This window comes from Neolamprologus brichardi, chromosome 20, assembly GCF_056152115.1.
Source record: "Neolamprologus brichardi isolate AB-2024 chromosome 20, ASM5615211v1, whole genome shotgun sequence".
NCBI lineage: Eukaryota > Metazoa > Chordata > Actinopteri > Cichliformes > Cichlidae > Neolamprologus > Neolamprologus brichardi.
In genome coordinates, this window is record NC_142123.1 from 21,692,160 (window position 1) to 21,805,000 (window position 112,841).

General features: G+C 40.6%; 2 protein-coding genes across 4 annotated transcripts in view; one reads left to right on the forward strand and one right to left on the reverse strand.

Moving 5' to 3' along the window:
* Positions 1-26,124: 26,124 nt before the first annotated feature.
* Positions 26,125-98,593, forward strand: LOC102776692 (metabotropic glutamate receptor 7-like). Its single transcript, XM_006796360.2, has 10 exons — positions 26,125-27,356; positions 54,218-54,434; positions 61,456-61,591; positions 62,170-62,324; positions 66,790-66,927; positions 68,683-68,883; positions 75,345-75,484; positions 80,202-81,137; positions 91,763-92,015; positions 97,464-98,593. Exons 1-10 carry the CDS (start codon positions 26,853-26,855, stop codon positions 97,511-97,513), a joined length of 2,730 nt encoding a protein of 909 aa, XP_006796423.1. The 5' UTR covers positions 26,125-26,852; the 3' UTR covers positions 97,514-98,593.
* An 11,457-nt stretch (positions 98,594-110,050) lies between these two features.
* Positions 110,051-112,841, reverse strand: part of LOC102776989 (dystroglycan 1-like) — a 12,439-nt gene continuing 9,648 nt past the window's right edge. For all 3 annotated transcript variants that reach the window (XM_006796362.3, XM_006796361.3, XM_006796363.3), the window contains exon 3: positions 110,051-112,841. This exon is cut by the window's right edge and continues 1,057 nt beyond it. In XM_006796362.3, the coding sequence (XP_006796425.2) occupies positions 111,592-112,841 (1,250 nt within the window). In that variant the 3' untranslated portion in view covers positions 110,051-111,591.

Consider the following 112,841-nt stretch of genomic DNA (forward strand, 5'->3'; position numbering starts at 1 on the left):
TGTGTGTACTCTGCTGTACGGGGGCACTTGGGAGATTTACAGTGTTCTTCATTATAAACATTTAAATAGCTTTGCTGATAAAGTCTTTCCAAAATGAAACCATATTTCAATAGATAATCGCTCCCTTGTAAAGCCCCAAAATTCATCACAGGCCAAAGCTAATGAGAGATAAGAAACTGGAGAGAAGGGAGTTTGGGCTTGCGGAGTGTTCTTTTGCTTTATTGTGGACTAAGCTCTAAAGTAGCTGAAAGGTTATAAAAGGCAAAATATTCTGCAAAAGCCAGCAGATATCAAGTACGCATTGGTTGGTTTGGATAAAATAAGAGAGGAGGGTAACCAAAGAATAAAAGTAGGAACCCATCTGTCAGTGCAGTCTGGCTGAAGTAGTCCCTCGCCTCTCTGTTTTGATTATTTCCTTATCTCTCTCTTTTACTGGCTGGCGGTGAGTAACAGTGACCCACTGGATTGCTTCCTAGACCATATTTCCTGGTCTGACTGTGGCATTGCAATTTATTCCTAATGTCAGTTGGGGGGTTTTTTCCGAGGCATTTTCTGTAATTAATTCATGATAAAATAAACTTTATGTTGGGCATGTAGCTTACATGCTGCCATGAGGAGGCTGAATGTGACTTGGCGATTAATGGTCGGTGAAAGTGAAATGAAAATGAAAACAAATAATAGACTATGGGTTAGCTCTAATGACAAGTCAGACTTCAGATAAATGTCTGCGTGGATTTAAAAGTTTTCTTGTTCTTTACAGTCTTGAGAAAAGTTAGTTTACTTCAACTCTATGACCAGTTAGGACAGTATGTTAAGCTAAAGAACATGGAAGACTTAGGAATCACATCATATTCCTTATCTCCAGACAATCGAATTTAAAAGTATAACAGTCACAAAAAAACTTGACCAGGAAAATTCATGAATAAGGTCAACAAACGTCCAATAACATAACATTTCAGTGAATTGCAGAGATTCTGCCTATTTGTAATGTTCATGTGGCAAAAGAAACAACAGGCAACATCCTTGTTGCTGTCTGAGGGGAGTTTTGCCATCTCTAATGATTTTATTGTTTCCAGGTCTCACTAATAGTTACCATAGAAACACTCTTTTACAGGTGTGAGTGATTATTATTGTTGAAACACAGCTAGCGTTCCCCCGTGTCACAGAGAGCCTAAAAACATGGAATTATGTCCATCTAGAAACAGATCTTATCACTCTGGAACCATTTAGGAAATACCTAAATGGGCATTTATTTGGGCAATAATTAAAAAACCCAATTGGGGAGCAATCCATCCATCCATCTTCTTCCGCTTTATCCGGGGCTGGGTTGCGGGGGCAGCAGCCTAAGCAGAGAAGCCCAGACCTCCCTCTCCCCAGCCACCTCCTCTAGCTTATCCGGGGGAACACCAAGGCGTTCCCAGGCCAGCCGAGAGATATAATCTCTCCAGCGTGTCCTGGGTCTGCCCCGGGGCCTCCTCCCGGTGGGACATGCCCGGAACACCTCACCCAGGAGGCGCCCAGGAGGCATCCTTGTCAGATGCCCGAACCAACTCAGCTGGCTCCTTTCGATGTGGAGGAGCAGCAGCTCTACTCTGAGCCCCTCCCGGATGGCTGAACTTCTCACCCTATCTCTAAGGGGAAGGCCAGCCACCGTTCGGAGGAAGCTCATTTCCGCCGCTTGTATTGGCGATCTCGTTCTTTCAGTCACTACCCACAGCTCATGGCCATAGGTGAGGATAGGGACGTAGATCGACCGGTAAATTGAGAGATTCACTTTTACACTCAGCTCTCTCTTCACCATGACGGACCGGTGCAGCGTCCGCATCACTGCGGCCGCAGTGCACGCAGTGATGCGGACGCTGCACCAATCTGTCTGTCGATCTCCGGCTCCCTTCTCCCATCACTCGCGAACAAGACCCCGAGATACTTGAACTCCTCCACTTGGGGCAGGAACTCATCCCCGACCCCCCCTTTTCCTTTATGGAGCAATCCATAAATTTTATTTCAGTGGTCAAAGACACATGAAAACTGCAGTTTTACAACATAGCAGCTTCATAAATGATGTGCCGACACAATAAACAACACTGAAAAAACCATGTGCATACAGGTAGTCCAGAAAAAAAAAGTACACTTACCTATATATTTACCTATATGATTCTTGGTCCAGCTTTTGGTTGGCTTTGGTAGCAGTTTCATATTCAGGATTCACTGACTGCCATGTTTTGTCCTGCTTTTGGTTTCATTAGTGGATGGGGAATGAAAGGAAGTGCTTATGAATGGCCTCACCACTGTGGCTTTTTGAGGTTTTGAATAGAGTAGAGATATTTGAGTTTTGAGAACATTTAGTTTCATTTAATTTCGATAACACACAACTTGTTTCAGGTACGATTAAAAAAATCTGTACTGTGACAGTCATCTTTAAAGTAGACCATTACTATTGATGCGTGAATACATATTTGTCAAAAAATATCATCAGGGAGGCATTTTTTATAGATTTGCTTTGATGTGACATTGCTTTTTTTAAATTGCTTTTTTACAGTTATGTTGTTTATTGCATTTTATTGTTAGCATTATTGCTGTTATTTGTTTTATCTATTTTAAAACTTGTTGGCTGTATTTTTTAAATCATTTTTATCTCTTCCTGTTGCTCTGTTTTGCCCTTAATTTCATGTTGTAATTTGTAATTAATGTAATTTGTTTATTGTTAAAGGTGATAAATATGTAATTTGTTATTATTATTATTATTATACCAATTTTTCTCTTCAAGGCAATGATTATAACCCAGGGTCATGAGAAATATCTTCAGGGACAAGGACAGCAATTAATCCTGCAACCGATGATATTGCTTCTGGCCACATGGACAAATAAAAACTTTAAAAATATATATATATATTTATGTTTTATATGCATTGTTAAGTCTCACTAAACTGGTGTCTCCTACTCTGCTTATTATCCTTTTTTAATATGTTGGGTGAGAAAAATAGGAATGCAGTCTACAAACTTCTAAATGCTCTAAAAGTTGTTTTGTGTAATTATGCGCCAGCTGTTCCAACCCCAAGAGTTGGAAATGATTAAGAAAATTCTCTAACATAAAAGACATTTTTCCCAGAAAAATTACAATTTATAATTAATATATATTAAAGTTTTTCCTCAACTACTCCATTCAGGAATACTGTCAGCTGTGATGTACTGCATATGAGTTATGTGTAAATAGGTATACTGCACAGCAATACACGACACTTGCCATTTATCAAGCAATCCTTCTTTGCCTTGTTACTCTGCGGATGATATTTTCTTCACCTGGTTTGTGTCTTGTCCAAGTAAACAGCGTCTTTGAAGTATTCTCCCAATGTTAATAGCCATGGCACCTTTAATGATGAGGCAACAGACAAGGCCTGGGAGAAATATTAGCTCAGCAAGGTCATAGCAGACAAGGTCCCATCTGTCTCTTTGCAGCCTCGGTGGATCCCAGGCCCTTACATTACTGTGGCCCCGGGGCAGGAAAAATGGATCATCAATCTGATTTAGAGAGACTCTGGCCAATGCTGTCATTTCCAAGCTGAATAACACTACTTTCTTTTCCCATCACCTTTTGCAGGTAAATTCATAATGGCTAGAGATGTTAAATTGTCTCGTATATGGCATCGTTGAGCCCTAGACCTTCAAAGAGCATCACATCACATTACATCACACCAACAAACCTCACCACAGCACGCTGCAGCAGACACGAGTATCTAAGTTTAGTGCAACACCACAGCCAGAGCAGCAAAAAGAAAAACGAAGTAGAAAAAGCGGTGGCCTAAAAGCCTTTTCTTTTTTAAATAACACTGAATATACTGCTGCAGTGGATTCACGGGTCATTCCCTACCATGATCCTGAAATTAAAGTCTGGGTGGTAAACTCAGTGGCTAGTCACTTTGCTCCAACTTTAGAAGTGAGACATGGTGTTAAACTGGATCAGCCATGCCTTTAGTGTAGCCACTTTGTTTAGACTGTGTTTTGTACACACTCACATACACACACAAAAAAACCCCGCACACCCTTTGATACTCCCCGGCCGTGGAATTCAGTGTTGTGGCTGACACAGTGGAAATGTGATTTAAACGACAGGCCTCTGTGGCCACGCAGAGGCCTGTTGATAATGAGTCTGTAATCCATTTGACAGCCAATAAACAGGGTGAGAATCTTATGAACCTCAGCCAGGAAAAAAAAAACCTGAGCCAACAGCACCCTGGGGTGGATATTACCATAAAGAAATAAGCTTGAAGAGGAGCATCAGGCTGTGGACTGGCAGGTTATGACTCCTAAAACCTCAGATGGTTTATGAATCTTTACATAAAGGATGTTTTGAAATGAAAAGGCCTGGAGAAATCCAACCTCTCGGCATCTCTTTTTCATGCTGGTTTTCCAGGCTCTCCAATCCCAGCTGTCGTCTTATCAGCTTTGCCCACCTATGATACCTCCTCTTAAGCGCTTCCTGCACCAGGAAAAAGTCACGTTTGTCTGCCAGTGTAAATTTGCTTATCTTATATAGAATGGAGCCCTTGAGAGGGAAGAGGTTGTCTCCTCAATACGAGGCCTTAGGGGATCTTTTGAAACCCAGTTCTTTTTTGCTCAGCATCTCAGCATCCCTCTAATGTGACACAAATCCCTCTGATGGAGGAATGGCTCTCCTATCCGTAGGTTTGCTTCAGGTGTATTTACTTGCATATTTGTGCCCTGTGTGTGACGCGTTTCCTACAAGCACAGCTGAGAAGCAGCAGGGGAAGCCTGAATGTCACCCCTGGCTGTGCTCTGAAGAAAGGAGAAAAGAAAAAAAAACCAAACCTTGGCCACATCCCAAGACGCAAGTGGGTGGCCTGGCTGTGCTAGCTGTAGTCCCACAGTCTTTGAACCTGATTCCTGCAAATCTAGACATTGTTATTCACCTGGAACTTACTGTTTGGTTGACTTCCAAACCCAAACAGCATTGTAGCACGTCTGCACTACTCTCTCTAGCATTCATCTCAGCATACCCCAGGTCTTTATTTTCTCTGCATCACATCATGCTTTCATACTGAGTCCAAACATCCCTGTAGTATCCCCTCCCTCTGCACACTGTGTGAGTGTGCTTTGTTCTCTCTGGCAAGGTGAATATCGTCAAGGGATCATTTAATAAGAGAAGGATTGCTTGGAAAGGACAAGAAAGGGCCTCAGGTGGAGAACCTCACTTTGATGAGGATTCGTTTTTATTCTAAATATGCAAATGACATTGATTAAGCCAAAGAGAGTGCATCCCCTGTTTTAGTGGAGCATTCCTCTCCTGCAGGTAATCTCTTGAGAAAGTACTGCAGTTTAGCCTTGGGAGACAATAGTAATAGTCAAAGATGAACTGCTATCATCGTCATCATCATTTGTGACTCACAGACAGAGAGGGGTAGTCGCAAATTACACAGACATGTAATTGAACAACTGGTGTTTGTTTTTCCTGATCTGCATGCTGATTAGCACGATAACATAGTTTTCTATTCCCTAAAATACACTGGATGACTCTCACAGTCCATGACTATACAGCCTTATCGTCTTTCCATGTTGGGACTTTTAACGTCTTAATCCCTCAGCATATTGCAGGAGATTATCTTTCTAAAATTAACTAGCCCCTTGAGACTGCAGAGATAGCAGCTGCTTTTTTGCCACTTGGCGAGTTTTCAACAAACAAAGTGGCTTATTGCATACGGGTGAGCATGCCCACATTAGCTTTTTAAAAGCTATAAGACTATTATGCTTGCTGCTTGAAGCATTCAAATAGAGGAAGTGTTTGAATCCAGGTTGGAGGATTCTTAAGATATTTCGTTGTTGTTGCAAAGGCTTCTTGGCAGCATATGTGCTCTGCATGTTGCTGCTGTGCAGGGAAATGAAAATGAAGGAATTCTAAAAGGCTGCCAATCCTACTTCAATCCCAGTGTGTCTGGCATTTATGAGAGGTAGTCAATCTAGGTTACTCAGAGGGAAACTTTAGCTGTATCCTGTGGATAAAAGCTCACTGGATATTCTAAGAAACAAAATATAGATTAATCATGTTTATGGCCCCAAGTAAACAAAGATTTAATTAACTCACATTGATCATAGAGCTACTATATATTTTGCCAAAGAGCATCAGATAATCCTCTTTGAAGCCAGGTTTTCAAGAAAAAGAAGCGGCCTCTCAGCACGTCTTTGGTAAATTTCCACTCGTAATTTTGTCATGAGCTGTCACACTGAAGACTTGATGGCTTCTCTGAAAAGCGTGAGTCATTAATACTGTACATTTTCATGAGTTTCTCACTTTATAATTCATCAGGTGTCTGAAGCTAAATGTCCTCTAGTGTACGTCATCCTATCTGGAATTATAAGTGTTTTTTGGTCGGTCATAAATTTTTGGACTTTGCAGGTAATTTAAAACAGAAAGTGTTTTTGCAGCCTGTTAACTCAGAGACTGTTTCATGCATTTACAAAGTGGAAAAAAAGGTAAAAACACCCACTTCTCTCCCCCAGAAACTGCCTTAAATGCCTTGATTGTAGTCCAGGCTTTCTCCTGTATTTTGTCTGTATCAACACATAACACATCTGTATCAAGCCTGATTAGCAGCTAGTTATTGGCACGCCTTCGAATGGAGAGCAGCTGCCTTACAAGCCATCATTATTCCCTCGCTAGAGCTGCTTCTGCTCTTAAAATTTCTCAGCCATGAGCAAAGAGTGCCAAATATTCTGTTGTTGGTTGCCAATGCAAAGACAAGAGTCTACATGTACTCCAACCGTTTAAGTAACCAAAGTCCAAGTGGATTACTTTCTTTTTTTATGTCAGTGCACCCCCAATAGTGTTTTAGTGTTAAGATTTTGCAACGCTAAATATCATCTTTTGAATAAAATAAACAAAGGCTGGATGCACAGTCATAAGAAATAGAGCTCTATTAAGTCATAAAAAATTATGCTAATTATTCAGTAGCTTTTAGAACTACCTTTGGCAGCAAAAGTGTAAAGTAGTTATTTTCTGTATGACATTATCAACCTCTCACATCATTGTGGACCATTTATAGCTCACTTTCCTTTACAGTGTTGCTTTAGTTTATTAAAGGGTTTGCAGGCTTTTTTATGCACTGCTGTCTTCAGGTCCTGAGAAAGTATTTCAGTCAGGTTAAGGTCTGGCCTTTGGACCATTGCTACAATTAGATTTTTTTCTTTTTCTGACGTGCTAGGGATTATGGTTCTGTTGCAGATGAGTTGACTCTAAAATGCTCTATATATGTGGTTATATATGACCATGACTACAAGGTGCACATGTCCTGTGGCTTTAAAACCAGCCTAAATCATCACCACTCCGCTACTGTGCATGATAGGCTGTATGTATAAGTTTTTGTGCTGATATGCTGTGCTTGGTTTCTGCCAAATGTGGCGCTGTGCATCACGGGCACACATCTCCGCTTTGGTTTCAAATATCCAAAGGACTCTGGGTTTGTTCACATGCAACTAACACATGTAAACTAAGTAAACGAAGATTACAGAGAATCCCATTAACGCTTTCCTTTTCACTTTTGTTTGTTTATTTCTTTAGCATTATCTGATGATATACATGTGAAATATGAATGACACTACTATGGCATGAAAGCTTTGCACACTGTGTACTGTAGTCATTTCTGCAGGAGTCCCTCTGCAGGGTCTGTTTCAAACATGTATGCTTGCTTGAACTCAATGGTTTTGTGTAAAACTGACAGCTGCAGGGTTATGCCTGGTCATAATTTTCACATGATGTCACATCTTTATGGAGAGCCCCACCTGCAGGGCAAAACAAGGCTTTCCTTTGCTGCCTCTCAGTTAATTTTATCAGATTCATTTAGCACAAATTCCAGATAGTTTAGGTCTGATGTTTCAACAAGAAGCCACAAAGCACTGGCTCTTATCTAATCTTATACTAGTGCACAGCCCAAATGGCACCTATGACTCTCTGCTGCAACTTAATTTGTGGTTTCTGTGAACTGCAGGGATTGTTTATCTTGCACTGAAAATACGTTTTTGTTACATTTGTCATGTTGATGCACTTACCTATGGCCACAAACTCGTGTGTAGTCAGCAAACGAATAAGACTGCAAGCAAAAGTGGATTGTGACCTAAAGAACATATTAGTGCCTTATCACCACTGCCTTGAGCACTGACTGCAGTGACCCTGAAGATTAACAACCCACGGATTGACATTAGGAAGCTAGCAAGAATTTCTTGTCCTTTGTGTCCCAAAAGACAGCATTATTGACTGATCTAGATTGAACAGAACTCATCCTGGCAGCAGTGAAAGGGGAAGAATTCATCACAAGATAGATGTAAGCATTGCCAAAGCGGAGCTCTGTAAGGGGCTTGGCTGTTTTTAGTGATTAAAATACTGTGGTTTAAGCTGCATATGAATTACAAATGTAAATATATCATAATATATACACTGTGATGTGAAACTACACAAAATTAATTCAATTTCTCTAACTTGTCATTCTATAGTCAGGGCCTGGGGAGTCTTTTACGCCATTCATTGGAGTAAAGGAAGAAAAACAACCTGGACAGATTTCAGAGTGATCACTGACTCATTTAATAAGCCACACTTAAATCTATGGGTAATTTAGAGTCATTAATCCCCCTGATTTCATTTGCATGTCTTTAGGCTGTGGGAGGAAAGGGACTGTCGGGTCATTTAGAAAAACACTTTTTTGAGATTAGAAACTTGACATCCAGGCTTAATCTAACAAATGTTATCCTATCCTATAATTTGCCCACTCATTTTCCCAGTTATATTATTTTTCTTTTTGATTTACAAATGCAAATCTCCTTAACTAAACACCGTGATCACTTCGTTAGTTACACCTTCACCTGATGCCCTTTTGGCTTCGGAAATGCCTTAATTGGCATAGATAATCACACAGATTCAACAAGGTGCTGGAAACATTCGTCAGAGATTTTCGTCCATATTGATATGATAGCATCACACAGTTGCTGCAGATTTGTTGGCTGCACATTCATAATGACAGTCTCCCATTCCACCACATGCCGAGGAGGCTCTAGTGACCGTGGAGGCTATTTGAGTACAGGAAACTCATTGTCATGTTCAAGAAACCACTTTGAGCTGATTAGAGCTCGGGACATTATTCTGCTACAAGCAGTACACCGTGATTCTAAAGTAATGGACGTGGCCAGCAACAAACTCAGATAGTCTATGGTGTTTAGAAATGCTCAGTTGGTGCTTAGGGGTCCACAGTGTGTCACAAAAATATCCCCACACCATTAAACCACCCACCAGCCTCTTTCTGGGGGATGTAATGGACTCAAGTTTTTATGTTGTTTAAGCCAAATTCTGGGCCTACCATCGAATGCTGCACCAGAAGACTTTTCAGACCTGGCATCATTATTTGACTCATCTGTTGGCCAGTTTTGGTGCGCCTGTGTGAGCCTAGCCTTTGTTTCCTGCTCTTAGCTGACATGAATGGCACTTGATGTGGTCTTCTGCTGCTGTAGCCCATCTGCTTCTGCTTCTGATTCAACCTGTTGTGCATTTAAGCAGTCTGGACATTCTCTGGCCTCTGACATCAGTGAGGCATTTTCTCACAGACACCTGCGGCTAACTGGATATTTTCTCTGTTGTAGACCATTCTCTGTAAATCCTAGTTGTTGGTTATTTGGGAAAATCCCAGTAGATCAGCAGTTAGTCAAATACTCAGGTCAACACATTTGACATCATCAACCATACCATGTTCAAATAATCTTAAGTCACCTTTCTTCCCCATTCTGATGCTCAGTTTGAACTTCAGCAGGTTATCTTGGCCATATCTACATAACTAAAATCATGGAGTTCCTGAGATGTGATTAGCTGATTAGATATTTGTGTTAATGAAGATTTTCTCACAGAAAGGGTATAGATATAATGACAGGCTGTGCAATGAATCTAATTTTCATTTCTAGTGCAATTTTGCCTTTCCAACAATTATTACTCCAAGATAATAAAGTTAAAAATTATTATTATGCTGTTCTAGTTTGCAAGTAACGCTCTCTTAATGCTTCCCCTCCCGTTCGGTAAAAATGTGACGTTCCTGTGGCAGGTTTAGGTCAGCTTATATTTGCAGGTATATTTATTTTGCTAATTTCTAAATAAATTCAAGGAAAACCACTCAATTAAAAAACAAAGCCACTCTTTCCCACATCTGATGTCATGTCAAATAATCCAGATTAACAATAGAAATAATAATAATATGATATTATGATTCTGATCTCTCCTGTTCTGAAAAAGCAGCCATATTATAAACAGACCCCATATTACACCTACAGTCTTGCTGTGGACTAGACTTGTATCCTCCATCCACTTCAGTGAACTCCAAAATGAACCTCACCCTAACTGGTGCAAAGGCAGAACTGTGGTGAACACAGGGGGAGGAGAAAGCAACTGAAAAATCCACACAAAACGACACTTTCATAGGAAGAGTAATGAGGTCGTGTATGGCCTTTTACCTGTATCAATGTTTGTTTGTGATTTTGTAAAATTATGCTCATTATTCACTATTTGGTGCAGAACCGTGTTCCGCTTCAGCTCACTCTCTGGTAATATAAGCTATTTCATAGAGTGCATCTATTATCTGTAATCTGATAAAGATTTCACAGCAGTGTATGGTTGCTCTGCTCGTGCCTCCTTTGTGTGCAGTAAAGCTAAGAGTCAGACAAGTGAGTCATGTTGCAACTGACAGCAGATATTTATCACTGCCACTGTTTATGGTGCAGCCTTCATGAACATTTTTCTATTTTTTTCTAATGTCAATCTGGAGCCCTAAGCAGGAAAGTTAAGCACTAATAAGACAGCTTCAGTGTCCATCTCACACACTCCCCTCCCTCCCTCTGTCAGATGAAGAAGGAGATCAGAGCGCATCCTGGAGAGCCTCCCCGGTGATCACTGAATGGAAATAAAGCTCTTTTCTTAAATAAGTAAGAACAACCACATCCAACTGACTGGCTAGTGGTATAGTTTGGCCCCAGGCTGTATTTTAATGTATGAAAATCAAAACCAGTTACAGGTTTTGCATCATGTACACAGAGCATAGGGAATTGGGTTGCTGCTGAATGCTGGCAAGTACTGCTTTTCAAAATTAGGGCTTGCTCCCATATTAGCATGCCGTTTCCCCCCTCAAAACATGATGAATAATTAAATAATAAATAGTGGAAGCAAGGAAAATGGCATCAATGCCTCAACTTGATTTATACGGTATCCCTGAAGTAAGAAAGGGGGAAAAAATAAATTCCACTATTGAGTTTGTACAATTTGTTTGTTCTTTTCGAACTTGAAATATCCCTCTCAAACCTGTTTTTCTTTTATCTACGTCCCCCTCCCAGCCCCTTCCTATTCGTAATTGGGTTTTATAAGCAAAATTTAATAAGGAATGATGATGAATGATGTTTACCTGAATTCCTCTCGGAGCAGCCTTCATGCCAAGAAGGTCCTTCCTGCATAATATGTGAGCAACTTGAAGAGGTTAATAAAAAAAACATTTACCGCAAAACGAACCGCACTGACCCTGAAGGGAATGAATTTTTTGTTTGCTTTTAGTCTCAGTCTGTGATCGTGATATACACACATCCCTGCAGCGGCACTGTGCACTTGCTGAGGTTGTCTGCTAATTATTGGCTGTTGGCTTTCTACGCACTTCCAAATCGCCTGTATCACTTAGTAAAGTTCAACATGCTTTCTAAAAGCATCGTGGGAGAAGGCTGAAGATGTTGTGGCTTCGCTCAACTCCCTTGTGCACTGCCATGTCTCTGAGGCCTTTATCAATTATGTCCTTAAGGCTCAATCTAACAGCATATTTCCGCTTGCAAATGAGTGGAATTCTCTATTTGTTAGCTGCTAATATGGCTCCTGATGGCCCCTGAAGTCTGACTGGATGGTTTTGTGTTTGATGCCTTCCTGCACTCTAGATCAGTGCTGACGTAAAAAGAGGCCTACTCTGGCCACACTGGTCATTTTATCTGTTCTCCTCGTTTCCTGCTAGTTGCATTAGCTCGTCCGTTGGGGTTTCTTTTGGCACATTAAAACAGATTTGGGTTAATAATTGATGCTGCGATTTATGGACTCCAGTGCCCGAGGTTCAATCGTAAGCCTCCACTTAAAAGGAAAGCGTGCCTTTCATTCCTGCCTTTACCTCAGAGTGCCATGATTTATAACGTTGGTTTGATGGTGTTCAATTTATTGTATGGGAGTCTATGAAAGAAAGAACTAGAGGTATCGTTTTTCATTTCAGCAGTCATTTTGATGTGATTATGTTTGAGTTTTGGATTTCTCATTCACACGTCAACTCAAGACAATGAAGAAAAAATATTGATCTATGCACCGCGAGCAGTAAATCTGTTTGTATTTGAGCAGAGCTGGACTGCTGGCCTTTCTTTGATTGAGAAAAGTTGCCTGAAATGAATGTTCGATAACACCAATTTTCTAAAAAGATTTTAAGGATGTTAATCAATAGTGTTACTTAGGTGATCACAGCGTGTGTGACGTGTGTGTAGGTATTAGGCTTAGCTTTAATTAAAATTCAGCAAAGAGGCTGTCAGGAATTACATGAGTCATCATGTTTGCTTGTGATAGCGTTTCGTCTCCACAGAAGCGGGAGTTAGAGTCATGTTGACTGTGTCATTCTCAGTTTCTAGTAAGTGTCTGAGTGTATTCCATCTAATATCCTTTCTGGAGGAAAAGCAGAATTATATTTCTCTTAATTGGTCTGTTAAGGCTTCCTTGGATACATTTTTAAACTGCACATTTTATTCATGGCATATGGCTCTAGGGATCTTAGTATGCAGTATTCAGTATTATTCATTCCAGTAGGCCTGAAATACCGCAACATCTTTAATCCGAATTGTTATGAAGTTATGCCCAAATATTTACGTTCCTCAATGGTTGAACTTGAGTGAATATGACAATTTTCTTTTCCTGTAGCATCACTATGATGTCGACTTTTGTGCTAATAGTTATCTGATCATTAGAGTGCCTATAGAAGTGTCACCATCAGTTAGATGGACTCAAATATGATGTTCAGAAAAAACAATCTAGCCTAGCTTAATCTGTAATCGGCAGACAAACATAAGTAAACGGTGCTTTATTCCTTATGTTAAGTTTTTTTTAGTTGTTTTTATTTTATTTTTGTTTAGTGGATGTAGCTTTGTGAAGAAAATAAGAAAAGAAAATCATCCCATCTGCTAATGCCCAGTGGGGGATTAACCTACAGGCCAGGTGGACACTGGGCTTGTAAAATATTGGCAGAAACCTTTAATGTTAAGTGAAATTTCCAGTGGTTTTCCATCCATTAATTTTATTCTGCTGATCTAATTCAGGGTTAGGGTAGGTGCTGGAGTCTATTCCAGCTGCCATAGGTCAGGAGGTGGGGTACAGCCTGGACAGATTGCCAGTCTGTCGCAGGTCTAACACAAAGAGACGGACAACTATTCGCACTCCCGGCCAATTTAGAATCACCTGCTAACCTAACACACTGCCTCTGTGGTCTGTGGTAAAAAGCTGGAGTACCTGGAGAGAATTCACACAGTTGTTAGGAGAGCATGTCAAGTCCCTAGAGAAGAGCCTCAGCCAGCTAGTAGATTCAAACCCAGGACCTATTTGCTGACAGTGCTAACCACTGCACCATGGTGCTGCATTTTCTGTGCTTATGTTTATGCCAAAATATCAGCTCCATTCTTATCTCATTATTGATTGTGTGGTGTGTAGCAAATGCTCGCATGCTAACCCGCTAAGCTAACATAGTAAACATGTAATCCTTATCTGCTCTAGCATTTAACTCAAAGCACTGCTGTTCATAGTGCCACAGATCTTGACAGGCTTGACTGTGGACACCTGTTGGCACAAGTTTGGCCAACGGGTGGTAAATTATGGTCACCTGCTCTCTCAGTCATGAACACAGCCAGTGCTTGTCAAGTGTGAACAAATTTGTTTTTGCAGTGGTGGCTGCACCTTGTCTAATCACAAGCTTTTATGCAAATGAAGTTTACTCTGAAGGTCAGCCAACAACTTTGTTCTGCAGCAATATTTCAATAAAACACACAGCCAGGTGAGCCGACATGGTTATAGGCTATGTTCAACCTGATAACTGACATGATGTAATTTAAGAGAACTTTGAAACTGGCAGCTTTTTTCCACATTAAGCATGACAGCGTTTTTCGTGACCTCCTCAAATCTTTTTCAGCAAAAAGCATCAGTTATAATTTTTTGACGCGTCTGGCATTTCTCCGAGAATTTAATCATTTCTTTTTGTAATGAATTTAATAAGGGTTGGGAGGCTTCATTCCCAACAGTACTTAATACATACCAGAAGCAAGTGTTGAGAAATGCACCTGGTTTCAATTTCCTAAAAAGAGGGTTTTCTACCATTTCCAGCTTCATTTTAATTTCCTGTTTATTTCACTCTCTGAAGCTTTGGGAACTCTGAAAGGATTTAAATGCCCTTCAGTCCTGATGTCTTTCTCCCATTGCTTTTGATTTATAGATTTGATTTTCAGCTTGAAAGCAAGAAGGGAGAAATTCCAAAAGGAGAAAAAGCACCACCATGACATGTAGGAGCTTAAAACGAGCTGAAAGGTGGGGGAAATAGGAAGGATATAAAACGCCCTTTGCCAGCTGCACGGATGAAATATGGGGAATTGTCGGAAACCATGTAACAAAACGTGATATGCAGCAAATGAACTGGGCTTTATTCAATCCCCGAGCAACCATAAGAAGTCCCATTCTGCTCTGTCGGTATTGTGCTGTGCCCTGTGCCGACAGGACTCGCTTTCACTTGACACTGTCGGGCACCCATTAAATGCTACAATACACAATTATTCCTCCTTCCAAACTCTGTAAACACTGTGCTTGCTGATACTTTCTCTATGTTTGAGCACAGCAGTCACCTCCACATAGGGACCCTGACTTGACCGTGACTCTTCTTATCTCCATATTGTCACCAGTGCGTAGCTTTGTGTAAATATATGCATCTCTCCACCACTTTTCCTCTCATGTGAGACATCAGCTGTGATGGCTACAAAAAAAAGCACCCAGTGTGCCAACAGTGGAACTGCCCTTGGGATAACGCAGCTTTTGTGACCCAAAGTTCCAGCCACAGTGCTCCAATGGGACCACTGGGCCATGGGGGACAGACCGAGCCTGAGAGACAGGAGGGATACTTGGGGACCGTGAAGCACTGAGCTCACTGAACAGATAAACCCAGGGGATTACGGTCAGGCTGCACACTCCTCAGGCTTGCACATGGTCAAAATGGGGAATGGTTTAACTGGAACTTCTTTTAATTGTGTACAGTCTCCAACTAAAAGGAGGCGACAAAAAGTGTATGAGGCAGCAACCATTAGTGTCGACTGAAACACGTGGCTTTTATACATATAGGCAGTGATTTATAGTTCCACCTTATGTGATATCCACGTGCAGTAATTTGTTACACCGTTAATTTCCACCTAATGAGTGAGCGAGATTAATTCATGTGCATGATGAATAGCACAATAGCGAGCACTCTTGCAAACTCTTGTTGAAAATGTGTGTGTGTGCGTGTGTGTGTGTACCTTTTGTGTATGCGCTTCCAATTGCGGTAAAGACTGCAGGGGCACTTATCTGAAATAAGTAGGCCTGCCCTCCACCGCAGTCCTTGCTAGCAGCTCCATATGGTAATGAGCTGTGTAAGATGAAGGAAATATGTTTTTTGCAACACAAACAGCACTGCAGTTAATTCAAGAAGCACGGGCATATAATCCATTCACACGGTTTTAATGACAACAACAGTTTTTAAAATATAAAGTTTGTCTGAAAAATGGAACATTGAGCTCATTTGGGGAATAGTACAGTAAGCATTAAAAAATAACATAATTCAACATCAGACTTGTGCATTGCAAATATGTCAAATGCTAACTCGCTACAGTGACCAGATGCCAAAACATAAATTTAAAAGAATAACAAATTAGCATGCGTGCCTGCCAAAGTGAAAGGGTTGATGAGGGTATGATATCCATCTGCAGTGTGCAATATGTGCAGTGTCTCAGTGTTGTCATCTTTATTAACATGAAGATAGTTTTAATCTGGAATATTTGGCTCATTTAGAAGCACTGCTGTTTAACACGTGCACTTCTGAGCGGAAAGAGGAGAAGGGAGAGAGAGAGGGCTCGTAGGTGTCGAGGTTGGAAGCGGAGGTCTCCTTTGTGTCACATCACAAGTGCAGTGCTACAATTTATATGGAACCACAGTCTGCACTTTGCAAACTGCCTTGTACTGCTGGACATTTACCTTGGGGACAGAAATCAATTCAAAACAAGAACAAGCCATTTTTGAATAAAAATGGTAATCGTAGATCAAAACAGTTCAGCCGCACATTGTTTTGAGAAAATGTCCCGATTTTTATCACTGAATATGTTTTATCTCTTCTTCTTTTTTTTCCAGCGCTCTTCACAGTTGTTATAAAGGAACAACTGTGAGTAATGGTAAGGTGATCAATATGTAAAGTGATCTGGTGTGAGTCACCGTTTAAGTGAGAGAGGCAAGAAAATATTGACATTTTTCTAATTAGAAATTATCAGCAGTTATTAGTTTTCAGTTACTCACCAGCCGACTCGGGGTTATTCGCTGAAAGGGCTGATAATATGTTCATTCACAGATATTAGGGAGGTAACCGTTATATAGACCCTCATTAAAGGAATAATTCAACATCTTACACTTAATTGCTTTCTTGCTGGGAGTGAGGGGAGATCAATGTTAAACATTGATGCTTAATTCTGAAAACTAAATTAAAGCTTTTTCTCATACCCATCATTTTATGTTCCTTTGAACAATCACAATCGAGGGCATTCTGAAACTGGAGATATTTTACCACAGACCTTAAGCCTTGGGGTTTTTTTTTTTTAAATCTCTGGTACTTATATCAAGTAGATTAAGCAATACGTTAAAATCACATGGCTCATAAACACTGTTTGTGAGCACAGATACTCACAAACAGTGATTGTCGTATAATTGTGCTCAAAAGTGTTTTAGAGGCAGGCATGAGTGGACAGATGTGGCTGTGGTATTCTTGTGGGAGGCTGTTAGCTAAAGCCCTTCTGTTTCTGGAAAATCCAAAAACTTTCAGAATATCTATCAGCTTGTGGCGTCTTTTCTTCAGCCATGTTCGCAAATGTCTGTTTTCTCTCCAGGTAAGCGCTCTTTGTGAGATCTTCTGCCTTCTCACGCTGGGATGTCACAAAAAGAACAAACTGAGTGTTTGTAGCCGGAGGGTTTTAAATGTTCAGATCACCATTCTGTGCATGAGCGTCCTTATTCCAGTCAGAGTTACGAAGTATTTGGAGAATTACACGATTTTCACACAAATCGAATAAAGATCCAATTGAAGTGAGACTTTAAGCTTTAATTAATTAAATTAAACACTAATTAATTTAAAAACTACATTAACTGATTAGCAATTACAGCCATCACTTTTTCTGAGGCTCAGAAGTAATTGGACATATTAACATAATTTTCAGTTTAAGCATTGTTTTTCATACTTGGATGAAAATCTTCCACAGTGCTGTGCTAAGCCTTTACTGTAGCCACTGTCAGCTGCTGCTTGTTTGTGGGTCTCTCTGGATTCAGTTTTGTCTTCAGTTATTACAAAGCATGTTCATTTGGGTTGTGATCAGAGGAATGACTTGGCCATCGACCGTGTTGGGGAGTAACGGAATACATGTACCGCCGTTACGTATTTAAAATACAAAATATGAGTAACTGTATTCCGTTACAATTACCGTTTAAAAAGGTGGTATTTAGAATACAGTTACTTTGTTGAAATAAATGGATTACACGGCGGTACTTCCCTGTTTCATATTGTTGTGGGTCAGGCCTGTTTGGGTTTTGTTTGACAGCTACGTTCTGTTGTTCCAGGTGGCAGCGTTACGGTTGCCATGGTTACAGGGTGACGCTCTCTCTCTGCGTGTTTCCTGGGTGAGAGAGGCCTTTTTGTTGTTGTTGTGCTAAGCTAATAGGCAGAATGCTACCGGTTTAGCTCTAAAGAATGTAGCATCATAGGCAGTGTAGTCCGTGCTGCAGGGAGAATGGACTGCCATACCCGTTATGTGTCTGTGAGCGCCAGGTGGGAGAAAAAGGAAAAGTACGAGCTGTCATCGAGCAAAAACGGGAGCTGGAAGCATGTAAATATAATAATAACCACTGCAGCCAAGAAGAGTGCCTGACGAGCCCAGTTCTAAGTAAGCTATTAAAACTCGACTGTACACCGTGCTCGTGTTTTCCTCCAAAAACAATAAGTTCCGTTGGAGCAGCCTTTCAACGCCTCTCTCTGTCTCTCGCTAGCAAAGTTGACCCAGACAACAATGTAAAGCTATTTTCCGGCTACGAGCCCGACACAGAACCCACCGTATTAGCCAGAGGTCCCTTTACTACGGTTTGGAGCCGCGGACCTTCAGTAACAGTAATAAATCACAGCAATAGTACATTCATGTAGTTGTAAACAGCATGATAATATATTAAGTAATCCAAAGTATTCAGAATACGTTACTCTCATTGAGTAACGTAACGGAATACGTTACAGAATACATTTTGGGGCATGTATTCTGTATTCTGTAATGGAATACATTTTAAAAGTAACCTTCCCAACACTGGCCATTGAGGAATATCCTATTTCTATGCCTTGAAAAACTCTTTGTTTGCTTTTGCAGTTTGTTTTGAGTCATTATCCATCTATCCATCCAGTTTTGCAGCATTTACCGGAATCTGAGCAGGGATTCTTGCCCTGCACACTTCAGTGTTCTGATTCTGTTGCTTCTCTGAGTAGTCACATCATCAATAAACACCAGCAAACTGCTTGCATTTGCAGTCATACACATCCATGCCATAACATTACCTCTACCGTGTTTGACAGATGATGTGGCATACTGTGCATCATCTGTTTCTCTCCTTCTCCATATTTTTCTCTTCCCATCATTCTGGTACAGGTAAATCTTGGTTTTCTCTATATATTCTTTTCAGAACTGTACAGACTCTTTTAGATGTTTTTGAGCATAACCAGTTGTTTGCACCTTAGAGTAAACCCTTTTCATGAAAGAATCGCTTAATTGTAGACCTTGATAATGATCATCTGTCCTCCTCATGTGTTTACTTAACATGGCTAAATGTGATGAGAGGTTTGTTTTCTTAACCCTTGTGTGGTGTTCATATTTTTGTTACTCAGCCAGTGTTCATGGGTCTGGTGGACCCGCTAGAGTTTTGGCTTTCCAAATTAACACTATCAAACAATTTTATGTTAAATTACTCAACAGATGTTTACTTCATCCCAATTACAAGCCACATGAACAGCAAAAATGGTTAATTTTTTCCCTTTACCTTTGTTAGATCACATTTATGAATTAATGTGCTTCTCGTTTTGTTTTGTTTTTTTATAAAATGTTATAAAAAAAATAAATCTGTTATAATCAAGTGGAGTGAGTGGAAAGACACAACACATTTACACGTGAAGCAATATGTTTCACAACTAAATGGGATCAGCTGCTCATCAATGGTGACATTAGGCCCAGGGTTGTAAAACAGGGGGAGGTGGTGCACACACTTATCCCACACTGTCCTGATGGCAGCTAGCTTGTCTCTCTGCCGTTGAGCTGGTCTGTCGTCTCGGTTATCAAAACGGATAATCCTGGAAATTTTGTGGAAGTTTTCCAGAGACATTGATGCACGGAAAGGTTCTTGCCAGTTTCTGCATCCCACAGGGATTCTATGGATTCCCCTTTGGACCTGAAAACTCCTGCAAGGATAAGAACCCCAAAGTAGGCCTTTGGGGTTCTTAGATGAATTTGGTCCATCTCCTTCTACCTCTCTCCAAAAACATACCTTCCTTCTAGATTACTGCAATTCAGAATAATTTTCTGGATGGAATCTGGGATGAAAAGCTAAAATGAAGACTTGATGTCCTGCACATGAGTACCTGTCAGCCGTGTTGGCCCTGGCTTATCACAGTAGCAGCTCTGCAGGGTGGCTCATTTCTTGGGCAAGAAGACCATTCAATTTCACCAGTTATTGACATCCATATTTCTTCACTTGCTGTCTGGTGGGCTTGTTCTGGTCCTGGAGCTGGCTGCAGATGGGGTACTCGTCTTCGTTTTGTTACTAAATGGTGCTCAACCTCATCCTCTTCTTCAAAGTCACTGTCAGACTCTGAATTTTCAGAAATGTGAAATATTCTGAAACCTCTTTGTCAACATCATCCGAAGCCCCTCTCTCTTCCAAAATCAATTGGATGGCCCTCGCAGCAGATAATCTTTTGCCATCTTGATCAGTTGTGATAAAGAATCACACTGGCAAAGTCTTATTTATAGTATTATGCCCCTAATTTGCAGGTGGGACAGGGTATGAGAAAATAAAATTTGGATCCCTCAAGAAAGAGGGTAAAATGTGTGGGAATGTAAGAGCAGATGGTGTTGATAGTTGAATTTTCAACAATGTTGCAACTTTGTGCGGGAGCAGGAGGGGAAGAAAACACTATCAGCAGCGCCAGAAAGGAGGAAGACAGAGTATGGGAACACAGGACCTACAGTTTCAACACTTTTATTAGACCTGGGTCCGGTGGACCCGAACACCTTGTATGTAATGTAAATGCGTGGGGGGAGGTACAGTATGAGGTCATTGGAAATTAGTTTGGATTTATGTTCTTCACAGAAAATAAGCCAAAGCCAATGAATTTCAGGTTGAAAAAATAATTAATTGTTTAATTTTTCTTTTGAAAAAAACTGAAAACGGGTCTCACAGACCCGAACACCATACAAGGGTTAAGTAAAGAAAGAATTCTGAAAGAATTTAGTTTGTTGATTTTGCCACGTAATGTTTTTCATAGGTCTGTTTTCGTTTTTCAGCCTAAAGATGCTAAAAACGGGCCCCTTCACTTGTATTGATGCCCGGAAAGTTTGGAGTGGACTGCAAAACCTTTATTCACTTAATTTGTCATGGAATGACAAGGGAACCGACCTCACTTTGTAATAAAAATGCTGGATAATCAATTGTTCATTAACCTTTGAACCTCTGAAAATAAGGGACCGTGTATAAAATGTCTGTAATTCCTAAACGGTTAATGAAGTACTTGTGTTAAACTTCTTGAATTAAAGCTGAAAGTCAATCATATCTTGAGAGTTTGATGTGAAATCCACTGTGGTGGTATATAAAATGTGCCATTGCCCAAATACTGGACCTAAATGTTGTTTTACTGTGTTTCTTTTAGTCTTTTGATTAATAAAAACTCACAAGTGACAAACTAATTCTTCATCTGTAACCTTAGGCAAATGCATTAAAGAAATAGCTGCACTATGATAAGTCTAAAATCCAGATGTTCTTACCATGGTGTCTCTGTGATATTAACCAAATTTAAAGAGTTTCATTTTCATCAATGTGGTTGCCCAGCAACTATACAGCAACAACAAGACTTTACTAAGCATCGTCCTGACTTTATTATCAACACTAGTCTTTAGAACGCATGTCATCTGTCCGCATCATTTGTTTGCAGCAACAAAGCGAAAACCCAGTCTTAATTATGCCAGATCTTAGCGATGCATTCATGTGAATACCCATGGGACTACCGTGGTTGCCTTGCAGTATTAGTTGCTAGGGTGCATTAATAACAGCCTGTTGTTCTCTTGCTGATTTTTCACTTCTGATATGCAGTAACTGTTGATAATAGAAATAGAAAAGGCACTTTCACTGACACTGAAAGAAGAAAACAGCTATAGTCAGCACAAGAACACACTGACAGTCTAGCAGTACTAGTTTGATAGCCTAACCAGAAAAAGCACTCAACTTGGAGTGTAGTGAGTGAGGCGCCCCGCTTTGAGAAGAAAGTATAAGGTAAAAGTGGAAAGACCTCAGCAACACAAAGAAAAGCATAAAATTAATCAAACCTGATACGATTCTCCACTGAAAAGGTCAGTACATAGCGGTATAACCGTTGATGGTTTTTGGAGAGCTTCACCTGCTTTCACTGATTTGGTTGATGGGAAAACCAATCAGTGGTACAAACCAATCTTTGGATTGTGTCCAGCAAGAACTGCAACAGCTTCTCAGCAGGTTTAAATAAATCGCTTCTACGGAATCGAAACCTCTCTGTCAACTCCTCATCAAGTGCGCTGTATGTCCATCGCCAATAAGTATACATCATCTAAAATCCTGCAAGCTGTACAGTCGATACCTGGAGCTTGCTATTGTCTTTAGTGTTACAAGCTGTGTAGTCTGAGTAGCAACTATAGGAAAACAAACTAGATTTTGACTTTAAGCCTGGCTATATCATGTTTCCACTGACTTTATTTTAACCCGTTTGTGTCTTTACCCTGTAGGTTTTTTGTTTGTTGGGGGGTTTGGTTATTTTTGGACTAACCCAGCCTAAATTTTATCCTTTATCCTTTATCCTTTGGTAAGATGAGATAAACAAATGCCGGCTGTAGCTTTTTATATTCTTTCACAGGCCTGTCGTATCATCCCCATAAAACAGAAACACAGATGAAGAGGGGCTGTAATGACTCACTGACCAAGACTGAGGATAAAATCTCCTCTTTCACAAGGCCACGTAAAAACACTTGAGATGAAAAAAAAAAGAACAAGAAAAATGTCACAGAGCTGCTCAAAGCATTGGCTAATTAACGGACGTACGGCAATAGGCATTTGTTATCACAATCAAATTTGTGGCTAAAGTCCTCCTGGCTAACTAACACAGCTGCACCCACTTACCATGTGAGTCCAGTGGAGCATGACGTTAGCCATCAAAACAAAGGCCCAGTTACCCACTAATAGGGTCTCTGGAAAATTCCTGGCCTCTGTGGGTGGAAGGTCAGCACCTTTGGATTCATTATTGTCACATATAACACCTTTAGTCATTATCACAACCATGCTGGCTCACAATAAGGAGTAGACACTTGTCTTATATAAGAATAACAGCTATAGTTTACATTAATATTATACTGGGTTTCCATTTTCTCACTTTATATTTTTGCCAATGTGCACTTATAATGTAAGCAAACTCAAACACGAGAAAACCAGCTGTCACCAAGCTGCCCACTGCAGTTATGTATTCCAGTGGTCACTTGTGCATTATCTGTCTATCTTTCACATTTCAGAGTGTGAATGGGTACTGAGCTCACAGCAGCAGCTTTACAGAGACATAATTAGAAGGGAGAGGGTATGACAGATGGATTACAATCGTAATTGAGAGTGTGGAGAGTCTATCGTCCTAGCTGCACTGCACCTGCTTTGTCTTTGGCATAAACAGCAGAAGAGGTAAGAATTTGTCTTCTCGTGCAGCACGCCTGTAGAATTACAACATGTTTTTTTTGTCTCCTTACAGGCACTATTTCTGGTTACAGTGGTACAGAAAAGCTTGGATAGCCCTGATTTTATTATTCCAAAGCAGATGGTACAAAACGAGACAAGGGGGCCCAGCAGCTCAGTGACCTTCATGTTGCTAATCTAACAATGTTCCTACATTGATCTAACATTAACACCTCACCCCTCGCAGAATATGCATGACTCCAAACAGGCTGGTGGCCTGTGTGCTTTCGAACAAATCACCTCGACGTGCAATTACCTCCTGCTCTGGAGTTATTTCTTTCCTGTGGATACCGCCGCCCTTTCATTCGAGTCTGGGAATTAAACAGGTTTCCAGGTTAATTAATTTGACAGACAGAGCCCATTGTGCCTAGTGTCTGCCCAAAAAGAAACCTTATTGCCTCTTGTCCTGGATGTTGACTTTTTATTGTTCTTGGATTCGTCGTTCTTTAGAGGAGCACACAGTGCCAGCCCCTGTAATTGACTTGAAAAAGACCGTATCGAGCAGACAAGTTATTGAATGCTTGAAACAAAAGCTCTGGCTTTTTCAAAGGAGACCATAATTTATCTGGCAGGATGCCTGTTAAATATTGTGCGCCCCTGACATGTGAAAACTATGACTCTATTTGGTTTTTTGGTCAGCTGTGTATTAAACATAAACCTCTCATTCCTCTTTCTTGTTGCTTCCTACTTCATCCCATGATGAAAGTGAAATGGAATTTGTTTGAGTGCGCAGACACGTGACTCTTTGTCTGTATAAAAGCGAGGAAGGGGAGAGAAAGAAAGGATCCAAACCAAAGTGTAATCTCAGTCTAAATCACACAGCCTCCCCGGGGAAAAGGCCCCTCTTCTTGGGGTTAGTCAGTGAATTAAATCACGGTGAGGGCCCCATTTTTCAAAAGTAACCTTTCCATTGACAGTGTAAGTGGGAGTCTCACCGCCGAGTCCGAGCTGGGGAATTAGTGTCGTGCGTTGCGACACCAGTCTCTCCGGGTGTCATTTGTAAAGGCTGTTGCTGCATTTTTCCAGTCCTGCCTTCCTGTCTGTCTCAGTGTGCTCACTGTGGAGGTGGCCATCTGCCTCCCTCCTCTCTCACATCCCTGGTTTCTCTCCTCAGCAGTCTGTTCCCTGCAGTTCCCACACAGTTTCCTTAAATGTATTTTTAGTGCATCTCATGAATTTTGGCCCCAGTGTACAGTATGTACACCCAAAACTACATTGGACATGCACGAGTTGCCTGTTGAAAGATATTCATGTACTCAGCGTGGCTAATGAAGATAAATACACTACATGGCCGGATTAGGCTCGAATTAATCTCAACTTAATTAATTAGAAATTTGTCCATCCAAGCCTGTAATGTCAATAGGACATGTTTCAATTAGAACTACATCGCCTTTTCTAATCTTTTAATTGAACAGAAACTAATGGAATGAACACGTTCATAAAATGGGATTCCATGCCTCATAATCATTTTCACGATAAAGCAACTCTCTGAGGCTGCTTATTATTCAATGATAAACCAACTTAAGGGACTTATCCTGTAATCCACTTCCTGTTTCCTGTTTCCCAGAGTGCCGCTGTACTTTGCTTTTCCACCAACAATGTGGATGCTGTTGCTGCATGTATGTTGGCTGGCTCACGAGTGGTCAGTTTCTAAGGTTACTTGAAAATGAAGGCTTATGCATGAATTATGTATTTACAGAGTACTCAGCGGGCACCTCTTCTCTCGCTCCCCTTCTCTCCGCGTAACCCACTGAACATGTACTCATTAGCAGAGACTACAATAATTATTGTTGTTATATTGAATGTGCGATTTACTTTGAATGCAAAGCAGAAACTACCTTTTTAATTAATGCCTCAAATTGCCAAGTGAGTCCCTGGCTAATGCATGCCCACAAAAGCAAATTATCATAATCTGCTTGTTTGTAAAAGTACCATCTGTGCAATTAAATAGTTTGGTGATGATAGAGTTTTGTTGGGAAGATGTGAGGCCTCCGTGCTCCTAAAGGTGTGGGCAATTCTCACCAGTCTGTGGACCAGTATGTTTAGCCAGGATGATGTTGATGATGTGCGTGTGTTATAAGGGAGGGGGGGTTGGGGTGATATGCGTGTATTTGTGGGGGCAGAAGGGTTGCACAGGATGAATCAGGAGTCTTGTGAAGAAGGGTTGCCTTGGAGACCAGCCTGGACCCCTCCAAACGTGTCTGCTATGCTCTCTCTCCCCCCGTACCTCCCTCTCTGCTCCGTTTTAAAGGTGCATCAGTAATGAATCCAAAACTATTTCAGGAAAGCCACTTTTTAGTCGGCGGGTGAAGCCCTTCATACCTGCAGCTCTTCTGTGTTTTCATAATGCCACAGATCTCTGTTCCATGCCTGCCACCGTCAACATCAAAAGAAAAGAGGGGGGAAAAACACTTTTGTGTCTATGTGTGTGTGTGTGTGTGTTTCAGGGGGATAACGGAGGGAGGCGAAGTAGGGAGACAGAGATTATAATGCTGAGATGCAGCCACTGAAAGGCACTCAGAGGAACAATTGTCTTATTATTCAAGTCTGTAAGTGCATTTGTTTGCCTTGTTTACCTTCTCTTCTGTCTGAAGATAGCGAGCGCTAACTTCCTGGAAACCTTTCCACAAAGTGATGCTAATCTTTTTTCTCCTTTTCCTTTTCCTTTTTTGCTGCCAGCTGAATGACGTCTCGCGTCGAAAGGGGGCTGAAAACTCAGCGCACACAGTGAATCCCTCGCTGTGACTCATTCATTTTGTATAAAGGCGACCGGTTGCGGAGACTGAGAAAGAGGGATTTAATTAGCTGGTTTTTCTTAGTCCACTGCTTAATGAACGCACGTTTGCGTTCACACTAACCTTTTTTCCTTTTTCTTTTAACCCACCCCCCCTCATTCCCTCCCTCCGTCATTCCCTCCCCTCCTTTGGAGACTGTGGAGATGATATGCACCCCTGGGAGACAAACACCACAACCGAGCGAGCCATTCCTGCGCTCCCGTGGAGTTGTTCTGGGGAAGGAGAATGTCACCCACTTCTGCCGGTCTTAAGAAGTATTGATTTAAAGCGATAATTCCTACTACACGATACTTAAATTCCGGGCTTTGGGTTGTGAAGATATGCCAGTTCCTCGCAGCGGTTTCATTATGTTTCTATTCGCTCTTTGGATTTAGCATAAATGGACAAAATTAGGCCAGATAATTTGCTGCGGGTTTTCGTCTCCTTTCAGTGATATTCTCTCTAACTAATGGATGTAGCCTCCCTTCCTGAGAGCGCTAAATTTCCGTTAGGGGCTTCACTATTCAACAAGCTTAACCGCTCACTCCTGGCTGTAAAACGATGGGCGCAGTTCGCCTGAGTCTTCTGCTGCCCCTTGGTTCCTCAGCCCAGCTTGTTGAATCTCCTCCCTGGTGACAAGAATGGGTTCGTTTTAGCAAACTTCTTACCCTCTTCTGGTCTCATCATCGGCGGATCGCAGGCTTCTTCCTTCCTAAAAGTTGATCATGGCTTGTCCCGGTGTACGCGTGAAGCTGAGCTTTATATGGAGGGTGTTTTGGCTTATGAGGACTGTGATAGATTTCGCGCTGCCTCAGGAGACTTATGCACCCCATTCGATACGGACTGAGGGACACCTGACCCTCGGCGGACTCTTCCCGGTGCATGCCAGAGGAATCGATGGTGCGCCGTGCGGGGACCTCAAAAAAGAGAACGGCATCCAGCGGCTTGAGGCCATGATGTACGCTTTGGACCAAATTAACCAGGACGAGCAACTCTTACCCAACATTACCTTAGGCGCACGGGTGCTGGACACTTGTTCGAGGGATACTTATGCGCTGGAGCAATCGTTAACTTTCGTGCAAGCGCTGATCACGAAGGACACCTCCGACGTACGGTGCACTAACGGGGACCCACCGGTGTTTGTCAAGCCTGAAAAAGTGGTGGGAGTCATCGGAGCCTCGGCGAGTTCAGTGTCGATTATGGTTGCCAACATCCTACGCCTCTTCCAGGCAAGTCTGAGCGTGTGCACTAGTTTTGTGGCTTTAAGATAATCGCATTTTCCCCCCCAATATTGCAGCAGAAGTTTGTTGAATTTGGAGGTAATAATGCGCTTTAGAGAGGGGTAAACACACTTTTTTGTCGCCCAAAAGCAGCTTGAAAGGACAGCTGAAAACTGTGTCTGAGAAAGGACACCAAAAAAAAAAAAGAAAAAAGAAAAAAAAAAAAGAGAGAGAATCCATCATGAGCAAGAATCTATTTTCAGATGGTGGTATTGGATTCGATGTGTTCTCACTGATGCCTCTCTCCATCTTAAAACATGGGGCACAAAAGGAAGGTGAAGTGAGTTTGGGTGGTTTTTCAACCCACTAGACTGTGTGGATGAGACAGCTGAGAGTGCTGTTGCTTGTCCCCGGTGGTGCTGAAAGAACAGCTCCCGTCTGTTCCAGTCTCACTCCGGAGTCTGGATGAGTGGGCACTGACAGCCTGACACAATCACACCCAAACTCAACAACCCCCTCCTGAGAATAAAAGGCCTGTTTCATATGATTGCACATGATTATATGAACCTCTTGTACGTCAGACTGCAGGCGGTTTTATGAATTGTTTTGAACCTGAAAGCATTGAGTTATGCTTGAGTTTCCTTTAGCTTTTACCTACGGGGGAAGGGGGGGCTTCCCTTCTGCAAAATAAGCTTGTTTCCATCGCTTTGCAGCCTGATTGAGCTCGATAGCTGCAAGTAAATGAAAGGAATTCACAAGACTAATTTCCAAATGGCATAGCTTGAGCATATAGGAAAACGTCTCTATTTCTGTTGGCTGAGAGTCAACTGATGATGTTGGCCCACTGCTGGTGCTGCAGTGAAATGGGAAATGCAGCAAGTCACCAGTACAGAAAGATTAATTATTTAAAACACATCTACATAGCAAAGTATTTAATTACTCGAAAAAACATGTGCATGCTTTTGCATAATTCTGTACAGTTTTTCCTGTGCGAGTTTGAAGTGGCGTTTAAACTGGGGAGGAGCTGCATGCTGTGTTGGTGCTAATGATTTGTGGTTGCAGATTGTAACTCAGAGTCTTGTCAGTCATTGTTTTTGTTCCAGCTCAGTTCGACAAATTGTGTAAGTAGCTGGTTAATTGCATCTGTAAGACCGTCAGAGTACTTAACAAGCTTTTCACCCCCACCCAGTCGTCTTCCCTTTCTACTCTACAGACACTTACACATGCCACACATTTGTGTACACACACACACACACATATATATATATACATATATATATATATATATTCATTTTGGTTCCTTTTGCCGGACTGATCGTCCCCACCACAACACCACAACCTTCAGCCTAGCTTTAGTTCCTGTTCTCTCTTCGTAGGCTCACTTAATAAATTAAAATTTTATTATTACAAGATCTTCTAAACCCTGCAGTTATGCTTTGAAGCGTAACTGCACTTGTTATTTTGTTGCACGGCGCGAGGGTTGCAAGAGTTCCTCAGTTTCGTGCAAGCTCTGTAACATGAAAACCTATGCATTTGTGAAACTGAGAGGGTTTAAATGGAAGCCAGATTAGTCCCTAATTCTCTTTATTCCCTCCTCCTCACACCAGGTGTACCAACACGTCTGCAAGTGTCAAGCTGTCAGAGTGTAGGCGTGGTGTTGCTGAAGCTCAGGTGTTGTAATCAAGCTTGTGGATTGACAGCAGTTGTCATGCAGACCCATCCATCACTTTGCAATTGTTCTCATTTCCTCAAAGTGCTGAAAGAAAGGCATATTTCTTCGGCGCACTTAAATCCAAATACCTTGAGAAGTTAGATTCAGTCCTCCTTTAAACCCTTTTGCCTCTGAGCACACTTATGTTTTCAGTGGAACCAAAAGCAATGGTATTATTGATAACAAATTAAATTTGAGGCCACATGATACAGTATAATCAATACATACCCACTTACTTGCATTAGTCACACTGTGTTTGTTTGGTAGGTGGCAGCAACTTTAAGTTTCTGAGGCTGCTTTGAAATAAAATCTATATACTACTCAGTGAGTCTTGTGAAAAACATCAAATGCTTGAGAAACCCCCACTCAGATATAATTAAACCAGCAAATTGGGGGGGGGGGGGGGGGGGGGGGGGGTCATATCAAAAAGATCAGACCTCAGTCAGACGGACTCTCTACAAAGTGTTCAGTTTCTTCTCAATTTCAATTAGACCTCATTATTGGTTGAGCTCCATAATCAAGAAATCCTAGTGTAATCTTTATGCTTCAAGACTGTGAATAGTGACAACCGATTCCCCGCATTGTTCTCAGTGAAAATCATCAGGTCATTTTGTATCTCACTCCTGCGATAAATGAATCATCAGGGAAGCTAAATAATGATTGTAGGTTTTATTACTAGATTCTAAATATCATGCCTGTCTATTCAAGACGTGAGTAGCTGCTGAACTGTTAGTGCTGGGAAATTGACATGAGGGATAGATTTTTCTGAGGACCCAGGAGAGGTGATCAATACTGTTGCCATGGTGAGGCCGATTTGCTGCTAAGATGTTTTTATTTCAGTGCCTTTCATGCTGTGTTGGAAATGAGAAGCAACAATGCCACAGGAGGAAAAAAAATCAATCAGCCAAACTTTTGAATTGTTTGCATGTGTGCGGAAAATCGTCGAGTCCTTGCTCTGCGAACGCGAGCAGAGGTGGGAAGATGACGCTGTTGTTAATTTAAAAAAATTAATAACAGGTAACTTTGTACGTTTTAAAGTTCTGGCCTCTTGAATGAATCATGAAATTGATTTTGATCCTGATGACATTTGCATCAGGGATTGCAGCCTGCTATGCTCCGTCGCATCTCTTCTCCCAAAGGCGGTGGCAAAACTTTGTATTGAATGCAGGTGAACTCCGTCTTGTCCTCTTCGTCTGGGGAACCGGCCCCTTCAGACTGGCTGTCTAAGTGAGGCATTGACGTCCTCTGCTCTCATAGCCCTGACAGGCTCCGGTCGGCTTTTTATCTCCCCCCTTTTTTTCACAGAATCATCACTGTGACTGATTTGAAGGAGATTGAAGCCTTGCAGTGTGATCTATTTAGCTGACAATGGTAAAGACGGACACCAAAGGAATATGAAGGAGCTGTGTGTGTGTGTGTGTGTGTGTGTGTGTTTGGAGAAAGCTCTAAAAGTGACATCGGATGGCACAGGTTTAATATATCTAGTTTTCTAAACACGGTAACGGTTGCCATTTGTACGTGGATGTTTGCAGCAGCTCAGGTTCATTAGTCACATCCCTAGTACTGCATTCAGCCATACGATAAAAGACACAGTTGGTATGTTAAGTAGCCAGCATATGAGTAGATATGCACATATATGCCCACAAATTGGCCTATTACCAATGCTGAAGGGATGGAAACACAACTGTCTTGTGGATATCTAATGATCCACACCAGTGGTTCCGGCTCTTGTATTTCCTCTCCATCACTTACTAATTGGCTTTTATTCAGAGTTTGACATAGAAAGCCAACTCAGTACATTTTAACTTTATAACAAGTGCTTGAAACGTGGATTAAAAAAAGAAAATTAATGTCCTAACTTGACAGTTCTTTCTCAACTAAGGTTCAGCATTTAACTCATAAGTAAACTTTTTTAAGATCACAAACAACAGAGTTGGATTTGTTACTGAAGAGGACGGTGAATGAAGTTTTAGTAGTGCACATTTGACTACTGACTATAAAAAGAAAGTCGGCTGTGCCAAAAATAAAATGAAAAATGTTTTTAACAGCATAAAAAACAAGCAGAATTTATACTGTATACGAGAGATGAGATAAATAGGTTAGATATTTCCAAATGTTCTCTTTTGAGAAATCAGTGGGATTTAGCATGCAGATGGAAATTGAAAACTCGACTGTATATGGATGACTTTAATAAGCCATCAAACCCATCCAATTATATCCACCCTTCTTTGCAGTCGTGACTTATCCACAAAAGAAAAAGAGAATTACTGAATATTAGATTATGAAATCACAAAATGTACCTGTGTGGTTTAGTGAACCTAAGCCACACAGTTACTCTCAAATAGAAAGAAAATCACCGTGCGATGTTAATTTAATGCAGGCAGCATGCAAACATCAATTTTTCCTGATTATCCACTGTGGTAGACTCTGGACAGGTCACCAGTCTATCGTGTAGAGGCTGATAGCGATTCACTTAGATACACAGCCAATTTATACTCACCAATAAGTCTAAGAAGCATGACCGTGGGAGGAAATTCCACACAGAAAACCCTCAGCCTGCTGGTGGATTCAAACTCGGAAAATTTGTGCCGGGGGTGATATTGCTAACCGCTGCACCACTGTGTGTGCAAAAGTAAACAAAAGAACAGAAAAGACATCTTATTCATTCTATTTGGGTACACGACCTTTAGATTAAAATAAGGATGTGAACATGCTTCTATGTATAGATGAGATGTGATGACACATCATCTGTGGATTTAGTCACATTTAAAATAGGGTGATGATCCTAAATTGCAGGTGGCTGTGGCTCAAGATGTAGAGCAGGCTTTCTGCTGAGCGGACAGCTGGGGGTTTGATTCCTGGCTGCTCCAGTCTGCATTCCGAATGATTACTAGACACAGAATAAAGTGTGTGTGTGAAGTGAATTTAAGACACGTTGTAGAAAAGCACTATCTGAGATCCAGGCCATTCTAAATATAAACATTGCTTTAACAAAGTGTAATACTTGAGAGAGAAACGTTGTAATAATGCTGTCATGCACGTGAAGACTGGGGTTAATAGCTTTACGTGATTAACTTAAAAACAAGTGACATGTTGTGGTGGTGGCTGATTTTACAAGTTCTATGGTTTTGTTGTTATGGCAACATTAGATAGTACACTTATTTTAGAGCTGTAAGAAGAAAAAATATTTAAAAAAAACCAAAAACAAAATAAACATATGCAGAGAGATGCTGTTGAACCTGAAATGAATCTGTTGCACTTTAATTTATGATTCTGAATGCATTGGCTATAGTTCGGTGACATTCACTTCTAGTTGAGACTGAGAGCCCTGCTGGTTTCCATTCCAGTCGTTTAATCAGGTGCTGACTTATGGGCAGTTTAAACCCGAATTGGCAAGGTGAAATTTGCTCACACTCTGTGTTAAAACGCATGAAATCCAGGAAATAATACGGGCAGGGATACAAGCACAGGCTGCAGGTATTAACATCATTAATAGGCTTGCAAGAGTTTCCAGAATTTGACAAATATACACCATTTTTTTATCAGTTTCTATATACCATAGTTTTTTGTACTTGCATCCCTGCACTCGTGTCAAGCCATCCAGGAAGAACCTTCCTAAGCATACAGTTATACAAACAGGATTCAGACAATCAATACTTACTTAAGAATAGGTCAATTCCACCTGCTCTTTTAAATTGGCTGGATATTGGCGGGACTTGCCATTTCCCAGGCCAGAGTTCAAATGTGTTGAACTCTGGACGAAGTGAGAAAGACAGGAAGATCAATATACGACGAGAAGCAAATGTATCTCACCTTTCTTGGTGCATCCTCAAACAATGTTATCTGTTCCGAGAGGATTTCAGCGGGACTGAGAACCGCTGATCTTGTTAAGCAATAAATGTGCATGGATTTGATGTGAAAATTGGATTTTTTGCACGTATATTGCAGTGTTTACAAAATGTTTTCAGATAATGAACTGTACTCAAGGAAAACGCATCAAAGAGTCCGCCAAATCCTGGGTTCAGACCTACACAGACAACCGCCGAGACAGAGGATGCCTAAGAGCGTGATGTCTTTTGAAATTTCCTTCCTTCCTCTCTTTTTAGTTCAAGCAATGTTGTGAAGGAGTAGACCAGGTATATATTCACACACCCAAACACAACACATGGCGAGCAAGTAATGCAATATTAATAAAATGAATAAAATATCCCTGTTAGACTAGTTGTCATTTCTGTTGACATAAGGCCATTAGGTCAGTAGACTGCCACGGGGAGAATATGAAAAACCATCCAAGCCCTTATATCAAGGTCTTGGTCATTCCCTGCAGGCCTGGGGGGGATGCTGCACCCTATTATTAAGCTACATAATAGCTTGCTACATGAATAAATGTTTCTCAATGAAAACGCAGCCAGTACATTTTTATTCCATTCTTTGTTTTCAATCATTATGCAGCTTGTTTATTGCATTGTGATTCCATTTATAGCTGCAAAATGTTGATATGGTGTCTTTAATGAGGCGCCATCCCTCATTTCTACATGGGTTTTTGGGTCTCTTCTTGACAATTGCTGCAGTTTGACTTCCCCAGAGGGGCTGTTTCCCCTATTTTATTCCACTGCCCTGGAGGGTGGGGAAGAGGCCACCTGCTTAAAAGCTTAGCTCCGCTCACAATGAGGTCACAACCGTATTCCGTCAAAAGTTATTGTTGGAATGACTGTAAAATGTGACAAGAATAGCACTAAGACTTTGTTGGAAGTTTGCTGCAGTTTATCTGGTGAGCAGAAGGAGCCATGGAAGAGGAAACCCCATTACGTCCAATCTCCTTACGGGGATGAGTGGAAAAGCATGAGGAGGTCTCTGCTGGCTGCAGGCCGGCCTCTCACTCATCCCTCCAAAAGGAAAAATTGTCCCCATTGCCTCAGCAGAAAATGATCCAGCACGGGCTGAAAAGACTTATCAGAGGCCTCATTGTAGTTTCGTTTGCACGCAGGAACAAACCACAGCAAACTACAACAGTACAGCTAAGAGGCTTGACCACTTAGCTACAGTGGACTTAAGTGCTGTAAGGCTAAGCACAGGATATCTGAATGAAATTTGCTTTTTAAATATGATCTGTATTCTAGTAAATGAATTAAGTGGAACTGTTAAAAGGCTGCTTTTAGTGCTGTCTGTGAGAGCGTGTGCTTCTTCAAAAGGGTGTGCCGTGTGGTCCTCTCAGACTTGGATTGTATTATTTGTTCTCTTATGTTCTTATCACTTGCTCTCAACACATAAAATATATTCATTTTAAGGGAAAAGGTGAAAACAGAAGGAAAAAAGAGGAAGACATTACTTTTGTTGTCCTTATTAACATTTATGAGCAGTACAGAAACATTAGTCAATGGTCAGAGCATGTTAAAATGTAAATATACAGCTGTGTATTAATGCATTTATTAGCACGTTCCTGTGGACATCCAAAAGTGAAGTAATGTCTGTAAAATAGATGAAAATAACAGTAAACGCCTCTTAAATCTACTTACAAACACATTATGCTCACAAGTAGTGTACGAAATGTTAGCAAATATTTCAGTATGCTAATGTTAGCATGTTCGCTAACAAATACATGTTGCCATTTAGAACTTAAATCTAGCTAAGGTTGATGGAAATGAACCTGAGTTCTGTATGTGTGTGTTTTATGTAAGAAATCATTCAACAGTGAGAACGTTTTGCTTTTTCCTTTTAATGGAGAGTAAAGTGAAGCGTTACAACAAATGGTTAAAAGGTCTGAAAACAAGGAGTGTTTGGCTGAGGGTGCAGCAGGAGGTAAACAAGTGTTGAGAACACCAGTCATCCTCTAGAGACCAAGATTTTCTGCACAAAATTTCCACCTGACAGATAAAAACAACAACAAAATTAAATAATTAGAGACCAAAATGGTGGCTCGGCCTGCTGACTGACAGATCCGATTGTCACTGTTGTTTTGAAGTCTCCATCACACACTTCATTTGGTTGAGGGTTAATAAAACAATACACTTCCTGCAGCGTGACTTAAACTTAAAATTGACAGGAGATGCACTGTTCACATGTCTGTCTTGCCGTCCCTGGAGACTGGTGGCACGAGGCTCTGCATAGACTGCACACCCGTGTGAGGGCTCTGATGTTGGCATGCCACTGAAGAGCAGCAAGAAGTAGAGGCACGCCACACGGCAGTTAGGACTGCGAGAGAGGAAAGAGAAAACACAATGGCCCTTCTGCTGCAGTGTTTATATTTTCTTAGTTTCCTCTTTAATTTAATGCGCCCCAGATTTACATTTGCTTGTGGAAAGAGATGTTTGTTTTTGATGATTTTTAAAAGGTATAATTAGTATATTTCAATGTTTAATGCAGTCACTACCATAATTAATATGTCTTCCGATTTTATGTGTTAATTAGTCAGAACCTTTATTTTAGTTGAACTAATACAAAAAAAGAAAACTGCTGCAGTGCAACAAATGATTGTATAGTCCAGATTTCTTATTGAAGTAAAAGCATACAAGCATTATCAGCAAAATGTACTTGGTCTGTTATTCAGAATGGTCTGTGATTCAGAATGAGTGCAGTTTGTATGATCCTTTTACTTATGACAAATATCGGATAATTATCCTGAGGCATTAATTTGTGATTAATTTAAGTAGAACAACTTTTAATTACTTTTTAAAAATCTGGCATAATAACAAAAATATACACAGTAAACGGTTTAGTCTTTTTGCGTGTAAAGTGTAAATTTAAAGTGTAAAACGTTAACAATAAAGTTGTATGAAACAGTTGAGTAAATAAATTGTATACATGAGTACTGCATGTATATAATTTTATTTGAATATGCCTGTTTTAATGTGTACATTCACCGGCCATTGTTGTTAGATACATTTGTTCAACTGCTCATTAACGCAAAACTCTAATCGGGCAATCACATGGCAGCAATTTAGCAAATTCAGGCATGCAAGCGTGGTCAAGATGACATGCTGAAGTTTAAATTGAGCAACAAAATAGGAAAGAAAGGTGATTTAAATGACTTTGAACGTGGCATGATTGTTGGCGCCGGACAGGTCTGTCTGATTATTTTTGGAAACTGCTGATCTGCTGGGATTTTCTCACACAGAGAATGGTCCAAAGCAGAGAAAATATCCAGTGAGTGGCAGTTCTCTGGACGAAAATGTCTTGCTGATGCCAGAGGGCAGTGGAGAATGGCTACACTTCTTTGAGCTGACAGAAAAGGCAACAGTTACTCAACCACTTGTTACATCTCTAATCACACATCAAACCTTGAAGGCAGCAGAAGACCACACCAAGTGCCACTCCTGTCACCTGAAAACAGGAAACTGGGGATATCATTTGAATGTGCTCACCAAACTTAGACGGTAGTAGATTGGACAAATATTGTCCAGACTGATGGGTCTCGATTTCTGCTGCGATGATTGGATAGCAGGGTCAGAACATGGCATTAAAACGTGAAAGCACAGAGCTATCCTACCTTATATTTGGCAGATCAGGGTGTGGGTGGTGGTGTGCTGGTGTGTGGGATATTGTCTTGGCACACTTTGGGCCCCTTAGTACCAATTAAGCATTGTTTAAACAGCACAGCTTACCTGGGTATTGTTGCCGACCACAGTGTATCCATCTTGTGATGGCTACTTTCAGCAGGAAAACGTGCTGTGTCACAAAACTCAAATGGCTTCCACAGTCAACAAGTCTCCTTTGGGATATGGTAAATTTACATCGTGGATGTGCACCCGACAAATCTACAAAAACCTCTGAGGAATGTATCCAGCACCTTGTTGCATCTGTGCCATGAAGAATTAAAGCAGTTCTGAAGGCAAAACACAGGGTCCAACTCAGTGCTAACAAAGGTGTACCTAATAAAGTGTCCAGTGAGTGTATGAGTATGTTTGCTCTTTGTATCAGAGATGTCGAGGTCTAGTATTCTCTTCTTCACAGCGTACATAATAAACTGTCACTGGGATTCATTCCTTGTCCTTCAGTTGTGTTATTACAGCAGGGCCTCGGGGTGCATCAAAACATTCATTCAGACAACACGCTGTAATATACGATATAGCCATTATATCAGCCAGCACGCTGTGGCCTTTATTGGGGGACTAAATTATTAGAGTGCAGCATGGGCCCCAGGTAGTTAAGCTAAAATACCTGTTGATTTTACATGTGAAAATATAAGAGCGGAACTCCAGAGTTTCATTAGCTTCAATTTCATTTTGTGTGTATTTCCCTCGAGATAATGTTTGGTGAATGTTTTTTCCCTCTTCCCTCTCTTTCTCTGTCTTTCCCTCTCTCTGCTGGCTATGCAGTGGAGTGTGAGCGCTGTTTGAACGTGTTTGTGTCCTCTGTTCTTTTGAGCTTGAAAAGTATACTGTGCCTCAGCAGCCAGCATACATAAAAAATCAGTTGACTGGATTACTGTTTTCACATGCAAATCCTGTGGGATTTCAAGGGCTCTCTGAAACGCCCGTTTTTGACAGGTACATTGATTTGGGGGAAGACCTCAATCACCATGGACATTTTTCAAATTATGGAAGCTCTTTGCCTTCAAATAGAGGATGCTTAAACTGCAATTGTCTCCTGGACAGAAGCTATTGATGACCGAATATAGTGTTTTTTAACTGCCTTATCAGTGCTGAAGCACTTACATGTTACCCTTAATGAGGCTTGGTGGATCAATAGCAAGTTTATTACCAATGGATTATGCATAGAGGTGTCATGTGCTCGCTACCTGGAAGTTTAAGTCCAATGAAATGCGATACATGCCAGCATAAATTTGCTCAAGCTTTTGTGTACGATGCATTATCTTGTCAAAGACTATTCTCGCCACTCTTTAGTTTATGAGGCTAATTATAAAAAAATTATTTAGTACCAAAGAAATCTAACCACACTGTATTTCAGAGTTAGTATTACAGCTTGTGCACTATATGCCTGGCAGCTTATGTTTTAGTCTCTATGTCTGCTTGTATTAAGTGTGTTTGTTACTACTGAAATGCCTATATTCATTCACATTAAAGGGACAGCTCACCTTAAAATCAATTTTTGACTTTTCTTTGGCCTGGAGTGCTATTCATCTATGTAAAATGTTTTGATATGAGATGCCCAGTTTTTGAGATATCCACTGTAAAAAGCTGTTTTTAAAAAAGCTGGACCTCCTTCCAGAAAAAAACACAACTCCCTAAACCTGATGTTAGCACTTTTATTTAGAAGCTGTACTTTTTGTGCTCTACTTTCTAGACCTGCCATCTGAAGGAAGCATGCACCTAGCTACATGCTGTGCTGAGGGAGGGTGCCATTAATTTTTACATCCTTCCACACTGTCACTAACATGAGCTTCTCGTTAAAAGCTAGATGGGCGCTTTCTTTGGCAGATCGTTACGGGTTGTGGTTATCGGTAGCAGAGCTCATTTGAATTTTAATGACTTGCTGGCTGAGTCTTCACATAATTCTTGATGTGTGGTTTACCATGAGGTTAACCGCTGGTTGGGATGGGGGCTGAGTTTAGGCATGTTCTAGTTATGGCTAAGATTGAGGTACTGTATATCTGCAGGGAGTTCTTGTACTTTAATTTAATGAATTCCTAGATGACAAATACATATGTGTGTGGGGTTTTTTGGGTGGCAGTAATCCTTCCCTCTCAATGCTCAATTTTCCAGCTCCTGTGCACAGTTGGAAACACATCACACCTTTTTTCATTTGGAGAAACCATCCAAAAAAAGGTTATGGAGCAGCCAAGTTAACCACTGACGCTTTGAGGTGTCCTTCTACTATAATGTTAACACTTTACATTTAGGCCATGTGCAATTCACATAATCCTGTCTTTCTTCAATGCTGTATTCATGTGTTTAGCTTCACTAATACCGCTATAGAGGAATTTTCTGTCTCTGAACCCTGTCATCATTTTTATATAGGGATTTGGATTAATGTCTGAGTCTTTAAAAGTTACTGAAAACACAAATATATATATATATATATATATATATATATATATATATATATATATGAAATCCGTCTTTATGAAACGCATATGAAATTTGTACAAAAATACATCAAGACTTCATACATATTGTATTTTGAATGATCAATGAGCCAAAAAGCTCAATATTCAGCTTTTTAGATCTTTTAAATATACGTAGAAGTTTTTTTGTTTGTGATATTTCAGCTCGTTTGACAGACTGTGTTATTAGCAGGCTTGAGATCCACATGAGCTGTTCTGGGAGAGATGCATGTTCGTGCTCGTGTTGAAAATAAAGATAACCTTTCAGTAGTGATGTGTGACAGTTTCATTGTATTTGGCAGGACTCGTTCCTGTTTCGGCTGGTTAACTTGTCTGGGGGTAATTGTCTGATCTGGCGTCTGTTGCGCATCTTTGATTCCGGCTCTGAACTACATGACAGCGTGTAGCCTTCTTACACTGCGAGTAGAAGTTATGTGAAATGTTCATGTCACAAAAACACATCGCGCATAAATTTTCTCGGTCCATTAGTTGAGACACTCGCTTTGATGAATCGTGATCTCACTTAGAATGGAGTCTGTTTACACAGAATAGCTTTGCGTGAAAGACCGTGTCCAGTTCTTCCACTATTGGCAGGTTTTCAATAGATCACTGGAAAAAGCTTCTTGGGCTCACTGAATGAACTATTGTCCATTGTTCTGCTTGTGCAGGGATTCTAGTGTGTTGCTGACATGACTGGCAGGTCAGATGTCCTCAGTGATGCATGACACCCGGAGCACAAAGCAGAACAGAGAGCCTCAGGGCCGTCTGGTCATGATTGAACAAAGGGTTGTTTTCATCAGAGTATATTGCAGAATCTATAGTGCTGTGAAAAACTATTTCCCCCATTCTTGATTTCTTTTTTTTCTATATTTCTTTTTGCATAATTGTCAGACTTACATGTTTCTACCCCATGACTCTGACAAGGGTAAGCAGAAGAGAATGGTGGATGGGTGTACAAGTTTTAGATTGTCAAAAAAATTCATATTAGACAAAGATAACCAAAATTAAATACAAAATGGAGTTCTGAAGTTATGATTTCATTTATTAAAGGAAAAAGCTACACTATGTGAAAAATGATCTGGTTAAGGCTAAGGAGAGAGGTACGTTAAATCTGCAGGGATTTCTTGTACTTTGATTTTCTAGATGACAAACACATATGTGTGAGTGGGGCAGTAGTAGCAGTTTCCAAGGCGAAACCCACTGCTGACAAAAAAGAACACAAGGATGATGATCCTTAAGACTTTTGGAGAATGTTTTCTGTGGATTTGAAGGTTTTTGGAGTGGCCTAGTCAAATCCAGGCTTAAATCCAGTTTAGATGCTTTGGCATGACCTTCAGGAGGTTGTTGATTCACAAAAACTCTCCAATGCGACTCAATTAAAACAGTCTTGCAGTGAAATGTGGGCCAGAGACACATTGCAAGTTATCCCAAATGCTTGATTACAGTTCTTGCTGGCAAAGGTAGCACAACCAGTTAATAGATTTAGGGGGCAATTAAATTTTTCACACACGGCCAGGTAGGTTTGGATATCTTTTTTCTATTAATAAATAAAATCAGCGTTTAAAAACTGTATTTTGTATTTCCTCTTGTTGTCTTTGTTGTTAAATGTGTTTGATGATCTGAAACATGTAAGAGTGACAGATAAATGCAGTGTAAAAAAAAGAAGAAGAAAGAAGTCAGTAATAGAGCAAATATTTTTCACACCATTGTACAGCCAATATAAATTTCATGATCTTTCCTAATGATAAATATATACCAGTAATAGTGGCCTCGGTATTAGCAGTGGTGTAGTTGTTTTAAAGACTCATTTATGTGGAATAGATGGATCAAAACATTTCTTTTTATTAACATTTGATATCATAATAATTTAATCCAAACGAGTGATTACAACATGTTTGTCATTGGTGTGGCAGCGATTAGCACTACAGAATGAAGGTTCCTGGTTTGAACCTTCTGGTTGACCGAGGGCCTTTCTGTATAGAGTTTTAATATTTGCATGTTTTCCCATGCCTGCATGACTTTCCTTGAATAATCTAGCTTCCTCCCTCAGTATTTCCTCCCTGTATAATTCTGATACTGTCAAATATCTGCATTTAAATTGGCCACAGGTCTAGATAGCGGGTTCACTCATCTTCTTGTCCAATACCAGTCCGAACTGGATAAATGCTTTAGAAGATGGATGTGTTGATGTTGTTCACTGTGATGGATTACAAACAACTAGGGCAACTTTCAAGAGTATCCCAATGTCATGTTCAGAAATGATTGTGTACCTGTAATGGTAGAAAAATACATTTTTGAATTTTAAAACAAAACATGATTTAAAGTGTTGGGTTAAGGTAAAGGGACTTTGTAAATGCTTACATTTAGTCAGGTGTAGTTAGCAAAATAAAATTTAATATTAAGCAGAAAAACAGACAAATATACAACAAGACTTAGCGCCCAAAGCTGTGCTAGAGTTTCTGGAGCCTGTACTTACTATGTTAACCATCTCTTCAATTAGCATTAAACACAGAGTAAAGCTGTGGTTCATTCTGATGTAATTAGTAGTGGGTAAATTACAGTAAAATGTTAACTAGATGCCAGCGCTGGAGGAAAAAGTCATGGATGAACTAAGTGATTATAAATTGTCTTTAGAGGGCCATGAAGCATGTGTGAATCTAATGACAATCCTGCCATTTGTTTTTAAGACATTTCATCAAAAATAGCAAAACTCAGTCTGCCTAGAAAAAAAAGTAACGCAATCACCAGAGGTATTGGACTCAACTTTTGGACACGACGTGTGCAAGATATCACTGCAACCTATCTAATGGAAATCGACATATTTCAGTCTTGACCAGAGTGGTGGATTACCCGATCATTGGGTGGGCATAGATTTATAAAACCATGAGAGTAGCACCGCAAAAACCGACCTGAAAGGAAAAAATTTTAAAGCAAAAAACCCAGAAGGATATCAAAAGTAGTCCTCATTTTTTAGAATTTTGTATCTATTTGGTAACCTCTAATGGTGTTGTGTATCATGTAGCATTTTTAGAATATGCATCCCTAACAATGGCATCAACTCACTTTCTTACAAGACTTAAAGATAGTAATTTATTGACAGCTCAGTCACATTGAAAGCATATTGCTGTTGTCTGCCTCCCAGCAGAGCTTTTATTTTCTCATGAGTCACGTAAGCTGAGATCTTGAGGCTATTCTGGCTGACCCCTGTCTAGACAGAAGAAGAAAGGTGAATGGGCTTTTGCTGTGAGGACCCAGAAACCGCTGGAGAGAAGAGACTTTATTGACCTGAACTGAACCTCCCAGGGCAGTGTACATCCACCAACAAGTTCTACCAATAAAATGCCTCGTGTGAAAGACAGTTAATGTGAGGGCCAGTTAGTCTGGAAATCCCTGTTAAGATTTTGTACATAAAGGCCTGGGTGGAAGGTCTTGGTGTGCAGCTAAACCCAGAGTAATAAGAGCAGTAAAAACTTCTACAGTGAAGACTTAAAAAAGTGGGGTGAAAAAAACCCAGTTGCCTTTTAAATCACTTTTGTTATGGGCTTTATACTCGACAGTTTCTAGTTTTTGTTCACTTTTGTTTTCATGCAGCTCTATTTTAATTGTTTATCCGTTTCGGTATTTGTTTGTTCGTCTATCCCCTCATTTGTTTTTCATTTCAATTTAACTACAATTCTTGTGTTTGTACATGTTTATTGCCTTTTTATAGATTTGAATTTTCATTGTTGTTATGCAAATTTTATAAAGCCGTGGTCGGTGACTGTGAATATCTTACTGAGTGGCAGTTTAAGCAGCTAAGTCTGCCTATTTCTTGTAACACGAGGATCTCAGCGCCACAGAAATTACACTACACACTGTGGCTGCAGACAGTCTGAAAAACGCTACAGTTGCCACAATGCACAGCACAGTGTGTGGACATTACCTCTGTTTTAACTCACGTGTGTGAGGAAAGTGCATTCGTCTCCATGCTCTTTCAACTACTCTCAACATGCAGATCCACGAGGGCTGACAGGGAATTTGGTGTGTGTGTGTTGCGAATGCAGGTGTTGCAGATAATATACTACAATCTCAACTCTGGGAGAGGTTCAAGGCAGCACTGCAGGCAATGCCAAGCAAGCAGATAACTGCTTATGAAAATGTTCTGTGCGCCTTCCAAACCAGTACATATGTCTCAAGTGCATGGCATCAAATAAGAGCTCAGAAGCACTAACACAAGGAATAGGATAGCTGTGATATTTTCCACGCCTGTGATCAGTCTGTAATTATATGGCCCTGCTAAAAAATTCTTTGTGAGCAGACAGGGACGATACGATCGAGGAGGCTCACCCGCATTGTCTGCACTATTAGAGGAGAAATGGCCCTGGTGATGATGCTCTGTCGAGTCTGAAGAGAGAGCTATATAGGGAGAGAAGGGGGGGGGGGGGGGGGGGGGGGGGGGGGGGAGTACAGAGGGAGTCATTGGGATGCAGGTCAGAGTGTTGCAGGTGCACGACTGACAATGAATGTGTCAGACCCAGCATGCTCCAGGTGGAGGTGGGAAAAACATGAACCTATGCTCGCTCTTTGGTGAAAAATATGTCAGGGCGATATTAGGACTGGACGAAGCAATGAGGCCGAGCAGGGGTGTCGACGTGTGCTGCACACCCATAATTCCCAAAGCACAAATATGGACATTTGTATTCAGATGTGTCACATGAGGAATAACGACAAGTAGATTACAGCATTATTGAGATTTCCTATTTTTCCAGCCGAAGAAATGTAGTCAGCATGCAGGCTATAAAGAACACAGAGGGAAAAAAACGAAACTGCGTCCAGTGCACTTTGCAGCTGGGAAAAATCAATACAGCCAACTGTAATGTGAGATCCCGTGGATTTAGAGGAATACATTTGATAACACTTAGTCATAAACCTGCAGGCTGTGTTTTATTCTGTCACACCTGAAGAGAGCGCACAGCACAGCCCCGATGATCAAGGCTGTTCTGTTGAACCGCATTGTTCTCTGCGGGGCCTTGCTTTGTCTGAATCCTAAGTCAAAAGAAGCTTTACGGAATGACTTGAAGAGATACTGTATCTGTACAAAATAACTCTCATGAGTGACAGGATAAAAGCTCGACTGTCATACCGGCATGAAAGGCAGGATCCTGAACTCAGTAGGCTCTATTTGTGACATGCGTTTGTAGCAGCAACAAACACACTACACCTTTACGATGCACTACATAGATGCTGAGCTTCTGCTCAATACACACTCTTCTCTGATGAGGCTTATAGGCTGCTATTTGGTGTTGGGAAATTATTATTTCTTTGAAATACCGATACAGTTGAAATAGCAGTCTGTTTACCAGATGGAAAGATGGAGGTCGGTCAGGTTCCCTTTGTGAGCTATCCACACTTTCCTCCCACGCCTCAGCTTTACTCTACTGTGTGGCTCTCCTGGTCAAATATCTGATTTGTGAGTCATACCTAGCCTCTATACCCATGGCGAAACATGCTGGTTGTCTTAAAATACACTCTGGCAGGGCAGCCATGCAAGAGCTCAGGCCCGGCACAGAGCACGGGAGCTGCCCAGGGGACTGGCATGGAGTGAGCGGGAGAGACAGAGGGTGAGGGAATCGACTGGGAGAAAGAAAAGTGGGCGGAAAGAAGGAGACGATGGAAGGTCGTGTTAGATAAAGGATTATAAAAGCCTAACTTTCTGTCATGTAACACCGGGGCTAGTTCAACGTGTGGGCAACTCTGAAAGGGTGTTCTCTACAAGAAGAAGAAGGCAAAAAACCAGCTGCTGCAACAATAAACATCCCGACTGGTTAAATAGTGTTCAAGTAATGTCCTTGTTGAAAAGCTGCCTGGAAAATGGCAAAACGAGCGATATGAGGCTGGCCTTGGAGAGGAGAGAAAAATGAGAGTAAAGACATTAGTGGTGGAGGGATTAAAATAAGTAACCTGTCTCCAAACCGCTGTTAAAACCTAATTTTCTTTGCCAACTACAGTATCTTTTAATCCAAGACTTGAGACACACACCACACTTAGGAAGGATGTAAAATGTGAATAGTTGGGTTTGTGACTGTAAACTGGAAATAACTGCAGGCTGCAAGATGGCTGGCTTCAGCCATGTAAGTCACAGGACCTGTGCTACTCATGCTTCATTTTCACAGCTCCATCACCATGTTAGCGTGGTGCAACTTTAATTGTATTCGCATTTAATTTTAATTCAGTCTATGTATTGTAATTGTACTTAATTATAATAACCTATATTTACACACTTTACTCTTTCTGTTCAAGGTCAGACGCAGGCAGCCACTAGTAGATAGCGGCACACTAAAGTGTTACGGTGCAGTCACACTAGCGTAAACAGTGATTAGACACGGTCAAAATGATTTCTATTGTGCAACACACTTGTGATCTCGCTGCATTCGAAATAGTTACTTTGGAGACAAGGATCAGGTCTGTGACCGCTCGCAGTCAGTTTCCGTCTTCTAAGTGGCTAAAAACAGATGGAGTCAGCAAATCTATTGACTCCATTCAACCCATTCATTTAAAATCCATTCATTTGCTATCAGTTTGCAATTGAATGGGTTCAAGTTTGAAATTACATTATCTACAAAAGACAGGCAAAAATTGCAAATCTGTTCCCGTCTGTTGTAAATCTTTTGACATCTATTTATCAGAATCAGAATACTTCATTAATCTCCAGGAAAATTATGTTTCATTTTTTGTTTACACAAAAATAACTACTTATACTTATAGTCCATCCATAAAATCATAAATATGAATCAGAAATTCATAAATACTTCCACAAATAGTGACACAGTCGCAGCAGGACACCAATTTAACTGCAAAATGACATAAATGCTTGGCAACCGTGCTTTTATATAAGAATAAAGTCAGAATGCAATCAGTTCCAAACCAGTTAAATCTCTGTTGCAAAGAGACACAAGTGACTGATCGCAACGTCTTAGCAATCTGTCTCGTTTATAAATTAGACAGCGGTTTCCAGGCAGCGATTATCTTTGCCAGTCTGTTTGAGTGCGATAGCAGTCAGTCAGAGTTGGACTGAGACTGTCTGGAGTCCGGTTCACTTTCATCAGATGACTTGACCAGTTGCTTTGTGATCAAAAGTGGTCACCCAGAGGTTGTGGTTGTTGCCCTCTCAGTCTGAGCAACCATGAGCTTTAAATGTCCTATTTTAACTTTAGTGTGACTGACTCATTAAAGAGACTTTCTTTGGTGCATAGCAGCATACTTGGTAGAGACCAAAACCTGAGCTAATGGGAGAGTGAATATCAGACTTTGAAACACAATTTCAAATATACACAAATTCTATTTTAATTGTCGATATTTGCTAAATGTATAAACAAACAAATGTTTAATGTGTCAACTTTAATGTCGACACTTGACGTTTCATAAACATTATCATTATAAGAATAGTCTCTTTGACCTCTTAAGCCCCAAGCCTACCTGATCTCCTGCTTTTTGCCCCTGTATCAGGGGGCATTGGGGCTTAAGAGGTTAAGTTGGCACAGCATTTGCTGTGAATGAAATGACCTCCCAGTGAACCTTCTACATTCTGATTTTGCTTTGGTACTGACAAATTTGCAGATGCATTGTTGATAGAAATTGTAAAGATAAAATCCCAGCAGTTATATTTGCTTTTGCAAATTAATTGTATGTGGGAGAATTTTGGAGCGAGGGTTAAAATGAAAAAATATGGAAAGAGGAGGACGAAGGACACCACGAAGGGCAAAGTTGGCTGGCATTCGAGCAAATGACTGAAGGCAGATTGTCTCGGCTTGGGGGGAAACTGGCAGCCTAAGGACCTCTCTGGGCAGGAAGTGTCTGCTGATCATCTGTATGGGCGTGTCAGCCGACAGGGAGGAAGAGACGCACAGGAAGATGAAACTCACTCGTCTCCCTTCAGCGGGTTTGAAATACACCAAGGGGCGGAGAACAAGGGAGCGAGACTGAGAGTTACAGGTTGTATGGGGGCACATTGATGAGACAGAGCCTTCACAAAAGGAGAATTTGAGTGAGAATGAGAGACACAGATGGGCAGGAAGAAAGAGGGGGAGAGGGTGACAGATAGAGGGAGGGAAAGCTGTCAGTTCCCCCCACCCTTCCTTCCCTGCCTCTTCGGCTGTGCTGGCAGTGCCACGCTCTGGTAAAGAGAGATTACCAAAGCCCAGCCTGAGGTTGCATGTATGGACACAGTCATTACCTCTGCCCTGCTTACAAATGGCACTGCTGTCTGAATACAAACCCATGTCTGTGTGTTCCCCTCCCGACCCCGCCCGCCATGCACCACAGCTTTCGAGACTTGATTTAGCGGGAAAGTTGTAAAACTTGATAACAGCTCAATATCTTTACAGGCCTGTTTATAGTGCTGCATTATTTTGTTTATAGAATATCGACCATCGTTGTTTTACAACGCCGGGCAGCGGAGCTACAAATAAATCTAGTGATGAGAGATGGGTTTTTTTTTTCTGGCAGCAATTATTTGCTCTATTACGGCCAGGGTGTGTAGCTTTTTGGTTGGCCAGTTTGGAGGATCACGCTCAGAGTTTGCATGTGATTGCGCTGGTGTCATGTGGACAATCTGTGTGTTGGCGCTCAGCCCCAGACAGCATGGGGTTAGAGTTCAGTCTGTCAGAACCCGCTGTCATTTCCGCCATCACTGTGGAGAATTGTTACCAACAGCCGAGTGGAGCTGACTGATGTCAAGATATACTTAGAAGCTAATCATGCAGCAAATAGAGGCACAGGGATTCCTGCAACAAGAATTGCCTGGATGCCCTTGCTCCAGTTAGAGCCATCCATGGGAAACATTTCAGCCGTGTCACTCACAGTTTATTTGGAGCTGTGTTTTTGAGAGTTGCTCTTGGATTAATGGATAGAAAGCCCAGCCTGGACAATATTCCAGTGTTCTGTGCCTAATTTTTGAGTGATGGAGTCAGAGTCTCATTTTTGTTTTTTTTAAGAGAAATTCTGACTTTGAAAGATGGCCCTTGTTTTTAGTTTAGAATCCAGGGACTGTTATAGCCCTCTGTTTTGTACAGAAGGATACGTGTCCCTTCATATCTTCAGGGATAGATGTTTGCCATTACCCCGCTTGAGAGTCGTGCCGTGCCATATGCTGCACATTTCTCTTCAAATAATCACAAATTGTGGCACAAGAGAGAGACCATGCAGCTAGCAGCATCTGCAAGAATTGCTCTCAGCTCATTAGAATTATCACCTTCACATTAGCAGAGCAGGACAGTTTAAGCACAAACATTACAGTCTCTCACCTTTCTTTAGAGCTGCCCGTGGTGCTTGTGGGCTGCCGTATGTGAAAATTCAAGCGAAAGGCCACGGTGCTCTAATTAACTTCACCTGGCATTCCCACTAACTGTGAATGCGCCTAACCTTTACACAACCTCGCTTAGTCACCTCTCCACTTAAACACCCAGGTTGAAATTCTCATTTAATGTCAGTAAGCAGATTATCACCCTCCTCCCACCTCCCACCTTCAGTCTCTGCCTTCCTTTTCTTCTTTTTTTCCCCCTCTACTTTCGTTAAGCTCCACCAACAGATTTTTATTCAGGGCGGCTACGGCACTTTGTGGTGGTAAATCAATAAAACAGTGTCCCCTATAACAGACCTCTGTGTTTTCCCTCCATCGATCCTGTCAGCCCAGATACATTCAAGAGCAAGCCAACGATTACCCTCAGCAATCCTTCCCTTGATCTATACTGCAGATGACAGGTGCCAGACATCAGCTTTGGGTAATTGTGATACTGAAAGGGGGGCATCATTAATCATTCTTTCTTGGCCTGACTTTAGTTGCTCATGATCAGTTCATGGTTATTGTAGTTGTCATCGACACAGACTGCTTTCAGGCATCGGCGTCATCTTTTCACCTTGTTGGCACTGTAGCGTAAAAGACGTCGTTATGAATGTTGTCATCTTTCACATGTAATAGCGTCAAATGTCTTATTGAAACATGCGACTCACAAAAAGTATCAAGTGCAATATAGATAAAAGGAAATTAGATGGAAGGACTGAGGGAAAACAAATCTTTTACTCCAGATTGACATTTGCGGAAAAACAATTCAAAAGTGTTGATGAAATATCTGTTCTCCTTGCCTGATTATGTCTGCATTATCAGCGTCTCTAAAGACATTCAAATCTGCTGCAATTTGTTGCAACGAGAGCTTATTTGTTTGACGGATTTGAGAATCGGTCACGTAACTGTGACCAAAGTGGGAACGTGAAACTCGGTTTCTTCTAATCTACTGAGAAAGATAATCAAGTTAAGATTTTAATTTAATCCACTTATTTCATACAGGGAGCTAAATTAATAACCACCAGATAGGAAAATTGAAAGGTGCTACAATCTTGTCAGCATCAGTTTATACTTTCAGCAGGTTTAATCTCGGCAACCGAGCTTTTCCTCAATCAGGGTTTTGCACTTTTGTTACCTGGAGGTCAAAGTGCTAATTAAAAAAGGACCGACTGAACGTGCGAATGTTTGCGCTGCAATTCCTGTGACATAGGGAGTGGAGAAATTATATCAACAGGGTGCAAGCCTGAGACAAAGTAAAAAGACATTGCCATCTTAAATGTTTCCCTGCAGCAAAAAGCTCCTGAGAGTCAAATGTTCAAGAAGCTTTTGGTCCCAGCTGGAGCGGAGATAGGACGTGATTCAACAAACCTATAACACCTTTTGACTCAACGGTATTACTACAGCAGCACTGATAGATAGAACCCTATCAAATGTTCCAAATAGGTGCTTCACTTTCAGAAAGAAGAGCCTTTTTAAATTCAAATCACTGTTGCTTTTGCTTTTCCATTACTTTGTTGTACTTCATCTTTAACCCAGTACACTCAATTTAGGCAGATTTGGTAGTATCTGACTTGTGATGCAGCAGCATTCCCTGCTTATACATTGACTTAAATTTGGCATTGGCTGATTTCTTCTTTTTATGTGTTTATTTGTTTATTGCTCGAAACATATTGAGCTACCTTGAGTCTAACCCCCACCTCTGGTCCTCCATTTGTCAGTTTTGTGCAACTGACCCTCTGTGAGTTGTGGGTCAAAGCTATAGCTCACACTGTGTGAATTGAAGCATTCTCATCAGCGAGCTGCAGTGTCCTCATTCTTGTGTTTCCCCAGTGTCCGACTGCTTTTGATCACGCTAACAGAAATGAATGCCATTCACACACTGCTTTTAATGGACTGTGTAATGGGCTACTTCACTGGGTTCAAGAGGACATGCTGTATGTCCCTGCTTGTGCACCCACCTGTCTAATGGAAGCGGAGGGGGAGGGGGGCATTTTTAACCTAAAAGTGACAGCAGATGTGGTTATGGTGGCAAAACCCGAAACACACTGGCTAAACACTAGATCCCTTTGTTGTCTGAGGAGTTTGGATTTTTAGTAGCTAATACAGCTCATGTGAATAGAAGAGAAACACTGTTTTCAGACACAGAAAGCAAAGCGTCGCCTTGTGTCATTTGTGCAAATTTAACAGCTGGATTATTTGTGTTTATTCACCCCAAACAGCCAGATGCACAGCTACAGCTAACACTGGGTGCACTGCGTGTGTCTGTGAAAGTTTTTTCTGCTCTCCCATTCTGCCATTCTTTCCCACCCCATTTAAATCCCTGGGTTATGCACAGACTTCCATTATTACACACTGATGTGTCTTGGCATCAATTTGCATCTTTCCAGACAAATTCGTGCACACTCTTGTCCTTGCAGTGACTTTAAAAGTGACTTCATTTTCTGTCTGAACACACATAAAGTAGGGGTGGGTGATATAAACGATATACGACAGAAACGACATAAATTTGGCCAACATAGAGATTTTTACTATACCGCTCTATCGCGATAGCGCATGTTGATGATGTCATCAAGCTGCGCCTGTTTTGGTCGAAAGCATCCCAGTGGCTACAACCCTTATCATCTGCAAATTATGCCGACAGTCATAGCAAAGAGATGAAGCACTTTTGAAATATGGGGAAAGCCAAAAACTGCGCTTCCTCCACTTCCATAACATTGATTCATTAATGTTGAATTCTCTCGCAGCTGTTCTGTTCCCATGTTGTTGCAGTTTATTAATAACTAACCTTGTATTGTGGATGAGTAATCTCAGTTGTTCTCCTGACTGAAGTTTGGCCCGTGTATAGCATCCTGCTATGCGATTGCATTTGTCCCTAACCACCAGAATTCCTCACGTTAACTTTTATCGAGTGGAAAAAAAGTTGGCGTTCATCCTCCAGCTTCACTGTGCTAATGTTATGCTAACATAGCTGTGTCGCTAGCAATCACATTATATATCAGGTAGTCCAGATTCAGTAACCCTGCAAACGCCACTGCTGTTTAGTTTTCGGTCTTCATTTATGTCGGAAGTGGTAGCAGAGCTGTACGTTTTAATTAGTTTCAAAAATCTCTCAGTCAGAACATGGTATGAAATGTTTAGGTGGAAACTAGCGAGCTAGCTTCCTGTTAACTTCTAACTCCGTTAAATTTAATAAATTCTGTTTTCATGGATGCCTGGATGTTAAACTTAATTGTTACACATGGTAAAGCAGCAACGCTGAAGATTTTATTAAAGATTAAAGAATTTAGACCGTTTTTAACTCTCAGTGTTCGTTTGACTTTGGGACCTGATGGACGGAGTTTTGGACCCAGATTACTCTGCGAAGCTCCTCACTACGGCAGCCGTGATGCTCTGACAATCCATCAAGCAGTGTGGCTTACCAAAGTTGTACTAAAACATTTTTTAACAGATTTCTGCACGCCAAAATCGGTTCGAGGTCAGTAAGCACAACCAGAATTCATACATAAGGCACACTCTCGATTTTTGAGAAAATTAAAGGATTTTAAGTTTGCCTTATAGTGTGGAAAATACGTTACACAGAAGAAAAGAATATATCACAATATATATTGTTACCACACATGCTTATATCGCGATATGAATTTTAGGCCATATCGCCCAGCCCTAACATAAAGTCTATTCCAGGAATACCGTCAGGATGAAAGTATTTGGTTATAATCAAAGTACTGGACAGTTGAAATGTTTGACGTGTGAACCATGCAGCCTTGTGAAAAGTTTCATGGCATAAAATTGTTTAATTTTAATAGGTAATTCTGGACCAAAGTGGTGGACTGACAGAATGAGTTTCCATCAAAATCTGAACCACTCAAAGGGTACTCAGAGAACACCTGCAGACTATTAACCTTTTTCTAAACATTAGGAAAAATGACTATCTTGCATCTTTGTAAAGAGCTTGACCTTACTGAATCAGTTATATGTTCTTCTGAGACACTCTTATTTATCTGCTCATTCACTAAATTGCACAGTAGCTGCGTAGATTGGGGTGATAATTAAGTGTGATTATGTTGCTTTCTTTAACCCATTAAGACCGGATGTAGCACGAGTGCAGAAGGCACCTCGAGTCTTAATGAGGCAGAATGAAAGCACCGTTTGCAAGTTTTAAATAACATGTTTCTTGTCCATTCAGCATAAAAACCTTAATAATGTGAACATTAAAGTCCATTCTTGAATTTGTAAACAGGGCTTTCACAATGAAGGATCCCTTAGACAACTGGAAAAGAAAAGAAAAGCACCTGATGGATTTATTTTAACTCCAGGTTTTTGAGTCATCTTTTTTATTTGTATTTTTTTTTTGGTGCATGATACCTTACTTCCTTCACTGAGAAAGGCCTTAGGATGTGATTGAAAGTCTAGAAGGCTCCAGAAATGAAATAAAACTTGTCTTTCTATGTGCATAGATGAGGTCTGTAGCACAGGTATATTGAGTTCGTTAAGTTCTAAATTTGGCTATGCTAAAGGATGATGGAGACAGATTAAGGTCTTATTAAGGGGTAAGTGTTACAGAGTACAATCTGTGCTGCTGTTTTATAAAAAGTGCTGCAAAGGCATTTTCTGTAATAAGTCTTCATTGATATGCTATAAGAGTTGAAAGTGAGAGCTCTGCATATGGCCTGGGTAATAGACCCAATATAGGCCTTGTAAAATATTGCATAATGTGAATATGTACTTGATCAGTTGATGAGGTAATATGAAATATAAGGAAAATAAAACGCTAATTTATTTTACACCCCAATTTGTCAAAAACACTGATCAACATCTGGCTATGACACAGTGAAAGGAGATGAACAGTGTTTACATTTTTCTGCATTAGCCACTGTGTTAGCTAAAGATTTGCTATTATGTTTTCCTTCATTTTCTATCATAGATATGCTGTTATATTGGTGGAACTTATTATTTAACATGACCAAAGTCACAGACAATGAGTTGAGTGTATGTACAAGTAAATCAGACGACCCAAAAACTTCAGACTGCCCCAACCAATCAGTTTAAGGTTTTTCTACTCTTGTATGTAAGCCAGCAGTCCCACCCACCTACTCTTTAAACGTTCTGCTTGCAGAGTTAAACCAATCAGAAAACTTAACTTAAGCTGACAACGCAGGTGCTGCCCCAAGGCTCAGTTTAAGATATTTAAAGACTAGTTTGAACCGTTGGAACCAGATATTTTCAGTCCCATTGCTGCAGGTGTATAAAATTTAAGTGGCAAACTCTGCCTTTGCAAACATTTGTGACAGAATGGGTAGTGTTAAAGAACACTAAGAATAAAGATCCCCTTTGGCTTAAAGTAATATTTAAACTAAGTATGCTTTAAACAGATGATGTGTAGTAAGCCTTAGAGATGCTTGTCTTCTTATAGAGCTGTTTCTCCTCCAGTTTTCTTAGTAAGTGTTGCTGCTGGAAGTTGCTTTGTATTTAGTTTTCAAAGACATAAAAGTCTTCTCACCCATCTTGAGGCAGTTTAGCCTCAAAATACGGCTGACCCGGGTAAACACTCTATCAGTCTCTGGGAATGGTAGAAAAACATACTCTTACTGCGTTCCACTGCGGGATTTTTTTTTTCAGAGCGCCGAGCCGAGGGCATATAGCGCATACATTTCACACTTTGAATACTAAATTGAGAGCACTTAAATAAAATGACAGAGAGCAAATGTAGTGCACCGTACAATAAATAGTGCACAATTTCAAACACAGTCATTCAAAAAATGTGATTTGTCCGAGTAGTCACCACGGAAACTACCTTTTGCTGCTGCACCACAATAACAGCCGCACTTCTTCTCTTTAAGATCCCGCAGATCAGCTACGCGTCAACGGCCCCGGAGCTGAGTGATGACAGACGCTATGACTTTTTCTCTCGGGTGGTTCCGCCAGACTCGTTCCAGGCCCAGGCCATGGTGGACATTATCCTAGCGCTGAACTGGACTTACGTCTCCACCATCGCCTCGGAGGGCAGCTATGGAGAGAAGGGAGTGGAGGCTTTCACGCAACTCTCCAAAGAAGCAGGTAAAGAAAGGTGACCCGTCCACAAAGTTAAGTTCGAATTATTTTCTGAAATGTGTATTTACAATTTTTAAAACGCACTTGCACCCACCCAGAAGATGATTAGTTTTGCCTTACCAATTCATTATAAAATCTGTTTTGGGTGGATGAATTATTGATCTGTTTGGCAACTTTTGCTTTCTCTCCCCAGCCAGTTGTGGAGTGTTACTAGAAATGTAGACAGAGAAACATCTTGTAGAGAAGATGCCGTGTCACAGTAATGAGGAAAGCCCGAACACATCTTACTCTTATTTAAATGCAATCATTGAGTATTTTGCTGAAGCAGAAAGGGTATTGTTTGAAAATACGTGTCTAACATGATCACTTTATCCAAAGAGGAGAAAAGTGAATAGTCCGGAAACTGGTCATTTGAGAGAGTTTTGTTTTATATTCTGCCTTTGTGGGGTTTTTTTTGTTGTTTTGTGTTTTTTTTACCACTGGAAGTGATAAAGTCTCTCTGAGTAGTCAGCTCGAATTGCTCTGGTCTGTATGTAGCAGAGAGGTTTAAGATATTTAGTCTGCTTAGAAAATGGAGTCGAGCTTCTTGAACGTTTTTAGGCTGTTCTCACAAAAGCCATATAATTACAAAGAGAATTAATGGTCGATAGAATAAGTTCCCTATTAGAAACAGCTTTGTTTGTTGTGTTCTGATTGTTTAAAGCCACGGTAATCCTTTTGCTGGGTAAACAGGTGATTATGTTTGGACTTGTGTCCAGAGAGGTTAGGATCTTACAGCAGAGCTTTGCATTCACACAGGTGAGGTGGTTTCTGGCTGTAACTGGGCTGAAAATTGTGCACACGCGTGACTCACCAGCTTTTTCCACATTGCTGCTGTTGTTGGCACATAGCGGTCTGTGTGAAGCAGTGGTCGTTTCTGTCGCCAGGAGATGCTCAGTTGGTATACAGTACAACGGGTCAACTAGCTTTATCAAAAAATGGAGTTTATTGTGCTGCGCTTTATAGGGTCTGCAGAGATTTTCTGCAGTTGCTGCTGCAGTTTGTGTGTGAAATTAGGACAAGGGTACATTACTCCACATTTTCAGTGCCCTGCGTATTCAAACAAACATGCTGAATGATTGCAGGAAGATCTTAATGCACAAGAGGTAACAACAGCTGGGCTTTTTGTAGCTTCTCTGTCTTTTTCTCCTTTGTGCAAAGAAGATGAATGTCACCCAGGTCTGGGAAAAATTACCCTTCATACATGATAGGACACAGCCATGCCACAGAAGTACTTTGCTGCTTCTCACCTCTATAGATCCCAGTCCATTTCCTGTAATTTTGAAGGGAGTGATCTCTGTCTCTTCTTCTAATAGACTAATGCGCAGAAACCTCTAAAATGAGCGAAGCTAATGATGTCCCACAGGCACCGATCAGAAGTCCAGCATGCATGAATATTTTATCTGTGTGCATTCATGTCCAGTGTGATCACTCATTAAAACTTTAAGAAGCTGTTTGTGCCTGCGTAATATGCATCGACAGAGAGACGGGGCAGAGGCAGAAGTAAGAGAGAGAGAAAGTAGCCTGAATAGGAACAAATAGGAAAAAGACCTGATTTAAGACTCATTGTGGATATTAAATTTATCCTAAACAGTGTCCTGAGATAAACACAGCTTCTTCCCGCTAGTTTTCTCATTTCCTACTGATGTCTCCTTTATTCTTATGCAAAGAGCAGTAAACACTGTGATATTATTATGACTCTCTAACAGCTACATAAGGGCTATGGAATTATAAGCCATTGTTGTTCAGTCACACTGTTGCAACTGAGCTCCAGTCGCTTTGCAGTATTTTGTATTCATACACAAATGGGAATTATTCCCTATGACGGAAAGCTTCCAGTACCCAAGGCATCTTATCTTTAATAAACACATTAATTATGTAATAGCGTGAATGTACAGTCACAGAATTCATTCAGGGGCACCGGTTCTGCACCAGGACTAAACAGAAAGGTATTGAATTAAATAAGAATTATTCTAAATGGCTGACTATATTTCCTAAATAATCACCGGGTTCTTTATTTACCTCAACTTCAGGACGTAACAGGCTTTTGTTAGAGGCAGGCCTTAGTTAGAGGCAGGCCTTAGTTAGAGGCAGGCCTTAGTTAGAGGCAGGCCTTAGTTTCTAATATCCTCCATTTCATCTCTATAAGTGATCATGATTAGGTACTAAGCCTCGTTCCAATCTTCTCCCACTTGCCCTGTTAAAGTTACTGCATTACACTCTTAATACTGTGGCGAGCAGTGACTCAGTCTTAAATTAAATCAACAAGATTGCCTGAGTTTATCTGTTAAACTTTTTATTTTACTTTAACAACAAGTAGAGCATCACTCTGATGCACAGATCCATAAACAATGGGCTGCCAACTTTTTAGAGCTAAAAGTGTTTATTTTTGGATGGTTAGAAAGTTGTATTTAAGGATGCATTGAACAGATACCTAGCATATAAAAAACTACAATGCTTTAATTTTAAATTAACAATAAAATTAACAAAATACTACAGCACAGGCATCGTCAGTGGTCTTTTGGTACAATTAGCCACACAGCAAACAAGATTAGTCAGATAATTGTGTTAAAAGTGCTCCAGACAACGGAGCTGAGCTGATGAGCAGCAGACAGCTAGCAGCTATAGCCGTTTCCCATCTGCCTGTCACTCAAAGCGGAAACGTCTCTAATAATGCATAACTTTGGGCTCTCATAAAATTTACTCTGGTGAGTTATTAAAAATGTACCCCCCGTACAGTTTTCATGAACAGGAAAATTAGCAGTGCCGACTAAAAGCATTTTTTGTAACAGGCTGTCGTGTGCACGTGGGAGTCTTTGGGGGCTGACTTGCATTTGGATCCAGCCTCAAGTGGCTATTTGAGGAACTGTAGTCTCCGGCACTTCTGGGTTGGCTTCGCCTTTTAAGCCTGGAGGATCCCGCTTGCCCTCAACACATCGATGTGTGTCAAAACGAGGATGGTGATCAATCCAACTACCAAATGCACTCGTGCTCTGCTAATTTCACACGGTGTTTAATGACGCACAGCATGAGCAAATGACCTGTAAATATAATAGAAGAAAAAAAAAACAACTAACATGCATAACATTGTAGCTTCCATGGAAAACCTTCATATTGCAAACCTGGATCCTCCCTGACACACTCCCTGAGGACACTGAAACGTAACACTTCCTGCAATTGTTTAATTTCTTAGCAGCCGTGTTGCGAAACAATTTCAGGCAGAGGGGATTGTTTCATTTCCTGGCCTGTATTAAGGGGCTATATTTATTTGTTTCTGTGATCCACACCCCCCCGGCCTTGATCGGAGATAGCAAGTGGGTTTTATTTGAGGAAATACAGTTAGTTTTTTTGGTTTTTAAGAGCTGCACAACAACAACAACAACAGCATTGCCGGGTGGATATTGTTTCAGCATCCGTGCAAGTTGATCTGCGAGGCCTTGAGAAATTTCTTTGTGGCTGCCGTGTTTGGTTGCATTGAAATGTCAGATGCATTAGTAGGATTCTCGCTTCACCACTTCAAGGAGAACTATCTAGCGGACTAATGCAATATGGCTGCCCATTACCCCAAGCTGAGACTAGAGTGATGGCCAGCCTGTATTGATCTCTTCAATTTTTTCCTCTCCTTCTTTTTTTTTGTTTCTTTTTTTTTTTGTTCTACTTTCTCTCTCCTCTGCAGGCACTATCTTATTGTGCACCTTCATCCTGGCTTCAGGTGAAGTTGGCAGAGATAACTGTAGTTTGTACTTTCCTGTCTGTCTGGACTCAAGCCAGAGCGATGGGTTTTAGTTTTCCCATTTGATAAAACGACTTGCATTTCAGGAAAACCTCCCACAACGTATCACTGTGGAATTGATCGCAGTAAGTTGCCAGCACAATGAGTTTTACATCTAGTCTGAGTTGCGAGGGAGGAGAAATTGGCCTGTTAAGGACAGGACTCATATTTAGCTATAGCAGGAGACCGGGGATGAAACCGGTCATAAAATAGACCACAGTACTTTCGCAGGACTCTCTGACTTTGCCAAGTCCCAGACCAGCAGTGAAAAGGCACGCTGGATTAAGAAGGGCACAAAGATGTAGCACGTGAATGTCAGCTGTTTGTCAGTCCATAGTGATGTACTCCCAAGTGTTCAGCCAGAGAGACTGGGGGGAAGAGGGCCTTCCTTTTGACTATCGAAGTGATAAATATAATTGCAGCATTATAGATCCCCTGGGGGTTCAGGTTTGCAGGGTGTTGAGTAGTCACGCGGGGGGTCGAATCCATCAAGAGCCTCTAATTTAAAGGGATTTATATTTCACCAAGCAAAATGGCAATGCTGGATTCCTCACCCTGCAGTGCATTTCCAGAACTGAGGGCAGTGAGGATGAATAATTGAAGCAGTTAATGCAGTGCATGACCTATGGCACTCAGACAGATAAGCGCAGAACTTCCAAGGGCCTGATGAATTTAGCCATCATTATCATTAAGCTGACTTTGACATATTAATCATAGTTGGAGCAGAGGGTACAGGTTCATGGTGTATATAATCTTATTATGATGTCGTTGGATTATAGGTAAACGAATAAGTGAATAAGGTAAAGCTTTCAATGTCACAAACCAATTCACCTCACTTTGACTTCAAGAAATTTCGAGTCTTTTGATATATTTTTGAAAAATCCCCTTCCCGTCCTCACTCACCGACCGTAAACGACAGCTTAAAAGACCTCCATCTCTATCTCTAGTCCTCTTTCTTGAATTGACTTCAATTAGTTGTAATAAGACACTTTCTTCTCTCAGAACTTGACATTTATCTGTCTCACATCACACAGACACACGCTCTCCTCTCGCTTAAATCCTCTCTTTGAGTCGAGGACTCTTTCAAGTCCACACGGCTTCCTGTGACAGGTGAAAACGGCCCGACCCAACGCACACTACTGTGGAACCACCGATACAACGCTTGCTGTTTCATCGCGCCCGCCTTCCAAACTAACTGACTGACCATCTCACTAACTGACAGATGAGGGTTTCTGCAGCCATTCAATAATTTAACCACTGTTGCACAACTACCAGCCTGCAGCCTTTAGGCTGGTTTCAAGTCTGCAGCACATTCACTTCTGGTGCTCTTTATTTCTGAAAATGGGATCTGCTCCAAATGCTTCTTTATCTTAATCAGTGGCTCCTGTGGTATCTGTCTGTATAATTGACTGTTGTGACCTATGGTACATTGCTGTTGAAGACTGTTAAACCATCATGACTCTTTACGCAAGCCCCCAGGTTTCTTTTTTCTTTTTCTTTTATAATGGAGATAATAGATTTTCAGCAGATGTATGTTCTCTGTTTTCTTTTGCTTTTTTCCCCTCCCTGCAGTCACTATATGTATCCATGTACCTGCAGCCACACTGCAACTGGGAACTAAGAGCTGCAGCTAATATGAATTTAACCAAATCAGTCACTACACAGAGCTAGAGCTTCCTGAGGAGAAAAAAAGGAAAGAAAGATAACAAATACAGTGTCATACTGTAGATTCAGGCTGAAATGATCTGAAATCTCTCTGCTGAAACAAAGCTTTAAATGCCGTTCCTTTGAGACCAACAGCGCTGGCTAGTCTGCACAAATGACATCAAGCACGTTTCACTTTAACAGGATACAACAAACCCTTAAGCAACAGCCAGTGCATTGGCAGTGTCTCCATGTTTAAGTTTAGTCCATGCAGGGAGGATAACAGCAGCTATCCCAGAGGTCTTTTGGCACATACTCGATTATTTCTTATATCAAGAAAAAAAATCCACAATTTTTTGCTTGCTGATACTAGAAAAATGGAGAGTAAAGAGGAGGTTTAGCTGTTGTCATTTTCTTATCTTCTGCCTTCAGAAATTGCCACAGCAAACCATGACTGGAGACGTGTGATCTCCCAGCGAAAAGCTGTTTATATTAAAGTAATGAGGCTGAGGAGAGTGGCAATTAAGAGATTCCTTCCACCTCTCTAACTATGCAGAGAAACTCAAACTAAAAGGTTATTCGGACTATTACAATGCTTGAGTGGGAGAAATTTTAATTGTTTCGGTAGACGTTTGCTGTTCACCGGGGGACAAAAGCTGCTGCTTCAGTCTAGGGCCACAGTGGTTAAGATGTTCTCTGGCACAGGCGATCATATTATCTGTTTATCCAAAGTGCTTAAGAGGTTATCTTATCCTCCACACCTGTAATTACCACACCAGAGTAGGCCAAAAATCGTATTTATTTATTTTTAAAGCTATAGTTTTGCTTCTCTACTCAATAACTGGCTGATGAATAAAAGAAGCAATATCTAGTCATGTGCTAAAAGGCAGTTCTGATGATATACTGTGCCAAATAAAGTATTTAGCAACTGCTGTATTTAGTTAGTCTCTAAAGCAATCAGCGCCCTCCATCCAGTACAAACTCATTAGTGATGACCCGTCGGAGAGTGATTTATTGTCTGTATTAATATGCTCTCTGTTTGTTATTGCCAGCTGTGCTATCTGATTGGTTCAGGTTCCAGTAAGAGTTGTTTGATAATGACTTTAAATGAAAATTCAATGGCAAGCTGCTGGATTTTCCCAAATCCATAATATAAAATCTGTAGCTTTATGTCCCTGTTGGTGTGGATTATTGGATTTGTTATAGCTGATATGTTTATAATTCCCTCACTCTGAGACTGATGCTCGGTTAGAAGGCGCAGTGTGAGCTTCATATTGCATACTATTGTGGTTTGCAGATTACAGTGAAATGTTACTGTGGGCACAGTAAGAATATACATAATCTAGACTGTGTAGCACGCATGACAGCTTCATTAAAATCAGCAGAGTGTTCAGCTCTGTTTTCAATTTCCATGTAGGAGAGATTTTCATAGAGGATAGGAAAAAAAAGCAAATATTTTGACCTTGGGCTTTTTCTGTGTGTTTGTGCGCATACATCTCTGTGTAAGAGCGGGTGAATGGGTGAGATCATCCCAGAGGCCTTATCATTTCTTACTCCTCTCCCATTAAAAAGGTGGAATCTGCATCGCCCAGTCTGTAAAGATTCCACACAACCCCAAGCTGGAAGATTACGACAAAACCATCCAACAACTGCTGGAAACACAGCACTCGCGGGCAGTCATCATCTTTGCCAGCGAAGAAGACATACGGTGAGCAGCGCCGCACATTCTGGCTTCACCCATGTCTGCTCAGGCGTGCTGATGATTTGCCATGTCGAGCTCTTTAATCTCTAAGTAGCAGCTCCCGAAGAAAGGCTAGAGGCACAGATTTACCATGTGCACGGGCTGTGTCTGCAACACAAACATACCTGTAACAACACAAACACAAGCATGCCTCTGAGGAGAAGCAGGAATACAGATCACAACAAAGCAACAGAGATATTGTTTCATTTACAATGCCCCATGGGTAGTGTTTACGTAAAGAAACACAGAATCAAACATTGACTGTGGTAACTGCAAATTCAGCTCGAACGACTAAAAAGTGGATGTGCAAGTGAAGGAAAAAGGAAAACAGACAGGAAAAATGTCTGTTTTCTTTAAGTAACAGATAAACACGTACCCACAAAACAGCTGTCGTCTCAGGTTTAATGAGATAAACCAGAAACTGTGCATGAGATGGCTGTAATGTCCAAACAGCTCCTTAAAGCTGGCTGATGCTCTGTGTAATAGATATTAGATTGCACATGCCTTTTTTTGCTTTCTCCTAATGAACATGAATGTTTTTGCAGGGGAGTTCTCAATGCCACCAAGAGAGCCAATCAGGTGGGCCATTTCCTGTGGATTGGATCTGACAGCTGGGGGTCCAAAAGCAGCCCGATCAACCAGTTTGAGGATGTAGCAGTGGGAGCAATCACTATACTGCCGAAACGCTCGTCCATTAAAGGTGGGCACACAGATATTCACATTACAGTCTTCACCGGATCTTTTGTTACGTTGCTTCGCTCATTAAGGGTGTTTTCCCCCCCATCGCTTGATTAATTTGTTCATCAGTTCAAAGTCAACAATGCTAAAAACAAGAAAGTAAGATATCAATCTAAATACTGTGAATACAATGGTGTCATTGTTACCTGTTGAGTTTATGACTCATAAATTTGCCAACAGTTGCTCATTTACACAGCAAGCCAATATAAGAAAACAATGGTGTTCACAGGAAGCCTTTATTTTTGGTTATCAAGTAAATTTAAATTCATTGATTAGTTTAGGATTGGAATAAGTACTTTCAGCTTTGCCCTTATTTTAAAGTGCTCACCAGGAGACGGTGGATTCATGCATTTGATTTTAAACACTTAACCCTCAAATTTTTCTCAAAAATATGTTTGTTTTTTTTCCAGTTTTATAATAAAAGGATGGATCCATTCTGAAATCTATAAACAAAGACGTTTATGTGAATAAACCACAAACAGAACTCATCATCCTAGCTTCTCAAAAATTATAATAATCAGTCTTCATTTATCAGAACATTTAGAAAAGAAACTAGCAAACAAACTCTGCAGCCAGATGGTAGATACATTAGGTCTCGAGCAGTTCAAATAGGTTTTCCAAATTGGTCTGCTTTTGAATGTGATATGCTTGTGAGATATTCTAACGACACTCTATGCCAACCTTTAATACTTGGTTCGTTCTCACTAATCTACTTCAGTAAGAGGTTCTTCCTTTCAGAATAAGCAAGAATACAGTACAATCCTCTCTTTCTCATTGGGATGAATCTACCAGGGAGACCTAAAATAACAGACTTTGGTCCATATCCATTTTCAGCCCCATTATATATTCTGTCTGATAATACATTAGAATGGTGTTTTTGCAGCTTATGACATGACCAAAGGCAATGCGTTAAGGTGCCAATTTCTCTCTTGCATTTCAGGCACATTGGTGAAAAATTGGGGAGGAAATTATGTCCACAGTTGGAAGATATATGCATTCTGTATAACATATTGAACTGTACTGCTCTGGCACTATTACAAACTGAAATTGATTTAGCATATCCATATATATATTCTCATTCACTATCATTGATTGTGACAGAAAGAGCCCCTTTCCCATTTATCCATAAGGTCTTAGAAAACTAAAGGTGGCACAGCCAGCACATTTATCCTTGTAGCTGTTTGAAACAATAGCTTCACAACAGGGCGTATTTCAGGATTTCCAGTTAAGGTTGTGCTGTGCAATATGTTATGTGTTATTTGTTGATGGTGAAAGAAATCCTTTCTGAGGTTACTGTTTGACAACCTCCCATTTTACAGGGGTTTGGATTGGCACTAAGTGTACACTAGCTTGTCACCCTTCCTCCAGTTTGTGTCTGTTCTCAGTCTGGAATCTGGGATCTTTTACATGTGAGGCAAACATGTTGACTGCTATATTACGGAGTAAATGATTACAGTTTGGCAGATTAAAAATATGCATTAGTTACTGACTGAAACATTCTGAAACACATACAGCACTTAACACATTTATTGGACCCCCCGTCGTAAAAACAAGAAAACACAAATATTTTAGAACTCTGTCAAAAACGTGTCCAATATACTAAAAATTCTATTATTATATATTTGGCAAAAATAAAGCCAAATTTAAGCCAGCACACTGGACTTCTCTGAGACATCAGAAATTAATCAAGCATAACATTCAAAACTAATTTTTCTGTTCAAGTAAATAACTGTAATTTGGCAACTTAATCAAAACATAATGTGATTTACAATTTTTTCTACAGAGTTTTTGTTAAACAGGAAATTTGAAAATGAATGGATAACAACAATAATTATATTTCAGCTTTAAGAATATCATTTTGATTAAAGAGCTTGCACATGCTGCAAGATTAACCATCACAGAAACATGAAAAAATGATTTGGGTAATTACCAGTACTGTTAATTTAGGACAACTGTGGTGTAAATCTTACACTTAATGGTGGTCCAATAATTTTTTTTATTGTTTTAGCACAGTGTATTATACATATTCATATAACATATACATATTCCATGTGCTGCAGGCTCTGTCCCGGGCCCTTGGCTGTACCTTTTTCCCCACTTTCCTGTCTCGTCTTTGCTGTTCTGTCACATAAAGGTGAAACCTTATTAAGTTCAGATGGTGCATATTGCCTTTTTCTAGGATCATGGCTCTAACCAAAGGTTGGTTCAGTGTTCAATCACTAGTTGCTAACGGCTGCACGAGTACTCCTGGGTGCCTCACAGGTAGTGTATTGTTGTTTGAATTCATCTTCAAAGGCAAAAGTCAATACTGAAAATAATAAAACCCAAGTAATGAGCTGAAAAGATCTTAAAATGCTCCAGAATCCTAGTTTTTTGTTGTTTGATCAAAGTGAACGATCGCTTTCACGTTTAACGGTCGTGTCATCCAGCAGATTGGACTGCAGTGAAAAAAGTATGCTGTAGAAATCCTGTAACATCATTAAACATATACTGATCAAAAATCTGCAATCTTCAAAGACTATTAAGAACAAGGACATATTTTTATTTACTTTCTTTCTACCCACTTCACCTCCCTCTGCATCATGTATTTCTGCTTCAGCAAACAATTTCCTACATCTCTCTGAATGACTTTTGACATCCCGCAGAGAACCAGCGTGTCCTTGTTCCCATCTTTGGCTGTGGATTGCACAAGACCAAACGAAAGTCAGTTAGAATAAAATGACTTTTTTTCTTTTCTCAAACACAGAAATAAGTGACTGTAAACATTTTCATCTCTGGAAGTCATCACAGGTATTAAAATTATTACAGAAGCACTGCCTCATTATCAAAAGCGACGCTTAATGGTGGTTTTGAGAAAAACCTTAATAGTACACAATTTTTTTTTTTACTATTTTAACTTTTTATATCATTAATGTCTAAATGAAATGTCATTAACGACTCTGTTATTCTTTAAAACTGCAGTTTGAAGAAGTCTGCCCTGAAGAAAATGGAAGCGAACAAGGGAATTATATAGCTTCATTTGCAAGGACATGCAAAATTTACCACAGAAATATTCACAGCATGTGCCATCTATTTTAAGTTCTGTTCAGTGTCACAGTCCTAATAACCACTCATCATTACAATTGAGGAAATTTGAAAGGCTGGGTTTTATGAAGCTTTCTTTAATTAGGGGAGGTCTAGCCAGGACAAATGTACACTCTGGAGGCAGTGAGAAAATTATTAATCCACCATGCATTATTGATGGTCTTTGAAAGGAAAATCAGCTGAGTCATTCAGCTCTGATTAGCCATTATTACCTTTACCCACAACTCAGCCAATGGGACTGGATAACAAAGAGTGGATACACAGTGACATTAAAATGGGGAATTCAGACTCTCCTCCAGTCATTTGGGATGCTATAAAATATATCAGACGACATCAGCCTGTCGGCCAAATATGCTGACATTTAACAGTGGCGATGACTGATATTTATCTGTGGCTTTGCATCAATTTGATTTTGAATGTTCGAATGTGGCATTATGAAGAATTAAAAGACTCTGAAACAGTGAAAAGCAATATTTTTGGAACGACAATTTCTGGATTTTCCTGGCACAAAAGGGGAAATAACATCCATCCATCTATTTTCTTCCACTTATCCAATGCAGGGTCACAGTGGGGCTGTAGGTTATCGCAGCTGCGACTAAGCGACAGGCGACGTACAGGTCACCAGTCTATCGCAGGGGGAATGACAACAAAAGCAAAACTAAGGACGTGACTATGGCCATTAGCAATTAGCCAGATTGTTATCAGAATTCCAGAACTGGTTCAACCCCATTGTAGATAAAGCTCTTTGCTCAGAAACAACAGTAAAAAATGACTGCACCATGGCGCTTGCGGGGGAGTTTTGTCCCAGCTCGCTTCGCTGACCCACATTGGGTGGTAAAGTTTCACAGAAAAGAGAAAAAAATCACCACACAGGCTTTCTTTTTTTTTGTTTGCAGCAGGTTATTTCTCATAAAGATGATTCTTCATACAGGCACCAAAGCCCTGCTGAAATATGTGTTAAGTTAATATATCACGCCTTCAATCCATCTCCGTTGTAATGGATTTTATGAAGTGAAGAAAACCTGCTCAGCACCTACAGCTCCTCGTAGCCCGAGGAAGCGGGCTTCGGCATCACTTACTATCCCTGTGTTATTTATTCCGCATCCTGGTTTTTAATTAGTGTAATTTCCTAGATGAAAGAAGTGATTAAAGTTCCACGGGGCTTGAGAGGAAGAGGAACCACTAAAGTCAAATTTTGATGAAGTAGTGTTGTTCTTACACCTAGCAACCAGCACTACTGCACCACCACCACCGAGCTAAAAGTTTCAGTACATTTCCTCTAGCCCTGAATTGGTTGGTAATTGGTCCGGAACTGAGCCATTCTCCTCTTTCCTCTCTTCCAGGGTTTGATGAATACTTTACTGCACTCACCCTCGAGAACAATCGCAGGAATGTCTGGTTTGCCGAGTTTTGGGAGGAAAACTTCAACTGCAAGCTGCTGAGCGCCTCAAAGAAAGAGGATACCAGCCGAAAATGCACAGGTACGCGCGCCAATAATGAGCATCTCTGCAGTACGCTAAAAAGTTTCACTCTCCCACGTCAGCGTCCAGTTGATTCGAACTTGACCTTTTGCTTGCACTTGAATCTGCAGGTAAACGATTAGGGTTTAGGGTTTTTTTTGTCTGCTGTGTATCCAGAAAGTCTAACACCAGGTGTTTCTATCCAGCGGGTGCAGGACAGGCAGAGTTTATTATTAGAAAAATAATGCACCACGTGTCTTTCTACAGTTGCAGACTGTCTACTCTTGTGGCTAATGTCCTGTAACTCTTTAATCCCATATTCCCTCAATTCCCCCCTTAACACAGTCACCTTGGCAGCTCAGCACAGTAACTGAGCCAGAGAGTAATTTATTTAGCTTGGAAAGTGACAGAAAACTATGTCTTCTGCTTTAGTACTAGTAGTATTAATGATAGGCTTGTTTCTTACAGTGATGCATGCTCATTTTACCTAAACTTGCCTGCCAACGGCGTGACAGGCATTGCACTGCATCTATTATCCATGTGGATGATGCCTGTGATGTGGGATGCTCTATTAATCTTGCTTGCATACGTGATGATGGTAATAGCAGCGTGACACAAATTACTGTTTCCTGAAGGATTTTCTTCCCTTTATAATCGCCTGTTTGGTGTCTTTTATCATGTGTCAGAGACAATACTCTTCCACTTAGTGAGCCTCACAAAAGCTCTGTAAAATGACTGTAAATGCCTTTTATGTTTTCTTCAGTTCCCCTGAAAATGGCTGTACAAATGTCTATATATTGGCTCTTTTCAAACTGCAAGCCGAGTTGATATTTATGAATATTAAATACTAACAACAGGCTTTTTTTTCCCCTGCAAAGACTGTCCATTGAGCAGCTTGTACCGAGCTCAGAAAATCAAAAAGGTCATGTGTGGGCAGAAATGTATGTTCTTAGAAATGGGCTAGAATGTCAGCGCAGATCGCTTTTGAGCTTCGTTATTTTATTGAAATATTCTGCATTCTTTATATACTGTATTGCCAATTATCATCACTGAAGTCTCCTGTGAGCAGCTACAACTGAGGAGGGAATCATCTTTCAGTCTCCTTTTTGATGGTGCAGGTTTTTTTAATTTATTTTTTTGTTAAGTAGGAGTGTGAATATTTCGATTATGATGATAATGATGATGATGATTATCATCATTAAAAGGAGATGTAGTATTTTTGTTTTTATAATTTCCATAATTTCACCCTTTGAAATGCAATTGAGTTTGCAACAACAACAAAAATCCTGTCGAGCTTGTACGTTACATATTCAGTCGGTGTATCGGCAGCAGGACGAGGCAGAACCTTTACAGCAGCCTGCAGTGAAAGGGCAGTCCACTGTGAGAGGGGGGTATCAAAGGGCGGGGGGCCCCTGTAGAAGAGTCTAAAGTTCATGATCTTCATCACCTTTCCGATGGGACAAATGAGGTCAATTATTAGGCGCTTATTACTTTCTAATGCACTGCAGTAACTAAATGTATTTGCTGTATTTGTCATAAACACTTTCTCATGATCCAGCTTCCACTTGGGAATTAAATGTGTTTTCTTATTTTCTGAGCCACATTGTCGCTTTAGGTGCAATTCCTTCAGAATCAAAACTGAAGTAAGAACAACAAACGGCAAATTGAGGAACGAAAAAAGGAACTGGAGATGACAGGGAGAGCTGCAGGAATGTAACGTCTAATGGTTCATAATGCATTTGGCTCTTAGTCTTCGTCTTCCTCTTCCTCCCTCAGGCCAGGAGCGCATCGGGATCGACTCCAAGTATGAGCAGGAAGGCAAAGTGCAGTTTGTGATTGACGCAGTGTACGCCATGGCCCACGCTCTCCACAAGATGCACCGGGACTTATGTCCTGATCATCCTGGCGTTTGTCCGCGGTTGGAGGCAGCAGAGGGAAAAACTCTGCTGAGCTACATACGCAACACCAGCTTCAACGGTGAGTGACACGCTGTAAAAGTTAGGCTGTTTACAGGCTGCGCGGGTAAGAAAAACAAACTCAATTATGGTATGGCTTAAGTGTTTAGAATTTTGGACTGCATTTAAAGCTTGTACGCCTGAGAGTAAACCATGTCAAAATTCAATTATCAGCTACTTATCAACATTGCAGATGTTGTCCTACAGCATGAGCGGTTTCTGTCCAGCATCTTTCAAGCTCTCTTTTTGAGCGAGTGGATAATAGAATCAGCTGAAAGAGAAGCTGTGCAAATATTTATTCATTAATGGATTAATCATCTTTGAGCATATTGTGGTTTTAAAACGCCAGGTTCTTTTTTTTGTTACGGTTTTTTGGATTACTGCTAGGCCATGAGGAGTGACTATATAAAGTCTCTGGTACATAACAAAGCAAAAGCAGGGTCTGCATTGTTCACTTTACAGGTGCTGGTAGGTTTTGGACAAAAACAAAGAAGCTTCCCCTTTTTTCACTCTATATTCCAACCAACTGTCCAGCTACATTCTCACTTTAAAAGTTGTGACACATGAATTTCAGGCAGTGTTGGGAGAATCAAGTCTGATTAGTTTTGGTTTGACGAGGGGACCTGCTTGGATAGAGAAGGCAGGAGACGAAACACATGGATTATTGCATATTTATCAGTACTGTTCGCACCAGAGTGCAATTAGATAGTTCACTGACTTTATCCAAGGAAACTCAAGACCATTTAGTATCCTATCTGACTCAGTTGGACATTTGCATTTCCAGCATACAGCCAGTATTGAGAAAGCAGTGCATGTGTTAAAGTGGTTATAAAGGCAAAAAATAATGTCAGTATTTTATTAGAACTTGTAGCAATAAGAAGACTAATCATATTTAAAATATGAGTGTCAGACTGTTCCTTTAATTAACACTTAATTCCTGAGTATTTTAGTTGCTTTGTGTGCACATCATGTGAGTTAGAAAGAAAAAAACTAACTTAATGGCCATAAAAGCCATTTCAGGCTACCTCTTCTGTTTTTATGTGTCAGATATGTAACATTTTGCACCGATATGATACTTGATGGGCCTACCTGTGCTTGAATAACTACATTATTCATCCCTGTGCAGGAATCAGAGGATCCTTAACAATTAATGCCGAACGGCTTTTAATGACAGCTGTTCTAAAATGCTGAGAGCAAGGGAAGAAGAGAGACTGGGAGACGAATTTAAAACATAGAAACCTTTGTCATTACAAATCTGCTGGCATGCATGTCAGCCTGTGATCATTAAAGGCTCTTTTGAAGTACACGGTGTCTTCACAAAATGTTCTAGATAAGATTCGGCTAGCTTTTAGATCCTAGTGATTCAAGCACGGCTATAATCTTCTCTCAAAACTTTAGAAGTGGACCCAGATAAAAATGTCACTTTCTTTAAGTAGTATAACAAAATCCTGCAGTGTAGTATATGTAGGAATAGTGTACCTCTTGCTACGTTACTCATTGTACTAAGGATTTACCTAAGATTGCAGTACTTCCTTTCCTTTTCTTTTTTTTTTAGGAAGGGCATATCCTCTCCTGTGGATTCTAGGTTCAAATCCACAGGCTATCTAGCTTGTGAGGGGGTTCTCTCAGGGTACTCAGTCTTCCTCCCACAGCCCAGAGGCATGGTAGCTTATTTAGTGAATCGAAATTGCCCGGGTGTGAATATGAGCTGGTAACCTGTTCAGGGTGTACCCCACCCTTCACCTCACGACAGGCACCAGCACCCCCACAACCCTAAACTGATAAGCATACAAAAATGGATAGATAGATGTATGGATGGATGGAGACCCAGTCTTTTAAACATATATCTTATAACTGAAAATGAACAGGAACATTCGATTCATTTATTTAAAAGCATGACTCAAACAGTAATATGCGCATATCATTTTACTGCAACATTAAAGTAGATAAAAGTTTCACAACTCTTTTTTTTTTCAGATGAATGCATTCATTACTCTAAAACAGAGATCAACCCTCTGATTTTCCTTGAACCTGCAGCGCATATTTAGTGCTGTTATTAATTCACGTGCAGCTCCAGGAATTTGAACAATTAAATTTCTAGCGTGGTAATCAGACTAAATTTCCATTTCATTTCATTATTCCCCTCAGAGATCCTGTTGTTCGTGTTAGTTCTATCTATTCAAATAAGGTTGTTTGTTCAGTCACATCCCATCCCCCCCAATGTCATTTTCAGTCAAAACACAAGGCGTGTGTTAGGGAAGAGTTAACAGTTTTCACAACAATCCCATAATTATGCAGTGTTTTGTTATTTAAGTAGTAATACACCGAGCAACACTGTTCTTTCTTTTTTTCTTTCCCACAGAGCTCTGATTTTCTTTGCTTTTTTATCCAGTGCATTTCAGGTTTATTTATGTAGCCCCAAATCACATCAGCTGTCACGTCAGGGTGTGAGTTAAAGACTCTATCGTGTAGAAAACCCTATCAACTAAGAAATATAAGAAAGCACTTATAGGTATATTGGGGATATCGGGAAGGAAAAACTACCTTTTAACAGGAAGAAGCCTCTGGCAGAACCAGGGTCAGGGAGGGGCAGACATCTGCTGTGACCGGTTGAGGGGGAGGGAAAGACAAGAGGAAAGAAAAAGAGAGCATAGAGAGAGAGAGGACAAAAGACTAACTAAGGTAGAGCGAAGACAAACATTTAATGACACACTGCAATCATCCAGGCAACAACAGACCAAACTAAATTGCTTTAAAAATTTGTTATTGCAAATACGCATTCATCAAAACTTTGAGAACCAGTTTTAATGAATGAGTGCCAATTTTGGGAGGCAGCATTTGACTGAGGGCTGCACAGGAAAAAAGGGAATCGTCAAACAGTTTTTATTAGCATTTGAAATGCGTCTATTCAGAGGATGGGGTTTTTATTTTCTGCTTCTTTATAGTTTTTTAACCATCAGTGAAATGGCTGTTGCAGTTTTCAATACCGGTTGTATTTGTCAGTGTTAGGACGATTGAGTGTGCTATAGCTGCTGTATCAGAAGAAATTAGTCCTGTCCTGCATTGCTGTGTAAGAGTATGACATAAACAGTGGGTGAATAAAGTAGTATGGTCACCACAAGGACCAACTCAGACCTGTAGGCATCACGTAAAGAATCTTTTCTGTAAATAATTTTTGCAAAACGATGAAATGCAAAAATTCAACTCGTAGGATATCACCAAGCTCACTGTTGTCACTGAAAACATGCGATTTTACAAACTTTTAATGTTTTTAAGAAAATATCTATCTATTACATATATTTAAGGGACTAAAGGACTAGTATTAATTGCAGATGGATGTATGTTTGGTCCTATAGTGAGTATTTATAGCAGCAGGCTGGTGTATATAAGATCAAGGCTCATCATAATGAAGCAACATATTCAGTGCATTAAAAATAGACTTTGGTAAACACTGAGGAACTGAAAAAAATGCAAGGCTCTGGCTGCAGAAGTTGATTTCAGTATGAAAGCTGTGATTTCAGATAATACTTTTTAGTAAATCAGTGCTTTATTTTCTTCATATTTCTTGACATTGAAAATTAAATTATATCAGTAGAAATATTAAGGGTAATATGTGATATTATGCACTGAAATTATCCCGATGCATTAAAAGTATGTATATGTGAGACTTGGTTGACACTAAGCATTGCAGTGATTAAATTTAACAAGGTTAATTACACCATATAAATACTTCTATACTAAAAAAGTGTGAAAGCAAACTTGTGGTATTGAGTTAAAGGCTAAAGAGCCGCCTGCCTTTCTTTAACACTGTCGCTATGGCAGCAGTGAAGAGTTCCAGCAGGCAGGAAGCCCTCTGAGTTTAAGGTGGAACTAAAGCAGCAGACTATATGCAAACGACAGAGCAATATAAATATTTCAAGAAGGCCTTAACCAAGTGCAGATTCATGCACTGGATTGACAAGCTGTTGCCCAACCTCGATAACCATCTGGATTCATGCTGCTGACTTTTCTGTCATTCGGCCTTAGAAAACATTTCATTTTGGTAATGACGAATAAAGAAGTTCATGTGAAGCAAAAATAAGATTTTCCATTTTCAGTCTCCACAGCCTCTTCCTGCCTTGCTGTTGTATCTCACACCTTTTTATAACTGGTTGTTCTGTTGGTGCTCTGTCAGGCATATCTCGCTGCCCCTTATTGCATTTAGACTGGAACCATGCACATTATCCTGTGTGTGTGTGCCGCTGCTAACGCGTGTTTGAGAGCCAAGGAGTGTAAACCTCCTTTGTTGATCTCCCCACCGTGCTGGAGTCACAGAGCTGAAGAATGAGAGGCAGAAGGAAAAAAAAAAAAGGAGAGAATAATGATGCGAGAGAAACACAGCAGTGGATCCCTAGTCCACCCACACTGCTCTGCACCGCACAGCAGCAGTACACTTTTGTCATGTCTTAGTTCAGAGCCACATGCAAATGCATAAATCTTTCATCATAGACAGCATTCTCGCTTAGGATTCTACACAAAGCATTTTGTTCCCTTGAAAATATCAGGCAATAGAATATAAAAATGAATTTCTAATGTCCTTTTATCTGCGCACACAGAAACGCCACTTATTTATTTGCTCTGAAGCCGAAACTGAGCGCCAAGTGCCCAATCATGCATGTGACTTTACTGAATGACTGTGTGTTTGCGCACGCTATATATTGTTGCTGGGGCGTGCAGTAAGAATGTTAACCCTGTGACAGCTTTTGCTCACTGGTGTCAATACCTTGTCAACATCTTTATACACTGTGTCAACAAGTCTACTCTCTGTTTGGTGGAAGCCGAAGTGACAGGACGGTGACTGCCGCCCACCCGGTTTGGGTTTGGTTTTCATATCGACAGAGTTTTCAGAACGCCTTTGACAATACACTTGAATTAATTCTGAACACCCGTCCCACTTCATTTTCTGTGCTGACACTCAGATGCCTATGAATTAGTGTTCTACTTTTAAATTGAAACATCAGTGGGTCAAATGGCTCCACTGCTGCTATTTCTGTAGTGGTAATGTGGAATATATGGTGCTGTCACTTTGCATAACCGCAAAATGGGAGAGATTCGTGTCTCTGCATCGACACCGTGAGGGCCACAAACTTTCATTCGTAATACACAATCGTGTCACAAAGTCAAAAAGAAAATTTGGGTGCTTGTTCACAGCATTTTATTTAAAAAGCTGGTTATGTTGTTCTCTGAAATTGGATTTTCTCTCGCCTCGTCTGCCTTTCTTGTTTAACAAGAGACTTTTAGCCTGAAACTTTTGTAGAGTGTTCAATGACAAATGTCCTTGGAAAAAAAAAATAAACTGGAGGGAGATGAAATTCCCTTCTGGCTGAAAACTAAGGAGAAGGTGCGGTGGCCTTCCATCCAAAAGCCACAAGCTCTGTTCTAGTTACAAAAAACAACATGTTCCCAAAGTGTTGTGGACATATGCTCGTGGTCCATTCTCTTCACTTATTATAGCCAGAGCTATTAAAGTACTTAATTCCCATGCCAAGTGTCATCAGACTCCCCCTGTCCCATTTCAAAAATGGTATCGCCATCCGTGCATGTGAACCACTGTATGCTTTGCCAAGGTGAACAGACTTGTGAAATGCAGCAGTTTTTTTCATTCCCTCCTGCATTGTGAGGTGGTAGAAATGACCTCATCAACAATGCAGACCTTATGTATGAAATAAAGTACAACCTTTATTCCGCTAATGTCATTCAGCGCTCCCTGCTGTAAAGGAGAACTCACGTTGACTGGCATTTGCATTAAAATGTGCACACATTAACACGTGTACCAGTGTTAAAATAACTGACAGGCTCGAGAGCCTGCAGAAGTTCAAATAAGGAAAACCTTAGATATTTAAATGTTTCAGATGTCCACAGTCGTCTGGAAGCTAATTAGTGAAATCTTCAGGGCCCCGCTTAAGCCTGGATGCTGCACACTGAGAGCGGATGGGGACTGGAAGATGCTTTGGCTGACCTGTTTGTCCTCCTTACGTCCCCAGTTGTTGACCAGAGTGTGACTGAAATGCAGCACTACTTTTAATCTGCGGAGGTGTGCGCTGTTTTTAAGGAGCAGCAGCCAGTTCTTGATATTAGAGTTGAGAGTGCACATGACTAACCATGTTTTAAATGTGAGAATATATTCTGCCAGTGGGCATTGTGCAGGCGTGATGATGAATAGGAAGCAGGTAAGAAAGTGTTATACTGGTCAGTAGGGAGCTTAGTAGCTTTCTAGCCTTTTTTTTGTCTGTTATTATCACAAAGGTTCAAGATATGGGTCTTTGTTTTTGGAGGTTTATATTTGGAGAAAGGCACACACACTCCTTTGCTTTGTCCTTGTAGGCCACCAAGGAGTCAGGAGCAACGAGGTAAAGGGTTTTTGTTTTTTTGTTTTTCCACACCAAGGTCTAACACTTTTTTTTTTTTTTTTTTGCATCTTCTCTCTTGCTCTGCTCTGCACAGGCAGTGCCGGCACCTCTGTTGTGTTTAACAAGAACGGCGATGCTCCAGGACGCTATGACCTGTTCCAGTTCCAGATGACCAACTCCTCTACCCCAGAGTATAAAGTGGTAGGGCAGTGGGTGGAGAACCTCCAGCTCAGGGTATGATGATTTACAGCCGCTGATGAAACAGACACGAGGCATGCGTTTGCAAATGTTGGCATGATAAGGGATATGTAGGTGCCGATTCTACAGCATGAGGACTTTGTGTTTTCCAAAATTGAAATCTCTTTTTTTGCATCTCAACTATGGAAACAAATCAGGTGCAGACATTTTTACTTCCACTCTGATTGATGTATTTCAGGTGCAGAAAATGAACGCAATTTAACACGCAAAATAAAGTGTTTGCTTTACCCAGCAGACAATATTTCATCATTTTCAGGTCTCATATTTTCCTCCAGCAACAAATAGAGAAACACACACACACACATTTCAATTGATGTGTTGCTCTCCAATGTAAGCCAAATGTTAAACATATTCCAAAGTCCTACACAAAGTTACTTTAGACTTAATAAAAAAAATGTTTATAGCCATAATTGAAACTTGGTTCTGTTAAAAGTTATCAAATATCCTGAAAGCTGCTTTTTTAATAGGAAAGAAAAAATATGCAGGGAAACCAGATTATTTTAAATCTAGTGCATGAAAAGGGATAAAAGGATTTTAGTTGGTCACATTTAGTATGTTATTAAAAAGATCTGATATGTTTCCACCAGTGAAAGAATGTTTGGGCAAGACTAATACATCAGAAGCAACACGATTTGGGAGTTCAGTATTAAAAAAGAAGGAAGGAAATAAAAAGAAAACCAGCTAGCTGAGCTCTCACTGATGTTGCATATCATTATTCTTTCACTGCATCTTCTGGAGGACTGAGGGTGTACAGTGGAAGCTAACTTATGTCAGTCCGTATAGCAGCAGAGAGCTACCAAAGATGTCGCTGGAAGGTGACACCTGAAATACACACCTTCCGTGTTCCCACTGCAGCTCGCTAGCTTTCCTGCACTACACGATGAAAGTCTATGATCACATTTTATCAGATAAAATGAAAGTACAAGTTAAACCGTATGACGGCTCTGGGTGCGTTACAGGGAAAGGGAAGGATATTAATCTAAAAATATGTGGATGTGTGAGTTGTTTGACATTTTTGGCACATCCAAATGAAAGCTGAACCCATGGAATAGCAACATGGATTTTGCATTTGGAACTTAAATTCACCCACTGTCTAATATAGGGTTTAGGTGCAAAGCTGGAGGCTGCAGCTGCTTTTTTAAGTGCAGGGAGTTGGTTTCATGCCACTGTAATAGATCTCACTGTCACAACACGAGAAATGGGCTCAGGTGATTCATGTGGGCAATAAAGAAACTGATGAGTTCTTATTTTTTCAAGGCAAACATGGCTCGACATTTACCATATGATAGGATGAAACCTGAGCTGAAATTTCTTTGTAACTCAGATTAGGAAAAAAAGAAAAAAGAAAGCATGACATTTACATACCGATGAGTCAACATTTGCATAATGGTTCTCGGGATGACAAGAATTAAACTAAACCAAATGCATTTGATAGAACAGGTGGAACAACGTCTGCTGCTGGAGATTTCTCCTTCGCTCTGTTTTAGTGTGATTACAAACCAAATGCTGTTACAATACAATTATATCCTAATGCAGAAAAAAAAAGAAAAGAAGGTGTTACTGCGTTCTGTAAGCGCCGTCTAATTTAAAGGTTTCGTTGGAATGAGCACCCTGATACACTCTGCGATGATCAATAAAGAAATTCAATGCGATGCTGTTCCAGCTCGCAGAAACTCAAATTAACTGTAAAATTAACAAATAAAACAAAACCCAAATAGCAGCCTCCATAGCAAGTCCAAGGTGTCAAAAATCTTGTTTCTGGTCTCCATGGCAACAGAGCTGTTGGTCTCATTACTGTTTCCACACTGTGTGTAATCGGGAGGTTTTCCAGAGAGCACCATTCATTGTCCAAATAACAAGTGGCACCTTCATGCCCTCAGATAAATGGCAGATGATAATCTACCCAGACAGCACAGAAACAACACATTCGTCATACAGGTGCACACATCGCAAACACACTGCAGCTGTGTGAGAGTGCGCGTTTGTGTGCGAGTGGGGTGCATATCTGCATGTGCAATTAATGGCAGTTGCCACATGTGGAGGAGGTGATGCTATCACCTGAGGTGATGCCAGACTCATGTCATACGTGATGGTATTTGCACCTGGTGCAATTTTTTAAAGCCAATCCATGTTAATCTTAAAGAGTCTAACTGTAAAGCCATAAGTGTTTGAAGTTTGTAACAAGTGTTTTATGTTTTGTTGATATGTTAAAGCCCATTTGAGTCTACAGAAAGACTGCAACAAATAGTGTATTTTCAAAAATGTCAAAATATTTCCTTAGAAATGTTTGAGCTGCAGGAAGCAAGGACAAAAAAAAAAAGATTTCACTAACTGTCTCATTATATCTTGTTTCTCTAAACCTTACACAAAAAGAAAAGTAATGATACATTTGATAAATTGATGTTTGCGGATGAGGAAGGATTTCTTGTGTTTTCCTTAAGTCTGGCAGCCACATAAGTATTAGATGTGATGTCTCTGGTTTAAGTTAAGATAACAGGCTGCAGGCTCGATCTTCATATTTAATGAGCAGGTGAGCCCAAAATAAATAAGTAAATAAGAAAAAAACAGATAATTTTTTCCTAAATGTTGCTGGTCTTTGATACTGCCTTGTAGAGATTTTCTGTAAAAACAAACATTCAGTCCGATGGACTAAAACGCACTGTGCGTATCACTGAAGTCTAATAAATGGCACGTCAGTGATAATCACCCTCATTGTGATGCAGATATTATTATCTTATTAAGTCAAGCATCAAACGCATTCTTGTTGATCAAATGGTTTAAAAAAACAAACCACAAAAAAAGGAAAATATGTTGAGAGAATTAATTTGACAGCGAGGTGTCGCGAAATTATGGGAAATGACAACGGCAGCATTTAACTATGACTGTCTCGATAGCGCTCACAAGTTGAGCATTTAACCAAACATAGTACTAACTTCTTCTACAGTGAAGAAAACCATTTTAACACCATCAATACCACAACACCAGCAAAGTCAATGCCTAAAAGAAAGTAAATCTAGTAAATCTTTCCTTGTTAGCTCGCTCTGCACTGCCATCAGTACTCACGAGCTTTCTCGGTAAAAGCTGTTGGATGGCCAAGCTGACAGCTATTGAGTGTGAGATGTGTGCAGTTCTACACAGTCAAATTTTGACAGTTATGATTGCACGAGCCAGGAAAATGTGATGCACTGCATTTAGCCTTACTTCTCAGTGCGAAAGCACTTAAGCAGTCAAAATTGTGACTCTGGAAGTAATCGCATGATTTTTGGCACAGTTATGGCCAACGCTGAAGGCCCGTAATGGGCCAGGAGAAAAAAGTCTGTAATGTATGTGCATCTCCCTTAAACAACCAATTGTCTTATTTGCCATCATCTGCACCGGATAAGTGAAACAGTGGGAACACGTCGGCTAAACTACACATGCATATTGGTGTGCGTCTTTATGAGTACACTTGAGACAAACAAAATGAGGACATGCAACAACAAGGAAGTCAGAAACTCGACAGGGTGTCTTTAAGTCATGAATACACTTACCATCAAAGCACGCTACAAAAATAATCACTAAATTCAATCCCTCTTCATTTTCATGTACAGTCTTACAACATGTGATTGTTATGTTGCTCTATACACCTCGACACATTGATGTATTTCAGGCTTAAAACTTGCGCCCCAGAATACGAATGCCTTTTGTTTTTGTTGGACTCGGTTTAGTTCTGTGATACTGCTGATGACTGATATTGCTGCGAAACCGTGTTGGTGTATCTTTTATCTTCTGCTTCTTTTAAAGTCACGGATCAGTACACTTTCATAATAAATAAAAAGATCAGCTCAGAGTACTTTGAAAGTTTTTCTTTTTTTTAAACTCCCTAGCAAAATATGTAAGAGTCTTAAAAATTCTATTTCTTCTTGGATTTTTCTTTTTAAAGGGCTGGCTTTTACATCGAAGCTATAGTTTGAGCTTGAATCATGAAACACCTTTGGGCCTCTTTGGTTTAGACCTTCAGATAGTGTGTCTGTATACTGCACTTTTCAATCATAACTAGAAATGGCTGTGCAAAGTCTAACCGAAGCATTTTGCAATCCCAAATCCCATTCTCCTTCCTTCTCATCACGTATTTCATACTTCACTGGCTCCTGTATTAAAACATAATGTCTTTTGCATTTCACATCACTTTATTTTTATTTCACTGAACAAAGGTAGGCTCTGTTGCCATGGTGATTTCAATTACTTTCAAGTATTAGAAAAGGCAATCCCTCCAAGAAATTGGCAGGAAAGATGTTGTGCTGTATTAGGTTCATCGGGTTTTTTTTCCTACACATTCCCCCCCCCCCCCCCCCCCCCACCGTTTAGACTGCATTGAACTTTGTTTTTGCAATGTAACTTCATAAGCTTGAGAGTATAGCAACAAGTGAGAAGTTAATATGATGCGATAAGACACCTTATTAACTGTTTCAATACATCAAGGGGGCTTTTAGTTCAGGGGATTACTTGAACAAAAGCTTTCAAATACTTTGGCCATGTTTATTATGAGTATCCACCCTTGTAGCAGTGTATATGTATGGCAGAAAATAAGGAAAATCATAATTTAATCTTATGTTGCCTCAAAATACAGCTGCTTACCAATACCCACATGGTATCACTTGCTTATCTCACTGTTGCTAACCCCTTATCCTGTGGTGTCTCACATTTTTCCCAGCTGGAGGAGCTTCAGTGGCCAGATGGGGAGCAGGAGGTGCCTATCTCTGTGTGCAGTCTGCCCTGCAAAACTGGAGAGAGGAAGAAGAAAGTAAAGGGCATGCCGTGCTGTTGGCACTGTGAGCTCTGCGATGGCTACCAGTACCAGTACGATGAAACTTCCTGCAGACTGTGTGCCTACGACATGAGGCCGGACTCCAACAGAACAAGCTGCCAACCTATCCCCATTGTCAAGCTGGAGTGGCATTCCCCTTGGGCAATTATCCCCGTCTTCCTGGCCATGCTTGGCATCATCGCCACCATCTTTGTCATGGCAACTTTCATCCGCTACAATGACACGCCTATCGTGCGGGCATCGGGCAGAGAACTGAGCTACGTCTTGCTAACTGGCATCTTCCTGTGTTACATCATTACGTTCCTCATGATTGCCAAGCCTGACGTAGCCGTGTGTGCCTTCAGGAGGATCTTTCTGGGCCTGGGCATGTGCATCAGCTACGCCGCACTGCTTACTAAGACCAACCGTATTTATCGGATCTTCGAGCAGGGGAAGCAGACAGTGACAGCCCCTCGCTTCATCAGCCCCACCTCCCAGATTGCTATCACTTCCAGTCTAATCTGCGTGCAGCTGCTGGGGGTGCTGGTGTGGTTTGCTGTTGACCCTCCAAACACTATCATCGACTACGATGAACAGAAAACCATAAACCCCAGGCTGGCCCGCGGAGTGCTCAAGTGTGACATCACAGACCTACAGATAATCTGCTCACTGGGTTACAGCATCCTGCTGATGGTGACCTGCACTATCTACGCTATCAAGACGAGGGATGTACCAGAAGACTTCAATGAAGCCAAACCCATTGGTTTTACTATGTACACAACTTGCATCGTCTGGCTGGCCTTCATCCCAATTTTCTTTGGCACAGCACAGTCAGCGGAGAAGGTGAGTCATTTCTTTCTCTCTCTTTGTCACCAGACTTCTCTTTTGTCTGTCTCTTTCTCCCTCCTCACACATTTCACTTTCATTTCTTTGGCCCCACTATCCCCAGTAGTGGAGTTAGGTTAATTGGTGAATCTAAATTGCCCATAGATGTGAATGCGAGTGAAAATGGTTATCTGTCTCTCTGTGTTAGCCCTGGCGACCTGTCCAGGATGTACCTTGCCTGTTGCCGTATGATAGCTGGGATAGGCTCCAGCCCCCCTGCGTCCCTGATAATGATAAGCAGAAGAGGATGGATGGATGGTTGGATTTCTTTGGCCCCGTTTTTATCTTGTTCAAACATATTCATGTATGTGCATATTCGTGCAAACACACACATACATTTAGTGACTACGTGATTTATGGATTTCTTTTCTTTTTGAGTTCATATTTAAATAGCTCAGACATTCAGGGAATAGACATGTAAAGACAAAGGAAGGGCTGATGGTAAGCACCAAAATCCTTGAATGCCTGAGAGGGATACACAAGGGGATGCTGGCAGCTCCAGATGCTATTATAGCTCTCATGCCTGGGGCCCAACATATACTACTATGCTTTATTCTGGAGAGGGAGACAAGCAGTTTGGGCAAGTGGAAAGGTGGAAGACGAGAACGATGAGGACCAAGAAGAGAAGGAATGCAGAGAGAAATGAGGGGGTAAATAGAAATTTGATTCAACACATTCCATCTCTTGACAGCTGCACTCTACTCAACAAAGCAGTTGACATTGTGTGCTACTGGAGTTGATTGAGAATATGACACTCCGACCTTCTCTGCTAGTCATTGCTTATCTGGCCAGCGCTGCGCAGAATACAAATACGTTCATCCGCTGGACGCGCGTGCTTCTCAGCAGGCCCGTGAGTACGAGACGAAGCCAAGGAGAAGTTTTCCACTGACAGAATATCGATGCTGACAGGAAAGTGTTGCTCCTAACCTTTTGAGAGGCACGCCGTTCAATATCCTTCCTGCTAAGCTACCACATGAGATGGATCAGAAGCTGATTTTCCTCATCTCAATTTGCTGCTGATTTCATAGATGAATTACACCCTCAGCAGCGATTAGGAGTTCATTATGTTACTTGCGGCGACTAGCGAAGCAGTAATGTGTTTATCTTTCCCCCTTATGCAGTTAACTCTTTCCTCGCACTGGATCATTGCCTCGCACACACCTCCAGTTCACACTGCAGCAGCTTGGCGTAATGGCCTTTGAGGGTGCATTTCTGCTTACTCCCCAGCCACTGCTAGTGAGAAGTGCCCGAGCATGTCTTGATAAAATCCCTTGCAAAAGCTGCAGTAAAGTCAACTTGAAGGGATGCTAACTTTTCTGTCTTTTCAGCCGACTTATGCTTAAGTTTTCAGCCCGCTTTCCTCACATCTGTTTCTGCTTAAACTGTACTTACCGGCTCAAAGGATGCCTATATGATTACCTCCCTGTAAGTAATGTCAAAATACAGAAATAGTGTAATTAGGGGATTGGATTAGATCGGTGCCGTGTGTGTAATTGCTTGTGTTTAGATATGCGTGGAAATATACAATTGGCGGCTATATGAGTCTCAGCGTGACGCATTTGAGCGCATCCTCACTTCCTAATACCTTGCCCTGTTGTCTTTTCATGTGCAGATGTGGCCACGCAACCAGTCATATATGACTAATCTCTCTTTCAAATATCAAATGCTTTCTAATAATACCAGGCTGACATGACACCAGCTGATAATGCCTTTGACTCTTTGACCTAATGTTGTTTTGCAGCAGGAGTGGAATTTCTTAAAGCCCACACCATTTAGATACCCTCATTTCCCACACCTGTGACACCCCCTCCCCAAGTTTGCCCATTCAGGCATCGTAGAGGAAAACCACGCAAAAACACTGTTAAAGATCACTGAGCATCTACTGTGCACCTGCATGTGCTCAGCCGGATACTCACCGCTCTCAAGTTAATTACTATGAGAGTCACCTGCATCCAGATCAAATCAGCATGAAACCTCTCCAGTTTATTACTTCAAAAAAGTGTATTGCAAATAAGGGTTTAAATATGTAAACGATGCATTATCTATTTACATATCTGTTAACCTGCGGATATTACCATTACAGCTACATGAATATTGGATAAATCCCACTTATTCTTGTGACATTTTGTTGACATATTAGAATCAAAGGTTTTTCCTGAGGGAAAATTAAGTTCACTTTTTATCACAGCATAAATTAGAAAATACTTTCACAGCCAGACTGTTTTTTTTTTTAGCTACACGCAGATGGTATTGGGTTGGACTTCCTTTTGCCTTAAGAACTGCCATAATTCTTTGTGACATAAATTCAATAAGGTGCTGGAATCATTCCCCAGAGAATTTGGTCCATATTGACATGATAGTGTCAGCTGCACATCCATGATGTGTTTCCTCTTCCAAGGTGCTCTATTGGATTGAGATCTGGTAACTGTGGAGGTTATTTGAGCACAGTTAACTCGTTGTCATGTTCAGTAAACTTGTTTGAGATTATTTGAGCTTTGGGACATGGGTCAGATGGGCACACTGTGGTCATAAAAACTTGGACGGGGTCAGCAACAATACTCAGGTAGGCTGTGGTGTTTAAACAATGCCCAGTCGGGACTAAGAACCCCAAAGTGTGCCAAGAAAACCTATCCAAACACAACTAGCAACCTGAGCTGTTAATGGAAGGCAGGAAGCATCCATGTTTTCATGTTAAAGCAACATTTTTCCAATCTTGTCTTGTCCAGTTTTGCGGAGCTTGTGAAAATTGTAGCCTCACTTTACCTGTATTTAACTGACAGGAGCAGCACTCATGTGGTCATCTGCTGCTGTAGCCCATCTGCTTCAAGGTTTGATATGTTGTGCATTCAGAGATGGCCTTCTGCATACTCTGGTTGCAATGAATGGTTATTTGAGTTATGGTTCTCTTCCTATCCATTTAAAGCAGTCTGACCGGTCTCCTCTGAGCTCTGGCACCAACAAAGCATTTTCCCCCTGAGAACTAACGCTCACTGGATATTTTCTCTTTTTCAGACCATTCCCTGTACACCCTAGAGATGGTTGTGTGGGAAAATCACAGTAAATCAGCAGTTTTTGAAATACTCAGACCAGCCTCCCTGGGAACAACAACCTTCCCACATTCAAAGCCACTTAAATCGATTTCTTCCCCCATTCTGGTGTTCTTCAGCAGGTTGTCTTTACCATATCTAAATGTCTAAATGCATTTGATTGTTGTTGTGCAATTGTCTGATTAGATGTTTGCATCATCAAGCTGTTGAACACGTCTAACTAATATAGTGGCTGGTGATTTTATATGTTGTGAAAAGCTATACATTTTTATTTGAAACTGTTACATAGGTATAAACAGTTCAGGTAATAGATATGATCGGACTGATTCTTAAATGGCACTTTTCTACTCTGCCGGAGCGCCCAAAGCACTTTATACAATATGCCTCATTCACCCATTCACACAAGCGCTATTTTATATGCTTAACTGCTTCTATCTACCATTCAAACGCATTCATACTCCAGTGAATGCATCGGAGAGCAACTTATGATCTTGGGGTTATGATCTTGCCCAAGGATATTTGGCATGCAGACTGGAGGAGCCAAGGATCGAACCACCAACCTTCAAATAAGTAGATGACCTGCTTTACTTCCTGAGCTACAGCCACCAAAAAAAAACAAAAAAGAAAACGCTTTTTGCCTGAAGTGCCTCACCGTAAGTGTTTGCTCTGAGCAAAGGACTGATAAATAGATTTAATGTATTCTGCCAATAAACACGAGGGCTGGTGTTTAAACATAGAATATTTCTTGCAGTTCAGAAGAGTAGGACGATGATATAATGAAACATTTATCCCGAGGCACTGAAACACTCTAATAAAACACCTACAAGACTCAGTCACGCTTAAAAGTGAACTCCATGTACTGGAAGCTTATATGCCTCAGTACATGCGTGGAAAACCTCTTAGGCTCTTGTAAGATGTCCCCTGTAATACATAAACTTCATGGGGACAGTTCGTCCTGACAAGCATCATTAACAATGACTAACTATGCTGCGGAAAACCTTTTCACTTCAGCTTTCAGCAGGTAAAATTGCATCTTCTAAAACTCCTGTCTCTCTGCAAACAGCGGCGTTTGACAGGAGTTGGATGTGACACTTAGTGCGGAGATGTGGAGTCTTTTGAAAATAATATGTGAAATTCCCCTGCCTATCACTTGTTTTATGCATGAAACCTTGAGTAGATTGCACCAGAGGCAGACTGCAGGCAAAAAGCTAAATGTGGTCAAGTCTAATGGAAAGAAAGAAAGGTTGTAGTTGTGATTTTAACTTTAGTCCATTATTTTTTATCAGGGAGAAGGGAGTGTGACATCAGTTTCACACTCTGTGCACAGTTAAGATGTGGAGTATTGCCATTACATATTGAAATGGGAAGACACAGAGGTGTGACCGAAGATGAAAGAATCTGCGAACATTACGAGCTAAATGAGACGGAGAGCGGAATTCACTTCATTTTATCTTGTCCTTCATATCATGATTTATGACAACCGTTGTATAAAAAATGTTAATCTTTCTGTTTTAGATGTGAGGCGGAATGAGAATGGAGCTTTAATTAAACGCCTTCTTCATAATGTTTTTGCATTTTCTTAATGCATTTCTAAAGCATGAGAACGCAGGGCAAAAGTGGCATATGGCTATATCAGAGACTGCGTTATATGGGTTACAGACTGCTAGATATGAATTTGGTCACATTTAAAACATTTGGCACTAATGGATGCAGAAGTAGTGTTTGATTTGTCTGGATTTATTTATGCCTTGGGTTTTAATGGGCTGTGCTCATGTGTTTTTATGTTTCCATAGTGAAATATATCCTTGAGCGTATATTCAAGGAGCCTTATGCGTACGTTTGTTTGAGCACTTACGTCTAAGTCTGGATGATCCGGATGTTAGGTGACATTTGGCTTGTTGTGTCTAATAATCCCATGAAAGATGGGTCATATAAATGTCCAAACACAGAAATTAAAAATTCATGTATTTATTCATTCATGCAACACTGGGAGCTGCAAAGCAGAAGCTGCTCGTAGCTGTTGTGATACAAAGAAAAAATCACAAATGGAGAAAATAATGTAGGTTTTATGTATATTACCTTTTACACTTTTAAGGCTGGGCTACTGATTGATTGAAATCTTTGCAAGTCTTTGCTTGAAAAAACATGCATGCAAATTCCAATTGAATATAATCTAGAAGAACAGTCTGCCACTACTGCCTTGACATCATCTATATTGTAGGTGGGGAATAATTTATTTTTGTAATGTCAACCAGTCTCAGAGAAGTATCAAAACAATATGAACACATCGTTCATTATTTGTAGTTCCGCTATCATTTGGAATAAATATATAAAACACTATATTAGATTTTACCTGTTGTAATTCAGTTGAGATACTGTTCATGACAGATGCCATCCAGCCAGAGGCACTTGACTGCATTGCATTGTCACTGAGGAACTGTGTAATGCGCATTATCTCAGAGTATGTGATTAAAGTTTGATTGAATGTTGTCAAAACTGTTGTTGCTGACAGAATCATCGCTCTCAATGTCGAATTTTCTTCATTGTGAGGGAGCATCAGGCCGCGAGGAGCTGTGGAGGATCCTCAGCTTCTCCGCAGGCAGTGTGTGTTCTCCTCTAGTATCTTTTAATAGGCTTGTGATCATCAAACTTTACCAAAACCTGTCTCTCTCACAGATTATCTCTTTCTTTGGAACTCCTCTAAATATTGGCCAAGGTTGAAATGATTTCCCAAATTCAAAAGTTTAAAAGAGACCTAATACTCTCATTTGCAGCACCATGCTTTTTATTCTTAGACTGCACTAGGGTAGCTTTGCATAATTCACAGTAAAAAGTTTCTTATTGATTTTATCCCGTGCCATTGTGCAGCCTCTTATTAAAGCCTCTTTTTGAAACAAGGCATTTTAGCTGTCCTCCATTTAGGGCCACCCTCCCCTTAAGCCATCTTTATTCCAATTGGCTGCCCCAGACAAACAGAAAGTTGGGTGGAATAGCTGTGGCTGAGGTGACCATATTAAGGATAGCTGCCGCTACTCAAAAAAAAAGTAAATTATTACACATTACTAGTACATGCCTATGCTACAATATTGCTATGCCTTTGCTTGCAAAGCAATAGACTTACTTATACTTACTTACCCGCATGGAGAAAATTGAGGGAAATAAAGTGGGTCACTTTAGCCAGTTGCTCTGTGGTTGCTAGGCATGTATAATTCATCATTTGTGGATATAAATAAGATGTTATTGTCACGAAATTAAAATGATAGGATGCTTTCATAAGGTTTTGTAGGTGTACAAAGACTTTAACTTCATTGCTAGACGGTTGCCAGGCAACATGATGGCATTTTAATATATTGTACATATTTCAGCTTTTAGGGGTATAAATTCGATATCACTGTCATGAAAGAAAAATGATGCAATGTTTTCATAAGGTTTTATGGGTGCATAAATGCTATAAACTGGTGATGTTAGCCTATTGTGTGGTGGTTGCTAGGAAACGTGATGATCTTTAATCTCTGATATGGATAAGAACCTTCAAAACCTACCTGCGTGACAAGTTTGGTCACTCAAACTCCTGATCATGTAGGAGGAGTTTGCAAACTAACAAACACCTAGAGAGACTTAAATTATTGGTGCTGCATTACATTAATTACTTAATTACTACCTGGAGAAAGTAAGGCACTACACTACTTGTTAGATTAATTTGTCGTTACTTTGTAACATGGCCTGACGTGAATTGTCACATAATAACCAGTAACGATATAAACTTTAGGCTACAGGTTCATACACTGACACAAATCCCTGTCCTAATCACAACACACAAGAGCAGTCCAAATGTAAATAACTACAGGTAGAAATGGAGGCTACAATGCTTCAAGCCTGTCAGCTCATCACTTTTTGGTTCCATGCTGAAGATCTCTGAGCTGCTGGGCTGGGGTAGGCGTTCACTCAGCTTTGTGTTAGCGTGATGTCCATGCAGATGCTTGCAAAGATCAAGTGCTATGTGAGCATAAGCTGATAATTCCTACTGTCCTGTACACAGTTGTAGCTTTATCACATTTTTGTCCTTTCATGGAATAAAAAGTTATAGACCATTCCACCGTTTTCCTCCTCCATTCATATGAAGAGAAGTCAGCTAATTGCAGCAAGTACCTTCTTAATATCCATCCATTGTGCAGAGCACTGAAGAACCTTTGTAATGAAAGTAACAACATGACAAAAACATGGTGGTAACACTTTGTAAAGTGTTAGACACAGCCTCACTGAGAACTGTCTGAAACAGAGCAATTACAGCAGTTTGAAGCATGAGCTTCTGGTTCACAGGGATCACTTGCACATAGACGTTATTGTTTGAAACTTTGCCCTTGTTAAATATATATGTGACAGAAAATAGGCAAAACACAATAACTCTGTTTTTTTCAAAGAGTTTTATTCTTAGTCGTGTAGGACTTAAATTGTGTCACTTTGAATTTTTGGCTTCTTGGGACAAATTTTCCTGCCGACACACGTGATGGATCCTGAACGCTGTATTTTGACAAATCATGTCAAGGAAACATCAAAAATTATTTCCTCTAATTATTGTGACAATTACTTACCATCTCTGCCACATGCAGAGTGCATTATCGGTCACAGCTTCTTAATCTGCCAATCATGAATACCAGAAATGGGGATCTCCTGTACAGAGTTGAAAAGAAGCAAAGGCCATCAACATACAGAGCTACAATACAGAATCAGGCTTTGGAGCACAAAGCCAGACAGAGTTATTCATGACACGAGCCAGGATAGAAAGTAGGCCACCCCAAACAACAAGAGACATCCAGGTAGTTGAGGGGAGACTGCAAATCCCCTGGATTCATTATTGAAGGCATTCTCTAACGGGGCAGAGAGCATCCTAATTGTCACTTACTGAATCAAGTTCTTATCACTGTGTGCATTTATAGTACTCATCCATACACAATTAAATTGCCTTTGCGGTAAGTATATCCCTGGTGGGTATAATTATGAGAATTACGCTCAACAGCTTTTTGTCTAAATAGTAGAAACATCGTCTGTTGTGACTGAATGTTGGCATTTGGCTTGTCAGTGAGATGTAAAATTCAAAAGCACCCGTTTGATTCCTGATGAGCGCGTTAATAAATCATTACGGTGGTTATAAATAGTAAGTTGCCAAGCAGTTGTGAAAATGCCTTCATGTATTTATTTATGTTAAAGCAACAGAAGCTAATTATGACTGTTCTGCGACAAGCAAAGCATTTGAGTGGTGGGTACGAATTTGGGTCAAGCTCACAGAGATGCACAATGGAAAAACCCTGTCTCTGCGGTTAGAGATGGTTAGAAAAAGGATTTGTTTTGGTGTGCTTATGTGCCTGTGTGTGTGTGTGCGGGCATGTGTATTAGAAAGCATGAAAGCCCACATACCTACACATGCTTTGTGTGTGCGTATGAGCGCACAAAGTGCCTATTACAGCTTATTGTGAGCCTGCTCCCGAATCAGCTCTCCTGCATGGTCAATAAATCAGTTGTGATAGGGTCAGCATTGCAGACTCTTTGCTATCAGGATCTCATTAAAAGCTTATTCCAGGCATCTTTAGTTGCTTGCACCAAACTCTGTAGTGTTGCTATGGATACCAGACAGGTTACCATCTACCAAACATGGAAGCGCAGCAGCACAGGCTGAAGATTCTCTGGCGATTATGTTTGATGCCACGTGCGCTGCCCCACAACGCTTTGACTTGTGGCCCCAAAAAATTCTAGCCATGAGCCCTGCAAATTTGCAGCTGAAACGACATTCCCCCATCCCAGAGTGACAGGGAACAGAGTGCGCTGAGAGTACTGTGATATTCATACAGTTATTAATGCATGGTGTACCAGCCAGATCGCTGCTTCTGATGCTGCTTCACAGAGAAACAGGAGGGTATGGAGGCAATTGAGTGCATTGGTGTGTTGATGATATCAGGCATCTGAATGATTTTTGGAGATTAGAAGACAAAGGCATGACTAGCATGGAAATGAGTGAAAGAAATTACTGTTTCCGAATATTTACCAAGAAAGATTGTATGCAAATGGTGACATTTCCTCCTCTCACTGATTCACTGAGCATTTTGCTTCTCCACAGACACGCTGTGGTGGATAATGTGTTTACAATCGTACCCTCTCCTAGTGCACATTACCAGTGACTGACTGAATGGTAGTATGTAAGTGACATCTGATGCTTTCAAGTGCAGTAGATTAGAGAGGAGGCTATGGTGATCGGCTCTTCAAACAATAATGTCCCCTCTTGAAGTGATTATTTCTCCTCCAAGACCCTTAAATGAAACAAAGAGCTCTTAAATGTCCTCTGATTTACCGACTTCACCACCTCAAAAATCACTAGATTCTAATGAAGTCAGTGTTTAAAATTTGCAATCCCTACACGATCTGGGTTATGCAAGCTCACAATTACAGGCTGACAGTGTGAAAGGTGTTATGCAACGACTGAAAGGGAATGTCATGTTGGATGCATTTGAGAGAATGTACCTGTGTTCATGTCACGGGAGTCCAATGAATGATCCTAGCACTTACCGCACTGACAGCCTTTCTCGGGCTGCATTCCGCTGTGTGCAGAGCTGCAGAAAGATAAATGTAGACTTTCTGTGTGCTGAAAATGTACTGTTCTTAGTGCATACATGTTCTTTTATTGTACTCTCAGAGGAATATACATTAAAGTGGGCCTGGTAATAGAATTTGCTAGTGGGAGAAGTAGGGCTCGGATTGCTTGAGCGGTGAAATAAAACAGCTCGTATAAAAGGAAAAGAAAGGTGGCTTCAATATGTCATGGACAGCTTCTCATCTGACAGTGTGGTCCATCAATCTAGAGGGAAAAAAGTCAACAGGCTGGCAGGAATGAGGGCAAGGAAGGATATTTGTTGGTGATTCTTCTGCTGTTGTCATTAATACGCTTGAACCGTCTTTGACTTGAGTGAGTAGCTGCAGGTCAGGCTTTAATAAATGCTTCTAGATCATGTACTAAACGCATGAGTGCTCTTTTGCTCATAGCAACACATAGCAAATGCCGGGATCACCTACTTATCTCTTAATAATAGTAGGTTATCAAACCAAGAATTGTATAATTGTGGGAATTCAGTATTAAAAAATATGTTCCTATAAAATTATAAACGTTTTTAATGACTAACATCATGGCTCCTTCTGCAGAAAGGTTAACCACAAAGACTCAGAAAATGGCAACAAACAATGTAATGTATCTTCCGGATGCTGAGATTTTGTTATTGGGCAGTGGCTATTATTAGGTTTTGCCTCATCACTTTGCTCAGCAGTGTGACTGCTCTTTAATTGGCAACAGATGTTTAGCCATCATCGCTGTCTTGTTTCTAATTTTTCTTTATAAGTGTTTAAATGCTACTCCTAACATATTTATCTGCCTCATAGAGCAGCCAAATCAACGCTGATACCACACACAAAGGAGCTACCCATTTTGATTATGTCTGCTGCTATTCTAGTCTTTATTAAAATCACTCTTCACCTGTCTCTGCTTACTTACAGCTGTACATTCAGACAACCACCCTGACCATCTCTATGAACCTCAGTGCCTCAGTAGCACTGGGCATGCTCTACATGCCCAAGGTGTACATCATTATCTTCCACCCTGAGATGAACGTCCAGAAGAGGAAGCGCAGCTTCAAGGCTGTAGTCACAGCTGCCACAATGTCATCACGTCTGTCCCAGAAGCCCAACGAGAGGCCCAATGGAGAAGCAAAGACTGAGCTGTGTGAGAACCCCGCTGCTGACCCCATGAGTAAGTAATCTGGCGTGGCGTTTTTAGCCAACATGCAATAAAACAGAGAAGTTTGCACAGTTTTTAACATTTGTAAGCAGGATGCAGACTATTAATAAACAGTTTACTGCACTCTATAATCATGAATACGTCCACAAACCTTTTTAAGTGTTAATGTCCAGGACTTACTGTGTGGACATCCTGCAAAACTCAGACTCTCTGAGATTAAAATTCTTAATTCATGACTAAAGTCATGTGATATTCTCTGAGGCTAAACTTGTAAAACTTTAAAACATCACATGAGAAAAAATATATATATAAAAAAACAGCCCTCATTTTCACTAGGTTGAACCAACTGCATCACACCTCAGAGGCCAGCACAGAGGGAATGCTAAAAGTGCAGAGTAGTAAGAGACACGCAGCAGTAACTCTTTCACAAAAACGACCTCCCCATCAGATCAGTGTGTGGTGTTCTCCTGGTAGTGTCTCTTCAAAGCATAGATGCTTCCAATCATGTAGCAATTCTGTCCTGACCTAAGTATTTTCTGATTGCAAAGTATAATTTGATAAGGTCTACCACTGCAGGCACAATGCATGGCAACCAGTAATTGGAATTTCTTTTTTCTTGCTCATATATGACTTTAATCTGGAAAAAAATAAGATTTTATCTTTGAATATAAAACTCTTGCCTAAGCTCTGTTTTGTACTTTTGTAAGCTACAAAAATGCTAATATTGTTTTTCTATACAGGCTGAATGTGGACGTAGAGTATTACCAGAGGACTGCTAGAAATACACATTTGGATTTTTATTTTCACACTTTTAAAGACCAATACATTGTAAAAAAAAAATGCTTGTACTTTAGTACAACACTTTAGTTAGACATAAACTTAACCTATGAACAATCCAATCTACAAACACATCCATTTGTGTCCACAGTGAACCTTTAATATTAAAAATAGTCCCTTTATAGCCATGAGAAATGATACAGACCATAAAGATGACCCAGGAGCTGAGATCTACATCTGTATAATAGATGTAAATTTTCCCGAGACACATAAATGAGATCTTTTTAGTCTTTTTTTCAATCTTTTTTCCTTTCTTGTACTAGAAAGCCCATTCCACTGGTTTAATAGGATGGTGACTTGGTTAAAATGATGTATAATGTCCCTTAAAAAGGACCCAGTTATCTTGTATCCTGATTAATAGTTCGACCTTTAGGCCAGCTGCATGGCAGGGAACATGAGAGATGGGGGCACTTGCCCTCTGAAGAGATTTCAAGCAGCAGGGCTTTGTCGACGGGAATGGAAGGAGATTATCTGTCCCTGTTGCTGTGTGTTACTCATACCACCCTTCATCTAAAACAGTAAGCATGATCCTGTTAGCAGAGAGAAAGCTGGGTATTAGTACGTGAGTGGGGAGGCCTACATATTTCCGTAGTTAGGTGATATGGTGTTTGTTGTGGGTGAGAAACATCAACATGAGAAAGAGTTTTTTAAGCCCTTTAAAGAAGAAAGACTGCAAAGGCAGAATTCTAGGCCAGCGTTGCCATGGAAGCTTTTTGCTCATCTCTAGTTGTCAGGACGAAGACAGTGAAGATTGACAGCTCATGCAAATCACACATCACAGCTTCCAAAGACCTCTTCTCCCACAACACTTCTAATCACACAGAGTGATCATGGCACCCACAGGTGCACCAGCCCCACAACCCCTCTCTGGATTATGCCTCTGAGATCACAGATTTTCCTGGGAATTTCTCCAAACAGCCAACAGTTGTCACACTCATCTGTCATGAGCAGAATGAGCGTGTGGGTCTGTGACTGAGTGTGCTTCTCAATGTGTGTATCATTGTGTGAGTCAAAAGTGTGAGTTATGCGCATAAGTCAGAGTGCTGATGCAAGCGTATCAGGGGATGGGGAGCACATCTTTGCCTGTCACACATGTGGCTCTTTGAGTAAATAGGGGTGAAACCTTGGCATCTGTTGCAGCAGCACATCAAAAGTCCCCAAGCAGGGCATGCGGTCTGTGTAAGACCCTCCCAAAAGTGCCCCCTATCTTCTGCTCTGTGTTTCTCTCACCTTCTGTCTCTCCAACATGAATATCTTCTCGCCTTTTCTCCCCTCGCTGCATGTACTCTCCTCCTCTTGCCCTTCTTTTTTTAGCAACATTGGAACTGACATTTATTAATGGCGAATTTATGTGCATGACCGCCCTGAAACCTGAACTGCGCCTCGACCATCCCGGGAGAATGTCCGTCAATTCCTGTAACCATCGGAGTGCCAAATTCCTTCTTTTCAGGGGCCCCTTATGGAATGACTCAAACTGATTTATAGGGTTTAAGAGCATTAGCAGTTCTGCAGATTTACATTGATATTGATACGGTGTAATATCATCATGATTACACCTCTCGGAGAAGAGGCTTCGCCCTGAGATGTCGGATTGATTCACTGTCCCGTTACATTTTTCCCAACAGGCATGTGTGCGAATGCCTTAATGCTTCTCTGACTGATTTCATTTAATTAACAATGAAATCTGTAGTTGGAAAAACACAACTTAACAAATGGAAGAACCAAAAGGAAGAAGAGTTATGGGAGGCTTTAATATTAAAAATTAGGATGATAGAGAGGATTTGTCTGAGCCAATTTCTATTACAACTAACTAGAATCTCAGACGTTAGAAGATTCATGCTCTGGAATTTTTAAAAATACTTCTTTATATGGAAATAAAATGTATATTAGTTCATCAATTTAGCTCTCTTTTCCATTAAGCCAACTTTCTTCTGATTGGCTGCCGCTCACAAACAGAAAGTTTGTATAGCAGGCGAATGTGACTTTTATCATATCTCATAGAAGACATTATTATTTGAAACTCTGGCCATATCTAATATGAGAATTCAGCATTTTAACTGTATATATGTGACAGCAATTAAGGAAAAGCATAATACTTTAGGTCCCTTTAAAGGAAAATGAGCTTTGAGGATATGGCAGCCACAGATGGATGACTTGCTCACATAACTAATGTTACTGTCACACTACAATGCAACCAAAATTACTGCAGTGAACTTGCAATCTTGTTTTCTTTAAACTGGTTGCTTCAAGGATGGGAACCAGGTCTGCAACCAAGCTGTAGTCTTCAAAACAACTTTGGTGCATCAAGATAAAACACAATCGATCAGCTTTCAGTTTGCAAATGAATGTGGTCAGGTTGGTAATTACATGCAATCTGCAATTCTGTTGCCATCTGTATAGACAGAAATTCACATTAACTACTTACTTCAGGTCCAGACATAACCTAACAGAACTGCGATTTAACTGCAAGATGATACAGATGCTATGGGGATGTAGCTAGAATACAACCAGTTGAGTCTTTACTGCAGAGGGACACATCGCATGCAAGTTGTACAGACTAGCTCAGATTGTTTGTGCTAGCTAGATGTGATGGTGTAATAAGTCTACGTTTATAAATTAGACAGCAGTAGTTTGCAACACTTCACCAGTCCGTCTGAGAGTGACAGGAATCAGTCCGAGGCAGGTTGACAGGTTGCTTTCACCCCGAGGCAGCCTGTGCAGTCGAAAACGGTCACAAAGAGGCTGACGCCGTTGCACGCTTAATCTTTGGGGTACCAGCTGCACCGGGCAACCACCAGTTTTTCCTAGTCACATGGAGGTTGCTGTCCTATTTTTACTCTAGTGTGACTGAACCAAAAACAATGTCATCAAGAAGTGGAAAAAAGGCAGCTTGGATTTGAAAGCTCCAGGGTCAGTTGCTTGTACACAGCAGAAACCAAAATACAAGCCTTTAAAAGAGTTACATAATTTTTCTTCATCTATAAATTTGCATACATTTGTACTCATCTGTTTTTAATTCAGCTTTTTGGTTTGGTTTATAGCTTACTGCAGTTGCTGTGTGTGTGTGTGTGTGTGGGGGGGGGGGGGGGGGGGGGGGGGGTGGAGTACGGGGGTGGAAGTAAAACTTCTATTTTTTAATCAGATTTGAACAGTTATTCTACACATGCAGTTTTTTTCCGTCCCAGTGACCAGTGAAATTAAAGTTAATTTACATAATCCTTCAAACGGCCCACTTAAATGAGGCGTTTCAGGAGGACTGCAGAATGGCGAGACTTGCTTCTGGAAGGGCTTTGTTAGAGTTAGGTGCCTAAACCCTGAGCTGACCGCTCCCCATAAATATGATACATAGAAATTGGGAAGTGATTAGTTATTATCCCCGGCGGAACCTTCCCAGGGATGCTGGGGTCGCGGAGGGGTTAGGCAACAGGCGGTGATGGAGGGCAGCGGCGGTGGCACTGATATGTAAGAGGCAGAGGGAGCGAGGGGGAATTTGCAGCTTAAATAGACTATCAAATTGGGAGGGTGTGACTGGTACTGTATGAGCTATGTGTTGGATGTTTAAAGATGTTACATGTGAATGATGCAGCGCAGCTTGAGCTGCCTCCATTTATGTTAACCCCTTAGATCAGGTCATGATTAATGCACACAATGTGTGCGCTACTCTGGCGCAGATCATAAACAGAGAAGTCGGATTCTTTAAAAATGCATGCGGTTCAAAAGGTTTTAGTATCAAACCTGAAAACGCACACAGAAACATCTTACTTAAAAAATAAATAAATAAAAATCTTCCTGACTATGTTTACCAGCAAGATTCTGTTGTACATTTACTAATGTTTTATTCATCATACTTCCCGGCCAAGACTACAAAATGCAGCTGTAAAGAAATGGTGCGACTTTAATTGCATAGCCCATGGGAGATGGTCGCCATAGCAACATTAAAGTAGTAGAATAGCAATGACTGTGATTAAGAAAATGCACAAACAGGACAACAAGCCTGCAGATACACATATCCTCCTACTTGTCATTGCTCTACGGACTACATTCACATTACCCTAGCCCATTGTTCACAGTATGACACTCTGCTTAAATGTCACTGTAAGCCAAAGAGAAACCACAACTCCAGATTTTATTCCTACCATAAAACAGACAAGCCAGGATGACCTCAGTTTGCAAAAAAAACTTTCACTTTGAAGGTCTGAAGCTCAAAGTGGTTCTCGATATACAGCAGGACACACAAACAGAAACTGCACACAGGCACGCAGCCACATTCTGATACGTTTCCATGGCAATCTAGACTGGGATCGCGTTGCATGCCCCAGCATTTGTTCGGTGCCCACTTGTGTGGTGTTTGTGTTTTTTATCACTAGTTAACATCTGAAAATAGAATCTAAGGCTTTGCATGGGGGCATTGTGAGTTGAAATGATACACGAGGCCTGGAATTTGTTTCTACTGATTGCACACAGCTGGCAATAAGAATGCACAGCACAGCAGGAAGGAGGATGACGATGTGTATTTACCTTGGAAAAGATGCTTTCTTTTCCATTCTTCTGTTTATGTTTTAGCTGTGCTTAAAGTAAATCTTTATCTTTTTTTCCTCTCTTCATATTTCACTTTGATTTCAGGTCAAGCAACAAAGAAAACATATGTGAGTTACAACAACCTCAGGATCTGATCTGCTTGGAAACGAATACTGTATGTCCTTTATCTGTGATTGAAAAGAGAGCTGTAGAGAAGCAGAGAAAGACAGACAGAGGCATCCCAGCACCACCTGCAGTACCTATGCACTCCAGGACTATGGATTGCATCCAACTTTCATCCAGACATGATGCATGAGTCCTGACAGAGACTAGAACGGCTTTAGGCCTGTGTGGCTGGGTCAAGCCTCCAGAACCAAACTGTAGGTTTTTGGGTTTTTTAAAACTTGTGTCATGGCCCCACCCCCACCCCTTCTCTCGCTGATGGAGATCAACATGCCTGCTAAACAGGGGGCCACCGTGAATAAGGACAAATGCAGAAAAGGACACTGGATCTGCTTTCAAGATATTTTCTTTTAAAATGTCATTAAAGCCATATTCTCTTGGGGTTCCCATTATTGGATTTCTGTTTGTATTGTTTCTAAGTGATTTCTTTTTCTCCTGTGCCTCTTATTTCTTGAAATTGATTTAATAACCTTAAACAGCAAGCTCTGCCACATACAGTAATTTATTTTAATTAATTCAAATCAGTTCCAGATGATTCTTATGTTAGAGTGATGGGCATTGTAAGTATATATTATTTTTTTTTGTAAATATCTGAGAGTATTTTCATGTTTGGAGTAAAACAATAGATATCCAGTCTTTGTTCTGTTGGATTTGAATGGTTATGAAAAGCACCACAAAGTGTTCACTTTGCATGTGCCAATGTATGTTTGTTCTATTTGATGTAAACTTGAAGAAAAAAAAAGGGGAAAAAAAATAAAAAATAAACATAAATTCTGAAAATGATAATAAGCTTCAGCATCCTTCTGCTGCTCGTTTTCTTTACCAGAAGTGAACTTCACTGAGTGACAGAATATGGCTTTAATCTGTTGTTGAACTGACCTTCCCTGTATCTGCAAAAGCATGTTTGTTTGATTTAGTTTCACACTGGGTATATTATGCCTAATTATGGTGTGGGAAACATTAATATCAGAGCAATCTTGCAAGTATGTTGTGATGTCTGTCAAATTATGGACGTGTAATAAAATCATTTTGTTATCTTTTATACAATGAAACCAGACAGCATATCATAGTTATTTCTGTGCGTGCGGAAATGTGTGAGTTTGCACGAGAGACTAGGAGAGACTAAAGTCCAAAAGTGGCGTACAAGTGCAATCAGGCGTCGTGTTGTTTATACTGTAGGCTTGCGTAGCTGATGGAAATGTTTGGTGCTCGTACACCGAGGAGCTGGGACCTCTGCGAGAGAAAACGATGTCCACTTGCTGACTTCCTTACTCGCCCGTTTGCTCCTCTTCCCGCACCAACACCCCTCCCGAGTCTCACCGCCAATCCCCCACATGAATAATGTAACATGTCAGATCAATTTGTCCTGCTGATGACCAAGTCTTTACGAGCTAACCGCTCTTTATTCCCGTGCCTGCCTACAAGCATAATGTTACTATTTTCAATATTGATTATTGCATCAAAACATGAATAGGCCACGCATGAGAGACTCCTGCTTCTTCACCCTCTAGGCTGTTACTTGGCAAATGATATATGACCAAGAAATGCCGATTCCTCTTGTCTGTGCGTGTGTGTGTGTTTGTGCGAGAGGGGGAATGATACACACGGGTTTTCAGTTGTTTCTCTTTCCATTTGTCTGGCTTCTCGCTCCACTCCTGTGGGACCAGATGGTCTTTACTTCTCATACGCACAGTCTGTCATTTTCTGTTGCACACAGCCAAGAAAAATCCTACTTATACCCAATTAAGACTAGCCTCTCCCCCACCAAATTAATTGCCTGCGTCAGTGCCTATGTGCAAGCAATCAGTAGAGGCTGTACAGAGTTTAGATTTGCAGCTCAGCAAAAAAAAAAAAGAACCGAAACAATAAATAACTCAAACAATATCTTTTTGGATCGTGATGCAAAGAAAAGAAAAACTTTAAAATGCAGAAAATGTGTAAAAAAACAAAGCAGGTCCTGGAATCTCTTTTATAAACCTGCCTGAAATAGTATGGGATATGAAATACTCCATCACGAGGCTCTCGAGGCTCCTACGTAAGGACCCACCTGCTTAGTATGCACCTGTTCTGTGGGCAGCACATTCCAGGGAGACTGAAATGGGAGAAAGAAACATCAAAGGAAGGAAACTAATCATGGTGGACTAAGAGCAAGGCACATTCCACCAGGAGGGCTTAAATGTTTGAAACTTTTAAGGGATGCCAGTCACAGATTATAAGACATGGAGTATTTGATGCAGAACAATAGGTTTTATGGGCTTTTTAAAAATGTACACCAGCTTGAAAAGAGTTCTGGCTCTTAAGAGCTGTCTAGTTACAAAAATTGTCAAAACTGTCTTCTCTGTCTACGAATTACAAGCCTGCGCGACCCAATTTGGATGACAAGGTGACGCCGCTGCGCTGTGAAATGTGCGTTTTAGCACGCACGCCATGTGACTTGTAAAAGGCTCAGGCTTTCTTCTATCTGAGTTTTCATGTCAGTTTGGTCCAGCTCCGCCTTTGAGGAAAGCCTTCTTTATCTTGTCAGAACTCCTGATGCGCTCTTTCACAGACAATTTACTGATGCTGGGTCTAGATTAGCTCTGTTTCATGGCTCCTGGGCTCTGGGCTCTCCTATCTCTCCATAAATGTCCAATTATCCAACTCCAGCCAGACTGAAACCTTATCTGCTTCCCATCAGTGACCAACTGAAGCCTGATATAACAGGGGGTGGATAAAGACACTCTTCACTCCACTTATTTCTTCCCCGCTGCATCTTGTACTGGAAACCTCCTTCTGATGCTTTTTGTTTACCAGCATCTTTTCCTTCCACTGCATTCCTTCTGTTCTCCAGAAACCAGGCCAGTTACCATTACCAGTACGCAGTGACTTCAAGATTTCATAATTACAGTAAGCTAGCCACTGGCTAGGCATGAGTCATAACATCCACCATCTTCTCATTGACTCTAATTATCATATGAAGAAAGATCACTTGTAAATTTTGTTGCTCCACCAGTGAAATGTTGTTCATTCATTCGCTCCTTTGTTTGTTTTTCTTGAAGTGATACATGAAAATATACAATGCCTTTCACTCCAAGTGAATAATTAGACCGGGGTGCCATTCCTTATCTGTCGGTCCACAGAGCAACACCTTGGCCATGCTTTGGCTGCACATTGTGTGTATGCATGTGTGTGTTTGTCACAGTGTTATTGCATTTTTAATCAGCGGAAGAGACTAGGCATCATTCTCATCACATTAGTGTCTCCTGGTATTTATTTCTCTCTCTCTCTCTCTCTCTCTCTCTCTCTCTCTCCCTCTCAGTGCCTTCACCCCTTTGGGGGGGGGGGGTGTCGGTGGGTGGGCGGAGAGAATACATTTGAAATTTGCTCGTTTGACAGTCGTTAGAGATATGGATTCTGACAGTACACAATTAGCTCAGTCACCTCCTTTATCTTCACTCATCTTCGGCTGAAGGATTTAGTATATGTCGCTTCTAATGTAATGATGGTTATACGTCTCTCACCGCCTCTCTCTCCGTCTTCCTTTCCCATCTCTTCAATAGCCAAACTTCTAATTCTAGTTAATGATTATTCGAAAATTACATATCTGACTTCATGGATTTAATTGACTGCTGTGTTATTAGCATGGCTGAGTGAGACGAATGCTCTTCAGAATTTGCAGCTGAGTAGGTGCGCTAATCTGCCACTTTCCCCCGATTTCCCCTGTCACAAAAATGCATTCATGGAGAAAAGACGTACTCGAGCTGGCATAGATCTTATGAATATGTTGCATATTTGTTTCCCGCCTTGGCTGCGTGGAAGATGTAGCACACTCTCAGGAGCTTGTACTTGTATAGAATGAAGTAGTACATTTCTACCACTGAATCACAGCTCAGGTTCAGGACACAAACAAAAGTCAACAGCATTTAAAACAAGGCAGATCATCTGTGGCTCAAACGGGAGCTGACAGAGATAAGTGCTGGCTGAGTGTGAAATTTAACTAGAGAGCTAAGCCCTTGATTTCAGGGAGCATGGCATAAACAATGCATTTCCACATCCCACACAGATCACTGTTATTTCAAAGAAAAGTAAATGCCTAAAGAGAATCAAAATACCAAGATGGAAATGAATAGTTGGGGAAGAGTGATAGAAAATCCACATCAAACAAAAATGAAATGAAAGTGAAAACCAAAACGGTGCCCCTTTTTGTTTGGGAGTAGATTAGTAAAATCAGCTGTCTGGCTGTTATACTTTCATTTTTATACACTTTCTGCTGATCCTGTCTCGGGCGCATAAATACTTCACACGAATCCAACTTTAAAAGCTTATACCCACATGTTTTGCTTTGGGCATTGTGCAGGACGTGTACAGTGCAATGATTATAAATCAATTCAAAGTGTGACTTATACTCTTACCTCACGCACTACATCACTGAGGATCGTGTGTCTCATTTTTCAGTTGGCGGTGGAGTGCGGAGAACTCTCCATTTGATTAAACTCTACCCAAAGGCTGCATCAATTATGTATCTTCACAATGGAGTTAATGGACTGCAATAGCAGTTGAAGATGACTTGACTAAATTTCCACATGACATGACCAGAAAAATATCACTTTGGCAATCTAACCCTCCTGAACAGCTTGCCTTGAATGATAAAAGATCAGGTCTGCTTCTGGCTTATTAAATAAAATCACATTTTCTTTAGTTAATTTTCTGTTTCTCTGGGTGAAACATTCTGCCCTCTGACAGATCTGTCTCATCGTGGGAGATCCTTATACACGCCATACACGTGTAAGCATATGTTCACGTAGCCGCTCTGCTACTCAGGAGACAGTGCATATTCCTTATTGTAACTGTGTGGGGTTATGTGTGTGCACTGCATGTCTCAGCTCAGCTTGCAATCCATTTACCTTGTGATCCAGTTTCTAGAATTCTGGTCTCGGGGGTTTTGATCCCATGAGTGGACCCTCACAGCGAACAGAAGGGGCCCGCCAAGCTCCGACCACACTGTCACTGACCCATCTGGCCATCAAGCCAGCAGGGAGTAAGACCAAAGCTGTGCACAAACATCCTGTGCTTACATGAGCCTTGCAGACTGCACAAAGCCTGTAAAAGGTAGAAATGGTGTACAGCAGCAACCACACACTGAGAAACCCTCATGTTTTATTTTGATGTGCTGTGTGTTGTCCGGACCATGTATAATGACACAGGGCAGAGAGTTTCCAGCTAAATGCATACTACAAAGAGCAAGATGCCGCACGGTGCATAAACTGACAGTGATCCTGCTGCTGTGTTGTGTATAATTTAGAGCCGAAACAACATGTTGCTTCAGCTGTGATCTTTTCAAGTGAAGCGGAGGTTGGCTCGACATGACATTACAGAGCAAAGGGTTATTTAACCTGACCTCAGTGCTGTTGTTTCTCCTTTACTTTGGAATGCAACGCCGCATAAATGGTTCAAGTGACCTCTCACACGACAAGTGTCTGCCGCGCGCCCTCAGCTGCCGCAGTAAGCCTCAGCTTAAAAGGCTGCGCTCACCATTAACGCCGGTGCAAGGCGAATTCTGTCATGTTTCATCCCCGAGTCGATTGTGAAACTCTCCCAACTTCTTAGCTTTGTCATGCCTCTGAAAATCCACAGCCTCGACGCAAATGGGTTCCTTCCATGACTGAAGACGAGGATTTCCATCCCCAGCTCTGGAATGGATCCAATTTATGAGATAAGGAGCAAAATGCAATTACTCTACACTTTCTAAATCTGTGACTGAATGATGGAGTCTCACAGTTGTCTCAACTTATCTCACTTTCTAATTATAAGTGTGACTCAAGAGAGAGCCGGCACGTTTTATTATCACCGGGAACTGACCGAGGATCACTTCTTTGCTGATGCACTGTTTAATACATAGCATCACATGCATCGATGATACCTTCATTGTTGAGCATGTGATGCCATGGTAACCCTTCTGGAAGGTAATGAATTGAAATAAATACAAATATCTTGTAATAGGATCTTGCTGTCTATACATGCAGAAACTGATGAATGATAATTGCACTTTTGTGTTTAGTTGGCCACAGCTTCAGGCTACCTTTTATTACTCTACAAAAGATGTGGTGATCTCATGCAAAGGGCATTAATCAGTATCTTTGCCATGATGTGATGCTACTGCCATCTATTGATACTGCAGCATCTAGCTTTGCTTTCCCCCAGTGCCTTAAAAGCCTTCAGATATCTCACATCACATCTCTAAATGTAAGACCTGTGCTACCAGTACTGACAAATGACAAAATGCAGTAGTTCTGAACAGACTTCCTGTTCAGTGCTAAGGGCAAGGAAGCTCATTGTGTCTCTGTTAAAGAGCATTTAAATCGACTTACCTAATTCTTTCACAAGATGGCGCTGGAGTCATTGCTGATGGGAGAGCAAGCTGTGGTCTGAGATGAAGAATTCATCACGATCATTTTCAGTGCCATACTTAGGTACATATTTAGTTTTCAATTTTATTAGGAATATACAATATGTCTAACCCCAATCTTCCTCTTCATTACTTTAATGTGTCGCTAAAAGAGAAAAATGTCTAGAAAATGTGATGCAAAATACCAAAAACAATATACAAAAACCTAAAAATACCACAGTGATATACAGCAATGCTCATTTATGAGAGCAAAATGAAAAACAGTCCTTTTATGTGCAGTTAACCAATTCATAGGCCTATGTGCAATTTAGTTATGGCTTAAAAACAAAGGAAAGTAAAAATATGCTTCTCTGGGTGATTGGGTCCTGGCAATATACTATGATATATGCATACAATAATACATTATGTGTATAAAGTAGAAAATGGTGTTGAACTACCCAAATGCATACTCTGTTAGACTTATTTGTAGCACAGATTCAACAAGGTGCTGGAAACATTGCTCAGAGGTTTGGGGGCATATTGGCACGATACCATCGTGCAGTTTCTGCAGATTTGTTGGTTGCACATCAATGAAGAAAATTTCTTGTTCCGCCACATTCCAAAGGTGCTCTATTGGATTGAGATCTGGTGGCTGTGGAGGCCATTTGAGTACAGGGAACTCATTCAAGTTCAAGAAACTGCTTTTCTGATGACTGCTTCCAGCAAGATACTGCACCATATCAGGTCAGATCATTACAGATGGGTACACTGTCGTCGTAAAGGGATGAACATGGTCAGCAACGATGCTCAGTAAAGATGCTCAGTCGGTACTAAGGGGCCCATAGTGTGCCAAGAAAGCATATGGGATTAACCTTGTTAAATAAAGGTTAACAAAAAGGAAGATGTTTGGTTTGAACTTCAGAAGGTCATCTTGTCCGTGTCTACGACATGAGTTCTTACCATGTAAATAACTGATTAGAGATCTCCATTAAGAAGAAGTTGAACAAGTGTACCTAAAAAAGTGGCCAGTAAGGGTATGTTTTATTCATATTTACCATAAAAGCTCCCATCTCTAATGAAAAAGAAAAAATTGCTCAGATGAAGAGATAATAATCAAAGTGACCTACTAGCAGTAAAAAAGCCAGTGTTGACATGAGTTAGCAAATTAGCACTCAGGCTAGCAGGATGCCCGTGTATTTACACCACAAAACCAAAGGTAAAAAGAAATCTCTTCTTCTGTTGTACAAAGTTTATAGTGAATTATTTTATAAGTCAAATAAACTTCCTAGTTGCTCGTGTACTTACAAGTTTCTGTAAAAGTCTGTTTATTTTGCTAATGATGCTACACAATTTAAGCTAGCAGTATCATTTAAAATTTAAATGCATTTAATGTTTTATTTTTATTTCTAGCAGTGATTTTGTTTTTATGTCCTTTGAATGATAAACACATTCTGGCTTTAGCAGATCTGGCTTTGGTTCAGTTTAGTTTTGCTTGGCAGCATTTTTAATATTTTAGTACCTTGAATGCTGAGGTTAAAGTCTACCTCTCTTTACAGATACTCTCCAACCGCAGCACATTCTGCATGATCTAATATGGCCTTATGCAAGACATTTTTATGGATTGCTAATAATAACATTTGAAATATATACCCTGTGTTTCGCTGACAATTATCCTTCATCGTTATTATGTTTTTTTATTGTGGTGCTTTCTTCCTAATGGGAAACAGAGTGCCACATTTCTTGGGCTTTGGGCATTTAATGAGGCCTATTACTAAGCCGTCCATATCACATGGTGCTGCCCACCATCATACCCTCTCTGCTACTTCCAGTGCAGATCGCCTTACCGCCCCCTCAACACTAAGGTACATATAATGACTGATTACTTTTTCCTTTTTAATCAAGAGAAAAGTTTGTGTCAATAATACAGGGCAATGGAAATAATTACCCTCCTGAGCATAATAACAGCCTGGCTTGGCATGGCTACCGGTGTAATTAGAAATTGTTATGACGGTAGGAATTAAAAACACACTTACAAAACAGTATTTCTGATTAGCGGATACAGCCTGTGTTGCATAAACATCTAATGTGGGTACGTCGATACCCGTGAAAGAATTTCAATAACTAAACGCATAAAGTCAAGTATTTGTATCGATCTGTATCTACAGCTGCAGGCTCTCTCATTTTAGAAATGAAAAGTTCAGAAATAAATGAGATTAGTGGCTTTGTGTGAAGAGCTGCAAAGCAACCGCAACAGCAGGTTTTCGAGTAAAGTGCATCAGACACATCAACAACTGAAAGGTCAGTTCAGTTTTCACGAGCTTAATACATTTTTCATCACATACATTAACTTTCATTCCAGGTACATTATTAATGAGTGCAGTGGGGGAGGCTGATGAAGTGAGAGATTGGCAGGGTATAAAATAGCCTCAACTCCACATTCTGATGTACCCTACTATTACATCTATTTATTTATCAGCTCAGCTCCATTTCTAGAATCAAATCACTCAGCTGTAGCAATTAGGTAAGTCTTCACCTGGAGTATAAATAGAAAGCAAACGTGCTATCCCTTTGTTTCAAGTCCTTCACCATGTTTAGCAAATTTGTTCATTTTACCAAACAAGGTCCAGTTTGAGTTCTTTCTTTTTAAGTAAAACTCCAGAGCTGCTGATATTAGAAACTGTGACTCTTACTGCTCAGCAACACAGTGGTGTGTTATCACGGCATATCTAGACGCGACATATCTTTGGTCGTGTTGAACAAAGCAAGCCAGAGGCGATCCTGCAGGTGTTAATGAGTAAACAGTTTTTTAAAATTCCCATCATTAGAAAGTCATTAAAAATATCCGAGCAATCTTTAAGGCATAATGCCAAAATGAATAATAGGGGAAAATTCACCCAAGTGAATTAATTTTCTTAATACATTCAGATAAAACTAAATACTACAAGGTGAAGAAGATTAGTGTCACTGAATATATATATATATATATATATATATATATATATATTGGGGTCATGACTTTTTTCTCAAAACTATTAGAAAAAAAAAGTCAGACAAATTAAAGGAAAAACTATTACAGCAAGGGGATGTGTTATAATGCAAAGGAGGGCATTTTTCTGGTGGAATGGTTTTGGTCTACTTTTCCCGTCAGAGAGAAAAGTCACTGGGGTCTTTATCTGATGAAACGTAGGATAGAAGACTCAAAGACTCAATGGCAGAGTGTACTGAAGAGCTTCCGGTGACACTTGACGGCCTAAAACCTTTTTTTTGTTTTTGGTCATCTAATGATCCATACGGTGTACAAATGCTCTTAAGTTAATAAAAGTTAAATCTGGCTAATATTACTGCAAGAGGAGGTGTCATGTCTTCATATTTAAACAATACACCCCCGACATTAAAAATCACCTGCCTAATACTGTGTAGGTCTCTCCTCATCCTGAGGTGCACGCTGTAGGAGCTTGTTTCGATTAGAATCTGGGGATTTTGGACTTCTTGGGCTCTCTATCATGATCCTTCAGCAGTTTTCGATTTAGCGCTGTGAGGTGCAGTGTCTGGCCATCAGGCAGTGGTTTTGCCTTGAAGTAGAGCTCTTGGCAAGCAACAATATTTAGGTGGGTGGTAGGTAAGTAGCGTCCACTGTGCTAGTGCCAGAAGCCAAGTATCTAACATAACATTGCATTGAAATAAGTTAATCAGTGTTACACACTTCACCTGTCAGGGGTTTTAATGCTGTGGTTAATCTGTGCAGTGTTCAATCACACAGTTAGTGCTTGGAGGAAACAGAGCTTTTAAGTGCTGGCCACTAATATCTCCTGTAAATGAATCAGTCGCCCACAGTTAGATGGTTGTTGGCTAACTGATAAATGATTATTACCTTCAATTTGTAACATAATTCACCTCATAATGATCAATTATGTGTAATAGAGACTGGTGAGACTGAGCAAATGAGAGCATAATTACAGAACTGCCAAAGAAATTTATAATGTAGTTTTTGAAATTCATGGACATTTTCTGCATAAACCTTCACCTGCTACAGATACATGACTTACGTATAACAAGTTATGGGAATAAGTCCTTTCTAAAAAAAATAAAAGCGGTCTTTCTTTCTATGTAATGTTATCTAAAGAAATAGAAGAATATAAAGTATGTCAAATAGTTCCTGAAGTGTACACCACTGCCATGTTGTTTCACAGCAATTCACAGTTAAATGATTTTTCTTGGACTACGCAAAAACCAATCAAAATGTCATGTATTGTAATTTGAAAATATACGTTTTCCAAAGCAGCATGGGTCGGCAGCATGTCAACTGTTTTTGACCTTTTTTGAATAAGCCATTGTAACAACAACTCTATACTAAAAGAATTTGAAAGCAGATATTAGTCATTGTTATTGATATTTCTCCAAGAGACGTAGGAGCATGGAGCCTAAAAAAGAAAAACTGCCCACCGAAATGCCACAGAAAGGGAGCCCTTTTCTTAAAATATCACACCGTCTCGCAGGGGCTGCTTGCTGTGTGCTTGCTTTATTACAACAAAGAGGGCATAGCTCATGCTGCAAACCCAGCCAACTACAGGAGCCAAATGTAGCATGTTAGTGTAAACGCTGTCAAGAATGTGGCAACATTTTAAGACTGTACCATTATCTACTCTGCTGACTCAAATTCAAACTCGACTTTAAATCAAAATTCGCACAGATGACCGATTTGCAGAGAAGCTGTTACCGATTGTGTGCAAATCAATGACGGTTTGAACAGGTATATACCTGTTCAACTGCTCATTAGCATAACTGATCAACTGATCATGACAGCAACTCAATGCATTCAGTCATGTAGACATATTCAGAACAACCTGACGTTTAACCACTTTTTCAGCTGTTGTTGTAAGACAGAATAATACCCGGACACTATGGCCTGCTGAAGTTCACACTGAGCATCAGAATGGGTAAGAAAAAGGTGATTGAAGTGACTCTGAATGTGGGATGGTTGTTGGTGCCAGATGGGATGGATGGAGTATTTTAGAAATTGCTGATCTACTCTGATTTTCCTGCACAAACATCTCTGGGGTTTACAGAAAATGGTCTGAAAAAGAGAAAATGCCTTGTTGATGCCAGAGGTCAGGGGAGAATGGCCAGACTGTGTTGAGCTGACAGGAAGGCAAACCATTTGTTGCAAAGTACGCAGAAGAGTATCTCTGAACACAGGAGATGGGCTAAACACTGGGCGCCTCTCCTGTCAGCTAAGAACAGGAAACTGAAGGAACATTTTAAAGCAAGCTGGACAATAAAAGATTGGAAAAATGTTGCCTGGTCTAATGAGTCCCAATTTATGCCGAGACACTTGGATGGTGGGTCAGAATTTGGCATAAACAACAAAAGCATGGATCCATCACACCTTGTATGAACGATTCAGGCTGCAGTTGGTGTAATGATAGGAGGGATGTTTTCTTCGCATACTGTGGGCCCCTTAGCACCAATTAAGCATTGTTTAAATGCCTACCTGAGTATTGTTGCTGAGCATCTCCATCCCTTTATGGCCACAGTGTACCCATCTTTTGATTGCTGCTTCTAGCAGCATAACACACTATGTCACAAAGCTCAAATCATCATCAGACAGTGAGTTCTCTGTACTCAAAAGGTCTCCAGAGCCACCAGATCGCAATCCAATAGTGCAGCTTTGGAATGCGGTGGAAAGGGAAATTTAACATCATGGATGTGCAGCTGACAAAACTGCAGTAACTGTTTTATGCCATTATGTCAATAATAAAATAATGCTGAATACCTATTAGAGAGGTGTAATAATAAAGTACATATAAACAATTGATCTACTTATCGGAAGGTTGGTGCATTCTAAATATCCTTGGTCAAGATCCTAATCCGGAGTTGCTCTCTGATGAATCCATCGGAGTATGAATATTCGATAGAAAGCACTTAAGCATGGAAAGAAAAAAGTGCTTGTATGAATAGGGGTGAACGAGGCATGTTGTATCATGCTCTCCGAGTACTCAGATATAGAAAGCACTATATAAGAACTAGTCTTTAGTTTCTGTCACGAGTTGTGTTTATCTCCCCTGTAATACACACAGACACATCATCATTGAAAACATGTTTAATGCTGCACCATGTTCTCAAATAAATGGGACTTTACACCATCTTTGAGGCTTTACAAATAGTATTACATTTTATTAATATATTTTCATAAAACAAGTTTAAGACTGTATCAAAAACTCAGTAAAAACATTAGATTTTTAACCATTTTTTCTTATGGTGATATCAGATATGAAATGTACATAATTCACATATTATAGTGGTTTCTTTGATCCCCCATCATATTGAGAATTTCTTTTGTGATGGGCAGGTAAACATTTTATACCCTCACAAACTATAAAGTCTTTTTTTATGATTGTGATCATAAATCTAGACATACAATTAAAAAATAAAATAATTTCCCAATCTGCCCCCTCCCCCCCAACTAGGTTTACTGATAAAACACTGACATTATGGAGTGGTTTAATTTCACAGGCACACAATTATGTACATCCCCTTGTCCCCATGCCTCATCTGAACTGACAACAGGCAGTGCACTAAGCATAACAGTGCAACACCTAGAGGCAGAGCAGTGATAATACAGTACTCTTACACCCACCCGCCCCCACACCAACAAAACCAACTGAATATAAGACGGTGGATCCAACTCATCGGGTACGTCTCCATTTCTCATACTGTTCTAAAGCACAGCATTCCTATGGCCCCTTTGTTATCTTTCCAGCATCCCTACAAGGTTTGCCTCGTGACCGCAGACATCTCACAGGCAGATTCAGTGGCACAGATGAACAAAAATAAAATAAAATCATTTGTTTTGTAACTTAATTAGGCTACAGCTACAACAGGCGTGATCAGTGTAATGTTCTTTTGTGATCTAGTACCAGAGGAATTTCAGTCATGTAATGAGTTCAAGGATTTTTTTTTTTTTTCCTCTCTTCCTCATTCGACCACCACGTAATGCTTTCGGTTCTGCGCAAGACACATAGTGCAAGGTTTAACAAGAATTTGCATAAGTGCAACATTTGCATGTTATTGTCGAGAGGGAGGCAAAAAGCATAGAAGAGAACAGGGAAAGACTCATGTCTAAGAAACAAACTAATTTTTTGTGTAAATAAAATGTTTCATGCTTTCAGTTTGGCATTATGGATTTCATTCCCCTCTAGAAATAACAGGTGCAAAATCTTAGTAAACCTAGCCGAAAAGACAGATAAGAGTGATATAGAACTCATAAAGATTAACATTGTGAGGAAGAGCCTCAAGTCTGTTGTCATGGTGACATCTGCTCAACGGCCCTGTGGGCTTCATTTTTTCCTGCTTCTTTATTATTTTCTATACAATAGAAATAGTACATCATTGAAGATAAAATTGACTCCTCTTGGCAAGAACAGACAAAAAAAAATATGTAAGAAGTCAAAAGCAGATCTGAAGGACAAAGAAAAATTAAACAGTTTTCCATCCATTCGCCCTGTGCCTGTAGTTGAATTGTATGATGTATTGTCTTATCCATGTTGGTGAGATATATGATTATGGTTGCCTGCTTCTCTATAAAGTCAAAGCCATTTCATTAAACATGTAAAATTACTCCTGTAGTAATTCGACAAGCATCCCTAGATTGCACCTGCTTTCAAAACTCAAAGCCCCTGGTGTGTGTTAGGGAGGCACATAGGGAGGAGGTGACCTGTACGCGGTCATGTTCTTAGGGCGGGAGCCTTTGCCCTCTATGGGCACAGTAAATGGTGGGGGAGGCTGGTAAGGTGGGGCATTAGGATCATCATCTTGATAAACTGAATATTCCTCCAACAGATCCTGGTTTAGCAGGGTGCTGTGAGGGCCAGACATGTTTGGGTATTCTGGAGGAGGAAGTGGGGGCTTTTCCTCCTGGAGGATAAGAGGAATGCTGGAGGACGGTGGTGACTTTGAATCATCCAACTCATCTGCAAATATTATTGGAACGCCCTTCTTGATGAAAGTTGCTTGCTCCTCTATGGTCATCTTCCCCTTACGCTTCTTGCGGTAACAAACCATAGCAATGATTCCAGCGATGAGCAGCAGGGCAGCTACTACTACAGCAGGAATGACAGTGTGCAGGTAAACGTCATCAGTGCCCTTAATTGGATCAGGTGAAGGCGTAGCTGTAGGAAGCTCAGGCATTGGCACCTCTCCTGGTGGAATGAATGTGTATTGTTGGCATTTATTGGTGCCACGAACTGAGATGTTAATGGGTTTGAATTCAGGCTCCATGGCTTTGATAAAGACCGCTTTAGGGGTTCCTTGGGGATCAGCAATCCTGTTGCTGAGAATTGTGATCTGGTCCTTTGGACAAGGACTCTGCTGGAGACTGTTATTGGTCCATTCCACAACAATTGAGCCCCTAGTGATGCTTCTTAAGGTCACTGTGCTGCTGTTCCGATCTCCCAGGGCGTAAGCCAACTTCTTAGTCAAAAGAATCTTTTTATGTACATCATTGCTTAAAGTGTTGGGGTCACCATGAAAACGAGCAGCAAACATTACTGAAGGTTTGTTATTATTAGACCAGCGATGGACTCTAACCTCAAACGCATCCATGATACTCTTCCCCCCTTTGTCAGTGGCTAACATGAAATACTCATGATTCCCCTCATGTTGCTCCTCTGGAAGGCCATACAAAAGCTGGATAGTGCTGTTGAACTGGATCCAAGATGTTTCAGTTACTGGTTCTTTGGGTGTCTTCTTTAAAGTCAAACGCAGCTTATCAGTAGTACCATCCTCTCGGTCATAAAATGCATCAGCAGCAATCTTAACCTCAAAGTATGTTCCCACCCATGCAGTCACCTGATCAATGGGGTTGCGGATCTCTGGAGTTGTATTAGAGTCCGGAGCAAGAGAGAGAGCTGTTGTGCGCCTAGGTGGCTTAGGAGTTG

Bases quoted from the DNA above. Each gene is read 5' to 3' on its own strand.
- LOC102776692 (XM_006796360.2), top strand. From the start codon at position 26,853: ATGGCTTGTCCCGGTGTACGCGTGAAGCTGAGCTTTATATGGAGGGTG. The intron at 68,884-75,344 runs GTGAGTGACACG...TGCTCTGCACAG, and splicing joins ACGCAACACCAGCTTCAACG to GCAGTGCCGGCACCTCTGTT. The intron at 92,016-97,463 runs GTAAGTAATCTG...CTTTGATTTCAG, and splicing joins CCCCGCTGCTGACCCCATGA to GTCAAGCAACAAAGAAAACA.